The sequence below is a fragment of the Epinephelus lanceolatus genome, chromosome 4, assembly GCF_041903045.1.
Source record: "Epinephelus lanceolatus isolate andai-2023 chromosome 4, ASM4190304v1, whole genome shotgun sequence".
NCBI classification, from domain to species: Eukaryota; Metazoa; Chordata; class Actinopteri; order Perciformes; family Serranidae; genus Epinephelus; species Epinephelus lanceolatus.
Window position 1 is genome coordinate 33,289,239 of NC_135737.1, and position 144,179 is coordinate 33,433,417.

Consider the following 144,179-nt stretch of genomic DNA (forward strand, 5'->3'; position numbering starts at 1 on the left):
CACGGGAGCCTTTCGTCCATGAGTAGATGCACTCTTCCTTCAGCGCAGTGATACGGTTGGCGGGTGTAGTTCTGTAGAAAGGAAATAGTTCCCATGAAACTGCTCACAACAAGGTCTGTTGTTTATCTCAAGTAACCAGGTCATGATGTCTGGGAAGAGACGTTGCTGTGAAATGTATGACAAGTTGTCTGCAGTTGATGAGTCACATCCGACCCTCGCTCCTCCACAGCTCCACCCTCGCATCCAAATATTATCACCTTTGGCTTAAAAAAAAAAAGCCAAACTCACAGCTTCAAAATGAGAGTTCAGAAACCAATGAATGATGTCATGATAGCTACGTCCATTATTTTATGCAGTCTGTGGCTTTAAGTAGTGCGGGAGTGTGGTCACTGTTGATTAGCTTCTACCTCTGTTTCCTAAATTTTTCATGATGCTAATTGCTCTATAGTATAATAATGTTTATGGTAAGGTGTCAAAAAGTCAGATGTAGGTTTAGCATTTTGGCTTTGTTGGACTGTAATCGTATCTATAGTTAACTTTCATTAACTATCATAAGCTACTGTTATACTAGAACAAGGGCTGTAGTGTCATCTGTGAGAGGAAGACGTGTAAAACTGTAGAACCCCTTTAAGAGATGAAATTGATATTTGTGACACAGATAATTCATGTGAACCTTAGCGCAATGTTTTGTTTTTGCAGATAATAGCGTTGAGTACCACTTCCGCACACTAATCACAATCTTCCTACTGAAAACTCACCAGTCATAACAGCCACAATGTGAGAAATGAGTCATTCACGCTAACTGTGAGGTGGATGTTTGTGTGAATTGACAAGGCATCATCATCATCATCAGAGAACGTGGGCGCAGAGCCTGCTGTGACTGAACTATGATATCTGATGGTGACATTTTATTGTCCCCATGGTAACAAGTGCATCATCTGTTACTAATGGGGGACTTGGAAAAATCAACAGCAGCAGCAGCAGCAGCAGCAGCTTGGTTTTGCCTTCACCAGCATTTATTACATCTCACCTTAGTACGGAGAGTGACGTGAGGATAATGCTCAGGGTGTTTTCTGTGAGTGTGTGTGTGTTTGTGTGTGTGTGTGTTTGCGGTGGAGGGTTATGAGTGGGTATAAGAGTCAAACCTTTTAGTCATACATTAATCAAGCTTCCCGTCATGCTTACTTCCTCCTCTTTCCTCCCTGTTCTCCCTTCTCCTAATTTCCACTCCCCTCCACTCTCACTCCTTTCTCTTTCTTTCATCTTCCATTATCATCCTTCACCTCCTCCCTTGGTCCTCTGTCCTCCCCTGTCTCTCCCTGTAGAGTTGTTTCCAATGATCCTCCTGGGCTGATTTCCCTCTCTCGGTCCGACTTGGCTAACCCACTCCGAATCTCACTGCAGCAGATGGTGCTGTGTTTGCATTGGGTGACGTCTCCTAGCAACCCTGTTTCCCTCTCCCTCTCTTTTTCCTAAAGCGGAGCAGTGGAGGAGTTGGTGTCATGCACTGTCTGGGTCTGCCATGCATGCCTACCCCTCCTCTGTCTCTTTGATTGACCTGACCGCCTCTCGGTGTTTATGTTTACGTCTGTGCCTCTGTCTCTCGCTCAGATGCAAAAGTAGGGCAGGGTCTGACTGTCTGGATTACTATACATGTGTAATGATTAAATTTGATGGGGAAAAATGGGCAAAGCAGGACACACAACAACCCATGTGATTTGTAACCCTATGTGACCTAGATTTTTAGAGATGTTCACGTATGTTGTGGCGGCAGGAAAAGATCACATCTGGGTTGCGTAGGGTTTAACGCCCACACTCATGGTGTTTCTAGCTGCTAAATGTCTGTTAAAGTATTTTGTTTAATCACCCCAGGAGCTAACATTTAATATTTAACAAACTTAGTACATTCCTGTGAGACATGCTGATGAAAACACACCACCAGGTCTGCATGTAGAGACATGTGACACTGTAGATTCAGTCTGCCAGGCCTCAGCATACAGTCTGCTCTGCCCAGACACACACACACACACACACACACACACACACACTGCACTTAACAAAGGCAGGAGGGCGAATAAGGACTTCTATCCTTACATGGCGTTGGTTTGTGTGCTTTCATACCACCTCTGGCCTGCGGACACACTCTTGCACACACACGCACACAGTTGCATCTGCATACATATGAGGACCCTAAATATAGCTCTGCTGCACTCCACTTCATTGGTTTATCTCAGGTTCATAAATGAACAGTACTTTAATAAATGTAAAGTTTGCAAAGCAAGTAAAACATGCCAAACGTCTCTGAAACAAAGAACAGAGAAATAAACTCGATCTTAAAGGAACAGTGTGTAAGATTTAGGGGATTTAGTGGCAGGTTGCAACCAGCTGAAACTTCTCCTGCTTTGGATTCCTTTGGTGTTCATCGTTCAGGAGGTTTTTACAAAGAGCCGAATTATCCACAAAGGTCTCTTCCTCTGCAAAACAAACAGACAAAGTGACGTAAACCTGTAAAAACTCTGAATAAAGCAGTTTCATGTTACAAATCAGTGTTTCTCCAGTGCTGTTTTGCACATTGCTAACCCAGCGCCTGCTAACATGTGCTAACCTGCTAAACTTAATGTATGCTCACCGTATTTCTGATCCAGACATTCAAGAAGTTTTTACCGTGAGCCGAATTGTCCGCATAGGTCCCTTCCTTACCAAAACAAATGGACCAGGTGACTTAAACCATTAGAAACACTGAATAAAGCAGTTTCATGTTACAAATTAGTGTTTCTCCAATGCTGTTTGGCAAGTCCGACAGTCCCCTAGCCCAACACCTTTTTCTGCTGCCTTTTTCTCCAATAATTTAAGATCTATGTGTTCAGTAGGAGTTTATCAACAGCTGAATTACTCCCAGAGGTCTCTTCCTCTCCAAAACAAACACACCCGGTGATTTAAACAGTAAAAACACTGAATAAAGTAGTTTCAAGTTTAAAAAAAATCAGTGTTTCTCTGACGCTGCTCATTGTGGAGAGGCTGGTCGTGAACTATGGTGGCCGATGCAAAAACATGAAAACATTTGCCCTACACACTGGACCTTTAATGTGAGATTAATTAAGCAAATGCCATGTACATAGATGCGTAACCTGAAATAATAAAAATGAGTTAATCCACTTTTAACTTTTCCATTGTTTCATATTAGTGCAAGACAAGCGAATGCCACCCCCCACCTCACCCCCCCCCCCCCCCCCCCCCCTCCCCCACCACCACCACCACCCCCTCACTTTTATAAAATCTAATCATGATCCCAGACCAAAGGGATGGTTAGATAAGTAGATTAGATGAAGCTAGACGAGGAGATCAAAACCACTCATATGTGTAAATATTAAACTGCAGGCAGCAGCTGATAAGCTTAGCTTAGCATAAAGACTGGAAACAGGTGAAACAGCTACCTGACTCTGCCCCCTACCAGCACCTCTAACCTCACTAATTAACACCTTATATTTCATTTGTTTAATCTCTTCAAAATCCACAGTGTAAAAAAACAACATTTAGGCATTTTATCATGTGGGTGGGTTGCCAAAGTATTTCTTGGCCTCAACCAGTAACTGTCTGGAGTCTTGGCGAATTAGCGTTTTGCACTTTGATTTTTGATCAGATTAAACAAACAAGATGTACCAGTTAATTAGAGAGCTTTGGTAGGGGTTTGTTACCTTTGGACAGAAACAGGCTTGCGGTTTCCCAGTCTCTATGCTAATCTAAGCTAACCAGCTGCAAGCTTTATATGAACTATACAGGTTTGACAGTGGTATTCATATTCACACATTACTCTCGGCTAAAAAGTGAATAAGCGTATATCCCTGTTCCTTTAAACTGTTTTTGCCTGTGTTTTTTGTTATTCTGTGACTTTTGGTCCTCACTAGTACAGAAGTTTACAGGCACACTTCCACAGAAGCCTCTTTAAAGTCTCTAATGGCTCACAGAGTAATCATCCATCATGCACAGACAAACAAGCACACACACACACACACTCACACACTCACACACACAACACAAAACCACCACCGTGACACTTCAGTACTGCTGAGGGACCAAACACAATACAAATGGCAGCCACATGCCATGTTATGATGCCGCCCTCCCTGATTAATTGCTTTAATTTACTTTTCCAGCTGCATCACACAGACAACATAAATATTTAATCATTCTCCTCACAAAGAACAACAACCCACCGCTCTGCCAGAGCACTGAATATCCTTTTTTTTGGGTGTATTTTCAGTGAATAAAAATGTGCTGTCTCACCTCTAAAAGCTTCTGTTATACACCTAAATGGCACCAGATATTGATGATTGTTATGAAAACACGGAGCCATCCTGTGGGGATCGTCTGCACCACCGTCTAAAAGCTGTCTTTGTGGCTCTTCCCTCTTTTTGGAGGGGAATCATTGGCCCCTGAGGGAAGCAAAGTGCCGCCTGCTTGTTTGTTTACTCGGGTAGAAGTACCCACAGGCCTCGGCGGAGAGGGGAAGGCTTTTTTCCTCATCCCGTGACCTCATATCTGTATCAGGCACTCAAAAGCGGGCCGAGGCCGGCCTCGCTGGAGAGCAATGTGCAAGGCAAGCACAAAACAATGCATTCAAAGGCCCTCAGTGAGGGCGGCCTGAGTGATGACACTTTGCTGTTCAGGAGGCTGACACTCCTATTCAGATAAAACCTTCCATAAACAGTAAGAGCATTCACACGGTTTTACAATGCAAAGGTTGTTCCTTTCAGGTGAATTCCTCTGCAGCTTGGCTCGAGCTCCACCAGGTGATGTATCAAGGGAGCTCACCAAATGATCTATAAAGTGTGATCAGAATTTAGGTCACAGTTTGCCTACTAAACGGTTACTGTTTCCTGGGGGATACAGTCATCTGACAGGCTGTGGAGGGAGAGGCATTATTTCTGCTGTAAAACTTGTGGTGGTTTTGCTGTACATATTGTATTATATGTGACTGTCTACAAAATACCTTATGTGTTGTCTAGTTGTCTATTGCCAGTGTAGGGGCAACAGAGTAAAGATGATGGTATAAAAACAAGAATAAGATGTTTTGTTTATAAATGTAAATAGATCATTGTTTATTCAAAGATTAGATTTGATCCGAGGTTCAAAACATCATCAAAATGTTTTCATCAACATCAACAAAAACTATTGTTCATTTTTTTTTTTTTCATATTTTAAAAACTTAATATGCAAAACATGAAAGTAAGTCGTTAATGAATTGGTTATAAAATGTTTCAAAGTTGGAGTATGAGATAGTAAATGATAAAATGTTAAATTTATACACTAAATGGGCGATGTAACTTGGAAGATACAATTTGTAATTTGGAAAATAAAGGCCATATTTATAAAAAAAAAAAATAAAAAAAAAAATCATGAAATTGTGTCATTTTAGCCTAGATACATTTGAAAATAGCAATTATTTAATTTTCCCAAAATATTTATATGTACCTGCCCATTTAAGGGTTGAAGATTCTCAACATGTGCAGTCTCTCAGATTCCCCCAGTGACCATGACATTGCTTCTGTTGAGGAAGTTGTTGAGGAAGAGACAGACTTTTTTAAGTTACAGTAAACTACAGAAAACAAAGCTTCTGCACACCTGCTAAACAAATAAAAGATGCAAAAGTGATTATTTCCCTCCTGTTGTCCACATATGAAGGACTAACTCTAGCATACTGCCCCCCTTTCATTGAAACAATGGTGGGGTCACTTGAACCCTTTGACCCCCTCTGATCTGCTTGGATGCTTGACCACCACTGTGCAGAACATCTGATATTTCCCTAAAGACAGTTTCTCCTTTTTAAAAATGAAATAAAATAATTAATATTTATTAAAAAAACAGACTTTTTCACAACTAAAAGGGATGACTTAATGTGGTTTCAGTTGCACCATAAATTTCAGTTTAAAAATTCACAAATGTCAAGACAAAAATTCCTCTCCTACTGTATCATTACGCCAAAAAAAAGGTTTTATTAATGTCATAGAAAGGAACAACAGTTCCAACCTACGACATGTGGCTATGTGACCTAACCAGTACACTACACTTGGAAAGGATAAGATGTGTCTTGAAGGGCAGACTCCCACAATATGCCACAACCTGGCAACCTGTCATATCATCATATCACACATCGCACAAAGTACAGTTCCTCAGTTGTAGTTTTCTGTAAAATGTAAAATGAAATGAGTGCTGAAACTACAATATGATATATGTAATTCCATCTTTAGCTTGATAAAAAACACTTGGGGGAAAAAAAATACAAATGTCTCCCAATAAACATCACAAAAGTGCAGAGGACAGTTTGATATTTTGGGAATTTAGAGTTCCTCAAACACGCTAAGTGTCATGTTACTGGTTCAGTAGGAAGTAGAGCAAAACTATCAGGAATTATAATTAAAAACGTGTACAGCCAAGTGGGTGAAGCAGGTGCATCATACAGTCAATTAAGAGGCACGTCAGTGGTCTGAGCCTCATGGCTGCACCTGTACCTTATCTCCATGACAACATCATCACATGTTACCAGGGATACAGATGCTGAGGAAAAGGTAAAGCTATTGAAAATTCCTTGTCAGTTCAGAGTCTAATTCAGCAGTATTTCTGCATTGGTGAAATGTTTATTAGTGTGTATGATTCAGCTGTTTTCATAGAGATTAAAGTCAAACTTCAAAATCGTTATAGGCATAAGAAGGTGAATAAAACTAAATTGCACACGGTGAACTAATGTGGTCCTGAATCCTTTGTAGCAAGAGGCATATATCTAAACCATTTGTTTCCCAAAACTATAATAAAATACATTTCATTACTCAGAGATAACATCCTTTCTGTTGCTGCTGTGTGACTATGGCGTGGGGGAAAGATCACTTCCAGTACCACGTATAGCAGTGCAAAAAATGCTCGGAAAAGTGGCAAATTAAGATTGTTTTCTTCGTGACATCAACACGCCAACATGCCACAGAGCTGCTGGGTTACTGACCAGACTAAACAAAACAAATCCAACTCTAGTTTAATGTCAGACTGGGTGAGGAGTCACTAAGGGAAAGTGGCTGGCAGCCATCAAGAGAGCTCACGGAAACCCCTACGACAATGTCAGTCACAACTAACATTGGTCCCTCAACTCATATCACACTTTTGTCTGCTATACATATTTTATAACAGGTAACAATAATAAAGAAATCTCCAATAAGTCATATATGATGGTATAACAGTGATACTCTGAGTCTGTGTGTTTGGTCTTGGATTTTGTTGGTATTATAGGAGTATGGGGTATTTAAGATGGCAACTTTGTCATTTATCAAAGCTGTGGACTCCTTGGTGTGCGGACTTACTTGTTTTCTACTTTGCCAGATGGTTTTTTGGTGCAGCACCCCATTCCATTGGACGTTGGGATGTGTGTGTCTTTTGTACAGTTATTATAGGCCTAGGTATGGCACATCTAAAGCACTTTACTCATACTTGTGCCAACTAATCATTTTTTAAGCTAGCGTAAGGGTAGTGCTATCATGTGAGACACCTCCAACCTCAACCTCAAAGTGACTTTTCTCTAGATCACCAGATAGAACTTCAAAATAATCAAATGTCACGTTGGCCTCAATATTCTTCAATAAAAACGCAATTCAAAGTTGTGAAATTAATCATAAAAAGGATGAAAAAATTAAGCTCAATCAAGATTTTGCAGACACACATCTCTTTTCCCAGTCCAAAGATGGCGTTGATCTCAGCACGTCATGTTGACTTCAGAAATTGGTGGGAATGAGACTCAGCATGCCGCACATTAGAGCCAAAAATGTTCTTGGACAACTGCATATCTGGAGGAGAAAAAGTTAGAATTGATGTCAGATAAAGGATTAATGATGAATTCTGAGAAAGTAGTCCTACTTCTGTTATTTTGTTTTGGCAGTCCGAGGGGTCAAGAGGGTCGCTGACAAATGCAACACTGTGTGTCTCGACCACAGAAAAATAATTGCAGAATTTAAATGTTTTCATTATGGTAAAATCTCCTTATTTGCAACTGGAGTCTTTTAAGTCTAGAGGTCCAAAACTGGTTAAAAAAACCACAACAAAAAAAACCCCTCAGATGTCTGAGATGAAAAACAAGTTTTCGTTTTCTTGATTCCAGTGCACTGACCTACTTATGCTTTGTTTCACGATGAATTCCTGGAAGTTTCTTGATACACACACAAAATAAATGAAGAAAGAAAGGTGGAAAAAATCAGATTTTTATTGGACACAGGTTGAAATGACCTAAACTCAATGACATTTTTTCCACTTCCGACAAATACGAATTGTGAATAGTGATATTGGACTTTGGAAATAAAATTAAATTGAATTTGTAATCACCATTCTCACTGGAACCATGTTGTTGTTGTTGTTGTCTGTGATTTTAATATGATGTCTTTTAACCAACCGTTGAACCTTACCTGATGGCAAATTTACACATTTGTGGACAATAAAGATTTTTATTATCTTATGAAACCTGGTAAATTATATAGTGTAGCAGTAATTCAGTAGTACAATTAGCAGATCCATTATAACTACTAGGATTGGGGGGGAAGCTGGGATACATTTGGGCATTTAAATGAAGAATTAATAAACCCATTAATGAAATAAAAACAGTTATGAACCCTCACAGAGCAGTTAAACAAACAAGAAAGGAGAAAACCATATTTTGGCACACAGGCCTAATTATAGATTTCTGTTGAGATCATGCAGACACTGATTCAACAAATAGCAGTAATGTTTGATGTCGTATTTCTGCTGTGGCTCACATAATATTTTACATGTGATTACATCAGCCTTGTGTGTGCTGCTTCAGCAGCAGAGAACAGATCAGATGTCGTTCATAATGAACCTCCTGTGCAGCCTACTGTGCTCCTTTACTTCCACACAAGCACCTCTGAACAATCAGCCTGTACCTGTCAGCGTACCTGCTGATTTAAAGCATCTATATCCGGCATGTGAGGCTGGCGGGTCCCTGTTGGATCCTGCTTGTGTTGGAGAGCAGAGGGGAGACAAACACAGACTCTGCTGCTGCCAGGAGACCTGCTGTAAGGCAGCCCTGCTCAGGACTGCAGAGACTATAAATAGCTCAGCTCAGTCTTTCACAGGCACCACCCACCACATTACCCATGTGGCAAAACAGCAGCACGGAGTGAAACACCACCACTGCATACTGTACTACATCTGAATAAGAGCAGAGGGAGCTGCTCGCTGCTTAATGTGGACATGAAGTGATACCAAGAAACTGTGGAGAACAAGCTGTACTGAAGATTAGGGGGATGTTTCTGAAAAATCTTTTGGTTTAGAGAGTTGGGCCAATGTTTGTGCTCAGTCTGGTGTCATCTGAGGTAGTTAAACAACAACATTCACTAACTTTAAGCCCAAGAAGGAGAAGAAAAACAGAAAAACATGGCTGAATTTATGGTTTGAACGATGACATAAAGCAGCCAATGAGAAGGTGAAATGTTTAGAAATGCTAAGAAAAAAGGAAAAAATTATTTAACTGGAGCTAGTGAGAGACAAACAGTGTTGTAATGAGTTTTAATTTCATTAAATGATTTTTTGAAATTATTTTACTTTTTAATTTTATTATAATTTTACAAACCAATTGAAGAGACAGAGTGTAAAGCTTCAATTTTCTTTCCACACTTCTCAATTATTTAGCTTTTTTGCATGTTTATTGATATATTCAGTTATTTTCCTGACTCGTCTGTTAATCTTTTATTATATTGTGTCAGTTTCAGGGCTCCACCCACAGCAAAACTTGAAACTGTATCTGAGCCAGCCATGTTTTTTTTTAATTTTTAATATTTTTAAAGGAGCAGTGTGTAAGATTTAGGGGGGATATAGTGGCATCTAGTGGTGAGAATTGCAGATTGCAACCAGCTAAAACTTCTCCCGATTAGAATTCCTTCAGTGTTCATGGTTCAGGAGATTTTTACCAGGAGCCGAATTATCCACAGAGGTCTGTTCCTCTCCAAATAAACACACCAGGGGTCTGATTTATAAAACAATGCATAGGATCCATACTAAAAATGTATGTATGAACAAAAGCCAAAAATGGTGTGTGGCAAAAAATATTTGACAATCTCTACAGTCAGCCTTCCACCTCATCTGCCAATTTCCCGTCATCAAAATGTTTGTAGGCATGGGTCAAAGTTTCTTCCATCAAGTCTGTTTATATAGATGCATGGGAAGTGGCGTACGCCTCTTTCAGGCCTCATTTTGTGCGTACGCAATGTTTATAGACCCCAGGTGATTTAAACTGGTGAAAGCACTAAGAAAACAGCTTCATGATAAAAAGATTTGTTTTCCAGGCACTGCTTGTCAAAGAGCGACTTGGGGACGGTGACTGACATAAAAATGCAAATGGCCCTATCTAGAGGCAGTGTTTGGTTTGTCTGTTCTGGGCTACCGTAGAAACATGGCAGTGCAATATGGCCGACTCCATTGATGAGGACCAGCTTCCTATGTAGATCTAAACTGTTCATTCTTAAGTAACAAAAAACAATTCATATTTTCAGGTGATTATACATTAAGGAAAACACTTATTATTAGTGTGGCAGTGGCAGTTGGTGAGGTGGGTGTAATACCAGGTAGATGGGCTTTGGGCTGATAGGTGGGTATACTGTAGACAGCCAGAAAAAGAGGTGGGTATATCTGTGCATACTCTCCACTACACCACATTTCTGTCAATATGTGTGCCTAAATCCTACACACTGGACATTAATCACCGCTATTAGGTCCAGAAACTCGAGCATATCTCTACCTACCTACAACCACAGCAGAGAATCAGACAAAGTGATTCAAAACACCTGTGGACCTTTGACACAGTTCAGAACTAGGATTTATACATCTCATGAAACTGGATGTCTATCTTAAGAGACCCAACATACAGCTAGTTTTAGCTGGTTAATAACCACGAATTAAACTCAGCAGGCATCTACACCTGTGCCTCTAGTTTCAGAAAGTAACATCTGGTTTAACCTCAAATGTCATGAGCTACCTGTATCTCTGCAGCAATAGCTCAGCCTGTTGTTGTTGAAGCACTGATGCCTCACTGGATTTACTAAACCACAGAGTTAGAGCTGTTTTTGACCAGAGTCCTGCACATTTATCGTCCTCTGGTGGTTAACGAGACACACCTGGTCTGTACCCGACAGCTGGTGTGTCTCGTTAACTGCCTGAGAAAAACACATTCCTACACCTGGACTGGACAGTCTCAGATTATATCAGTGACTAAATGTGTCAGTGACCAGTACAATGTTCTAAATATACCGCCCCGGGTTTTCTGTTTACGACTCACTGCTCAAGCTGAGTGTTAATTTTTTATTTGTGTGTAACTGTCTCAGTGGGAGCCTGTCGCACTGCAGATACGTGGAAATAAGAGTCTTATCAGAAGATGTGATTGATCCTGGAGCAGCCCAGATTAGGGATTTCTGTAATCTCAGCACAATGGTTTTTAGATTACGCTGATTCATTTACTCAATGCCTCTAAGAGGCCGTTTACACGTACACGGTGATTTTGATAAACGGAGACATCTTCCTTCGTTTGTGCCCTTCGTTTACACGCAAACGGAGATTTCTCTTCTGAAAATGAGTCTTTCTAAAAACTCCGGCCAGAGTGGAGATTTTGGAAAACTCCGGTTGCGCGTTTGCATGTAAACTGAGATAAACAGAGATAAACGGAGTTATAGGCAGCTGACGTCACAGTATGCGCCAGAACTTGCGCCTGTGTCAAAAGTGCGACCTATGTTGCTATGGTGACAATGGATACATGGAAGGCTTGAGCTTCTCATTACACTGCCACCTACAGGTTTGGCATGCTCTTGCGTATATATACACGGGTAAGTGTAAACGAAGAATTTTTTGAAAACGGAGACGGTGAAATGTCCGTTTATGAAAATAGCCGGCAACGTGTAAACGGCCTCTAACATATCTGTGTGTGTGTGTGTGTGTGTGTGTGTAGGGTTTTCCTGTGTTGTTATTTATTTCTCCTGTGGGAAGAGTAGGCAGGTTGGAGTTGGAGCAGCAACAAGCTTTCTACAAAGTTATTTTTTCCCTGTCTCTTATTTTATATTAAATTGAATGCCAACAAAGCACTTTGAGATGCTCGAGTCAATGCCTTTACTGGAAGAGAAGCGCACCTTCCCAAAAAATCAATTAGGTGCATTAGCATTTTAGCTCCGCTCTGATGTAGATGTGAGGTTATTACTCCTGTTGAGCCACTTTTCCTGCTCTCACTCACACACACATACACACACACACACACACACACACACACACACACCCACACACACACACACACACACACACACACACAAGCACCTTAGAGTAGTGGTTCCCAACTGGTCCAGCCACAGGGTCCAGATTTCTCCTTAGTCATTAGTTTAAGGTCCATACAGTTTAATATGTTCAGTGTCGTACTCGTGTTTAGCCGTGTTATCGAGCTGGTTTGCTGTCTCTGTCAATTAACTGTCTGTTAGTCGCTCACTCTACAGCAGGAAACGGCACTTCAAAATGCAGCTCTGTGCCGGAAATTCACCGAACTAGACATGTTTGCAAGTCACTTGTGGTCAATTCAGAATGGACCTTTGACACACTTTTGGGCCGCGTCCCACCAGTTGGGAACCACTGCCTTAGAGAATCTGTGCTAAAAAAAATATTTGCATTAATGACATAAAGTACATATTATCTCCTCCATAAAAGCAGAAATGCAACGTTAATTTTCTTAGGTTTTTTACTGAGATTTCTATCAGCAGGTGAGATGAGGTCTGCAACTAACGATTGTTTTCATTGTTAATTAATCTATTAATTATTTTCTCAATCACTTGATTAGTTGTTTGGTCTATAAAATGACCAAATTGTGAAAAAAGTCGATCAGTGTTTCCCAAAGCCCAAGATGACGTCCTCAAATGTCTTGTTTTGTCCACAACCCAAAGACGTTTAGTTGACTGTCAGAGAAGAGTAAAAAAACAGGAAATATTCACATTTAAACCTTTGAACCCTGAGCAAATGGGTGTGGTTTCTTTCAAAAGCATGGGAAAAGAGGCAATGAGGAAATTTCCCATGAACTGCAATTTTTTTTTATTACATTCTAAAATTATGTTGAAGAAGAATTATAATTTTAAGCACTCTTTCCAGGTCCTTTGTTTATCTTCATTTTATTTTATTTCATTCTCATTTTCTTGTTTTAAATGTTTTCTTTTTTACTAATTTCTTTTTTGAGTCCTTTCTTCTTTTGTTCATTGCCTTTTTCCTATGTTTTAAGAATACATAAAGCCAATTTGCTCAGGTTTCAAAGGGTAAAGAAGCTGGAATCACAAGAATTTTAACTTATTTCTTAAGAAATTACTCAAGCCATTTAATCGATTATCAGATTAGCTGGTGATCAATTTGATACACTACACAAAAACTGAAATGCAACACTTGTTTTTGCGCTCATTTGCTCTCAGGTAAAGATCTAAGACTTTTTTAATGCAGACAACAGAAATAGTTCTCTCAAATTTTGGTCACAAAAATGTGTTGGTGACCACATAGTCCATCCGACAGGTGTGGCATATCAAGATGCTGACTGAACAGCATCATTACTACACTTGGGATGACCACAATAAAAAGCCTCTCTGAAGTGTGCAGTCTGATCACACGACAATGCAACAGATGAGCTACTTCCTGACAGTTTATGAATATGAATAATAACAAATTTGCGACCAAAATTTGGGTTTTTTATAGATTAAATTTTCTTAGATCAGGGATGGGCAACCTTTACTATTAAAAGCACCATTATTGGATCTTTCTGGAGCCTGAAAACATATTTAAATAAAGGTAACAGCCTATTAAGTCTAAATTAGCCCATCAACATTACCAGTATGTCTACATGAACATTCATGATGTGGGTATGGGAGGGCAGCCTGGCGACTTTGGGGACAATGGTCAACTTGTTCTTGTTATTCATTTCTATCTTTTTTTTATCATATTATTTTATGTCGATGTACTTGCAATTATTTTACTACCTTATTTGATTCTACCACTGTGCCTACTACAACATTTGATCCCTTTCTCAGGATATTGTGCACAATTGTTAAATTGAAAGAAAAATAGCCTGAAATATAGATGTTGATTAAATGTGGAATCCATCTGCTCAATAAAAGATATTAAATACATAAATGAGCATTCATTAATATGATTTACTACAAGGTGGCTACTCTGCAGTGGGATATTTAGAATTATTAAGTACTTAAACTTTGCAGCATTGGTGGTGACAACAAATGAATCTGTCCACACATTATTAAATCCTCTATTATACTCTGAGACATTTCCTTTTTTGGATTTGAAATCCATAGCGAGTCTTGCTGGAGAGACTCAAGGCCACTGCTACTGACATTCCGCAAAATTTAAGAGGAAAAGGCACCAGGTCATAGACGTATGATGCACATTTTAGTTGATGAAATGTTATAATATGTTTTAATTCCATGTATAGGCTTCAGGTTTTTACAGTTGTAAAATGCAATAATCACTTTAGGCCTACAACAATGACACATTAAAGTCTGAATGTTAAAAAACAATGGTTAGTCATCTGCATATAATTTTATGTGGAAGCCACAGGGAGCCACCGGAGAGGGTCTAAAGAGCTGCAGGTTGTTAAACCCTGTCTTAGAACTTTGACTTAAACCTGTGAAAAATGGAAGCACAAATAAGATGTTGCTCAGTGTAGTTGACAATCAGGTTAATCAATAAGTCGTTGCAGCGTCATCAGTCAGTGATTGATATGTAATATTCAACTTTTCCAAGAATAAAAACAGAAAGCATCAGATGAAAGGGCAGAGGCATAACTGTGTCATCTAAAAATAACTTGCTTCATCACCTCAGCCTCTTTACTAATTAAATTCACAATGACCGCTCCGTCTGATGTCACAAAAACCACAGTCACATCTGGGTCTGTATTAACGAGTTGAAATATTTATTTTTAAAAACTGAAAAAATAAAAACAAACCCACCAACATAGTTTTAGTATATCATACAAAGACACATTTCAATGTTGCTATGTGAGTATTTGTTTCTCTTTTACTACAGTGTGAGGCAGTTTGAAAGGCTGGCTGAGCTGGTACGACTACAGACACAGACCCGAGAGAGAGGAGACGGACAGAGAGAGGAGAGACAGACAAAGAGAGAGAGAGAGAGAGGTTAATAAAGAATATTTGGGCAAAAATACAACCAAACATCACTCAAGGTGCGTTCAATTAGTCTTTCCAGACACTTGAAATACTGTAAAAAGTAGATCTATCCTTCTGTAAGTGGCAACGTTTTTGTTTTATAATCCAATTTCTAATGACATCGGCTCCCCAGGTGTAGAAGAGGTGACAGAACACAGCTAAAATCATTATTAAATACAAAGACCTGGACAGAAGAGTACTGCAAATAATACCTGCTGTTTGTTTTATCCTGCTTGGAGCAGCAGATGAGTGAGGAAATTATTTCAAAGTCTGTCTAATAAAACATTTTTCTGTTTCTTCGTTGCACCCATCTGCTTCTGCAAGTGTCACAACTGCATTAGAAGAATTATTGGCACATACTATTTGACCAGCGTCTGTTAAATAAACCAGTGTCACAACTTTTTCTATTATTCAGATACACAGCTGAAGCGGAGCGTCCAAACGAAGTATGTTAAGACACAGAAAGAGGCAAACGTGCCATCCATCCAACAGAAAGAAGAAATAAGGTGTTCGATGTCTACTCGTCTCATGGTTTACACAAAGGCAAGATCAGGCTGCTCACAGAGTCCACTGGCAACAAGCGGAAAAGTCAGTCCATCAATCGCAGTAAGAAATTCAGTTAAACAACCACCTCTCTCTCCTGTGGCATTCATGTGCACCATTTTGTATCCCTAATTCAATTAAACTGAATCCTTACTTGAACAGATGCAACAAAAGTAATGCTATTGAATGCTTTTAGACTTAAAGAAAGCAAAAGATTATTTCCAACAATAGAAGGCTTGTAGTTTATATACACAGCTACTTGGTCTTTAGGAAGCAATTGAAAACACAGCAGTCACCGAGTGGCTGCGTACTTCCGAGTCCTTTGTGGTCCTGGCAATGCAGACTGTTAGTCAGCGAAGGGTTTATAAAACAGTCAGTCCTGCAGGGTGTCTGAAGAGGTGAGATCAGGTGATAAACCAGGTAAAATATGTCACTGATAAAGGTTTGTGCAGCCTTAACAGTCCCAAAACTCATATTCAAGTTTGAGCAAAAAGACGTCAAACTTTTTTTTGTTTTAGGGTTTCCTTTTGTTGCTCCTTCTCTGAGTGAGCGGGTGTCACTGGGAACACTGGCAGAGTCAGAACGTCCCCAGGAAGACGACGCTGTCAGCATGTGGATCACAGCTCCGCCTCCAAAGCTTGTGCGACAGATCAGCTGTAGTGCTGCTTGATCGCTGTGTAAAAAATACGCACCGATACGGGTTTTAAACTTTATTTAACGGCTTTACGTTTTTCTGTTGTTGCTGAGGAAGAAAAGTAGCACACTCAAAAGTGTTGTTGCTTTATTCTATATAAAAAGAGGTCTTCCTCCCACTTACCCGCTTTCCTGCTTTTAACCAATAAAAAAGGGGGAAATGACAAAAAGGGCCCCGATTTCAGTGTTTGAACAGCGGGTTCTCTCTCATCAGTCCTACCCATGATGCACCGCTACCTCTGACGATGTAGCATGAGGTAGTTGGCAGTCTCAAAGCTCACAGGGAGAAGACTGTTGAGAGGAAATAAAAAACAACGGTGCTACTTTCCTTTCCTTTCCTGAAATGACTCCCCAGTTTGGAGCGGTTTGAAGAGTTTCCATGTGAGCATCTGTTAAAATAACAGTGAAAAAAAAGGGGGGGCCAGGTCGAGTTAACAGTCACGGTCGTTACAATGGTGGAGAGGTGAAAGGCAGAAAGTCCAGTGAACCAGCCGGTGAAGCCGTATGGACTTAATAAGGTGATAACTCACAGTGAGAAAAGAACAGGAAGAAACTAGGGGAGGAGTGTAAAGACGGACAAAGAGCAGCTCAGGCTCCGACAGTGTTATAAGCCCATGACACTTGTTTAAGTAGGAGAGCATGCACGCCATGTACATTACACAGAGACATGAATTTGGGGGCTGGGGCACGGCGACAACAGTCAATGATTCCCCCTCTTTGCTGCTCAGAGGTTGGCCCTTGTGCGGTGCTTCCTGGGATGTCTCGAGTAGAACTTGTGCTCGTAGCGTCTCCGCTGTGACACCGTTATTAAAAAGCGGGGAAGAAAAGGACAATAAATACACGATGAAACGGATCCACTTCACTTCGACTGCTTTTCATCAACACAGTCCTTTGGGGGAGAGGCTGGTGGGGGGTGGTGACGTCTGGCTGCGTGCCCCACCCTCCGCTCCTTACATCCATTTGTTCCTCCCTTTGATGCCCCCCTCGTCGCTGAGCCCTTGGTGCTGTCCCTGTATGGAAACTTTTGGACACGGGTGGAGGGGCGGGTTTAGAAAAGAAGCACCTTTTAATTTGGCTTAGATAAAAAACAAACAAAACGAGAGAGAGAGAGAAGAAAACAAGGAAGAAAGAGTGAAAGTGTATAAATAGAAAGAGGCAGACAGAAGCCGGTCTTCTGGTGGAGGAGCGGGAGCGGGATGACGGGAGCAGCAGGTCTCAACCCGTACCTACAAAGAAAAAGGAGACAGACCAGTGTTAGACATTTTTACCACAATATTTTCAGGGTATATCTGTAGTATAGCGGCTATCCTCCGTCCGTACCCTCTTCCTGCTCGCCCCAGCCCTCCGCTACCCCCGCCAGCTCGTAATGTTTCTTCCTCAGCTCGCCCAGACGCTCTCGCTCCTTCTGCAGACGGGTCTCCAGCTCCAGAACCAGGACCTGAGGAAACAGACACAAGCAGAGGGCAACACACCCGTCATTTCCCTGAAGCCATTTATTTTTGAAATCCTAAAATCCTAAACAGATCATAAATTCTTTTGAGTCACATTCAGAAAACATAGGAAACAGTTAACATATTTTTTCTTGGGTATCACACAAGATACTTGATGAACACACTCCTCATTACTTTATCTCCTTCTCTATTGCCATCATAAGAGGCCACTTTGGATATATAATTAATATCTTTTATGACAAAACTGTCACCCAGTTAGCGCATTGGTGCTGGTTATATGATTCTCTCCAGTTTCCCCTGTGCCTGTGGATGCTCTCTAAAGTTAAACACTCATTATTTACACAGGTTGTTAGTTAAGACTCCTAAAAATTCACTTCAAACAGAGGCACTCTGTGCATTAACAACAATGGGCCTTGTGTGTGTGAACTGGTCCAGACCTTTCCATGTTTTTCTTTCAGTGTCGGGGGAAGCAGAGCCACAACACACAGTGAAGTGTTCATATAGATTCAGCTTCTCAACAGACGAGGAAGAATGCACCTTCAGAGTCTAATGTGGGAACTGTGTTAAGTTCGTACTGAGCCAAACTCACATAGCATTAGTCCTAATAAACCATTACCTAATTTCTAAAGTGTGTTTTTCTCGTGTTATGGGCTAAAGGATGGAGAGAATTTTCCTTTGTTCCAATGAAAGTCAGAAAACTTTCCTGAAGTGAAGGTACGTTTGCTTCTCTACTTAAGTTAAAACATGTCGGTGGCCTGTCAGCAAATAAGATGACATTCCCAGATGGTAGTGGCCGATGTTTTCTGTTGCGTCACATTCATTTTGCGCAGGCTAAAAAACAGGACTCAAGACTAACAGCATCCTGAGATCTTCCCCTGGACACCCTCTGGATGAAAGGACGCAGTAAACTCTGTATTGACACGTCAGGGGACGCACCTTACTTATTCCCTGATGATGCTACACTGTGAACAACAAATCTGTGTTTAAATTAGCAGGATGAGAGCTAGTTACGTTAGCTGTTAGCTGTTAGCAGCTGGTGGCCAGAAACAGCTGCTGATGGAGGCTGCATGAGTTGCATTATGATGCATTCAAGCTCTATTTGGTTAAAAGAGTACTGGATAAGCGTAAATAAGTATTTATGTGTATAATGTACATACTTTTTTATTTATTTTTACCATTTCAACATTTATTTATTTTCGGGAGAAACGTGATTAAATACAGCTGTTTGAAGAGGAAATCTGTTTATGTTTTCACAACGATATGAAATAAATATTAGTAAGGGAATTATGACATATATTATATATATAGAAAAATGCTTTTGAAGCAGTTTTTTAAAGATGTTTTTTTGTGTGAAAGAAAGTTATATTAAAAGTTGTTTTAATAATTTGTATGGTTGAAATTATGCTCATTCAAAGGTAAAGTAATAAAGGACTGACTGACTTCAAAACAGTTAAGTTATTTTTTAATAGTTAAGATTTCTTTAATTCTCTGGCACAAAAGGGGATAAATAACAACAAAAACAAAATAAACATCAACAACAAAACAACATTGGTATCAGTACCTGCCCATAATTTCACAACCAATGCATCCCTAATCTTTTGAGACTCACAAGCTTCAGCAATGTGGCTTATTAAGATTTTTTGCTGCATTGTGATGCTTACCTGTGAGTCCATCTCTTGTCGTTTGATCTGAGTGAGAGTCATGCTGGAGAAGTCCATTGTATCTGGACACAAACAAATTATATTCAAACACCTGTTTCTTAAATCTCCCTCAAACTTCAAAACAAAATTATAACACTTGGACATTTTATATCATGATCACACAAATCTTAAAACAATCTAAACCTCCTAGTCACTGTGATCCTCTCACCTGTGTCTTCAATCTGGGACTTCCCAGACTTGGTTGAGGCCACGACAGCAGCAGTGGCCTGTGTGACGCCCCGGGACGCCTGCTGCAGGCGGTGCAGGTTGGCGCTGTCTTTGTCTGCTTTTACCTGGAGAGGGAGAACAGCGGCGGCACGAGAGACATGAGACCGAGGCTCAACTGTATCAGCTCAGCATAACCCAAACAACAGACCGTGTAGCTCCTGAGAGAATGAAAACTATACTCACCTTGGAGGCCGCCACTAGCTGTGCTGTGCTGGCAGCTATTTCATGTGAACACACCATCAGCTCCTCAAACTTCCCTTTGCCCTGCACCACCAGGTCAGCAGCATCTCTGGAACGACACAGTGTTGAGGTTGAGACCAGTTTGTTCACGACACAGAGACAAAACACCTGATTCATGAATGACAAGGTTTTCTTAACATATTCAACAGTGGGTAAATAACTGATAAACAAATGATCATTTTGTGGTTAAAGTATTCCTTTAAAACCTCATTTACTGATTTGTTTGTTATATTTTTATTTCCTTGTCAGATTCACAGCACTTTATTCTGTGTCGTGAGTAGGAGACACTCAGAAGGAGGACTAATACTTACACCATGACCGTGGCGCCCCATCCCACTGCTTTGGAGGCAGAGATCAGGCCCTCAGTCCAGCGGGAGTTCTTGGCATAAAATTCCTTCATGGTGGCTGCCCCCTGGTGGACGCAAAAGGAAGTGTTAAAATATATGTTTCATGACTCTTACTGTAAACTGTTAGAAATGATAGTTGTAATTATCCATTGACATAGAAATGATCTTCTTGATTCATATATTAATCATTCAGTCAATAACATTTAGCAAAATAGTGACAAATATCCATCAGTTTCTCAGAGTCCGAGGCGGTTTATTTAAACTGTCTGCTCAGCAGTCCAAAATCAAAACATATTCAGTATACAGTAATTTAATACTAGAAAATGCAGCTTATTCTCACATAAGAGAAGCTAAAACCATCGACTAATTGCTCCAGCTCTAGTCCAGAAACAGTATCATGAGTGTGTTCAGTTAGTTTCCAGAGTGGATTTGGTTGTTTCAACTTAGTTTTTACTTATTTTTTTAATATTTAGTTGTCGTTTAGTTTTAATTTAGTTTTAATAGTGTTAGATCTAGTTTGTTTTATTATATTATGGGCAGATTTTTTGGGGACAAGATATAAGAAGTGCAGAATATGTATTACAAAACAAACACAAAACTTTGTGAAGCAGCTGACTAGAAGTCATGTAGACATTCATGTCTCAATAAATATATGTAATACCGCCTCCTCAAGCTGGTGATGACAAATCTGACAACTAAAGACATTTTCTGTATATTTTTAAATTTAATTTTTAGTTAGTTTTATAAGTACACAATATCATTTCAATGAGGCTTTTTTTTTAAAGTCTAATTTTTAATCTTATTTCAGTTAACTAAAATGTTTTTTCGCACCTGGTTTTAGTTTAGTTTTAGTTCACTATAGTAACCTTGATCTGTGCGACATAGAGGAATCAATTACTGCTCTCTGCAATAAATACAACCAGTTTTTGTTGAGAGTGTGTCACTGCTTTATACTGTAAGGAGCACCTAATATTCTAGGTCTCAAGGTATTCTATCATAGTTGATATTCATTCATTCATTCATTCATTCATCTTCTAACCGCTTCATCCTCTTGAGGGTCGCGGGGGGGCTGGAGCCTATCCCAGCTGTCATCGGGCGAGAGGCAGGGTACACCCTGGACAGGTCGCCAGACTATCACAGGGCTGACACACAGAGACAGACAACCATTCACGCTCACATTCACACCTACGGACAATTTAGAGTTACCAATTAACCTGCATGTCTTTGGACTGTGGGAGGAAGCCGGAGTGCCGTGAGAACATGCAAACTCCGCACAGAAGGGCTCCCACGCCCGGGATCGAACCGGCAACCCTCTTGCTGTGAGGCGAGAGTGCTAACCACCACACTACCGTGCCGTGATATTCTGTTTTTTTAATCAGAAAAAAATGAAACCGTACACATTTGTTGAACCATAAAATATATTTACATACAACAGAGCTCCTTAGTGAAAATGGTAATCAGCAATCAGGGTCCTGAAGCTCTAGAATGACCTGCCCGAGGAGATAAGGCTGCCTGTGTCAGTAGCCTTGTCTAAGTCTCTCCTAAAAATGTACTTCTATCGGAAAGCACATCCTGACTTTATCTGAGCTGTCTGTTTTATTGCTCTCTTATTGATGTTATTTTCCATTTATTATCTTGATTTTAGGTTTGGCCTTGCTTATTTTATCTTTGACTAGGCGACATTTTACGACATTATTTGTTTTATTCTCCTTGTCTTTTAAATGTGTTTAGTTTCATTGTACAGCACTGTGTAGCTGTCATATAAATTAAGTTTAATATCATTATTATCACTATTATGAAAATGAGCATATGTGAATATGACAATTATCCATTACAGTTAAAAGACTGTAAAGCTTCATATTCTCATCGGTCAGTGTGGAGAAGTTGGAGGTTGAAATTAGAAAATGATGCTGAATATCTTGTGAGAAATCTGACCAACATCTCTTTCTCACTGTCAGAATGATGAAGAGGAAACTGCAGCGTGCAACTCCGCATCTGTAACTCACCCTGCCACTCTCCACGATGTCCCTTTGCAGATTTTTGGAAGACAGGACGAGCTGCTTGATGGCCTGCATCAGCTCTGTGCAGGAGGCCAAAATCCTGCAGGGGGCGACAGAGCAGAGGACACAAACACTGACACACTGAAAACTCTTGAGCTGCTACCGATCTGTCTGTTTTATAGGAAGCAAAACACTAAAGTCTGTTCAGTGTTGTGTCTGCATATATCTTGAATAAAACTTAGTCTAGTCCAGTCTGATCGGCTCCTGAGGGTTGTCGGTAAAAGAATGCATCATCCAACCTGAGACATTTTGAACCAGAAAGACACGAGCTTCTGCACTATTTAGAAACATCAGTTAGTTTCCTCACAGCCTAGTTAAGACATGACCAACGCACCACTGACCTAGTATTAGTATTTGTAGCAGCAGCAGTTGTTTGTTTCCTGTCATAATTATCTCTCACAGCAGCACTGCTGCAGCTTCTACATTATTAATTAAGTCAGGAGCCCAGAAAAGTTTAATTGGCTTCATTTGCACGCAAAGAGAATATTTACACAGCCTAGATGAATAACAATGACAAGATACAAACCTGACTGTGACGACATGAACACTTTGATCAGTGTGAGACAGAATCTGGTGCTCCTGCATCCTTGAATGGTTTATTGAAGATTTATGTGCGTGCAACAAAACCCCTCTGATGGTTAAGTTTGGAGCAGCGAGCCAAGCTTCTGCTCAATAATGTAATCAAGAGATTTCTGAACTTCCTGCGGCTATTAGCAGCGCCGTATAAATAAACCCATTTGGTGTAAAACATCTATGATATGTTAACAGTTTGTGGAGCTGCTCCAGCGAGAGAGGGAATACACGCACTGAAGAAACTAATTTTGGGTTGGTATGGATGGAACAACAGCAGACACAAACATTACGTGCCACACTGGCTTCACAGTTTGCGCAGGCTTTTGTGGCTGAACTGATGAAATTCTTCGCACGTCAGCCCTCAGTGTGTGACCGTCTGCAGCTTCACTGAAACATCATGTGACTGTTGTGCTGCCTTGTTGAAAAGCACCTCTATTTCCTTTTCCAGCTCGTTGCCTTTGTTGGCATTCATCACATCTCATGGTCAAACTCAGACTCTCACAAACAAATAATTGCAGGCTTGGCTTGCTGCATCTATCTATAGCAGGCAGGTCGCTTCCTCAATCTTCATATTTTTTTAGGCACTTTCATTTCTCTTTCACCACAGAGAGGTTGTTGTTCTCGCCACTGATAGTTCAAGATATGGTTTCTTCTTTAATCTTAATACAACTTGCTGCTACAGTATCTCCATACTGTAAAGGGAACCTGCAGGATTTCGCCCGCTGTTTTTGATTGCTACGTCCTGTAGTGCCTGATTTCACGGCAGCTTTTCTAAAAAAAAAAAAAAAAACAAAAAAAAAAACAACACGATGCATGTTGCTGTTTATAGGTGTTTTTTGCAATGAAATTGAGGAGGCAAGTGAAAACTGCAAAAACTAGTTGTGATGCTGTCTCAAATTCAGAGCGCATTACTATGAGCATTCAGTATATATTTGTGATGGTAGGGAGGAGGCTGAATACTGATTGACACATCACTAAAGGCCAGTCCCCATGAGAGGTTGTCCTCCTCCTCCCTCTGCCCGGACAGCACGAGCTAACACAGCACATTGTGATCGCATCACTACTCATCATATCTTGCTTCTTGGGAAGAGACCCCGCAGCAGAAGGATCTGACACTGAGCTGTTAATCTCAAACCGACAATAAAATGGTTCAACTTCTGTTAAACCTGTATATAACTGTTTGGTATCGTTAGCCACGTCGCTGTGTGTCTGTTACTCCAGGCATGGAGCTCCAGTCCTGCAGAAGTAGTCTCATGATAAACAAAGAGAGAGGGGCTGAGCGAATCAATACGCTGCGTGCAGCTCTACAACCAAGTGAGATTTCATCACTTTAAATAATCAAATTTGTTGTTTTTGCACAGAATTTAGGGGAATGGCTAAATTTGCATTGATTGTTGTGATTCCAACCTCGCGAAATCCTGGAGGAACTGGCAAGATAAAGCCAGTGTCAACAGGTATGAGACATTTCAATTCAAGATCATTTTTAACCAAATGAAAGACTGAGTTTTTAACAAATCATCTCTTTTTTATTCAATCACTGCAGGTCAGTATAAAGGTGAACAGTTTATATGTGGTCCTGTGCAGAGGCAGGTTTTATGTAGAAATACTGCTATTAGAGTGAGTTAGGTTAATCTACATTTTTTCCAGCAGGCAAGTGCAGTTATAAAGGAAAAAGACAGCTCCAGGTTCAGTGGTAGGTTTAAAGCCTCAGTGTGTAAAAATGGTGAGTAACAGTGACGTGAGCAGTCACTTACCCGTCGGGTAAGTGACGGTGGCCTCATAGGATAAAAAGCCTTGCGCAGACAGCAGAGATCCATCCACGAGTTTTTCAGGAGTAGGCCTATCTAGCGACGAGATGAATATTTATTTAGGAATCTAGACCATGTTACGATGTTGTAGCAACCCTGCAGTAAATGTTCTGTTATAACGTCAGTGTTCTGTGTTAATGGCATGTTTGGGATTGAATGAGTATAGGTAGGGGGGCGGGGTGCGAGTGTGACGGGGATGAGGGCTGTGTGAGTGCGCGTGCTGGTGTGTGTATGAGCGAGCTGGAGGAGAGAGCAGCAGTGCACAGTTGGAGTTACAGCTAAGTTCTTGTTTGTTGGTTGTTTTGGCGTAGTTACGGCCAACAGTAACCTGTACTGTTCAGTAATAAACGGTGGTTTGCCGAATAACTGCGTCATCCTTTCCACACGTCCTGGCGGGCGCTACAATATGTTATAGCTTGCCAGTGAGATATAGGTTATCTGTGAGATATAACGTTATGTTAGGAGTGTTTTATCTCTAATTGTTTTGGTAACACGAGCAAACATTAGCACAGTAATGTTAAAATAACACGTTTTATGTGATAGTCACGGCACAGTGCGGCAAACATAGGTTGGTATGATTATAATATATGCGTCTCCAGAGTGTTCTTCCACAGGAGTTCAAATAAAATAAGCAACGCCGATATTCACTTGCGTTTTGTCCCGTCCTCGCTTATCTGATCTTTTTCTTTTATTTGGTTGCGTGGTTTCCCTCTTACGGGGCAAAACATATGTGTGGTCCTCCATTTAAAGTCTGACAGAATCATAAAAGTACAAAGCAGGTTCACGCAGAAGCGCCTTGGATTGAGCTTCACCTTCTCTGTCTCCAGTGACGGCAAGTTCTAGGTAAACGCGAAAGGAGAAGCGCGTATATCCCTTTTAGCCACTGTATTCAAATATGACGACGCAAGAGGGCAGCCTCCAGCTGACCGCGCCCTGCCTGTGTATATATAGACAAATCATTCTAAGCCTATGAGAAAGCTTCCATTTGTATGTGAATTGCATTACACTTTAGTAAATATATATTTATGAAAGCAATAGTTGATATTTGCTAATAAACAACCACGTAAATTACACATTGTAACTTTGAAGATATCTAACATCAGAAGCATGGACTTTCACACAGAAGAGTTTAACTCATTTTGACGAAAAGACAATTAAGGGTGCTTTTACACCTGCCCTGTTTGGTTCAATCAAACTCAGGTTTGTTTGCCCCCTAAGTGTGGTCCGTTTGGGCAGGTGTGAACACAGCAATTGCACTCAAGTGCGCACCAAAACAACCAAAATGGGACCTTCTTGAAGAGGTGGTCTTTGTCTGGTTACAAACGAACTCTGGTGCGGTTCGTTTGTGGTGAGAATGTGTTCCAACCTCGATCTGAAACAACTTCAGTCACATGACACATTGTTTGGGTTAAACATGAGCATGTTACAGTCCTGGAGGATTATTAATGTGCACCTCCTCCTGTACTGCCTTAATATGCACATTCAGCACATCCAATGCATCAAAACATTGTTTTCTAGTTGGAGCCGCGCCTCGTTTTCAAACTGTATGGTTTGACTAAAATGAACAATGACAGCAATATAGTCCATGATGAGCAGCGCTAAAATCAACCTGCGTAGTTGTCCTTCCATTGTGACATTAGAAAGTGTCTCATTTATCTTGCAAGTGTACTCTTCTTCAACGTTTTGTTTACTTCCTGGATTTTTCCCACATGGAAATTCTGACCAATCAAGAGCAGCTTTCTCTCACAAGGCATTTTATCTGGTCCACTTGTAAATGCTGCCGTGAGAACACGAACCAACTCTAGGCAATTGTGCCCCTTTGTAACAAAATTAGTCCCTGATTCAGACCAAAGCAAGACAACTCTAGGGCTGAAAGCACCCTGAGACCTCACAAATTCAAATTTAAGACCATTAAATGACTTTTAAGGCCTAATGTTTATAGAAATTTTAAATGTAAGACTTGTAAGGACCTGCTCCAAAATCCACAGAAAGTAGAAAAGTTTGTGGGTCAGCTGTAGCTCTACTTCAGGATAATTCTTGTGGGCGTAATGAAGCTGATGTTTTTGGTGGATTTAGTTCAAATCGTCTTGCACGCTCCTGAAACTCATTAAGATGCAAGAATCTTTAATTTTTTAGTTAATTTGAATTTTTTTATATTAAACTCTGTGTGTAAGTCTTTTCACCTTGGAGACAGTCTCTGATTATTGTGACAGTAAAAAGCGATTCCAGCTCTAATCTGCGCTTTACCTCTCGTTGACCTCCATCTTGATTCCTGTATCAACTGCTCGAGACTTGTTGAGCATTTCCTGTTGGGATCCACAGAGGCACAAGGGAGACAAAAAAAGACACTTTGAAGTTAATACTGCTGGAGAGTGAAACAGGGGGCAATGTTTTCACACAGCCTGCAAAGAGCCGCTCACTAACACACACAGCGAGCACACTCTAATACACATCTGCTGCCAGATGACCATGACTAAACACACACACACTTCACGCACCTCTATCCTGGCAGCTGCCGATTCCACAGCAGCGGAAGTGGCAGCCATTTCCTGCTCCACTAGATCTCCCAGCTCCCCCTGCTGCAGCTCCAAACCCCGAGGACGCAGTTTCTGAACGAAGACAGGACAAGAAAGACTGAGCTAACACATTTTTATCACACCTTTTATCAGTTTAAACTCATTCCTGCTTTCACTCTGGGGACGCTCTGACCCATTTTATGTTCACACAGAGCAAACATGCATGTATGAAATATGGACCTCTGCTGCGGCAAAGATGGCCTCCAGAGCCGCCTTCAGCTTGCTGTTGTCTGCTGCACCCAGGCTGTCCTGCTGCTTCATCTGGCCCAGCAGAGCCAGAGCTTCAGCCCCGCACACCTTCACACTCTCTGACAGGGCTGATGGGGATGGAGACAAGGAAAAGGAGGATGCACGCCATTAAAATACGTAAACATACACAGAAAAAAAACACCAAACAGCCTGGTTTCCTGATTGATATAACTTATAGACGCTCTTAAGTGTCAAAGCTAATATATTCCATGCTGTAAAAATCATTTACACTCCATTTTCTATGAAAATGCCATATTATGTCATGTGTAAACTGTGATGTGTATCAGTGCCACTAGTGGATGCAGCTGCAGTGTTAATTATACCGACATCCCCTCAGGCAGAGTGTCAACTAACAGCTGAAACAGCCACTCTGATGGGAGGAAGAGGGAAACCAAAACTACCTCTACAGCAGCTGTTGGCCTTTTTTTTTAAAGATGCAGGACGGCCAGATGATTTGCATCAAAATGTACACTGGCTTTCAAATGCTGCATTCAAATGTCTTGGTAAAGTATGGACAAATACAGGATGGTTTTAAGACGGAATAAGACTTCTGGACGGAACTCAATTATATTTAGGTCTGTTTCGACTTGCCCAGGCTGCTAACATCGCCCGAGAAAGCGAAATCCTGCTCACATGACTCCTGAATGAGGTCAGCAACTTCCTTTCATCCAATCATGTTCTGGCTGCAACCTTTGACTTTCAAATCACAGGCCGTTCAAAAATAGACCAATGCCAAAAGATTATTTTCACACAAACATTAATGTACATCCCAGCTACAATAACGTTAACTTAAACTGCCAAACCTCACTGTGCACATGTATCACATGAGGAGGTATTAACCACTTACAGACATGTCAGAGCATGTCAGGGCTGACTGACTCGCCCACAGATTATTATCAGGAGAGAAGTGGAGACTGCAATCTATTCATCTCTGTCTCGCACACACACACACACACACACACACACACACACTCATATACACAAACACTTACCATCAGCTTGCTCCACAGGCACCATGTGGGAGGTGGCACTACCCTGAACAATGGTGTCGCCCACCAGGTGACCACACTGGGTCACCACTCGTACCAGCCCAGAAACACCTACACCAACAAACAACGCACACATGCCTCAGTCAACATGTACATATATAAAACACTGGTCCCCACTTATATCACTTTTTATTTTGTGCATTTTTTGTTGGACTTGGATCTTTGTTGGAGATTCAGCCTCTCCTCTTCTTTCTCTCTCTGTGTTTGTTTCATTCTCCTCTCTGTGTGAATGAGGTGCTTCAGTTTGGCTTCTTGTGTTTTTCTGTAGCCTGTCCCTTTTATAGGCTGTGATAAGGAGGTCGTGTGGTTCAGGCTCTAACTGTCTGGCGACACCTGGAAACGTCTTGACATCCTCCTGGATCCATTTTCCTCATATATGTTCACATTCTATGCGTCACTTTCTCATATATATTGTCTATATTGTAACTATATTATGTTGGTTTCTTCCGGTGGAAGAGGGATCCCTCCTTAGCTCCTCTTCAGGATTTTTTCCCCCTGTTAACGGTTTGGTTGGGGAGTTTTTCCTTATCCAAATTGGTGGTTTAAGGATAGAATGTGTCGTATGCTGTACAGATTGTAAAGCCCTTTGAGGTATAAATTGTAATAATGGGCTATATAAATAAAACTGACTTGACTTCCTTATCACTGTGCTAAAGTTCTAGTGTGTAGGATTTAGTGGCACCTAGCTTCTGAAGTTGCAGATTGCAAACATCTGAAACTTCTCCTGTGTGCCAAGCATGTAGTAAAACTATAGTGGCTGATGAGAAAGTGCAAAAGCGTGAATGGCCCTCTCTACAGAGTGTTTGGTTTGTCTGTTCCGGGCTACTGTAGAACAACATTGCAGTCTCCATGGAAGAGGACCTGCTCTGTATGTAGATACTAACAGTTCATTTTAAGGTAACTAAGATAGCGATTCTTATTTTGAGGTGATCATAAACTACTGAAAACATAGTTATTATAATATATTCCATATCTGTCAATATATCTCCATAAATCCTACACACTGGACCTTTAAAGATAGGGGTGGGAATAACTTGAGGCTCCATGATACGATATTGTTATGATACATAAGTCATGATACAATATTACTGCCATTTTAAACGTGTTGTGATATGCTGAGTAGTGCAATAAAATATATTGTAATATATTGCAATTTATTACCATTTTTCAGTGGCAAATTATGTCCCCAAAGGAAAACTTTGTCAAAATCAACAGTTTTATCAAATAAAGTAGTTAGTCTGTTCATCTCACCTCAGTCATTTTTATTGCAGCAAAAATGTATAAAATAGACTGAAAACGCAACTGCTTTTATTATTCTAGTAGGCTACCACATGTTTAATTTGTATTTGTAACATTAATAATTTATGCAATAAAAAAACAGTACTTGGTGTCCGTGTTACAATACCATATTGCCACACAAAAACTATACTATACTATACTGTATCGATTTTTCCACCTCCCCATTTAAAGATTTCATTTGACCCTGTTTCATGTTTTTACTCTTCCATGTGTACAACAGTATTTTTATATGAATGTGGCTGAACAATGAGAGTAGCATTCTTTAACAAGACTTGGATAAATTCAGAGAAGGCTCTACAGCTGATAGAAACTTTACAACAACCGCTTTTGCATTTAGGAGGGACATTAGCAAGCTAATAGCATATTAGCTGGTAGCTAGCAAACACCTATAGCTACTACAGTAGGCTGAATCAATGGATGTATAAATAGACCTGGATACAGCATTTAAGTTGGGCCCTGTTTCTTATAAACATTTTTCGAAGAGCTCTATTTCCACTGTATGAAATTGCCTAGATGAGCAGCGCTGCTTCACCATCAGGAACAGACGCACAAGAGACTTCTGCTGGCCAAGTCAGCTACGTCTGGTGTAGCACTCTGCTAACTTGAATGGGGATAAAATGATTTCATGATGCAGCTTTTCTAGACTTTTCCAATGTTACTGAACTGAATGAACCAAATACTGATGTCGAAACAAGTCATTTCAAAGGGGTGGTGACTGATTGGTGGAGTGGCATTCTCAGAACCCATCGGCTGTATTCGGCGTCTGACTTCCAGCAGATGGCGATACAGCCTCTGGGGGCAGACCCCCGATTTTTTGGCATTCCGGTTTGATTTGGGCGGAGGAGGCGAATTTCCGTTTCCGACTTCCGTTTATATATAAGTAAATATGCTGAACCATTGCGATGGATTCAGAGTTTGCAGTGACGCCAATTATGTTCCGCCTCGTTAGTTCACTGCACGGACCGTTTAACCTGGCAACAACTGCAGCCGGCTCAAACGTGATTGGTCAATATCACGCGGACTACAAACAGCCTACAACCGAAACCAGGGCTCTTCCGCTCTTCTTCCAGAGGCAAGATCTCCAGGGTTTGCCTACAGACTCTACATTCACTGAATGTACAGTAGAGTCTGTAAATAGAGACTAGTGGAGTGGTGATTTACAGACATCTCTTTCACAATAGAAGTCTGAGGGAAAAAGTTTTGGGCCCAATAGCATCATGTGATGGACATGAACATTGTAATTCCATGTTTGGCCACTGTAAAAATGGCTTCAAAGCCTGGCACACTTTCCAAGAACAGTGCCGCTTTCACTGTTGGGATTTGATCGATTCAGTCCAATAACATTTGTGCAGTCTGCTAGCATGATTAAATAGTTTTTATCCCCATTCAAGGTAAAGTTAGCGGCGTACTAAACCAGAAGTTCGCCGCTCAGCTGCTGTAAGTTCCTTGTGCGCTTGCTTTATGGGATGCTGAAGATCTGGATAATTTTATACCATGGAAATCAGGATTTTTGGCTTCATGTGCCACTGAGCAACTTTGATAAGACTGAATGGGGCTGCATCCAGTTCTCTTTGTACATCCACTGGCTTAAAAAACAGAGCTACATTTGATCAACCTTATTGTTCAATTAGAAATTACCATTTAAATTACAGCTGCATTTGTAATTCTCCTAACAGGCTCACACAGACATCGCCTTGTGCCAGCTTTGGCTCTGCCTTTTCTCTGTTTTTATGATTCATGTTTTAAAGCCTCCACACGTCCTCACAGGTGTTTCCACTTATGCTGCCTGATTAGACCTCTTCTCAGGTCTGTCTGTACAGACTGTGCTTGATTGACACCTCTCTCTTGCAAGTCTTAGTAATAATGCACCTGCCAGAGCACTTACATCATTATCATTTCTGTATTAGTGCAGAGAGTTTGGTGATATTACATCAGTTCCCTGCACAGTTTCCCCCGAGCTTCAGATGAGTTAATCAGCCAAAATAACTGAAAACACCTGTGTGGCCTTTAAAATGATATTTCTAAGGTGCAGTATTTAAGAAAATGTTGAGTTACAAAGGAATGATCAAAGGCAGCACAACATCAGTTAAAATGTCTAATTATGTATCTTATTACATGACTTTATTATGTAGCTTTGCATATGACGCATCCTTTACAAAGCTATCATCTTACCCGTGCTGTCAGCCAGGAAGGCCTCTCTGGCAGATTGGAGTCGGTCCATGCAGTCCAAAGAGGCCTGACATCTGGATGCTAGGTAGTCTGCAGAGATTTAAAAAAAAAAGAGCTAAGACACAAATATGCAAACATGCACACAAACATTCATACACACTCTAAATCACAGCAACTCTGACCTGCAGAGCTGGTGCAGCTGATGTGCGCCGGGTCATCTATCTGAGCCAGTGAGTCCTGGATGATCTTCTCCGCTTCCTCCACAGCTCCCTGCAGGCTGGACCAGCGAGCTGCGACCAGCTGGCTCTCCAACTCCTGCTCCCTGCTCTCCTGTGGACATATTCACACACATACACGGACACCAGGCTTTATTAGAAATGCCCGAAGGTCCAAATGTGGAAACAAAGATGTTCAGTGGCTCCCTGTAACATCTGCTTAATGTATTAGAGCTAATAACGAAAGTTAATTCAGAAAGATAATTGAGAAAATGACTTTTGTCCACCTTCTCATTGAGCTGATTCTGCAGGGCTTCTGCTGTCTTCACCCCGCTCTCCCTCTCAGTTGCCAGCGAGCTCTGGACTCGCTCTAGCTCCTCCCCCCGGACAGTCAGCTCCGCCTCCACCCTCGACAAGGACTGCACGAGCTCCGCCTTCTCAGACTCCAGGGCGACCAGCTGGTTGCTGAGCACCTCACTCGACTGCATGGACGAAATAAAACACGGAGAGATAAATAAAAAAAATGGACGATGATTTCGAGGCACAATGAATCAGCAGGAAGACATGGTTAGGATAATATGTAGCTGTCAGGACATGTCAGGATGTGGTACGATGTGAGCGCTTTGATCTCACCATAAAAAAAAAACCAAAAAACCTTTTTATCTGCAGCCACTGATTATAACAATATTGCCTCCATTTAAGTTTGCGGAGAGGCGTCGAGTCTCCAGAGAGGTTTGAGGTCAAGTTTACAATCAAACGAACACTGGGAAGCTGTGGTTGTGCAACTTGGCTGCATTGCAACAATCATGAACTATGGCAACAGAGTGAAGAGTTACATCAGATCTTGTGAACTGGAAGTTTGTAAAATGACATTTTTTTTTAACTATTTGCAAGCTAAATAATGAGGTGAGTGCGTGAAAATGTTCTGCAGGTCAGAAAACGTGTGAGACTTACAGCCTGAGTCCCAGCAGTCCGACAGAAAGCAAGAAATGTTGAGAGATGAAGGAGAAGCAGAGTTAAGAATATGGATGTAAACTGTGCAGCAGGAGCCTGTCAGAGCTGGGAGCATGTGACAAGAGCGATCAAACGTGGGCTGCGCGTGAAAAGAACTATGGAGATTAGGAAGATGGAGGATGAGGAGGAGGAGGAGGAGGACAGAAAGAGTGACAGGGTTGATAAGTAGTGGCTACAAAAGTAGGACGTCAGGAGTGGGAGGCAGAGAGGGCCGAGAGGCTGCGTGTCCAGAGAAACATCTGAAATTGGGGGCGGAGGGAGTCACGAGCAATCAGTGGGGTTGTGAGGGTTAATAGCTCGAATCCGTGGCTTATTGAACCGACACTCCCCTGATTGTGCCCTTCAAAATATTCCTGCAGATCAATTTTTGCTAACATGATTATACGGAGGCTAGAAACCCAGCAGCTGCATTTACACAGGTGGCTGTTTGAACAAGGTTTTACTGCTTCTGTGTTTTTATTCTGGTCTGTTCTTCTAAAGAGATGCCTGTTACAAACATCAACTTGTACAGAGATGACAAATGCAGACCAACAGAGGATCAACAAGAAGAAACTGCTGTGTTTCCCCGCACTGAGCACAGATTTACCGACGTCAAAGAAATACATTAGCATATCAATTCTGTCAGAAAATAAATGTGTTTGAGATTCTGCTGTGGGGAGGACAGTCGGTGACTAAGAGCGGAGATGACATAACAAGTGACAGACGTCTTACAGATGAAAGACACAAAGTGCAAAAGCAACAAAAGGTGAAAAAAATGTGAAAATGTTATTGATTATGGTGGAGCATTTCACTGTGGAGCAAGCACTCATTCACTGAGGCTCAAGAGAGTTTCAAATTCCACCAACGCAGTCAGGATCCAGGATCTGCTGTCATCACTTGTTGTCATGATTTAAGCCACATCCACACTAATATGTTGTTGTTTTAAAGTGCTGTTTTAAAATGAAAACGACATATGTACACACAAGAGTTTCAGAATTAATCTCCATCTATTCTAACATGTCTGAAAACGCTTATTGCATGACCATTCATTTATACTGACATGGCAGTGTAAACAGGAAGATTGTCTGCTCTGGTTTCAGAAAACACGATGGTGATGGCAAAAAGTGAGACTAGAGATTTCTTTGCTTGGACCTGTGAAGAGGTGGAACGGTTACTGAAAGTTACATGAGTATAAAGAGAACAGACTGTGAGTCGCTACAAAGCAAATATGCCGACATATTAAAGTGGTACCGGGAGCTTTATTCAACACCTGAGGGAGTCATGGTGATGGGAAGAGAGTGCTGACACAAGAAGGATGAAATCACAAAAGGGATGTAGACCTAGCTACAATGTTTTAGCTTGACACATCATGACAGATAACACCTTTCAAAGGTCTCCATTTCCACTCATCTAAACTAAAGCCCCTTTTACACTGCCAGACTTTCGGCGAATATATGGGCCGTTTTGCTGGCAGGCTGTGAGCGTTTAGACACACAGAGCCGGATTGGCGAGTTGATCTGAGGTGCCCAATTTTCCGCCTCGTAGGGTAGACATATTGGCGGAACACTTTTAGTTTAAACAGGAGGGGCTGTTGATCACTTGTGGGAGGAACTGTTGTTGACGTGGCATGTGTGAGCCACTGGCGGTGGATAAACAGGAAACAGCTGATAGCAGGAATGAGCAGCTAGTAGCAAGACGGAAACGCAAACCTGACAAACACTGTAAAGATGAGCAACTGGGGAGACAAGGAATTGTGCGCCCTCTTTGCCCTCACAAATGAAGATGCTGTTAACCGTCAGATGACGGGAACGGTGAAGAACAGGCCAACTTATGAGAGAATCGCCGAAGAACTGATCAGCCGCGGCTTCCCTCCCACGTCACTTATTATGTCACACGCTGAGCTACACGCTTTGTTACTTGCTCACGCCCCCCATTGCCCCGAAAAAGGCACATTCTGTATAAACAAAAGTAGGTAGGCGGCAATTTGCCGCAATCCCAGATTTTGTCTTTATACTGCCAATGCTGAACGAAGACTGACTGGGCTTTCCTGCAAATTTGCACAATTCCTATTTAAAAAGGGCTTAAAACGCAACTCTGGTGTAAACGCTGGTCGTTACAGAAAGTTGCAGTGTTGTTATTGCAACAATTAACGCAAATTCAGCCAATCTCAGTGAATTCTGCGCAACCCTTAGGGTTTAACGACAGAGTTGGGCTATTTTGGTGTCAGTGTGCGATTGTTGGGACCGTATAATGGCTCTGGGACGGATGTTAGCTGCTCCTGCTGTGTTAGCTCGTGCTAACCGGAGAGAGAGCAGGAGGAAAGCGACTTATAGAGACAGTCCTTCAGCACTGCAATGAATGACAGCAAGCAGCTTTTAAAGGCAGCAACAATCCCCAAAACAGCCTGTAAAATCCAGCAGGGACTGAACAACAGTTGTGTGTTTTAAAACAAAAAGACATTAGTGTGGATGTAACCAATGAGAACAGCCGGATCCAGGATACAGGATGGAATATACAACAGCCTGGGCCGAACCATTCCTGTTTAAGATGGTCAGCTTTCTGAAAACAAGTCAGCTGATTCATTATGTCAACATTTCACACACACACAGGAACCAAAGATGTTACCAGAGCTACACAAGTGAAAGGCAAGTGAGATCATCCAATAATTGATGACTAGAGTAAGAGCGTGTGACGCCAGCAGCCCATTTTTAGATTTCCTCCAGACTGTGCTCCATTAGGACCCGCCAGGTCTGTTAGTCAGGGTGAAAAATTTCATATCATTAATCATTCCACGCTTTCTTGTAGCAGCTGCTATTATCGTTTTAAATTGGGACCGTTATAAATGAGTTGAGTAACTTCTGAAAGCAACTTTGGAGATCTAGTTAGAAGATTCAATCTAATCATGAGAGTCATAAGCTGAGGGGAGGGGTGACCTGTTGTGATGAGGCCATGGTGGTCTTCAGGGAGTCCAGCTCCGTCCTGCTGGACATCAGCTCTCTCTGGAGCTCCTGAAGCTGCTCCAGCTGTTCGCGCTCCTGAGAAAGAGAAGACAAAATCTCACTTTAGAACATCTACAACAGTAAAACTTTTAATTGAATGTTTCTACAGAAGTTTGAGCTCTGTTCAGGTCGGAAAAAAAAAATAAAAAAAAATACAATTTCTCAGCACTTTCTTTTGTTTTGGGTAATTTTGTAGCCAATTGATTTCACTGTCGGCCCCTAAAATTTAATCCAAACACTGAGCTAAACTTAGTGTGTGTTTTTAAATCCATCTGGTACTCACCTGTCTGTCTGCAACCTCCTGAGCGGCCTTCACCTTCTCCTGCATCTCTCTCCTCACTGCCTCCACTTCGTCCTGTGCTGCCCGAGCCACCGTCATCTGCCGGGTCACCTCTGCGTTCTACACACACACATACACACAACGGACATGGGACACAGGTGCAGACACACAGAGAAACACACCAAAATAATCAGGCCAGGCTGAATCTTCAGCTTGGGGGATATAAAGAGGACAGCAGGAGGACAGGACTTAATTTAACTTTGAAGTTTTTTTTTTAGAAGAAGACAAGGACACAGAGGAGGATTTGACTGAACCTGAAGAAGTAAGACTCGTCTCTCTCACCTTCCTCAGCAGGTCTGCATGACTCTGAACCAGCTCTGAGTACTTCTCCTTCAGTTTGGTGTAGCGCTGCTCGTTGGCCTGAGCTTTTTCTGTTTAGAAACACACACAAGAGAGAGAGAGAGAGAGACATACAGTTATCTTCTACTATCTGTCTTCGACTTTCCACCTTGCTTTCGCTTTGACTTACTGTGAGAAATCAAAGATCCAACAGTTTGTGAATTAATCCCAGACTTTGTTTTTTTCCTGGTCTTATTTTGATCAGTGTGTGAGCGAATTCCTCTAATAGCCACAGCATTCAAAAGGGTACTTCGCTGATTTTCAACCAGCTTTATATCAAAACAATGTGGGTAGTGTGTGTTAATGAAATGTAATCTGAGTGGGCGGAGGTTCGCTGCATAGATCAGCCTCTCATTGGGCGGAACGAGCCACCGCTAAAGTCCCGCCCTACCACCTCCGGTTGTCATAGTCGACAAATGTCCTTTACTAACTTTTGCGGTGTTTGATCTTGCGGGGATGTAGCCATTTTTCTGCCATGGTTTGCGTCCTGTAGGTGATATTTTTGTGGGCGTGTTACACCAAAACCTGTTTCCCCCCGGCAATATTTTTGCAAGCGCACCATTGCTGTGCCACTGCCCAGAACGACTGTGATTGGTTGAAAGAAATAAAAAAAGCCGGGCCGTTTTTTTCTCCAATCTTAAAGTGAGAGTCGGCCCAGCCAGACCTTTCTTTTCTTGAGAAAGGTCTGGTGAGCGAGACTAATAAAAGGTGGTAAACTTCCCTCCATCTAACCAGCGCCTAGATATCCCTCCTCACACCCCTGCGAGACTCTGCCAGATGCCGTAATTTGGGTCATCTGTCAGAGTTTCACTGGCTCTCAGGACGTTGCTTGAACAAAAGGTTGTACTTTTGCATTTTCGTATTGCCCGCCACTCTTGCCACCACTGCGAACACCTTTGTCTTTCTCAAACATTTTAGTGTTTTAGTGCCATGTTTGGCTGTGATAGCGAGAGTTGCATAAGCTGGCACTCATAGTCTGTAACGTTTGTTGTCACTTAAAGTAAATGCAACATCGGTGGGATTTGTTGGACTAACCAGAATAAAGACGAGAAAGCTTAAATGATTCTAAACTATTTTGAAATCTCTCTGAATCATAAATCATCTCTAAACCGATAATAACGTGATATCATGACCAAAGAGGTCTTACTCTCGATCTCCGTCAGGCTCCGCTGCTCCTTCTCCGTGTCCTCTCGGACCCTCCGCAGGTCATCAAGCTCTGCTTTCAGGAACTCGCTCTCCCCTACGGCCTGCAGCCTCAGGTGGCTCTGCTCTGCAAGCTCCGCCTCCAGCTCATTGACACGCCCCCTCAGCGCCTGACACAAGCGACCACTCTGGAGAGGTACAGAGAAAGATGAAAATAAATTTCACACTTGTTTCTGGGAGTCCTTTATAGATAGATTTTTTGTGTGTGAGACATGACACGACAAGTGGTTCCTCTCCTCTTTACCTCCAGTCTGAAAGACTCCAGCTCGTCTTTGAGGGCCTGGATCTCCCTCGTCAGCTGTTCAATCAGACGGTCTCTGACAGGTACAGACAAAATATCAGTCAGTCAGTTTGCATGCATTTTACTATACGTAATATTTTACTCAGTCAAACCAAAGATCCATATTTGTGGTGGGAAATTTGTGATCAGTTGAGTCACAAAACGCAATGATTAAGTTTGTCTATGTAAATGTGACGATAATAAGTTAGCTTCTTGTCAAATGTTTAATGATTCTGACAGCTATAATCACACACACATAAACTTAATGTGACATTTTTAAGGCCTTACTTGTCGTCCTTCCTCATGCCGTTCTGACTGTTGAAGTTGAAGGGGTCTATAGCAGCCGAGGTGCCAAACAGGTCGTCAAACTTGGTCTCCAGAGCAGCCTGTGTGTTTAAAACAAGCAGCTTTTAAAAGATAAAACTCATAAAACCTCTCAAAATATCAAAATTTTATAAAACTCACATTGGCACTTTAACCTGGGTTTTTTATTTTGAGTTTCTTTTTCTTTCCTAAATACAGTTATTATGAAACAAACTCTTTACCTATTGGAGTTTGTACATAAAATCAATTTCTATAGTTTTATGTCTTCCAATTTAATTCTCCATCAAACATTACCATTTTTTTGTTACGTTAAACATTACCAGTTTTGCAACTGGATTGTGCTTCTAAAATGCCACCATTACCTCATTATTTACCACGTTTAAACAAATATTTTTGTCGACAGCCAGCTCTGTGAGACTCAATATAATTATCACCATGACACGCCAGCATGAACACAAACCAGATGTTTAGAGTAGTCTCACCAAGAATCTGAAAAACATGTGGTTTCACAGAGGAGTGTATCCATGCCTGCACTGCTGGCAGGTTATTTCTCTGCTTTAGCTCCCTCAGTTTACCACGTTGCATCTGTTCCCTCCCGACGACCCCGACGCAAACAGCGTACTTTTTAAATATTTGATTGCTGATTACATCAGCACCACATGTGTCACGTCTACAAATCAGACAGATGCATTTAAGAAGATACCATTCAGGGATACGTGTCTTGTTTACTTACCGGCAACACGGGGACGTCTGTGTCCACCAGGTCGTCTGTCTCCACCACGTGCTCCGACTCAGGGGACGACGACTCGGCAGGGATCACGACCACGGGGCTGATGTGTTCCGACAGAGCTGAAGCACGCAGGAAGTTTGGAGGGTTCTGCAATAAAAAAGCACAGTTTTATTCACTATGTTGTTTTTTGTTAGCTTCTAAAAGGCTTTTGCAGAATGCATGATGCAGGTAGATGTATCCCAAAATGTGTTTACCCCCTGAATATCTAAAAATAATCGATATTTTTCCCACTGAGTTCTACATAAGACCGGTACCTGGTGCCTACATTCAACACAGATTCCTTCAAATTAATTCACCTGAATCTCCATGAAAGTGAGTTAGTTGTTTGACTTGTGTCAGAGTTTTAGTGTCATAACTAGGGCTGGGCAATATAGACAGAAATTCATAACTTGGTATTTACAGGCTGACTGGCAATATACGATACATATCTCCGTATCTTCTACAAAATGAGCTACATGTTTTCAGTTGCGAGTCAAAGTTACATTTGAAATGTCACAATAAGTTTTATATAACAGACAGTGATCAAAATAAAATGCAAAGACAGATTTTATTCCTGTTTGAAGATATACAGCTGCACAACATGTGGATGAAAAATAATATGAAATGAATAGCAGGGCTGTAGGTTAACGTTTTTGCACACAGCACTGGAGCTACAGAGGTTTAAAGGTTTGCAGCACAGGACACAAAACTATAACATGAGTATAAAAGTATCAAGTAGGTCTAAATGTTTTTCATGACCTTTCAAATGAATCTAGTACTGGAAGATGATTTCAATCTTTTTATTTATCTAAGCTATTAATCTCATTTATGCATAGAGCATTTTGTCCACGTTATATATGTCTCATATGTGAAATGTCTGTGTTGTCGCTGCATTTTTTAAACACATCTGTCGCCTGCATCCAGGCGCTGTCTCCATGTCACACAATAGACTACAACTACCAAGAAGAACAGCAACGCGCTATGATCCACCTCACACACAAACTAGCAGCGCAGCCTGGATTGCACGTGCGCTGCAGTAATTTCATTCATCTCACAGACTGATTTAGTGTAGCGTGTGCAACATATAGACCGATGTCACACTGTAGACTCATTATCAGACAGATTAAACAGAGGAGCAGCTCTGTGTCTCTGAGTGTTGCTAGAGAAACTGTGAGTAAATGAGTGGGGCGGAGCTGTGGTGAGAGTGTGAGAGAGGAGAGACGCACACTGGTATATGTTATGTAACCTATATCAATATAAACGGTGTTGTCTAAATCTATATCTTGCTTGAAATATATTGATAGAGTAAAGGAGTGCAGCTAAGATAATGTGCAGGGCATGTCTTTGTCATTTCCTGTCAGTAATGGGCATGAAGCAAATTTAGGACAGAGTGAAACCTGAAAGTACACGTTGTGAGAGCAACCTACATGCTTCTCATTTCCATTTATATCATATGTAGCAGCGCATATATGCTGTAGCATAAATAAGATATCATCATGAATATGCTGTAACAACTTGTGTATAAAGATAAATCAAAAGGCACATCTTTTTAATGGGGAGTTAATTAACTACTGGTGAACAGAGACTTGAAATACCCAGGTGAACTTGAGGCCTAGGTGTGGCTCAAATGTGCAAAAATGTCCGACTCAGTGAGAGGCGGTCCTCACCTCAGGCAACTGTGGGATCTGAATCAGCCTCTTAAAATACTGCAAGTTACTGGAGCGATAGAACAGACTCTTTAACCTGAAAGAGAGGGAGAGAGAGATGAGGACAGACGGAGGAGCAGACAGGAAATCAGAGAGAGAGAGAGTCACTGTCAATTCATTCAACACGGCACTTAGAGCTCAGTGGTCGGGGTCACACTCAGTCAGGGAGCAGAGTGAAAGCGTGACCGGCTGGGTTTGTGCGAGGGCAAGTGCAGTTCATACTTCTTAAACTGTTCCTGGAAGCGATCTCTGTGGCCCTGGAGAGTGTCTGCTGGAAGGCCTGCAAGCACACACAAACACAAACACGTCAGCGCCCAGGCACCATAAACTCTTCAGGTATTCTGCATAAACACACGCACACACACACACATAAATATATAAAGACTGAGTGCACACATGGATGATGGGATTTCGTGCATGAATGTATCAAAGCCGAGAGGTGAAAGACTTCAAATCTCCAAAACATCTTCTTCTCAGAAACAGAGAAAAGGCTTGTTGAAAGAGAATTTGAAGCATTTTTAAGTTTTTCCAGCGCAGCTTTGGAAGGTTTCAGGAGCCAAAGGGTCAGAAAAATTCTTTAAATCAGAGGACGGTGTGTCATCTTTGTACCTTTGAAGGAAAGTGTCACGCATGTTTAGTATTCAGACTCTTTATTTCCGTATTGCAGGACGTTAAAGAGCTAAAGGTGATGGTGGAAACTCAACGGCTGAATCCAGTACTGCTTAAATATGACACCAGATTCAACTAAAATAAAATGTAACAACAGTGAAATAAGGCTTATGCAAATTTTATATTTTCCTTGGTATATTTTTAGCATCCTGGCTTGCCAAGGATGACATGACTAATTTGGTGATCAATTAGATTACTGATTTCTGTGATTTATGAGGACAAAATGGCAAATCTTTGCTGCTTCTTGTTTTCATCATAAATGATAGTAAAGTATTTTTTGGTCGGATAAAACGAGCAATTAAAGGACACCACAGGGGGTTTTGGGAAGCAGTGATTGGTGTTTCTCTCTTCTTTTTCTTTTACCTTCACAGACAAAGTGATTTAAGTACATGGACAGATTGATTTATAATTGAATTAATTGCTATTTGCAGCTCTACTGCTGACAGTGCTAAATTTCTTAAACATTTGCCTGCAGATTTCTAACAGCAGGACTTGAAGCTCTGCAGTGTGACATTCTGCTTTTTACTATCAGGTGACATTTTTGTGAATGACACTAGTGAAGAAAAAAAGTGAAACAGGTTGACTTATTTATATATATGGGGACACTGATTGAGATTATTAAAGCTCATTTCATTCATCATCAGTTTAATTTTAGTGTGACAACTCAACTGATGACCACTAATTTCAAGCCTTGAAATAAAGTTCATAACAACGTCTAACTGCCCTATGCTCTCTGTGAATTATCATAATATGTAGGGCTGCCCCCTGATAGTCAACCAGACATTAGCCAGACCAGAAAGGTCATTAGTCAGCAAGATTTCATTGGTTGCTTAGTTGCAGAAAAACAAAAAATTTGAAACTCTATTAGGAGCTGCACCATGTCAAAACAAATCAAAACCTACATGACTGAACCATGTGGGAATTTAATTTGAAAGGACAGACACAGGAAGTGGCCACGCTCAGCGGTCAGACAGGAGTCAGGTTAATTTCCAGGGCTGGTACCTGCGGTTATTCCACAGGCAAGTTAATAACATGTCGGGCAGGAAATCCAAAGTGTGGGATCATTTTGAGAAGGTGAAGGATGAACCCAAGGTGATATGTAAACTCATCTTCATTGGTCGACTACAAACATGACGTATCATCTGAAACATGGAAGTAGCTACATGCCCATTAGCCACTTAGCACAATCATTACTGCTTTGCCCACAGCGTCATTAACAGGCGGCTCGCTCAGTGTGTGACGTGCACTTGTAGATAAAATATAGGCCTATATTAATGAAGGTTCATTAGTACGGTTTTGTATTTCTCTGTAATGTAGCACAGTGTTAACAATGTTACTGATACTATTCTTTCTCACACCTTCAACTCAAACCATTGTGTTGCCCCACCCAAAATATATAATTTAATAATTACATTAATATCATGAACATGTGGGCGACTAGTCGACTAATGGCCCTAAATGGCGACTATCGGTCGACTAGGAAAATTCTTAGTCGGGGGGCAGCCCTAAAAGTTTTCCAATGACCACAGACATATTCATTATCTTGAACCTTTCCTGTGTCCTGTTTCTACTAAGCCTGTAGTTGTGCACTTTGACCAACAGAGGTGTGCGTCACTCACAGGAGTGTAGCTTAAACAGCAGCTTGACGGTGTAGTCATACAGGTGGCTGCTGTCCAGGATGACTTGGATAAGGGGGGCCAGGCGACACTGGCCCGCCGCCGTCACCGACACCGAACGTGACATGTCTAGAGAGCTAAACACTGGGGAGAGGAGAGAGAGAAAAAAACATACCGATCAATAAATGAATTCACAGGATCAATTTGCAGCCACACAGAGTATCATTACAAACACACCACACATGCACATGTCAGTGAATGTTAATGTAAACACAGAGACAGTCGTGCGTGGGGCTCGTAAATCATGAATTTTTCATGAACCAATCAAGTGATGGTGCTGTGCTCTAGGCCACTAAAATTAACTAAATAAAACGCTTCAAAGCAACACACAGCTCGCCCTTGCTTATTGAAAAAAAAAAAAGGGCAGGAAAGAGGTTTAAATTGAAGCAGCAACCTGAACACTAACATGATTGTCTGACTCCCTCTCTGCCTCCATCATTACTCCCCTCTTTCATTTCCCTGCCACCCTGCTCACACCACCCCCAAAGCCTGGAGAGCCTCTGTGCACTGCAGAGGTGTGGTTTCCTGCACAGCTAGAAAACACACACACACACACACACACACACACACACGAACACCTCAGGCCTGGTCTCTTTACCTCTTTTGACGTGATGTTTTTAAAATACACCAGCCCAGAGAAGGAAGCTGACGAGGGTTCTGAGACTTGGGTGTGAGGTGACACAGTCTCTACTGTGTGTTGGCGTATGTTTCGTGCATCACAGCGTCAAACTCTCGAGTCATGAGAGGAAAAGTTTGTGCTGAATGCTATTTCTCCAGAGAGAGAGGAGGAAGTGGAGACGATAATATCATCATTAAGGTACGCAGGATGAAGGGCATCATACGTAGAAACCAGAATGCTATTTCCGGCCAGTCGTTTATGAATGGTGTCGGCAGCTTTTCCAGCATCTCCTCTGAGCTGCTGGTCACATCCCAGACGTCTATTTTTAGCCCTGTCTATACTTTAACAGACAACAGTAGGGCTGCAGTCCAGTACGTAACCACTAATAGCCGTCACAGCGTCTATTTCTGTGCACCATTACGTACAGTACAGCTATCAGTCAGACTGCGTCTTCCTGTGTCATCGCTGTGTGTGTGTGTTTGTGTGTATTACTTCATGCTCTGGCTCAGATAAGCACAGCTGGTAGTGCAGAGGCAGACCAGAATAACTTACCACCCAGGAAGAGGTTGAGCTCGCACTCCAGGTAGTCAAACATCTCTACTGTCAACTGGAAGCTGAAACAGAAGGAGAGATGACCGTTTAAACATGACTTCAGAAACACACAAACACAACATAGTGTCATGGGAGTAAATCTGGATCAAGGAGTGTAAAAGAGAGCTTTCACATTCTTGTATCTCACACACAAACACCACTGATGCTTCAGATAAAATGATCCTGCTCGGTAAAGAGCACCAGAAAATTCTTCAGTTCTTGCAGGTGAACGTTTTCCTGTTTTTCTCAAATTCCTTTCAAATACTGGATTATTTCCTTCCTGCATGCTGATCGGCTGAGTCACGGTCAGAGCTGGAGTAAAATTCCAAAATGATTCACAACTGTAACTGTATCGCACAGTGGGTCCAAACCTGGATATAAATCTACTAAAATTATTCATTTTTCCGACTTTCCTGTGATTTTTCTTTTCCTTTGTCAAACATTAGATACTTTCACCTCAACAGGCCTCTGAAATCTAAACAATTTAACAATCTGAGAAGCTCTCATCTCATCAACCATGACCTCTGATGTGCGGACGCTGGTGGCATCAGCTTGTTTTAAAGGGTGACAAGCCAAAAAAAGGTAATCTGTATTTAAATTACTTGATACCATCATAACCAGCTGCGCTTTCCTGCTCTGTCTCCTCTTTGACAGCGATGTGACACACACGCACCGCTGCAGTGCTCATGTAGCCCCACCTCCATCTCAATCACTCACAATGCTGTCTTCTCATCACTCGTCATACTTGTCCAGTGAATATGATCATTTGCAGGCTTTGTTACAGCCTGTAAAAATAGTTATACCCTCCGATTTCTTCTAATTTGTTATTTAAAAATAAATAATATTAGATAAGAAAAAAAAGGAACTAAGATTGCTTGGTGGTGTTTTGCTTTTACTTTCTCTTCATTGCCTTTAAATGTGCAACAATATTAGGAGATTTTGAACATGTGCACTACTTCGACAACATTTAATTTGAATTAATTGATTCATTTTCATTACAGCTGTTCTCTGCTATAGACAAGAGAAGAGAAGTAGTTGTCCTCATGTTATAGCCTTACTATGATTGTCTTTTAATACAAACTTAAAATTAATGCCCTCAATGTCATGTCAGTTTTTCTCACTGGTATATCGAAAATGATACTGAATATTGATATTTGTCAAGGTGTTGTATCAAAGTTTTGATTTCCAGTATCGGGACAACACTATTACTCACCGTGTGTTACCCTGAAGTCGTAAAGAAAACTTTTTCTCACATTGCCTTTACGATGAACAAAAAATCCAAAAACTCAGTACTTCCCAAACCCATATTTTTGCTAAAACCGATTTGTTTAAAACACTTTTGCAGACGAGTATCACGCCTGGACACTCGTTACATTTCATTTCTGCTTGTTGATTCCACTGCAGCTGCTGAGGCACGAAATCATCAGTAAGTGTTCACTAAGCTTTGTTTCAGTTTAATTTTATTTATAAAGCCCAATATCACAACTCACAATTTGCCTCAGAGGGCTTTACAGCATACAACATCCCTCTGTTCTTGGACACTCACAGCGGATAAGGAAAAACCCCTGTTATGGGGGCATTTTGGGTAAATTAAATTAAATGGTACGGTGTTAGTTAGTTGTTGTACATGAAAAGTATCCTGAGATAACTTTGGTTATGATTTGGTGCTGTATAATAAAATTGGTTTCGCTTACATAAGTGTCAGGTTTTAACAAAAACGCATGTGTTTAGGAAGCACTGAGTATATGACTGGATAAATGAGACTTGGATTATACTGAACAAGTTGGCTGCACAAGTGCGACCCTTCCTCATGACTTGATCAAGAATATTTTCCCTTTTTGGATCCTCGTTCACAGCGGAGGCAAGAAGAACAGTCTTCTTCACAAATTCAAGGTAACACACAGGGTGAGTAAGTGATACACAAGTGATCATGCTGTGGGCGAAGTATTCCTTCAAAGAAGGAGTGGTAGTGGTGCCAAAACTAAACAGCTTGGAGGGAGAATGAAAAATGCAGTACCACTGATGAAAACAATGAAATGAAACCTTTAATCTCTTTCGTCTTCTCCTTTTATGATGGTGTGAAGGAGAAGCTTTGATGAAAGAACTGAATATAATTATTACTATCAAATGAATTAAAATTAAAAACTTTGTTTACCATGTGAATTTTTAAACTTTCTACTAATTTGTGCAGAACAACACCTCTAAAATGATTACAATGAATAAGGTCTTGTGGCTCTGTTGCATTATGATTAATGTATTCATCCAATTACATTTTATTTCACACTTTGGTCAGCACAGTTTGAGACATAACACTGAAACTCATTAATATCTGGATCCTGCGGTCTGGCCGGCTATAACCACAAAAAAACAAAAGGAGAGGCGATGCAGCAGCAGCAGCAGCAGCAGCAGCAGCAGCAGCAGCATGCCACACTCACAAGTTGTTAACATCGTTCTCTCCCGCCTCGTCAAGCTGTCTGTTTGACATCTGCAGGTTGCCAGGGAAACGAGGGTTCTGAAAGAGAAGACAACACGAGGAGGTTCAGTCGTCCTGACATCCATCTGAGATGAACACATGACTGTTTACAGGCAGAATCTGATGTCTATAATCATAACCATGCAGGAATGTAACAGTACATTCAGTCTGTCTGCTGTTGAGTGCTGAGCAGGAAGTGCTTGCACGTTGGGTTTTAGATGAGAGCAACGAGAATGAACCCAAACATCAGACTGTGACAATGGCTTTGAGCCCTAAAGATCTATAGCACATGGTCTAAAGTGCATGGCACAAGTGTATTTATGGCGTGACCAACCGCCTTTGATATAGCGCATAATGTGGGCACAAAGTAAGGCACAAGGGGCAAAGGGGTTTAATTAATCTCTTAGTTAATCATAGGTGTGTTGTGGGTGCAACATGAGTTCAGCTCATCAGTGTCATCTCCAATTCCCTTTAAAAGCCAGGTGCCTCAACACCTGGCAGACTGCTGTTTACATGGCAGATTCTGCAAACTGGAGAAGCGAGTGGTTTCCTGCTGAGCGTAATGCAGAAAGAGCAGTAATGTCACTGCAGCAAATATGGTGAGACGTTTAAGCAGAACTAAAAACTGTAATTATAAACCTGACAGAGGAAACAGAGAGTGAAATAAACAACAAATATCTGATTAATGTGATTACTGTATACTTCTTCCACAGAACAAACAGAGGCCGTCCTTTAAAGAGCAGAAAAATACTCCGCCATTGTTTGTGAACCAGGTTTATGTTGGTCAATGGTGCAATCGCTTTCTGCTTTCATTAAAATAGCAACATGTCAACAATGCGCCTGACTTAGGGGTGTGTGTGTGTGTGTGTGTGTGTGTGTGTGTGTGGGGGGGGGGGGGGGGTTGGTGAGTTTTAGTGGAGTTTGGGTGGCGTTTTCTTTGTAAATAATATTTAGTGTTGTAAATAATAGTGCTTGTGGTTTTTTGAGAGCTTCTAAGTTTTTTGATGGCGTGTTTTTGAGTGTTTTTTGCCATGTTTTCGTCATGTTTTCACCATAGTTAGTAGTTTTGCCACTGTTTGTCTTTTTTGCAATAGTTCGTGTTTTTATAGTTCACAGATAGTTATAGTCAATTATAGTTTTGTAAATACTGGAGGAGAAATGTCGAGGAGGTCGACGAGGGACAGGAGAGTCCTGTTGAGATTTGTGGATGAGGAGGATGGACCGGAGGAGACTGGTGTAGTCATCTCAACCACAGTAAGTAATATCTATCTATCATCAGCTGTTTTTTGGGGCCAATTCAGCATGTTGAATCGGCAACCATGACAGCTGAGCCCATCAGTGATTGAAATCACTCTGGTTGGCAGCTCAGTTCAGTGCACAAGAAGAGAAATGGAAGTGAGGAAAGTAAACAAAGTACTAAAGTCGACAGTGAGCGAGATTAAAACAAACTTGTTACATAAGGTAAAATTGTTTTTCTTTATCCCTTGTGTTCTCTAGCAGAAATGTTTTATGGTGGTTTGTGTTATTGCTCACTGCCTCACTGTAAATACTCTTTGTTCTTTCAACACTGGACTGTCTTGATAATGTGCTAACTGGCTAACTAGCCTCAAGACGGTCTTCCAGTTTCCCTTTCTGAATGACGATTACAGACTACCGCTGTCTGCTGGTGTGGAGAGTTATTTCATCTCACGCTTCTCAGAACATATGTACTGGTTGGCTGCTGGCTGTAGCCTTTGTGGTGTTCATGTGCCACTTGATGGCCGAGACAAAGTGACATCAGGTGATGCAGCAGGGGGCCTTCGTCGTCGCTAGTTCTCTGAAGTTGATTTGGTGTGTCTGGGCCCTAAGAACTTCATGCTAATGGGTGCACGGATTGGCACATATGTGTTTGCTACTTACACAACATGGGCGCTGAAAATGACAGTTGTGTTATACAGTGTGCTGCTTTGCGCCAGGTATAAGATAGGGTTGACAAACGCAAGTCTGTTAGATTGCCTCTGCTCAAAGAAAACATTTCTGAAATTATTTCACCTGAAGATGGAATACCTTGGGGTTTTTTCCCGTAGCTGTCTGAACCACTTTATATTTAGCAGGACTTCCTGGTTCCTTAGTTTATTTTACTTTATTTCGATCATTTTACAACTTATATAACCCAACTACACACAAGAAAAACTAATAAATGAATAAATAAATAAATAATAGACAACAATCATAAGCTATTCATTTTGAAGCAGTGACAAACCAAAGCAAGTTTGCTGACTGAAAAGCTGCAGGCCTACCCTTTCTGCGTTAACTATTTCTGTTCTTTTGGGGGTTTTTTTACAGTAAAATTGTGGGCCAGAAAATCAGAACAATTAGCTTAAGAAGTCGCCATAAAGCTCTGTAAAGCTGAGGGGAGCTGCAGAGTTCCTCGACAAACAAGTAATCATGAGATTCATCATTAAAATAAATGTACATTTATATTGATTAGAGCAGCTGTAAGTAAAGGACCTGAACACTTCCACCTACGCCACTGCTGGCTTTTTTTTTTAAGTTTTTGAATCCCTCAGGTAAATGTATGGTTTGGACTTTGAACTGTGCCCGTCAGTGCACTCTTTGATTCTGTCTCACTAGTGGAAGCCAATCAAAACAAAACCCTGGCTCCGAATCAAACAGAATGTTACGTTACATTTCCATAAAAAAAGACAAAAGACAAAGATTAAAAGACACAGCTGCTGTCGTTCAGTTTAGAAAATAATGCTAAGATAAGTTACGGCACTGCATTTCTATTGAAATATACATGTGTGCAGGCAAATGCTGTTTTTAGTTCTGCATCTCTTAGCTCAGTTAAAAATTAATATGAGACTGAGTTTACATGAGCTGACTGTTGATTAATTGACCTTTATCTAGCTCGGCTGGTTTTTTACACATTTATTCAACCTACATGGTGATTTATGAGTAAAATATTAAGCAAATACAGGTCACAGAGAGGTGACACAAAAGTCAATCATTGGTTTTATCTGGCAAAGTGTCACGTTAGCCCATTGATTCTCATGTTACGTCCTGGCACACTGCCGTCTACGACGGTCCTCACCCTTGGGTAGGAATTAGCCTTCAGCAGGGCAACAGCTAACCACATCTTCCTGTGATAGCATCGACACCGTGCTGCTCTGCTGTCTCATAAAAAAGCTACATTACAGATTCGAGAGAGGCCATTAGTGTAAAAGCCAGAATTTTCTATGAAGCCCCCCCCGCAGAGACACGCTGGCACTAAAAAGAGAGCCTGAGACAAAGATAATGAGTGACGAGGGAGACTGGTGCTGGATTTTATAGGCCAGGCCGACTCACTTTGATGTGGAACTCCATTTTGGTGATGAGCAGTTTGAGGTAGATGCTGCACAGCTTCCCATAGCCTTCACTCAGGTGACCCTGGGGGAGACAGAGAGAGAGAGGGGGAGGAAGAGGGACATTAAGAGGAAGAGGAGAGGCACGATCAAAGGTAGAGAGTAATCTTTTCTCCTCCTGGAGGACGTGCAGGTTTTTTGCCGGTTAAAGAAAACCGAGGAGGCAAATCATTTGGTGTTGTTGAGGAAACTTGTTGTGGCACTTTGGCTGAAGGCAGCACACAAAAAACATGAAAAGACTGAGCACAGAGCGGCCATTTTCAAGCTGCGGGGCTGAATTATACCACGGCAGAATCTTTCAGTTCACTTCACTCTGTGTGAAAACGTCTCAGATTGTGGACAAAGTTGAATAAGTGCAGCTATTTGGCCAATTTGATTCTCACTTCCTTTTTCCTTGTCCCTGAGAGTGCGGGTGGTGATGACACAACAGGAAAGAGAGGGCACCACCCTGGTCACAGGGACCAAACTTCCTGTATCCTCCTCGCCTAGTGACATCAGCAAAAACTGAGTAATAAAAACAACATCCAGGACTACAGAACAGAGCAGGCTCTCTACCCAAATGTTGCCCAAGACATAACTGAGGAGTGACTGTTCAGATTCTGTGGCTTAATGGAGTGCCGTCTGTACAAGTTTACACAATAAACCTGGTGAATTACATCAGAGGTGTCTGCATCGATACCCCGAAGAGACCTGCACTCACTTAGATCGATGCAAATGTTGTCACCAATGAGACTTTTCATCCAAACATAAACCACGTTCAATTTTTAGCTCCAGCTCCTCAAAAACAGGTGAGAGCAGGATTCCCCACAGAGACACCAGCAGACTGGCTGATGTAATACGACTGTCTGTGAGCCACAACATGGAGCTGGCAGGGAGTGTGTTGTGAGCTCTTGACAGTCACACTTGGCATGTTTTTACATGGCCTCGTCCATCACAGGCCACGATGTCTGTCACTACGACAGCAGCCGGCTGACTAGAAACAAATCTTGTAATCTGATGGCCGTAACAAGGAGGACAGTTGGTGTGTGCGCTCTAATGATGCCAACAAACAAAAGACAAGCTTCTTTAACCAGTTAAACCCTCAGCGTATTGGCTTGATTTCTTTCAATAACATGGGAAGCAGGCAATGAGCAACGGAAGAAGTGACCCAAAAAAATAAGCAAGAAATTAGTAAATAAATAAATAAATAAATAAAACAATTAGTAAAAAAAGAAAATTTAGAACAAAAAAATTAGTAAAAAAAAAAAAAAAAGGAAAAGAAATTAAAAACAAAAAGTTAGTAAAAAAAAACAGAAAAAATTAGTAAAAAAACAAAACAAAAATTAAAAGAAATAGTGAAAAAGAAAGTTAAAAACAAAAAAATTGTAAAAACAAAAAACAAGCAAATTAAAAACAAAAAATGCAATAAATAAATAAATAAATAAATAAATAAATAAAAGAACCCACCCCCCAAAAAATGAATAAATAAATAAATAAATAAAAACAAGAAAATTATTTAAAAAAAAAATAAGGAAAAAAGAAAGGAAAGTTAAGTACAAACAAACAACGAAATGACCTGGAAAAAAAAAAAAAATTTTCTTTTTTTTTTTTTTTTACAATTTGTGGAACATTTCTTACCAAGTTGCTCAATGCATTTTACCCCATGTTTTTGAAAGAAACTGCCCTCATTAGCTCAGCGTTCAAATGTTCAAATACTTTCAAAAGGTGTCTGAAAGCAGCACATGAGAAGCTTTGTTGCTCCAGGTTTCAAAGGGTTAATCACAATTTTCCTTATTATTGAGGGTAAATCAACAAATGTTGCTGCTGCATGTTGCACTTTTGGACGCACTTCAACTATGATGTCAGAAAAGGTGTTTTCCCGCTGCTGTCAGAAACCCCGCCGGGACAGGTTTAATAAGATTTGTCGTTCATGACGACATTTTAACCGCTGCCAATTTAGGGACTCCCTAAAATCTTGGTATTTCATCTGGATGGGTGTGGTTTTGCAGGACGCAGCAATGCATGCTCCAGCGAGTTCGGTGACCATCTCAGCCTTCTCACCCTCCACTCTGAGTGCAAGTTTATACTTTATAAAATAACCTGGTGCACATTTGTAAGAAAGCAGAAGCAGAATGATTTTGATTTGATGAAAATGAGAAGCTGGACTGAGTGACCAAGTATGGGCCAGTTTTAATTCTAGAGCTTAGAAAACTAGACTGAATAATACACTAATACACAATATGAGATTTGTTTGATGCAGGTCAAGTATGGAAGGCATACTTGTTGTTGGACATCATATATGCTGTCTAAATGTCAACATGAGCTTGTTCATACATGATATTAACATGCATTTCTGTGATCTGAACAGATTTTGTTACTGCCTACATCATTTACACTTCACTTCACTACAAAGTCAAGCCATGCGGTTTGAATGATCAAATCAGTGGTCTTTTACACTTGTATTTAGTGCTGACACGCCTATATTTTAGCACTATTTAGATGAACATATATTCAAGTATGACTTTAAGATGGTCAAGACTTTAACAGCAGTCAGGTAAATGTCATTCAAAAATCTTCAGGGAAGACACTGATGCAGCTGTGCCAGCTGTACAAGGAGCATCTGCATATCGTAAATTGATGATTTGAAGAAAAACTAGAGCAATCGGAGACCTCCGCCAAGCAGCTCGGATTTACCGCCATTTTTATTTTATCCACTTCGCTTCAACTGATCACCACCAAAATTTTATCATCTGTTCCTTGTCCCATTATCAGCCTTTCCTGAAAATTTCATCAAAATCCATTCAGAACTCTTCGAGTTATTTTGCAGACAAACAGACAAATGCCGGCGAAAACATAACCTCCTTGGTGGAGGTTGAAATCCCCTCTGTTTGAGGTTAGGTGAGAGGTCTCCTGGAGGTTTAATCTTGAGGTTAAGCCAAAGATTAGGCTCATAACCAACTTTTTAAGTTACAGTTTTGCTATCTTATATACACAATGTGAGCTGATAAGAACGCACATCAGGCACATAACACTGTGTGAAGCAGGACATGAAGCATTGTCCTCGAAATACCAAGATTTTAGGGAGTCTCGCCAAATTGCAGGAGCTGTTTCAGTAATAAATGATGATATGCTGCAGGAAAATCATGAGATCTTCATCACTGGTGGCCTTAGCATTATTATTAATATGAATGGAATAACTATTTTATGAATAACTTATGCAACGCAAACTCAGTCACTTATTCATCCATGCCTTATCTGTTACTATTCAAAATACACCAGTGGATAAAAACAACTATGGCATAAGGTTGTCCTTGTGTTAAAACAATAATCTCCTTGTCCTTACCCACATCCTGCTCATATCAGTTAAATCAGCCTTGTTCCTCATGGAGTCCTTTATCACCTAAAGGGACAGCACAAAGAGGAAATATAGAGTTAATAAGGAGGACTCCTCAGGTATAATTAACTAAACGTAGATGAGGTGTGACATAAGATAAAGGATGAATCACTGGCAAAAATCATCTGTGAAAGATGGGCTTTCAACACAAGAAACAAACAGATAAGACAAGATAAGAAGGTTAAGGTGTGACGATATTGTCATCTATACGTACATTCGGATGGCCATCCCTCAGCAGCTTGTGGAAGACGTGGCAGAACTTCCAGCAGAGCACTGCGTTGCTGGAGAGAGGGAGCCGGTTGACCGCCGCCCAGAAAGTGTGGGCGCCTTTCTCATGATGGGTCCCCAAGATGCAGGGTGACAGGCTGGTCAAGGATCAATGAGTTATCATAGGGCGTGACATTTCTCTGTGCGACATTGGTCTGGCTCGTGATTAATGTTACATTCTGTCATCTTGTCTTTTTTACTGAACTCAAACGGCCAAAAATTGTTGTTTCTCTTGGTGCAAAAAGTCTTCTCACAACACTGAGAGCCCAGACAACATCTTTGGTAATCAAAAATGAGCTGATGACGTGCAAGAGTCTGTACTCGTAACTAAAACAAATATGATTAACAAGAGTGTTTGCACTGCTAAAAGCCAAACTGCATGCTTCTTTAATATTCACAATAAACACAAAGCATTTCCCAAATCTCTTTCTGAAAAGTTAAAAACCAAAAATAATGAGCCCTAGATATTTTGTATTTAGTTCCTCGTCTCCCCGGGACTCTGCCGACTCCAAACAGCGCTCCTCTCTGTCAGTGCAGCTTTGTGTTTTGTCTCACAGATGACTAAATTAGCTCTGCAGCACGACCACATGTAGATGACGAGGTTACACTAAGTTTGTTGTTTTGATCTTGCACTAACGTAACCCTGCAGCCGCGGAGGAACAGCTCCACACACAAACAGGGAAATCAGGATAAACACACTTCTTCTCCACACACACACATACACAGTCACACACACAGAGACAATATGAGGATATTCCTGGCATGCTTCTCTTTGACAGCGACCTCCTGTGTGTTGATGGCCTTATTGATGCTGACAGCCTGTGAAGAGGAGGGAAGGAAGGGCAGAGGAGAACAGAGGAGAGAAACGGAGAACACAAATCAGCTTTTTTCAGCTTGCAGGAAAAAAATACATTCGCAAAGTGTTTCATTTTAAAACTTGACACCCTTCCACCTTTCGGAAAGTTGCTTTTTCCTTCGCTAACCACCTGGGGAACTGGAAGCTGCAACGTTTTATAGTAAAGGGTGACTGACCCATTTTCTGCGGCGTTAGTATTCAAGGCGGCAGCAGAGAGGCCTGAGTGCTTTTGAGGGGTTCTGCAGAATCAAACATCTGTCTCATCAAGTGACGCCTATGCCATCACATCTCTCTCTACGTGTCCCACCTGCAGAACAGTCACTAACTTAAATCAGGGAGAAGTGACAGAGCACGATAAAGGGAAACTTAGCATTGGTATTTTTCAATCTTTATGTCTAAAGCCTCTTTTACAGACTGCCTGTTCAATGTGGAAAAGTCTTTCCGTTATTCTGCTGTCTGTTCTATATAAGAGGTACAATCGAGGAAAGGGAGACAGAGTTGTCTCGCCTTTAAGTCGGCAGCAGATGTATCAACATTGCCAAATCAACATCTGTGTAAAGGGACAACCATCAGGACAGGACCATGGATGAGACGGGTGTGACTTTTTTGAAGACATGTTATGCGTGCGACCAATCGCTGGGAGATTTAAAAAGTAGCAGGTAGCAGTTAGCAACTATCTCAAACATGAAAAACAACAGTCGAAAATGAGGTAAGGGAGCTTTCTACCCTCCAAACAGAGGTGGAAAAGTGCTACTGATACATATATGTCACCCTAGAGGCACAAACTCGTGTGGTCTGTGATCACACTGGGGCAGCATTATGCCCCTTTTCTTCCGTGGAAAATGAAGGGCAGCAGAATGAAGGGACTTTGTAGCGGCCCTATCCCATGATCTCTGTGTAAAAAGGGCTAACCATCAATCCATCCATTTACTTTCGCTTATCCGGGGCAGGGCTGCAGGGCAGCAGGCCAAGCAAAGCACCCCGGATGCCCCTCTCACCAGCAAAGCTATCTAGCTCCTCCTAGGTAACCCCAAGGTGTTCCCAGGCCAGATGAGATATGCAAAAAGGGTAGAAAGGCCTAGTGGAGAACACTTTTTGACATTGGTCCAGTATTGAAAGACACCACTACAGTCGGCAACTGCGAAACACGCTGCAATGTAACTACTGGGGGCATTTGACATTGTCAATTTACGTCCACTAAAATGGAAAGGACCCTACACAGAAATGAGGTGTTGTTCTTAACCTTTCGCTTGATGCGGTTTAACAAAAGTCTCTCTCAAGAAGTCACGTTCTGAAATCTCACAGACCATGACACTGAAAACCTTTTAGATAACTCTTTCTGTCCTCCAACAAAGCAAACTCTCCCCAGCACTCCTCTCTCCAACTCTCATTAACCTTTCCACCACTGTTTTCCTGCAACAAGTCATCTCTCGTGAGATTTTAGAACAAGACTTCTCCTTGAGCGTGATTGGGTTGCACACCATCACGAACAGATTGGATCAAGCGAAAGGTGAAGCAAAACGTTTTATTTCTCTGAAGGGTAATTTCCATAATACTTCCAGTAATAATCTGAGCCTGTCAGTGGCAAAAACAAGCACCTTTAGTGGATGTACACTGACGTTGCCAAATGCTTCGAGTGGTTACATTGCAGCCTGTTTCGTAGCAGCCGGCTGCAGCTTCTTGCTCAATACTAGTCCAGTTTCAAAACATGCTGTCTCCATTAGTCAATGAGACACAAAAACATGAGGAAAAAGAATAAGGAAATGTATATGTAAGAGGGCAGGGGGTCAAAATAGTGTTTTTGGTTTCTCTTCTTATACTCCCACAAAGAGCACATCCTGTATCTGGCTGAATCGTACGCTTTGGGATCATAAAATAGGAGAGAAGAGAAACAATCATGTACAGTGTCTCTATAGAGAGCGTGTGGACACAAAGCAATCACTGAAACAAACCTTTTCCAAGCCAGAAGCCTGTTTTCACATTTGCGAGGAACGAGTTAGGACTGTAAGCAGGCAGACTAAATGAGACAGCACCAACAGTTACCCACATGTGGATGATCAGTGGAGTATCTGTCTGTGCTGTGAAATCTACAGAGGAATGTGGGCCAGGCTAAAAATGAACCCCCTCCAACTTCAGCTCAAATTAAAGTATCATCTCACTCCTCTTACAGAAACACTCAAGAGTTTTGAGTTATATATGCATCCTGTAGACACAGTGAAGGATCCATACAGATACAGTACAGGCCAAAAGTTTGGACACACCTTCTCATTCAATGCGTTTTCTTTATTTTCATGACTATTTACATTGTAGATTCTCACTGAAGGCATCAAAACTATGAATGAACACATGTGGAGTTATGTACTTAACAAAAAAAGGTGAAATAACTGAAAACATGTTTTATATTCTAGTTTCTTCAAAATAGCCACCCTTTGCTCTGATTACTGCTTTGCACACTCTTGGCATTCTCTCCATGAGCTTCAAGAGGTAGTCACCTGAAATGGTTTCCACTTCACAGGTGTGCCTTATCAGGGTTAATTAGTGGAATTTCTTGCTTTATCAATGGGGTTGGGACCATCAGTTGTGTTGTGCAGAAGTCAGGTTAATACACAGCCAACAGCCCTATTGGACAACTGTTAAAATTCATATTATGGCAAGAACCAATCAGCTAACTAAAGAAAAACGAGTGGCCATCATTACTTTAAGAAATGAAGGTCAGTCAGTCCGGAAAATTGCAAAAACTTTAAATGTGTCCCCAAGTGGAGTCGCAAAAACCATCAAGCGCTACAACGAAACTGGCACACATGAGGACCGACCCAGGAAAGGAAGACCAAGAGTCACCTCTGCTTCTGAGGATAAGTTCATCCGAGTCACCAGCCTCAGAAATCGCAAGTTAACAGCAGCTCAGATCAGAGACCAGATGAATGCCACACAGAGTTCTAGCAGCAGACCCATCTCTAGAACAACTGTTAAGAGGAGACTGTGCGAATCAGGCCTTCATGGTCAAATAGCTGCTAGGAAACCACTGCTAAGGAGAGGCAACAAGCAGAAGAGATTTGTTTGGGCCAAGAAACACAAGGAATGGACATTAGACCAGTGGCAATCTGTGCTTTGGTCTGATGAGTCCAAATTTGAGATCTTTGGTTCCAACTGCCGTGTCTTTATGAGACGCAGAAAAGGTGAACGGATGGATTCCACATGCCTGGTTCCCACTGTGAAGCATGGAGGAGGAGGTGTGATGGTGTGGGGGTGTTTTGCTGGTGACACTGTTGGGGATTTATTCAAAATTGAAGGCACACTGAACCAGCATGGCTACCACAGCATCCTGCAGCGACATGCCATCCCATCCGGTTTGCGTTGGACGATCATTTATTTTTCAACAGGACAATGACCCCAAACACACCTCCAGGCTGTGTAAGGGCTATTTGACCAAGAAGGAGAGTGATGGAGTGCTGCGGCAGATGACCTGGCCTCCACAGTCACCGGACCTGAACCCAGTCGAGATGGTTTGGGGTGAGCTGGACCGCAGAGTGAAGGCAAAGGGGCCAACAAGTGCTAAACACCTCTGGGAACTCCTTCAAGACTGTTGGAAAACCATTTGAGGTGACTACCTCTTGAAGCTCATGGAGAGAATGCCAAGAGTGTGCAAAGCAGTAATCAGAGCAAAGGGTGGCTATTTTGAAGAAACTAGAATATAAAACATGTTTTCAGTTATTTCACCTTTTTTTGTTAAGTACATAACTCCACATGTGTTCATTCATAGTTTTGATGCCTTCAGTGAGAATCTACAATGTAAATAGTCATGAAAATAAAGAAAACGCATTGAATGAGAAGGTGTGTCCAAACTTTTGGCCTGTACTGTATATACACAGTTAGAAAGCAAGCATGACCATTACAAAGTTGTTATGGCAGTGTTTTGTATCAACAGTCTGAAATACAGAGCAGCAGTAGTTCTGATGGCAGTGTTGGCTGCTGCAGAGTCAGTGTTGACAGTGATTTCTCTCAGTAAGCTTTAGTGACAGCTGCTGGTGACAAATCACAGATGTTTTATTCATTTGATGGAAGACAGGAAAACTGGCATTACATATCATAAAAAATACAAGACTCAAAGAGCCATGCTAGCACAAGCAGCAACTTCTGGGGCTGAAAAATGAAGTCAACGTGGAAGTAAAAAATACTGCAGTTCATCAAATGGCCACTTGAGGCTGGCTCCAAAAATGAGCCAATCCTTATAGACCCCCACGTTGAACTGCCAGACTGCTGAAGTACTGAACTCAGGTTTCAAAACAGGAGTCCACAAACCAATGGGTAACGCCTTGGTAGCTACGTCTATTATTTTATACAGTCCAGGGTTTACCATTCATTCATTTATTTATGGCGGGCTGCCACAATTAAAACATCTGCCGCTACATTTTTATTTTCTGTTTCTGGAGCTGGACCATTCTTTAGGAGTGTTGGAATATATATACGCACACAATTTAGTATTTGCTCCACAGACAGAGCAGCACAACATCAGTTGCAGTGACAATGAAACTTTAACCTTCAGTACGCTGGGTCTAAAGTTTGCTTTGACTCACAAACAGCTGCTCCAATCATCCATCAATCTGATCTGATCAACTCTGATTGGATCAAATGATCAGTTATCCACCTTGCAACTGAAAAATTGTGGGGAAAAAAGAAACGTTTCGCATTTGCTGCATTCACGGTCCCGCAAAAAAACTCTGAATTTAGAAAGGTGACACAGACTGATACAAGGACACACAGACGAGATAAAAAAGCACGGAAAGCAGGTATAATATTTACCGTGGTTAACCATCTAGTTGCTTTTGTAGTACTAAAAACAAAGTATAGCTGAGGCTGATGGGAATATCAATAGTTTTACGAATATTTAGTTATAAATCAAAGAATTCAACACATTTAACTTCTGATCTGATGACAGCTCCAGAGGGAAAAGTTAAAAGGCTAATCCATCTATTTAGCATTGCAATCTTAGAATATCGTAATCTTTCTATTCCACACATTCGTCTTCCTTCTTAAAGCCTGGTGCCTACATATCCCACAGTGCAACTCGACTGCCAACAGTCTGTTTGGAGATTCAGGTGTGTTTTAATCCTAGCAGTGGCTAATGCAGCCTTCAGCAGAGAGGAGTGGGCTGCATTGGTCTGGTAAGTCGAGCTGCAACGATTAAGGTGAATCTATTAGTTGTCAACTATTAAATTAATCGTCAGCTAATCTAATAACCAAGTAATCATTTTTGGCTAAATTTTTTTTCAAGTAAAAAGTCAAAATTCTCTATTAACAGCCTTTTAAATATGAATATTTTGTGGTTTCTTCTCTCCTCTGTGACAGTAAGCTGAATATCTTTGGGTTGTGGACAAAATAAGACATTTGAAGATGTCATTTTGGGCTTAAGGAAACATTGATCCACATTTTTTTTACCATTTTGTGACATTTTATAGACAAAGCTAATCAATAAATCAACAATAAAAATGATCATTACTTGCAACCTTACTCTTAAGCTCACTTTATTCTACCCTCCAGACTTTTTTCTTTTCAAACTTGTAGTCTTCAGCCCCAGCTGACACTGACTCATATGACGTCACTTTCCTGCAGCTCTCTATGGAGCCTTAAAAGGTTTTAAAATATATTTGTACACATGTAGTAGTAATCCTCAAGGGGATTTATCTATCCAGTAGCTGTAAAGACATTCCACTAAAAACCACAACCATCAACCTCATGGAGGAAATGGAATGAAAGTCAGTGAACCACCAAAGTGAGTAGGATTCATTCTCTGGGGACCATGAATATTTGCAAAAAAATTCATGGCAGTCAATCCAATGGTTGTTGCTATTTCAGTCTGGACCCACCGACAGACAGACTGTGCTGCTAGCATAGTTAAAAATCCTTCTTTTCTTTATGTCCCATCGAGGTTATGTTAAGCAGCCAAACAGGAAAGCTGTATGACAAAATAAATGTGAAAAATGTTCCTGCTATAAGTTCCAGGCCCACATTGTTTGAGTTTAAGCTTTGAGTTTCAGATGCTTTTCAAAACAAGGTGTTCTGGAGCGGCATCTGGCCGACATGAGAGGAAAAACCAAACCAAGAAAATCATACATCTCAACCCCTCAACTCAAAACCTACTCCCAAGAAAATGCTGAATTTAAACCAAGTAAATCCAAGCATACATTTTTTCACTATGGTTTTGCGTTGTAATCATGAGCCCCGAGTGTGGTGTCTGGGGTCAGCAGAGGACTTGAGGCCTGTTTCATAATCTCACTTCCCACAGATGTCCTGAGTCTGCTCCTCCTCTTCCAGTATGCGAGCTGTCAGGACTGGAAGTTCACCGTGATGAATCATTGGAGGAGAAGGAGCGAGCCAGGAGGGGTGGGGAGAGAAGGAGGCAGAAATGAAGAAGAGAAGAAGAGGAACTTTGGAGCACTGGTAGCTATCAATGTCCCCAGGCTGAGACAAACACAACACATTCTGCTAAAATCATTAGCTGCATATCTGCACCAGAACATCTGCACTCTTCTGTGTCTTTAAATCTGCTACCAGCCAGGTGTCACCGACTTTTCTGACTCTAAAATGTCCACAGAATATTTTATTTATAGCTATAATCCCTTCAAATACACAGACTGAAAGAAAAACTAAACTGGGATTAGAGAAAAAAAACAATCTGGTTCAAATTCAGCTCCCTTGTTGTCTGAACAACAGCAAACAATAGACTTCGTCCTCCACACATCGCATCTGAATGACATATCGTCACCGGCTCAAGCAGGCAGGCAAACACGAGTTCTGTGTCCTAAGAAATCTAATTTACGAGTGAAATTTAGATGAAGTCACAGGAGTGGATCACTGAAGCAAAGCAAGGGCAGGAGGAGGAATGCGGAGCTGCTGTTTCGACATCATCCACCCGTATGCACTGAGCTCGTAATCCTCCCGATGACGAGGAGACACTACAGTGTGTGTTGTAAACACGGCGACCGACTGTGCTCCCGTCCTGTCATTAAACATGCACGATGCTGATTAAACATGAGCACTGCAGCTGCAACACCTGTCCTGTTGCATCAGCAGCACAACCTGAGCCAAGACTCTAGCTGTGTGTGTGTGTGTGTGTGTGTGTGTGTGAGTGTGTGTGTGTGTGTGTGTGTGTGTGTGTCAGTACAGTAAAGGTCAAACACAGCAGGGCTTACACCGTCCTGTCCAGGCTGTGCAGAGGAGAGCTGAAATAAGACTGCGGACTGCGGTCGAACCAACACTCTGTTTCCTCTGATCGCGACCACATGGGAAAGGTCACTGAGTTAAATTTGTGCATCTGTGTTTTTAAGATGTTACACTTCCTGTTTATGAGAACACTACACAGTTTGTCAACAGAAATCAGGAACTCTCTTATCTCATCTCCATAGCTGAAGAAGACATGAGACAACACTGTTGCAGTATGAGCGTTATGTACACAGACATGGAGGAGATGATCTAAAGTTACTGACAAAGCACAGGGAGCCCTTGTACAGTTTAATACTGAACGTACAGGGCAAATGATATTATCAGTGACACCACACACGTCCTTTATGAAAACCTAAAGCTAACACTGTCAGGGCTGCATTCCATTTCGCCTGTATGTAAAACAAACAGAAGTCAGTTTGGTTTTATTCCAGGAGCTGTAAGACTTGTAAACAGCAGTGGTTTCAGAGACTGTGTTTATTTTATGAACACATCGACAAGTGCTCTTGAATTTTTTGTAGTTTTTGACATAATGCATTGTTAGTGTTGGACATTGCTTATTATAGGGACACATCAAATTTTCAGCTGCGCATCGGTATTGGCCAATACTCGCCTTTTTGACTGCCATCGGCCTACCAGCAAATAAGAAGACATTCATTGATGACAGTGGCTGATGTTTTTCTGATGTGTCACATAAATTTTGCACAAGCTCAATAGCTGGGCTTGAGACTAACAGCGTCCCGTCATCCCGAAGACTAAACAAAATATGTCCGGGACAAAAAGAGATCTTCTCTGGGATGCTATCAGGACAAGAAGACGTAGTAAACTCACGATTGGTACATCAGAAAACGCATCCTATTCTTCTGTGGACAAAAATTCCATGTTGAAATCGCAGGAGGACAGCTAGTTAGCATTAGCTGTTAGCAGCTGGTGGCTGGAACCAACTGATGATTGAGATTGCATTGAGTTACATTATAATGCGTTCAAGGTCTTTAGGGGAAGGTAAATTGAAACACTCTCATGATGTGTTCAATGTAATCTTGACACTTGAATAAATTCAGTTGTTTGAAGGAAAAAATATTTGATGTTTTTACAGTGATATAAAATAGATAATAGAGAGGACATTTTAAGATATTAAATAAATTAAAAAGGCTTTAGAAGCAGTTTTTTAATAGATGTTTCTCATGTGAAAGGTTACAGGTTATTTCGTAACTAGGTAGGGTAATTTCAGGTAATTTTGGTAGCGGAGATTTTTTTTTGTATCTGCCATCAGTCAAATTGTTAGTTTAAACGTTGATCTGGCTATCGGCTCAGAATCTTACAATCAGCGCATCCCTTGTTTATTATCATTTTTATTGGTGTGACTGAATTTGTTTCCTGTGGTCGAAGCTGCTTACCTCAGAAATAAATTTTTTTGAACTAAACTGACCTAAATTAAAGACTTTACTCAAGGTCTACATGCTAGATTTTTCTATAACTTTAAACCTGATATGTGACCTAAATATGGAACTTGGACCACGAGATGTGGTTGAAAGCTACAGACAAAACTATTAAGTGGACCTTAAATTAAAATAGTTTTGTCATACTAGTATTCTGGGGTCAACATTTAACACTCTGTTGGTTAATTTGGTTAAGCTGAGGTTTCAAAGCAAAAACTAGGGCTGGCTGTTGGTACTTGATACCTGAAAGGTAATGATCGAACCCAGTACCAAGAAGTATCAAAACTTCTCCAGTCAAATGATACCTGCATCCAATCCTTGAACCAAGATCTAAAATAACAAAAGAACACTTGTTTAATGCAACATGCGCTTGGCCCACTGCCACAACAGCTACCACTCATACAGCCTGTGATGTGGTGAAGTTCAGTGCGGTGTATTTGATATGGTTGGCAGTTCAATGTGCCGAGATGCCACAATGGCATTTAAAAGTACGGCTGTACTATACGTCTGTGGTGTCTGCTGGCATTTTACGCAGCTGACCACTTACATTCACATGCAGGGAAACAAATGAGGTAGTGAAAACAAGGTCTCAAATAAAGTACACTACTGGTATCAGTATCACTTTAAGGGTTCTGGTAACGTCAATTTCAAACACTACCCTGCCCAACATGAAACACTGCTGCCCTTTTTTCAATCAACATAGTTTCCATTAACCATTAATTACATGGTTCCTTTTGTTGTTGTTTCATTCTCACTGTTAATAAAAAAATACTATAAGTTTGTTGATGATGTGGAGGCCCACATTTAGTATGATGCAATTATGGCAACATACTTGCTTCATTTCCTTCACTTGCATCTAAAGCAAGCCAGAGCTTTTTCAGTGAAGGGCTGTGCATTCCCCCCCAGCACTGACTGTATCAGAGGTTGTATTTCCAAAATTGAATTCAGTGCACGACTGAAAGATTTTGTTTACACTCTGGTCACATCTGCCTTGCATTAGCAAAAAACAGAAACAAAAAAAAGGAAGGAAGTTACTTTTGTGTCATTTCCTGTCTCTTTCCTGCTTCTTAATCTGACCAATAAATAAAACTTTATCTTCTGTTGTCATCAGTCTCAAGGGTCTCACAGTAAAAGTGACGCTAGGCTTTAACTAAAACGTTTTTATGATTGATATCAGTTGTGAATGTCACATTTAAAAAGCAAGAAGAGCAATTTTCAACACTTTTTTCCAACATCGTGTCATCTCAGCTCATTTTGCTTCCCCTTTCCTGTCTGTCACTCACACCCAAAAATCAAGGGATGATTGAGAAACTCCCAGTGCAACTGGTTCCCACATGAGGATGACCCAATTAGCCCACAGTGAGACTTTGTACTTTGTGTTTGGGTTGAATGAGAGTGCCAGCTGCCTGGGACTCCTGGCATTGGCTGCTGGCATCGATGCATCAATGACCTATTAGCTCCTCGCAGCGCGGCCATACAGACCAGCTGATGGAGTGAAACGATGAGAAATTAAATCAGAGGTGAGAAGCAGGTGATTATGAGGATGATGAGCAAAGATCAGCCCTGAGGGAGTCCTCCTTAAATCTGAAACATACACCAATGCATCCACAGGGAGCCAGCTTCGACTCTTTTCATCCTTCTCTCATTCTCTTCACTATACCAAACAGTTATAACCAGGATTCAATGGATTACTCGCCAGCTCAACTCAAACTCCTTTCTGCATCTTGGTATCTACAGAAACATCTTTTTTCTCTCCACAGCTTTGCTTTCGAACAAAGTCTTATTGATACAGTGTTGAAAGCATGTTAAGTTAAGCCTGGCAAGCCCCAATCGGCCCTTCTGTAGAAAGCAGCATTGATATGCTGATCGTAGCCTGGCTGTGTCCACTGAAGGGTCAGTGCACAGAGAGCCCAGAGAGAGGAAGCATCTTCTGCCTGCTAAATGAAACAGCCCTCGCTCATTGACTCACATCCCCACCCTGACTCCTCTGACAGATTCACGAGAGCATGTGACGAATGCATGCCTCAGCAATTCGATTTCCATGTTAGTCCTGGAGATATGTCATCGTATCATGGTCACTCTGCGATGGTAGCAGAGAAAAGACAGTGCTCTTGGTTATTTTTGTCTCTGCTGTGGCACATTTTATGTCAACATTAATGATGAGACGAACCTGCAGCCAGTGTTCAATCATGAGAAAATGACTGTGGAAAACCTCGCCAGAGCCAAATGAAAGGGGGCAGAGTAAATTCAGAAACACTTACTCTCTGTGGATTAGATTCTCATGGTCAGAGGCGGAGGAGGTATGTGCGACCCTGGTGATTTAGTATGGGAGTGGAGTGAATAATCTGAGTTACAGTACTGTGATTATATGACCCAAGTCATTTAAGGCTAGAGGGAGGAGGACACAGAGCCGAGCGCTCCCATGATAGACTGTGAAACCTTTTTAGGTTCACATATTTATCAGATCATCACTTCTGACTGGCTCTTGTCTCTATCTTCTTATAAAGATAGAGAAACTCTGCACAACTAAGTCCAAGCTGGGTATTTAATCATAAAGAGTTAGGTGCTGCACTTTGTACATTTTTCTCCAATGTTTTTCCTATATTTCCTTTTCTTAATTTATCTTACGTTTTTGTGATTTGTTGAACCTGTGGGGCTTCAAAATAGACAAGTTATTTGGAGGTGGCTTTGGCTCAGGAGGTAGAGCGGGTCGTCCATGAATCACGAAGGGGGCGATTAGTGGTTCAGTCCCCAGCTCTTCCTGTCTACATGTCGAAGTATCCTTGTGCAAGATACTGAACCCCAAATTGCTCCCAATGGCTGCTCCATCAGTTTGAGTGTGTTTAAGCTGGGTAGCAATTGGGACCTTGTATGGCAGCCTCGGCCACCAGTGTGTAAATGTGGCATGTATTGTTAAAGCGCTTTGAGTGATTGGTAGACTAGAAAGGTACTATTAAGTGCAGATCCATTTACCGGGTCTACATTACCTTGGGCACTGAGAAACGTTGATGGGCATTATTTTGGGGGGGAATTCTTTTTAATGTTTCCACCCACACTGCCCAAAAAGAGAAAGCAAAACAAAGTTAGTTAGTTAGCTGCAGCCTTTATGGAACCTAGACCTTTGGAGCTACACATGTGAAATGTTCTTCCAAAGTGTACTTGGCAGAATAAGCACAGGAATGCACAGAAGCTTCACAAACAAACAAGGGAAAAAAAGGACATGAAGTGCAGTATCTACAACCCTTAAACACATTAGTAAACTCCATCATAGCATATGTCCAAATTTAAACCTACAGGATGTGTATCCAGTGCTTTATTTGATCCCTGACATATTCTTGTGCCAAGCACTTGCCCTCATGAAGACCTAGAGACTGCAAGTAAACACTTGCATCAGACCCAAGTGTCTTAGTTATCCTACATATGACATTTGAAAACTCACCAAACCCAACTGGTGACAAGGACATGCAAGTGTACTTCACAGAGGTATCTGACTGTCTATCTACATCAGTCAATAAATCATTTCAATTCCGCGTTTTGTTGCAGCAGAGAGCCAACAAAACCCTACTTTTACTAAGGGTGCATGATAATAATGGCAAGTCCACCATCCAAGTCGGTTTAAGTAGCATGAATTCTACAGTTTTGTTTGAAAATGCTGCAAAAAATAAACATAGCTTGTTTTTCATGTAACCTTAGTTGAGGTAGTTTTGTTATTTTGCCAAATGAGTGTGTATATCGGCATCTCCCAGTGGGCCATCACGATAAGAGTAGAGATTATAATATGTTAATTCAACCACAGGAAGGACATAATGTTCTCTACAGTTAAAAATATGTGCATTTTTATCTCTATCTGCATCGGCAAGTGGCCAAAATGAGTTCCAATATCATGCTTCCCTACTTTTCACACTAATTTTGTGGAGTAAATAAATGGTGGTTTGGATGCCCCATCACGGCAGCAGGTGGTAAAACTGCTGCTGCTGAGACTTGTCCACCCACTGTAGTGTACAGGGGGATGATATAAAACTAAGAGACGGATGGAGGAATGAAAACAGGAAACATGCGCAGCTGTCTGTGAATGCAGCAGCACTGTAATGCTGAGGTGCAGCGGTGGAGGCATGGTCATTGTGGCTGACGCACTCGGGTTGGAGGTAGCGGTGGTGTTGGGGGGGAGAAGGGTACAGGCGCTCAGTCAGGCTTCCTGTCTTGGCACACCCTGCACTGCCCATTTCCTGCCTGCCTGATGAAAAATGCCCAGCTCCCCCTCTCCTTAGCTGCCCCTGCTCAGTCGACCCAGACAGCGCCTGAGACAGTCAGTCAAGCCGAACACTTCATTCCTTTTACCCTCTCAGGTTTCCTGCCAGACTCCTCCAGGTGTCTTTCAAGAAAAACCTCACTTCATAACAACTCGGGTCTTAAATTAGTAGCTCTGGCTATCAATAAGTGTGCTTGCCAAAGTCACTGCTGAGATCTGGAAACAAGGTGACACTGCTTACAACAAATAATAAACATCTAAACACTTCACCTGGATGTAAAACTTAAGGTTAGCACACCTGTAATGTCACTACTATCTCACTGCATAGGAGGGCACACAATCAGGAGGTAGTTCTGTAAACTGTAATGAAAAATGAATAAGAGGATAAAAAAATTTAGATTCACTTTTTTCTCCTATAAGTTAGTTTAACCTTTTGCTTGTTGACAAACTGTAATTATCTGTAGAGCTGTACCTGACTCAGGGTTATGTCAGCTGAATCTGATTTGGCCGTTCAATACGATTATTCGACTATTCAGTCCCTTTATTCCATATAGAGTTTCAGAGTTTGAACCTGTTTAGACAGGAGTTCAGGTTGACAGCAGTGGTCCCATGATATAGTTAACAAGCCAAGTTAGCCCTCCGAGATGATGCTTCTGACAGATCGGAAATGTGAAACACGTTTTGCTGACACCAGATATCAAACAAAAGCCAGGAGGAACTGTGTTGTATTTAGTTGCTGTGAGCTGTAAATTCAAAACGTCTAAGCAGAAAGCAGCATAACGTTATCTTTGAGTAGGGATAGACCGATATGGATTTTTTAGGGCCGATGCCGATACCGATTTTTTTCTATCACCCTTAGCCAATGACCGATTATGGACTGCCGATTTTCTTGAGCCGATATTTGGGGCCGATACTGCTTTTGCTCCCTCAATTTACATCAAAAAAATGACACAATGATAACAAATATTACAGGTCTCAAGTTTAAAATAAGAAACATTTATTGAACAGTAAAAAATACTAAAACAAGATGGAAAGTTGAGGTAGAATATTATTATTATTATTATTATTATTATTATTATACATTCAAATAAAAAAAGAGTCCAGTGCTCTTAACTCTTCCAGCAATGTCTTTATAAAATAAACAAATATTTAAGCTGAAGCATAAATAAAACAACAACTACTGTACACAGTAGGATTCGCTGCATGTGCGCTGTAGGGTCTTCCGGCAACACAGAGCTGCCCGTGGATGCCTGTCTGTAAATCATGCCAGGGAAAAATAAATCCGCGAACCCACGCGCGTATCGGCCAATGCCGATACAAGTAAAAAACCCAAATATCGGCCCGATATATCGGCCGGCCGATGTATCGGTCTATCCTTGTCTTTGAGCCTGACTGGACAAATCCTCTCTTCCAGTAGGCAGCTGCCCGTGTCTCACTCAGACTCACCCTGGGTCTGGGTCTGCAGCTGCCTTTACTGGAGAGCAGCGTGAAAGCAAGGAGCGCTCACCCTGCAGCTACATCTGGAGACAAAAACCTCCCCAGAGGTACACTGTACACTGGCTGACTTAAAAAAAAATAAAAAGCTTGAAGAATGACAGTCAACTAAGGGGTCTCCAAATGATGATTCAACTATTCGACTTTCAGGGGGCAGCCCTAATTTTTTGAATATTGGAATTTCTTGTTCCAAGTTGCAAAAATAAGACCCAAGTTGTAATAAACAAAGGTTTCTATAAACAATAACAAATCAAAGCACAGAGTCTGAGCCTGCTATTACTCCCTAATTAACACACAGCTCTTTCAATATGTGGACACTTGGACACTTGTACAACTTATAACATAGATTAATAAACCTGCATTTAACTGAACTTAGCAAACAGCCAAACAGTCAAAGCAGCTCTCGCACATTGTTTAAAATCTAGTCTGCATTGAGTTTGAGAAAGACTGAAAATAAGAAAATTGAAATTGAAAAAGTAGCCACCTTAACATTTTCACTGGCCTCCATGCTGCTTTCTACTGTATACTCAACTGTTTCCCAACCTGTCCCTGATGTTAAATGTGACATTCCCAAAATGAAGTAAAAACAAACAAACAAAAAAACAAAACAAGAATGGCATATTTGTTGACTGAAGAGCCGTGTATATGGCTCTGGGCTACTTGTCAATGGGACAGTATATCGTCTATCTTTAATGGGGTTTCCCATGTTTAAAAAAACCTGCATATATGTGCTAATATTGGTGGAAAAAGGGATAGCCTATCAGAGCTATTTCAATTTAAAAAAAAAAAACATGCTTACTGCTGCTGCTGGAAACAGTGCCTTTGAGCATGAACCAAAACAGCAAAGTTCTGGAGCCTAAACCAAAACAATGAGCTGAAAGAGGCCAAAATGCTCCATGAGGCCTAGACACACCAAACTGACTTCAGAGCACTAGTGGCGACGAAGGCCACACACTGGGTCCCCTGATGTTGCCGTGTCTTGGCCAAAAAGTTGCACATGTACACACCGCCAAAACTACAGCTGACGGCCAACCAGTTCATAAACTGGACAAACATCTTGACGCTAGCTAGCCAGTTAGCATGTTAACAACCTTATCCATTGCTGAAAGAATAAAGCATATTTACTGTGCGTCAGTGAACAAAACCATCAGGAAATGTTTCTGCTACAGAGCTCAATGGCTATAGAAAAAAAATCTGACCTTGTGCAACAGCTTTGTTTTGGACTTACTCCCTTTTGACTTTAGCAGTTTGTTTACTTTCCTCACTTCCGTTTTTCTTCTCATGCACCGAGCTGAATTACCAATAACAGTGACTTCATTCACTGATGTGCTCTGCTTTCTCTGGCTCAACATGCTGAATCAGCCAACAAAAAAAGAGCCAACTAGGGTGACAGTTACTGACCAACGGCCCAATATTGACCAACGGCTGACTGTCAGCTTGGTGTGCGCGTGGTAATTTGATCTAATTGTTACTATGAAAACAGATTATAGCAGATTTAATGTTTCCTGATTCAGTTCAAGGTTTGTTTACACCACACACTACTTGGTTTTGATCCTATGTGTGAATTTATCTGCAATTCATACGATCCAACAATGACCAAATGGACCTTTAATCTCAGTATTTGTTCTGTACTTGAATGGTACCAGGCAAAAGAAAAGTTTGACCACCTAAAAATACATGCACATTTTCCTGAAACTCCTCTCATGGTTCATGATGCATGACCAGAAATACACCATCAAACTAAAAGCTGGCCTCACGGTGTGTTTCCCACAAACACACATCCTTCTTCACCATGAAATGGCATTTTTTACAAACATATTCAAAAATCAGACAATAAATGGAAAATCGCTGTCGGACCAAACATTTTTCCAGGAGTAACTCCACCCGATTCCAAAGGTCACTCCTCTGAACAGAGCCCTCTGTGTTGCTTGTTTAAGGACCATTTTACATGTTGGATTTGACATGAACATCCGCTCTCATACGACAGTCACTCCACACCTCTTGAAAAGGGAGCCTGGCTGGCACAGAGGAGAGGGCGCCAAGTCGTTTTTAGAGTGGCTATTTTTCCTGTGTACATGAATGCACACAGGGAGGAGGAAAATCACAAACTCACAGAGGTCGTGTTATACAGGGCTCATTGGAGGGAAGTGAGGCAGTCTGCATATTGATCTGCACCATTATCAACGGTGTCCAGAATCTGCATTGCAATTAATAATTCTGCTCATAAATGATGGTGCCCATCTATAATGCCTCAGCATCTATCAGCCTAATCAGGAAGGCCGACGGGCTGAAATGACTCTCAGACTGTAACTGGGAGCTTGTTTTCCACAGAATGCACCGAGCATCTTCCATCCCATTAATAACAGAGCATTTGGTGATGCAGATAAGACCCAGTGGGATGATGCCGTCTCTAAAGAGCCCATTAGAAAGCATGAAAACATAGACCTTCAGGGTATTTTTAATGTGTGACCTCAGAGCAACAGGCTTCTGTTCCTGGGGCCAGAGGTGGAGGGCAGCAGCTGGTTAAAGACACACACACAGATGCTAAAGGCCAGGCTGCCGCATAATTAAACTCTCAGGCCCACACCCCCATGTCAGGTTTATGAGCCTCTCCTAATAGAACGGCTTTCTGCAGCCTCATGTGAAGGAGCCTTGGCTCCAAAGCTCGACTTCCTGCAGGACCGGTGATGTCATGACGGCGCATTATAAAAGGAACATCTGTGCAGCTCAGTGAGGCTCCTCATCCCACTCACTCATTACTCCCCAACACTGAACACGCATGAACATCACAGAGTTTGCCTGTGTGGGTGTGTTTTCCTGAAGGACTTGATGATGGCTTATGTTGTGATCTGACACCAATTAAACCGTCCCACAGCAGCCAAACTCCTGCAGCAGACAGACTGTTGACAGTGGTTTCTAAGCACCGCAGTCTGTTTGACTGACAACTGCCAGCTTGATTTGTTATGTTAGTTCGAGACATCTTTTGATGTGTATCGTTAGAGACGATACTGATGTTATGTGGAGGCAAAATAGGTGTGAAAATCTGGTATGAGACAGTTCACTCATCTGTACATTTATGTGCTTTGAAATTTAATTTATCAGAGTCAAAATAATAATAAAGATGTCTGATATTGCCCTGTTACATAATAAATGATTTGTTGATTACAAATGTTACACCATAGACAGCACACATCCAAAAGAAAGCTACGAAGACAGCTGAAACAGCGCTGAGAAAACGCATGTATAGCAAAGCGAAATGCCAAGCGGAAAGCTCAACCCAAAACAGAACGAGAGTTAATCTGTGGTTGGCTTTCACTTTAACTTTAGCTGGCGAGACCTGAAGGAAAGGATGAAGAGCGACGCTGATGGGCCTGTTTTTTGTTGGACAGATAGGAAGTATCGGCTTTTCAATTACAACAAAAGTAATGTTTCTACAATAGTACATTAGCTTGAAGTGGTGTTGTCATGATACCGGAATCTTTAACTTCAATACAATACGTTGGAAAGTATCGATATTCGATACCATCTTCAACACAACAGGTGAAAACTGACATTGAGGGCATACAAGTTAAAATTTCTATTTAACGATAAATATAACAAGGCTACAATATCACAACGACAACTTTTCTTTTCTTGGTTAGTAGCAGAGAACAGCAGAATGACTGTAGTAAACATTAACAATAAAGCCTGTTTCACACATGCATAGCAAACCTGAAATTATCTAGACACCATCAGGAGGAGCTGGACGTGAGAATGCAAATGTCCAAATCAGTTGTATCGGACACTGAACGGACTTTAGACTGACAGCTTAGTACAAAGTCCATATAATGTCTGATTGAGCCCATGTCTGAACAAAGCAGGTAACTGTCCAGAGAATGAAATCGAGTCAGTGGGCGTGTTGATAAAGTTTCTATCATGCAGCTCACGCAAAACTAGAAGAAAACAAACATCCGAGGTTCAAAAAGAAGGGTAATTTACGCAAAGACGGTGACAAAAATGTCAAACTCAAGAGACAACAAGCTTCGGGAACTTCTGTCGGTAAAGGCCAAAGCCGAAATCATCAGACAAATTTTAAAAAACAGCATGAGACTATGTTGCTTATGACCAAACTACAAACCGCAGAGTAATCCGTGTCATGTCCTGCCCCCTGTGCGCTCTACCCAGACGCCACCGCTCTCCTAAACCAGAGTATTTCCAGTAGGTGAGGACACTTCAGACGGACGAACTCCTGTTGTGTGCTACATGTGTAAAAGAGAAACTCCAGAGAATGTCCGGACCTGATTTTCTGGACAGAGTTTATTTGAGAAAACGTGCTGCTGGTACCAGATTGACAAAACTAGCTTGCAGTGCATGTAGGCTATGTATTGACAGATTGTCATTTTTTGAGATTTACATAAACTTGTTTCAACTTAAAGCGACACTGTGACGATCAGTATCAACATAATAATGCAAGAAGGCACCCTTCTGACTTAGCAGTCTAAAGATGCCTAAAATGTGGTCGCAACATGCCTTGTTCAACTTCAGCAGTGGACTTTTATTGCTTCTCTTTTTCCTGATGTTTCAGAAACGACTGACACTTGGAAACAGTGTAGTGTTCGTAAGAAATCAGGATTGTTTCAGACTCCTAGAGTAGGCCTTCATCGGTAAACTCCACAATCGGGGCTACAGTGGGGAAATGAAAATACACAAGACACTAAAAATGACGGTTAATCTGATAATTCTAAAAATGTCATGCTACTCATGCAAAACATGAACATCTGTCATGCAATCAAGTTCCTCAAATCTCTTGAAAGCAACAAGTATTTGGCCCAACTTGAACGCAGTGTGGGAATGTAGAGTCTCGCATCTATCTGGACTTTGTTTTCATACCACTGTGTCTCACTACATGCCAAGCAGCCTAAACATAGCGGCAGAAAGAAGAAGGCAATCAACCAAGGAGAGCAGCCTTGGGGAGTTTTGTTCTATCCACGATACTTAACGGTTTCCCAATAACATCAAGAGGTTTGACTCAAATAACCTGCAAAGTGCAACTAAATGGAGATCCACAGGAAGAGATTTTCCATCACTACACCTACGCCATGTCTGCGCTAGGTGCCCCGACTGACTTCATGTGGGCAGCTGGGATTTATTTCAGAGATCACAGAGTGCTTTTCCTGTTCCAGTTACCAAAGAAACTGTCTCTTCGTGTATTTGCGACTGTGAATGTGTACCATTTATTTGTTCCTCTGAATACTTCCTTCAATACAAACTCCTCAGAGTCTCCCTAAGCTGGGGATCACTGGAAAGAGGACTCTGGGTGAGCTTTTATCACCAACCCTCCCCCACACCTACTATACAAGGGCTAAAAGTACACCCATCCATCCATGTTGGCAGTGAAAGGCCGGTCTTGTTGCTTTGGCTTATGTGCACCTGCTCCAGTACACGTTAGCCTGCCTGTTAGCCTCTATCGCATCATTCACAGCACGCCGAGCCAAAAGGAAATAAATGCGCTCAAGATTTGACTTTGTTTCGACTTCACACTCCATTTAATATTCGCTTTTACTGTTTAAACCCGATAAACCGCCTCGCCTGACTTTAACTTCACACCTAGTGTCTCTTTTAATGTGTGATCGTTGCACAAAGACATGCTCTGTCTTTAAGGTTTCTCTCCAACAGACATCAATACATGTGTAATTGACATTCATGGCACACTTGAGCTGTGCTTTGCTGAACTTTTTTTTTCCACTAACCTGCAGCTGGAGACTGAGCCATGTGAAAGGAACAACGCTCTGGGCAACAGAGGAGCACATCTCAGACATTTTCATGTCTTGGACCCCAAAATAGACTCAGTTAAAGCTGCAAATGCCCTGTCCACAACACAGAGTTTTGATTGTTGCTGTTTCACCAGACATAGTGCAGTGGAAGTTAAGAGAAACCCGGGATCACAGTGTTTTATTCTGGTTATTTCCACAATAAATGTTCCAGTTATCTGGGACCCCTTCAAGGACCCTGTGCCCCAGATTGCAGCTCAGACCTTCATGCCTTCCTCCCCACATTAAAAACAAAGTTCCCACGGTCACATTTAGCTGCAGTAATCGCCAGACAACAAACCCCTGCTTGCATGAAGCATAACTTGCATGTAATCGCGCAAACAGCCCATGTGTGTGTTAGTGTGTGTGCAGCAACAAGACTTCTTGGACACCACCCCCACCTCCACCTCCAAAAAAACACGCACAGCCTCAGTGTTATGTGTTGCTGTTGATTATTTCTCTAAAGAAAGCAGTTGTTAAGCACTTACGATTTTGCTGAGATCCATGATCGTGCCCCAGAAACGGTGTGTGAGGATCCTCGGAGCCGGAGAGAGGAGGTCCGCTGGATCCTACCGCGGAGTAATTAGTAACGGGAAAGCGATTGAGGCAACAAATGCATTTGAGAGGAGAAGAAGAGGGGAGGTGGAGCGGGCCGTTAGCTCAACATGTGTCCCGATTTGGTATTAAAATGCTCCCCTATCCTTCCTTCCTTGCTTCCTTCCTTCCGCGTCCCTTCTCCCTTTTCTCTGCGAGCCCTGCGTGCTCCCTTATCAGCGAGGACTTCCAGCATCCGACCGCCGAGGAGCGGAGGCTGTCCGTGGGGAGACACAGGAGGACTACCGCTGATAATACCCGCTCATTTCAGCTGCACATTAACATCCCACCCTGCTCCTGTGTATCTGCCAACATAGCGCCTAAGACCAGGACAGTAGGCTACCTTTATTTTGCAAATAGCCCGCTCTCTTGTTAGACAATAGTAGCATGGAGCCTGCGGAGAGGGATGGCTTAAACCCGGTGGTTCCCAAGCTGCGGCCCGGGGACCGAGGGGGGTCCTGTGGGAGGGGAGGGGAGGTCCAAGAAATGAGACAACAGCTGCATTTACACTGATGCTCCTTTTATTAGGAAGTAGAGGGATCACTCATTACTTTATTTATCTTTTATCTCTTTTTTTTTATTGGTTCATCTGACCTGCAGAAGAGGACTTATGCTGCATTCACATGCTCACGACCCCCTTAGGAGGGCACCAATGAGCCATGGGGGGGGGGGGGGGGGGGGGTCGCAAAGCCCTCTTGATTTTAAGTGGTGTAATAGTGTAATATGACATAGTTATTGTTATGGACAGAGTGTAAATGACCATCAAAAGGCTGCTGTTACGCACAGTCAAACACGCCCCTTGCTCAGCAGCCAGCATGGCACTGTACACACACTCAATAGAGCTCTGAAGTCAAGCCCCTTCCGGTAGACCCCCATCGGACCCCTAGGCTCGGAAAATATGAATGGGAGTCAATGGAGAGAAAATTATTATCTTCTGGTCCCAGTCATTAAATGCCTTGGATTACACAAATGTTTTGTGTGGGTCTAAATAAATTTTTTTCATGTTAAGAGTTTGACAGTTTATTGTATGATTCTTCAGTTAAAGGCTGTGGAAACAACGTAATGAGAAAGACTACATGTCGCCTATGTGACGTCACGTCATCACACTTTGCCTCCACTTCTCAACTCACAGTGCTGCTGCGTCTTCTGCCACGATCTACGGAGCCATCAACACCGACCATCTCCCCAGTGGCGTAGCTGAAACTTTCCACATGTCCAGACTTGTAGTGGTTTTCGCCACGCTTAAGGCTTTTGTCCTCTCCTTGGACGAAAGCGGTGAAGTGTAACAGAGACACAGCCATGTTCCGAGTGCGAGTGATGACATATATCATACGCGTCGAGAGCAGCGAAGAGCTGTAGTCCACAAAGCACTCTCACACAAAACCTAACAGTATCAAACTTCTTCCCGCTAAATTGTAGCCTTCTTTGCACAAAAAATATATTAAAAATTCACAAAAAACATATGTGAAATTCATGGCACAATTCAAATGGGACCAGAAAATAATTTTCATCTAGCCATTGGAATACATTATGAGTAATCGATTTTTAAGGTCCCATGTACTGGAAACGGAAAGATGCAACTTAAGAGCTCTATAGGAGCAGAGCCTGTGTTGCGTTCAGGCGTGTCACGTAAATAACAAATTCCAGCACTTCAACAGGCCATAGCACAACACAGCAGCATACCAAGTGGGCTGAACCAAAGCTGTAAACCTAGTGGAAACACTGCGTCGCCAACGCTGTTGTGAGCATTTATGCATTTATACTCCAGAATACTAGTCGGCAACTGAGTTTCTGTGAAGTGCTGTAAAGTTTAGTTGATTCAAAACACACATTAAACACACATTTTATATGGTGAAATAGAGACAGTTTAAAACACAAGTACACAAATCAGCTTCACTATAACTCGCAGCATTCACAGACAAAGCATTTGTCTTTATCTGGACATATTCTCCCCACAAATACAACATGCTAACGTTATTAGCACAAGCCTATGGCATTTTACATTGTATAAATTAGCCTTGCAGCGAGCTGAGATTTCCTCTGCTCATATGAAGCCAGGATAAATCACACGGCAAGACTTAAAATGCTATTTTGCAGAGGCTTTTCTCATCTGTGAAATTAAAGTAAATAAAAGCTTTGTTTCCACTGAGGGAAATGGTTTCAGCTTACAAAAATAGACAGGAGGTCTGTGTTGCTGTGACGTGTAGTTACATTTCTGGGGAGATGCAGTGGTGCACGTCAGGCTACGGCGTAGGTTAGGCTCTACGTTGACGTCGGCTGAGTGTCACCAAAGTCTAATGGTAAAAATATGGGTGCTTTAAGAAAAAAGTTGATGCAGTTGTGCCGTAGGATTTTGTGATAACCACATTATCATTGCAATATTCAACTGGGCCTATAAAAAAGTTATGAATTAATTTTTAATTGACTGTATCAGTATGATGTGAGCACACATTTCCTAATAAAGAAGCAAACTCTAGCTAAAGAATGTAATTTAATTTAATTTTTAAAAAAAATGTCACGGTGAACCTATTTGTCCCCATTCACACATGGGAATTATCAGTGTGTGACACATCACATTATCTTACATTATTTCCTGTTTAAATGGATGTGTTATTAGTGATTTGATGTAATTTTAGAAGGTTAAAATGATTTTTTGAATCATTTTGTTAATACATATTTCATGTGTAATAGTTGGTTGTCAATTGTTATTTGATATTAGTAAATAAAAACAAACATTTATGTTGTAATAACAGTGATAACACACCTTATAGTGAGCATTGTGCAGAGATATAAATACAGGTGTGCCTGTTGTTAACACAAGCTTAAGACTCACGTTTTGTTCTACGACATAAAATACATCTGTAAATAGAATAAAACTTCATTTAACTGGTCCCTTCTACTGGCCCGGTGTGGCTACACATTTTCCTGTCTCAATTAGACGCCTGGTCTGGTTGCCAAGACGTTCTTTTTTCTTTATAGATGTTCTTTGGAAGTATAAGAGTGGGTTGTTGGCTACCTCAAATTATGTGTCCATTCCTTGATTACCCTGTAAGTTATATTATAATAGATATATTATCTGAAGCTTCATTTTTAATTATAAGGTAATATTCATACTGGTTAACATAAACAATTTGATTGTATTTGTTGATCTTTACTGAGCAACAGTCTGTCCCATATAAGCCTGTTGATTTCAGTGATTTAGGCAAATATAGCCCGGGCTCTTAATTAAAGTTTTACGGTATTCCACTTGTCAACTTTGAATCTTCTATGCGTCTTAAAAATGGTGGTTTCTATAACAAGTAGCTAAAGAGACTACAGAATATATCCTGCCGAGCCACGCCACAGCCTTATGTGGCTGTGACCTATATCGTTAGCTTTTTATTTCTGGCAACTGCATTTAAGCTTCAGTAATCATGAAAGTAAGTCTTCATTTCAAGATTATCTTGCTGAACAAAACTTGAAGTATCATAAACATTTGTTTACCAGAGAGTTTATTTCCTGCAGTATTCCAACATCCAATGGAAAAATCCCATTGGCTTTTTGACGAGGGAACAAGTGCAACGGTAACTTCCTCATCGGTCTACAGAAATGCGTCATTGCTGGAGCACTTTATTTTCAAGTTGAGAAGCCTTTTTTCCAAATTTGTTGTACTCTTGAGATTTAGGTCGTAATGTGGAAACAACGTGGAAGCAACAAAGATGTGTTGTTGTTGTTCAGAGCATTTAAACAACATGTTGATAACAGTTTGAAGCTTTATATTACACAGTGATTTTGTCCCAGCTGCGCCAGAATGTCCCATACAAATAATCAAATAGGCCGATTGCTTTATTAATACTAATAAATAACTTTTCTAATTAGTCTCAGTCACTCTGTGTGGACAGCAACTACTGGTTTCAACCTCATGCAATATTACAAATCACAAGCAATATCTGAGTTATTAAAAAGTTTATTACTATCAACTGAATATTTACTTTCATCTACCATGTGTCTGCAAATAAGACGGCAATTTGTATACCAACATTTTCACCGACTTTCTAAGTTTTGCTCTGACTTGAGGGGATGTTAAGGTGAAGTTTACCTGTCAAGAAGTACATTTTCTAACTACTCTGACTAAAGCAAAAACAGGATGTTCCTTTGGGTGTTGATGTCAGTATTCTCATTAATTAAAATGTCATTCTCATGAAAATGTGTGAAGACCTCTGCGCCTGCTCTACAGCTCAGTGTGCCACAAACACCTCGATGAAAACACACCCCATACACAGATATGACCACAAGTGGCTGTTGTTGTGACACCACTAAAAATGTGATTATTTGAAACATGACAAGACTGCACATGCTCTAATGTTTTGTTAAACACACACTTTTCAGGTGTGAGTTAGGCCTGTTTGTGTGTGCAGTGATTTTATACTTATGGAAAACACACAAAGCTTTGAAATGACCAAGTTTCAAATGTGAAAAAGGGGGAAAAAGTTCAGCTTCCACCATGAGAGCAAATCTAGGTAACTGATGCCCCCATCTGGTTTCTCTGAGACTGTCAACCAGCATCTTCTGTCTTCCAGGCAAAACAGCTGTGTTTGTGTTCGATGTGAGCACCAAGCATCAAGAGTTTACATCAGGCGTTTGTCACAGATACAATTTGACATGTAGGAAAAGTACAGGAGCGGCCTAAATAATAAAATTAATTTTAAAAAACAGCTGAATGCTATTTAGCTGCTTCAGTTTAAGGGCCCTGGTGTTGTGCATTTGGCTCACTGTCACGCTGTCATGACTTAATTTAAACTACTGTTAATGTTAAAATTAGAAAACTGTAATTTAAGTTTAAAACCATAACACAAATGACTTAATATTAATAATTATAATAAACAATAAACATAAACGGAGTCCTTCCCTGGCTTTCTTGTTTTCAAAATAACACACTTACTTATTTGCTGATTTAAATAAAGAGATAGTTTGTAAATGTGGACACGGCCACAAACAGAAGTGGCTGACACTTCTCCTCCCACCTCTTCAACTTCTTAGGGGCATTGTTGTTCTCATGGAGGAGGAAAGTTTATAACCATCACCCACATCATCTGTTCTTTCTGCTGTGTGTTATGAATGCTGATGTAGGAGATACATTTGTGCTATCACAGGGTGTCTACAGGTATCAGTTACATTTAATGCTTTTTAAGACCTGTTCAGGATGCCTTTTAACCAAAGTTAGGACAGATTTTTGGACAAATCCTGTTTTTAGCATTGAAAGATAATAAAAAATGAATAATGAAATGAGATAAAATGTTTGTAGTATTTAAGACTGCACAAATTCTATTTCTATTCTATTTTATGACTTTTAAGGCCTTATTATTGTAAAATTGAATTTAAGATGTTTTAAGAAACTATAGACACCCAGTACACTCAGTGGCCACTTTATTAGGTACACCCGTGAAATCGAACACAATCCCACAACAGCTTAGTCACATCTTTACAATAATAATAACTTTCAGTTTTGAGTGACACTGTCAGAGAGTCTATAAATTTTGCCCACCACATTTACAAATGTGAACGTTAGGGATGTTATCCAATATAATACAGTCAAGTTAAACACCTACAAAAACTGTGACCTCATGTTGCGTTCACATGGAATCAGGGAGACAGCAGACAGCTGATTGGATATTATTTTGGTAGACAAGAGCAGGACATTAAAATTAGGTGACACCGGCAGAGCATACTGGCAACTGTAACGGTAGACGGCATTGCCATTTAATGTTAAAATATTTTAACTTTTTGGAGTCCTCCATGATGGATTTTACAAACCGAATGTTACGTTGCTCCCTTGCACAAATAGAAAACATAGACATATAGATATGTCTGTCTATGAATGATAACATAAAATATAAACACAAAATTATTTTCTTTAACATATTTTATATAGACTTTGTAAACAATATGTCAGCACCATCACACCATATCGACAAGCATGTTTTGTTTTGCCATCTTGCCAAAACGTCTGACTGTTTGTTTTCACCCTGCCATCCAGAAGGTGTTGTCTGTCTGCCGTCTGTCTGATTCCATCTGAACGCAGCATCAGTAATAAGCAAATAGTTGAATTATACCTCCAAAAAAGTTTTTACAAATCATGACCACTATAAACTTTGTAAAGGTATGTGGCAAAGCTGCTGTACAGGATTGCATTAGATTGTACAGGTGTACCTAATAAAGTGGTCAGGATATGTTTTCAAACTAAACTCACACTAACTGTGTAATTTACTATATTTTTAATAATTTAGAAAGATGATGACCTCGATGAAAACACACCACATACACAGACTATGACCACAAGTGGCTGTTGTTGTGACACCACTAAAAATGTGACAATTTTAAACACAAGACAAGACTGCACGTGCTCTAATGTTTGCAGAAAAAGTTAAAATTGTCAGTCCCAGTGTCTCAAAGTCCAAGCTGGTGTCTGAACATGTCTTGTTTTGTCAGTCCAAAACTCAAAGATATTCAGTTTAACATGATATAAAACAGAAACGCAGGAAATATCAATATTTGAGAGTCTGAAAACAGTTTTTTTTCAAATTTTACGATCACTCTTTGATCAAAATAGTTAGCAGCAATGTCTAATGCATACTCGATTATTAAAGGATGATAATACTACTTGTGTCATGTAGATCTCACCAGATACAACAAGCCCACGAGATCCATTTTTAAATCCAGGCCACTGTTTTTAAAAAGGCTTCTCTGTACAATCACAGGGTGTCAGCTGATCGGCCGAGGCCAGGTCAGCCACCATGATCAATATGCTACTCATTATACCATCGGGGCTGCGCATTATACCTCCAGGCTGCTCAACATAAACAGTCTGTCTCCAGACAATGCCGGCTCTTTTCCACTGAGGCTCTTCACTTCCTGGTACGGCGTGGGCCCTTCGTGGTGAGGGCAGCCTGACAGAGCATTTCTCACATACAGCAGACCCACTCTGTCTCCGCCTGGCTTCTCACTCCACCACCGTAAACCCTGTTCTATATAATATAGAAGGTCTCACATTAAATTATGCGTCATCTCTACAGTACAACCTTTCCAATGAGCCTCTAAAAAAATCAAATAAGGTATTAGTGAGTGTCTTCCTTCATTCAGGACTTATGGGGTAGAGGAAAAGCAGTGAAAATTATGCAACAGGTTTTATCTGACTCATGTTGATACAGTTACAGCTAACCTGCCCATTTAGTGCTGAGACAAGTTAGCACAAAACTTTTTCGTGTAATGGTGACATCACCTACTCTAAATGGTTTTCCTATGCTTCATTTAAAAGCAACACAAGCAACAAATGTTAGTCTGTCAATACAAATCTGTTGTAAAACTCAAAGATGATCGACTCTTATTGTTAAAAATATGCAGATTCCTTACTGTGGAATTACAGATTTTCTTTTACGTCTAGCATCACAAACATAGCTGCAGTAATAAAAGTGATCCACATTAACGTCCTTTGAACCAAAACATGGCCTGTGTTGAGCAAATGGCCTGATCACAGGGGTTAAAGTCCTCTAACGTTGGCGTCTCTTCCCCTCAGGCAACACTGACTCTGAGGTTATGATGTGTAGTATTCTAGGCCCACTGTATGTCTACCAATGCAAAACCCTGAGACAGGGCTGATCCAGCACTTTACACAGATGTTTCTGCCATCTGTCTGTACATGCTATAGGACTTTTAAATCAGTCTGATGCATTAAAGCAGGTTTACTGAGGATATTTGGGCTCAGACAGCTAACAGGCAAAACTCTGCTCATGTCCTTTGTGATTATTTTAGTCCTAAACATGCTTTCCCTTTCATTCTGACGTGTTACATCAATTAAAAACAGTCCATGTGAGCTGGCCTGATCAGAACAAAGGCTGGGCATTATCAGGTTCAAGTATCTTAACCTCATGTTAATCATTCGGCAAACCTCTGTTGTGCAAATTAACCATTCTAGACGATAATTCAAAAACTTAAAAACTCAGCTAAAGTTCTGTTTTACAAAAAAAGTGGAGTATTTTTATTTTAATACCGTTATTTTACCAGGAAGTCCCATCGAAATTGAAAACCTCTTTTACAAGAGAGGCCTGGCCGAGGTAGCAGCCACTCAAAGCTTATTAAAATGCAACAAATACAACTTATAATGCAAAAGTCCACTGTAAAACAACAACTATTCAAACATAGTGGCCTCTCAAGCAAAACAAGCACATGTCTCTGTCACCACATTCTTTATGATGCCCTAAAATAAAAAACAGTAGGACAAACTGCACTGAACACCAGTTTGATTACTTTTATTTTTGTGCCATAACTGATATCAGAAAAATATCGGTCATATCACTCAGCCGCAGTCAGTGTAGGATGTGTCACATGGCTGAGGAGGACCGCACTGTATTTAAATGATGATTTAAAATGAGGCCTCTCATGTTGAAGCAGGCTAATTTGCATACCACACCAGACACCGATGATGTAGGTTTCAGTCTGACTTCTGACCTTTGCTGCCTGTGAAACCAAAAGCATCAGTCCATCTCTGTCTCTCTACCCTTTCCGCTTTACTGTGCTGTAAAACACAGAGGAGAACTCCAAAACAATCTGTAAATCAAAGCCATTGTTACCGCCGCCAGGAACTCATCAGTGCACTTTGTTCCACTTACTGACCTGTCACTCACGTCCAGCTCTATTATTCCACAGCCAGTCGGTGCAATGAGGCCACAAACCACCGCCTGCTGTTTCTGCTGCCTCAGTGCTTTTAATGGTCTCGCTTTCATGCTTGCATGCTTGTCTGTGTGTGTGCTGCATGTATTGCGGATATCCCTCCATAACTTCCCCGCATTTTGAATTTCAGGATGTAGAAGGAGCAAAAGGAAGACTCAAGACAATGAGAGATGGAGTGCAGAACAACAAGGCAGAGGGAATGACAAAAGACAGTAGAGGAAGAGAGGCAGGGAGACGGGGTGATTAAAAAATTCTTGTCTGCGTCCGCCCTGCTGAGTCCTGCTTGTGCCCGAGGGCCACGGCCCCGCTCCTCCCCTGAATTCCACAGCTGCCAGGGCACCAAACAGCATGAAAAGAGGGTGCAGGGCAGAATGAGGGTGTCCATTAAACCAGGTCTACTGTACACCAGTGATTCCCAACCAGGGGTACTTGTTCACCAGGGGTTACTTCTACAGTTGTTGGAGGTTATGAAGAAATCTGCTGATTAAAGTAACACTTCACCTACAAAATGATCATTTGTATATCAATTACTCACCCTGTGTTATGTTGAATTCATGAAGCAAACTTTGTTTGTTTGTACAAAAACAGTGAAAAGTCTTGAAGAATGGAAATAAAGGGGGGGCCGCATTTAACAACAGCAAAACTATATAACATCCATTCACAAACTCTCACACAACTCACACAATATAATCCAAGTCTCATTTATCCATTCATATGCTCAGTATGTTCATTTAAACTCTGCTTGTGGATTCCAGTGAGCAGAGTTTAAAAGGTGTGCTAGCCATCCATGCATGTGACTGTGTAATGCAGAAGTGTTTTTAATTGTTATACTTTAGCGAAAATGCATGTTTGGTAAGTACGGAGCATACGACTGGATAATTGAGACCTGGATTATATTTCATGAGTAGTGTGACAGTTTGTACGCAGATGTTTTGATATACAGTACAGGCCAAAAGTTTGGACACACCTTCTCATTCAATGCGTTTTCTTTATTTTCATGACTATTTACATTGTAAATTCTCACTGAAGGCATCAAAACTATGAATGAACACATGTGGAGTTATGTACTTAACAAAAAAAAGGTGAAATAACTGAAAACATGTTTTATATTCTAGTTTCTTCAAAATAGCCACCCTTTGCTCTGATTACTGCTTTGCACACTCTTGGCATTCTCTCCATGAGCTTCAAGAGGTAGTCACCTGAAATGGTTTCCACTTCACAGGTGTGCCTTATCAGGGTTAATTAGTGGAATTTCTTGCTTTATCAATGGGGTTGGGACCATCAGTTGTGTTGTGCAGAAGTCAGGTTAATACACAGCCGACAGCCCTATTGGACAACTGTTAAAATTCATATTATGGCAAGAACCAATCAGCTAACTAAAGAAAAACGAGTAGCCATCATTAAGAAATGAAGGTCAGTCAGTCCGGAAAATTGCAAAAACTTTAAATGTGTCCCCAAGTGGAGTCGCAAAAACCATCAAGCGCTACAACGAAACTGGCACACATGAGGACTGACCCAAGAAAGGAAGACCAAGAGTCACCTCTGCTTCTGAGGATAAGTTCATCTGAGTCACCAGCCTCAGAAATGGCAAGTTAACAGCAGCTCAGATCAGAGACCAGATGAATGCCACACAGAGTTCTAGCAGCAGACCCATCTCTAGAACAACTGTTAAGAGGAGACTGCGCCAATCAGGCCTTCATGGTCAAATAGCTGCTAGGAAACCACTGCTAAGGAGAGGCAACAAGCAGAGGAGATTTGTTTGGGCCAAGAAACACAAGGAATGGACATTAGACCAGTGGAAATCTGTGCTTTGGTCTGATGAGTCCAAATTTGAGATCTTTGGTTCCAACCGCCGTGTCTTTGTGAGACGCAGAAAAGGTGAACGGATGGATTCCACATGCCTGGTTCCCACTGTGAAGCATGGAGGAGGAGGTGTGATGGTGTGGGGGTGTTTTGCTGGTGACACTGTTGGGGATTTAGTGGTGGCTATTTTGAAGAAACTAGAATATAAAACATGTTTTCAGTTATTTCACCTTTTTTTGTTAAGTACATAACTCCACATGTGTTCATTCATAGTTTTGATGCCTTCAGTGAGAATCTACAATGTAAACAGTCATGAAAATAAAGAAAACGCATTGAATGAGAAGGTGTGTCCAAACTTTTGGCCTGTACTGTAGTTTGCTGTTGTTAAATGCGGCCTCCCTCAGGGCTGGGCGATATAACGACTAGGGATAGACCGATATGGATTTTTTAGGGCCGATGCCGATACTGATTTTTTTCCATCACCCTTAGCCGATGACTGATTATGGACTGCCGATTTTCTTGAGCCAATATTTGGGGCCGATACTGCTTTTGCTCCCTCAATTTACATCAAAAATTGACACAATGATAACAAATATTACAGGTCTCAAGTTTAAAATAAGAAACATTTATTGAACAGTAAAAAATACTAAAACAAGATGGAAAGTTGAGGTAGAACAGGTAGAATATTATTATTATTATTATACATTCAAATAAAAAAAAGAGTTCAGTGCTCTTAAATCTTCCAGTAATGTCTTTATAAAATAAACAAATATTTAAGCTGAAGCATAAATAAAACAACAACTACTGTACACAGTAGGATTCGCTGCATGTGCGCTGCAGGGTCTTCCGGCAACACAGAGCTGCCCGTGGATGCCTGTCTGTAAATCATGCCAGGGAAAAATAAATCCGCGAACCCACGCACGTATCGGCTGATGCCGATACAAGTAAAAAACTCAAATATCGGCCCAATATATCGGCCGGCCGATGTATCGGTCTATCCTTAATAACGACTACCGGTATGTACGATATATCGATATATTTTCAATCAAGATATAAATTTAGACAACACCCTTTACATCAATGTAGGGTCAAGTTGCGTTACATAATGTGAACCAGTGTGCATCTCTCCTCTCTCACAACCTCCACACAGCTCCGCCCTACTTATTAACTCACAAGTTTTCCAGCAACACTCAGAGAGACACAGAGCTGCTCCTCTGTTTCATCTGTCTGATAATGAGTCTAGAGTGAGACGTCGGCCTATATGTTGCAAAATATATGTAGCATGCGTGCAATACAGCGCTGCGCTGCTAATTTGTGTGTGAGGTGGATCATAGTGCGTCGTGTGGTTCTTCTTGGTAGTTGTAGTCTAATGTGTGACATGGAGACACCGCTGGGTGCAGGCGACAGATCTGTTTAAAAATTCCAGTGACAACACAGACGTTTAATATACAAGACGTATATAACATGGACAAAGTGTCTCTCGGTCCTTCCCTCACTAAGCTTCACTGTTGATGCTCTGTGTAAGATTAATAGCCTAAATAAATAAAAAGATTTAAATCATTTTTCAGCACTAGATTCATGTGAAAGGCCAACAGATAGAAAAAAACTTTTTAACTCCCCCACAAAGATTTTTATCTGTTTCAAACTACGATGGATTTAGGTCTACTTGATACTTTTATATTTTATCTTATAGTTTAATGTCCTGTGCTGCAAACCTTTAAACCTCTGTAGCTCCAGTGCTGTGTGCAAAAACATTAACGTACAGCCCTATATGATGAACAGGGGAATAAAATCCCTGTCTTTGCATTTTATTTTGATCAGTCTGTTTTTGTAAAACTGCTTGTGACATCTCAAATGTGGCTTTGACTTGCAGCTGAAAACATGGAGCCCATTTCGTTGAAAATACCGAGACATATTGTGTATCACCAGTCAGCAAATTTTCTGTTTGGGTTCTTTGTTTACCGACGAGGCATTCGAGAAAAAGACGTCATTTAACTTTACTTTTTCAAGTATTCATTTAAACTGATATTATCAGATTTTTCTTGATATATTAACACTGAGCACACACTTTGTCAGCTGTAACGCCAAAACACTGTATGCTACAATTAAGAGCGTGTACGTAATTGCTGAAATAGCCAAAAGTAATGGATAATCAGTTGAAAAGTACTGCTTCAACAAGTGGTAGTGAACCCAATGCAAACCTTGACCAAACCAACCATAATATTTACAGCTCAATGAGAGGGACTGTTTCACATGAATGGCATTGCTACGCAGTAGCTTGGGTCCATGTTTACTTCCTGTTCGCTGATGTGATTCACATATGCTGCAAAACATTGCAGCAGGAAATACAAAAGGACACATTAACATTGTTTGTAACGGTCTATATAAAAGGTTGGAAAACACTGCTGTGCGTTTACACCAACTGCCAAACACACATGTACTGGAGTGCAGATCCAAGCAGGAGTGACCTCCGTGTGGACGAGTAAAGGAGAAGGAGTAGGCTGGCAGCCAGTCTAATTTTAAGGCCTTAATTATGTAACATACAATGTGGTGTCACTCACAGTCACGCTGCATGTCCCAGCTGAGGAACTGGTGCCCCAGAAGTTTTCCACAAGCCCTAATTATGGTTCGTATGGGTCCAGAGATTACTACCTACACCAGCTCTCAGATGAAAAACTCCTCCTGGCCTCTGACAGCTTGGAGACTGTTCTGCGCTCTAGGAGTGAGTTGGCACCTCTGACATTTGGGAGCCTTAAGATAAAGACTATAACGTATGTAGTGTCCAGTACTAACTTGTTATTTGCTTGTTGGTTTTCCTTACTGCAGTTGAGAGCACAATAGAAAAACAAAACACGCAATGAAGCTGGAGACAAACACACCAATGATTAAATCCCCCCTAAACTCTAAATTAAAGAGTCAGCTGCTATTATGAGGCAGAACATGTCATTAAAAGAAAGCTCTGTGTGCTATCTGGCTGCCCTGTTTCGTTATTTTTATAACCCAGTGCGGACACTATGACAGAGAGGATTTTGAACACACCCTGGTTGTTTACCCAACTCAACAGAGAGATAGGCCAGCATTTCTCAGAATCAGCCTTTTACACAACTGTGGCTTTAAAGTAGGCGACCCTGCTGTCTGCAGCGCACACTGCTCATATTCATATACATGTAACTGTAAGATATTAAAGTTAGGTTCGACCCTTTGTGCCGCTGTACTGCTGACAGTCGTCTCTCTAGATACATTTCTCTACATGCCTTGTATCTGATTAAAATGCTCCATGGTTAACACACTCACACACACTGATAGCAATAAACACCCCACACAAAAAGTCACTGGTCACCATAATATGGAAGAAATTCATATTTTACACTGGATTATTCAGATAAACATGAAGCCTTCACTGTATTTTATGGCTGAGAAGTGCCGTTCCAAGAATCTAGAGGACCCCAGGCAAAGAACGCCAATACAAACACACCCTTCCATAAAAATGTATTCACTTGAATCACTCCAGAAATACATTTGTCAGTTGTGCTTGATCAAATATCATAATCATCTGTTGAAATGTAATAATAAAGTATCTGAACAACCAGCTGTCATAGAGTAGCAAGATGGGGCCGCATGTAAGGTTCTTTTTCGGCAGCAGCAGTGCACTGTATAGGGCCTTATGTGAAGTTATCATGTTTCTTTAAAGGCCCTGACACACAAAGCTCACGGTCGGCCCTTGGTTTTTGCTGTGTGTCCCACGCTGTTGGCCCTAATCAGCTATTTCTGTATGATTTAGCATGTTAAATCAGCGTCAGAGATGGCGGAGCCTGTCGGTGGATTAAATCACTCTGATTGGCAGTTAAGCTCAGCACACGAGAGGAGAAACGGAAGTGAGGAAAGTAAACAAAAGGCTATAGTCAAGAGGAGTGAGACAAACACAAACTTGTTTCATAAGGTAAGGGTTTTTTTAGCTATTGAACACTTAAGTAGAAATGGTTTGTAATTATTTGTGGTGTTGTTCCGTAGCGCACCGTAAATAGCCTTCGTTCTTTTAATATCGGGTATGTGCTAACTGGCTAACTAGCGTCTTGAATCCATCCTGTCAGTCTTCCAGTTTCCCTTTTCGAATGATGAATACAGACTACTGCCGTCTGCTCCTATGAAGCGCGGCTCGGGCCGCATTTTCCTGACCGAACACCACCACATCCGAAAGAGTTATAACCAAGCCTGGCCCGACCCTGACAGACTTTCTGATTTTTGAGTCCAAATCCGACCCGAGCCCGACGCTGTCTGTTTCCTAACACAGCCTGTCTGTTTACTGTGATCACACACGGACAGTGTGTAAATGACCATCAAAAGGCTGCTGTTACGCACAGTCAAACACATCACTCGCACAGTAGCGAAGCACGGCACTGTGCACACACTCAATTGGAGCGGCACCCGTGTTGTGTTCAGGCGTTGTCACGTAAATAACAAATTCCAGCACTTGAATAGGCCATAGCACAACACAGCAGCATGTCAAGTGGGCCGAACCCGAGCAAAATTTCTGATGTGTTATCTGAACCCAGCCCGACAGGACCCGTTGGGTATCCTCACTCTGGCTATGGAGAGTTATTTCATCTCACGCAGGTGCAGAATGTAAGTGCAGGTTGGCTGTAGTCTTTGCAGTGTGTTCATGTGCAACTTTTTGGCCGAGACACAGGGACTCCACCTCTCGTTCTTTGATGTCAGTTTAGTGTATCTGGGCCTTAAAGGGGGGGTAATAGTTCTCACTACAAAATGAGCCAATATCAGTGGCCATGAAGGGCCTGTTTTCACAATTTTCTCAAGGGAGGTGCCCAACATTTGCCTGCATGGCCTCTCCTGATGGTGCGCCCCTGTGGCTAAAAGTGATGGCTAGTGACGACAGACATGCAGACAGATAGATAGACAGATATGCAGACACAGACAGGAGGTGAAAGCCACCCAGCAGATTTAGGCAGCTTTAGAGCACAACAGATCAGATGAGATTATCTCTCGCTGATCCCCTGTAAAGTAGACAGCAGATTCATTGATTCCTGCACCGCCTGCCATGGGTCCAGGATCCCCCGCGGGCAAACATCAACCACACCAGGGAAAAAAAACAAAACACAAACAGCGAGACTATAGGGGTAACAAACCGTAATCGGTGCTCATCACAGTTACAGAAGAGAAATTGGCAGCATTACTGTTAAGAACATAACAGCTGAATGTGTCATGCTGCGGTCTGGTCATGTTGGAACATTGATAATAAAAGCGAATGAAACTTGGGCTTGTTTCATTTTGCATAAATACTTTCACACTCCTGACTAGAAGAAATAGGCTGATCAACCACAAAGCTCTGCGCCTTATTTAAACTATCTGATCTAAATTCCCACACCCTTCAGACACAAGACCCTATGTGTGTGTTATGTTGTGATCCTGGACACCATTTTGCCTTGACACACTTCCAGTGGGTGTGATCTCAGGAGCCTGACAGTGACCCAGTGACCAGGCTTGGCTCGGGACACGTAAAGCCATGCATGCGTCTCTCCCAGCCTCTAATCCATGCTGCTACTGTCCCGGATAGGAGAGGCGTGGGGGGACTGAGTGGAGAAGGAGGAGGGGGAGGTAGGCAAACTGTATGCAACCATCCAGACGCAGAATCGCCAAATACCTACTGTCCAATTTAGCAGCCGTTGTAAAACAGGAGAAGCACGTTGCAGCAGCACCACGGCAGTTTGCTCTGCCTTGGTTCATCTGACCTACTTTCTGCCCCCTTTCCCTCCCCTGTGCCTGGTCTGGGAAGAGGGGAGGGGAGACCACCAGGCAGGAAGCAGCAGGCTCCACAGCATAACAGCAGCCTACATACATATGCTCACTGGGGGAGCACTCCACGCAAAGTCAGATGGAGCTCTGGAATCTACACAGCATTCATTATTCATCAGCAGCCGTCACAGAAATATAACAAACAATGAAAAATCAGACCACATCTCTACTTTAGATCATCACCATCACCATCACCTTCATCATCACAGATCCTGCCTTGACTGTAGGCCTACACAAGGCACTGACAGCCTCTCATACACATGACACAGCTCCACAAAGCTTCACCTGGCCTTTCCCTTGTGTGGTTTGTCCTGCAGATAGCCCAAACAGCACAGTTATCTGAATTCAAAAGGCCAGTGACCTACATTTCAACAGCTCTTTTGTTGTACAGTGGACACATTGGTGATCACAGACACACATCAGGGAGAGCAACACTGGAGTAAACCATAATCTGGATCAAACAGAGAAACAAAACTGGAGGAATTTCATTAAAATGCCAAAAACGTGGTGTCACTTTCTGAGCTCAGACACAACCTCACAATGTACAGTTAAATTTAGGAGCTGACAGCAAACATCCTGACATGACTATTATCCTCCCACCTTACAAAGCGGCTCTCAGCCAGCACCTTCATCCCACGCTTTCAGCACAATAATGTTATTATGACATGAGTGTGACCCCCTCTGCTCCGTACCTGCCCTCTCTCAAAGTTTTCCTTCTCCAGCTCCAGGCTGTTGGCCCCTCCAGTCCGTCGGATCACTTTGGGGATAGCGTTGGGTACTTGCTGCATGGAGCTTTTCACTCGATCCATTGTCGTTTGTTTTTCACAGCAGCGGAAGAAAAAAAAAACTTTCAGCCGATAAACAGGCTAAAAATCTGTTAAAAATAGATATAAAAATAAAAGCCGCACTAACTATGGCGGGCAGCAGTCCATGCTGTGCTGGACTCGTCGCCCCGTTCACTGGATCATTTGGTCTTTCTGTCCACCACCCCAGTCAATGACAGGAGCAGTCTGAACGGCACCAGGGTGAAGTCAGACAGGCTGAGAGGAGGAGGGCACTTCCGCTTTTTAAAATAAAAGCCCTGTTGGTTAACGTGCTGCATCTACAAACTGTAGAAGGTTTCAGTCTGTAAATAAAAACTGAAGGGCTTAGTGCTTACATTTAAAACAATATTTCTAGTCTCATGTTTTAGTTCTTACTAATGAAATCACACGCATAGTGAATTACAACCCAAAAGGACAGGTGCCATTTAAAAAAAATGTATTTCATATTTTATATAATCATTATTAAAAGACAATATGCTGCAGGGCCATAGCCACAAAGTCAGCTTTGGAGGGGCCAAATCTGCCAGGGATGTGGAGTCCCACCCACCCCAAAGGAAAAAAAATCAAAATTTCAAAACTAATTTCCTACTATATTATTTATCATAAGCAATTATAGTTATATTGTAGTTATAGGCTACCATACGAATAACCAATCGAGTGCCCCAGGAATGAGTCCTAAAACCATGGGTGCAGATCTGATGACAAGTTTGGGGGGGACACAATCACTTGTGATTTTTTTTTAATTGCACGCGTGCAAATCATGCCCACAGAGCGCTTGAGATTGCCAGCATATTTCACGATTTCATAGAGGCTCATCACCATCACCAAGTCATTCAAAAAGCACTACAAAGAGAATCATATGCTTACCTTTACTGTTTATTTCTCTTAAACAGCCAGTAGTACATGGAACCAGCCATCACCCTCCTTTTCACTGCTTCGCTGTTAGTTAATGCTACTTCTAGTTTCAGGGTGTCAGGCATGTTATGTCCACTCATGTTCTCATCTCTCACCTCTCACGGATTCCCATTTCTCCTCATCATCTTCCCTTTCTCCCAGTATATAGGAATACTGTATACATTTGTTCAATTTCAATCATTTAAGCTATTTAGAATTGGGGGGGACAATTTGTGTTTTTCAGAATTTGGGGGGGACATGTCCCCCCCATCCCCCCCGGGATCTGCACCCATGCCTAAAACCCAGGAATTAGTTTTACCACTCCTGGTTCCCTTCTCTCACAGTAATCATGTTTTTGAAGGGGTTTTGGTTAGACGCCTGAAATAAGGTCTGTGGTTAACACAAGTTTAAGAGACTTTCACATTGTGTTCTACAACATAAAATCCATCTATCCATCCATTTTCATGTGCTTATCTGGGGCTGGGTCGTGGAGGCAGTAGGCCGAGCAAAGTACCCCAGACGTCCTGGGGGACCCAAGGCGTTCCCAGGCCAGATGAGATATGTAATCCCTCCAGCATGTCCTGGGTCTGCCCCAGGGCCTCCTACCAGTGGGACATGTCCGAAACACCTTCAGCAGGAGTCGCCCAGGAGGCATCCCGAGCAGATGTCTGAACCACCTCAACTGACCCCTTTCGTCTCGAAGAAGCAGCGGCTCTACTGTGAGCTCCCTCCGAATGTCCAAGTTCCTTCTGATATCTATCCATCTGATATGCTGTAAAATACATTGGTAAATACCCCACTGGCGAATTTTGAAGATTTTAGCTGTCTTAAAAAGGGCAGTTGTTAACAAGTGGCGAAATGAGACAACAAAACATCATCACAGCCTTGTTGCAGTGACAACGTTAAGTCATGCAACTGTTTTGTCATTCGCTTATGGACTTAAATTAGCTTTTTTATTCTGGGGGTTGCCTTTAGGCTTCAAAGATCAAGACAGTGGTGTTCATTTGTGAAGATCATCTTGCTGAACAAAGCATATAGGTATCTTAAAAACGCTTGTTTGCCACAGATCCTATTTCTGCAATAATCCCACAAGCTTTTTTGAAGGGGGAAACAAGGCTTAGTGTCGGCCTACAGAAAAACATCATTTTCGATTACACATGCAGCAGTGGCATATAGGGAGTTACGCCAGGCCCTCATGCACGCTATCGTGCATGTATTGTCTTGACACACATAGAAACTTGACAATGGACAGCATCAACATGGATATTACCCAGCGATCATCACTGCATGTCTCACAAAAATATTAAAGAAAGCAAGAAATTATAAATTTAATTGAATAGTTTTTAGACTATATGTATAGATTTTATGACTTATATAGAAAAAGCATATAATTTAGTTTTATACAGCTACTGACTGCTAAAAAACATGACACAGATGGGTTTGCCTTTTTGAGGACATATACAGCAAATGACAATAAAATTCCTTTTATAAAGATATTTTTTTTCTTTGAACACAGGTATATTTCCAAGGTGGCAATCTAAATGAATTGCAAGGGCCCACTCTCTCTGCAGGCCCCTCCACCCCAGGGCCCCAGTGCAATCACACTGCCTGCACTGTCTATACTTACACCCCTGTGCAGCACAACATAAATGACTGACACTTTACTCAGAGTTCATGTGGACTATTTGACAAATATAATGTAATAAAGACATCAAGGTTAGTTGAACGCCTATGAGCCGTGATCTGTTTGAGGATGGCAACAGCACTTGGACAAACCACAAGCAAAGATGCAAGACATTGTATTAATAAAGCCAGAAGTAATAGTAATTGCAATTTATTACATTTTTTATCGTTATAATTACATTTGCTAATGATTATTTTGGACAGTCATAGCGTGAACAAAGATATGTTATTGCCAAAGCATCTAAAGAAATAAAAAAATAAAATAAAATAAAAATTAGATTAAATAACATTGACAACAATAAACAAAAAAAATACAATTAAAAATAAAAAGTAATCATACTTTACATGTTACATACATTCATACATTATGACTGTAAAAATGTATGGGTCCATATCAAGGCCACATTATATGGTCTTGGTTTGATGCATGGTGAATTTTATCTAAAAACTGTAGGAAACATATTCTGCAAACACTTTAACTCTTAATGTGGACCTCCACAAAAACCAGAAGTGATATAAGCACCAAACAACGGGAGCTTTACAGAACACAATATCTGCCTTTATAACACTCAGCTCTGCTCCCAGCTGCACTAAACACACCCGACCTGTATGTGAAGCCTTTAGTGTCCTCCCAGAAACATGTCCAGGCTCCTGCAGCAGGTATGAAGATACCGTTCAGCTGCATGCTGATGAGCGTTGCTGTGATTTGGATATTTCCTCTGGCAACTGTCACTGACTCCTCCCCGAGTTGTCAACCACTGGCTGGAGCTGCAGCAGGGCCCCGCCCACACCATCAATAATGTGTTGGGATTTTTTATTTTATAGCCTGGTCCAAAAAAGACACCTGCAGTCTTATCACACAGATATGACATATGAGTCTTTTTAAAAATATGGCAGGGTGGGGGAATGTAGACACAAGAACAGTCAGCCTCACATGACTGTTGCTGTAGGCCTATATTATATTGCAGAAGTAAATTCAGACATAAAAGACACAGAAGATGTAGAGACTGAAGTCATCATAGTTGTTGAAATTATGCCTGTTGTTGTAGACAATTCATATATCCAGAATCACTACCCTTTGACTCTGGTAATGTCACAATAATTAAAAGAGCAAGAGGTCTGAATCTATTTAACTTCTTATAATTTAATCAGGCGCTTCAGTATGTGGAGCATTATGAATAATGACACAGCCACAAGTCAAACCCTCGGAAGTTTGAATAAATGATGATATTTTATGCATCATATTATATATTTTGTAGATAAGCCCAAATTCCTGTCATGGACACTACAGTACTTGCCATATGCTCTGCAGGAAATGAAGATATTAGTTCACTTGTGGTGTGCTGATTAGTGTCAGCACAACTTGTCCAAGTGTCAATATACTTTGATTTGAAGCGTGCCACTGTTAGCACTATCTGAGCAGTGATAATATACAGTATGTTATCAGGTATTGATTGCTGAGTGGGACAGCTTATCAGGCTACATCTTTGTTCCCTTTATGTCACCACATGCTTTTCCCTGTAGCTTTAACACTGTAACACCCACAGTCCACTCAGATCAGCACTAGTAGAGTATCATACTCCCTGAAGTGTAGGCAAGCAATGGCTGATTTCCTGTTGGTGATCATTCCTATAATTATTACATCAAACAGCATCAGACTCAACCTTTCATCTCATTCTCAGGTAGAGGAGGAGCCAGTTTGCTCTGCACGACTCAAGGCTGCCATCTGCTGGTCAAACTTAGGAAGTAAAAGTCATATAATGTACATTGGATCAAGCTTTTGTCTGCAGACACACAATAGCAAAGGCAAATACAGTTTGTCACATTCACATATACACTAAAAATAGATATAAAGAAGAAAAGCAGGGTGACCAGCTTGAAGTTTTTATTCATGCACACAATCAAACAGATACAGAGACAATGGACTCAAATTCTTAAGTAAAATTACCAATACCATAATGTAGAATAATCTATTGTTATGTCCTGCATTTAAAATCCCACTAGGTAAAAGTACAGAAGTATAATAAGCTAATTATATTCAAAGTATCAAAAGTAAAAATACTCATTGTTAAAAACTGGTCCCTGTGACAGACATATTATCATGTATCACATTATTAGATTTTTAATACTGATGCATAATTAGCATTCAGCTGTTGAAGCTGGTAGATGTGGAGGAAATCAAGTCAGTTTCCTTTTTATAGCCCAATATCACAAATCACAAATTGTCTCAAGGGGCTTTACTCTCTGTACAGGATGCGGTACACTCTGTCCTTTCGGGTCTCTTGTCAGATGAGGACAACACCCAAAAAAACTTTAACAGTGGAAAAAAATGGAAGAAACCTCAGGAGGAGCATATCAGGAGGGATCCCTCTCACTGGTCGAACAGACATGCAGTAGATGTAGCATGTAAAGGATGAACAACATTATAACATTGCAATCATAGGATGTGATCAGGGAGGATGCCAAGCAGCTTCCACGCATCACCCTGAGCCACACAACCACCTCACCACCACAGAACCTGGAAAAAAGGGCAAGCAATACAAATACAAGAAGCTAAACTTAAGCATATTTCTTAAGGTAGTTTACACCCGGCCCCCTACGGAGAGTCACAAGATCAATCTGAGGGGTCATGAGATGATTAATGGGGAGGAGAATCAATGTTCTGCGACTCAAATCTGTATTCATATTTTGGAATATTCTCACTCTAATCTTTGCTTTTTGTGTAATATTTGAATTTTTCTCTTTGGTCCCCAAACTATTATCTGAAGGAAACCTTCTGAGAAGTCTGGAGAGGAAATAATTCCTTGGTGGAGCTGCTAAAAAAGACACCAACCAGATACTTTTTGCAGGACTGCACAATTAATCAAAAAATATGATCAAAACTACAACAATGTGCAATATCCAAAATTGCATGAGCTGCAGTTTTTTTTTCTCTTATAGAGGTAAAAGTTGTCACAATATACCGTTATAAATGAGGCATTGTGGTGCTACAGGGAGTTGCGGCCTACAAATCATATTCCAGACATAAGGGAACAAGCTTGTTTGGTACAGGCCCCAGCAAAAATCACATCATTTTTATGTTATATTTAGTAAAAATAAAATAGAAATTACAATTCTCTGTAAAATTGTGACTCATATCGCAATTATATCTGTAAAAATAATTTCAATATATTTTATTTCTATTTTTTTTTTTTTTAGATTTTTTTCCATATCCTTCAGCTCTATTTTTTATTTTTTTTTATTTTTTTATGGGGCCACAGGCCAAAAAGGATGGGAATTACTGGTTTTATTTTTAACAATGTATTTTAAAATTAATCTTGAAATATTTTAGAAACTACATCTGTCATATATATGTAGATGAATAATTATATGACAAATAAAATAAATAAATAAACGACACTAAATCATTACAGTACATACAGTATTAGCATACTGAGGAAAAAAAGAAAGAAAAAAAAAGAGAAGAAGAAGAAGAAGAAGAAAAAAAAGGACGACGAAATCTCGCGAGATTACCACTGTAACGGAGGACTGGGGCTTGGTCTTGAAGTTTTCAGATGCATCTGTAGATGAATCATAACAGCATCAAGATGTCGGGACGATCAGGCCGCGCTGAGACCCGAAGTCGGGCTAAAGATGACATTAAAAAGGTCCTGGCAGCCATCGAGAAGGTGCGGAAATGGTATGTAGGCTGTCTGGGGGACAATATGGAGGGAAATGTATTAGTAGACTGTAGCCTGATATCTGCTGCGTCGCTCAACAAACTTCAGTCGGAAAAGTTAGATGATTGACGGAGCTGCTGACCAATCAACGCCCCGGGTTGACAGGAGAGGCGGAGCTAGCCGAGTTTTTTTCCGCCGAGAGCTGTCAATATGGCCACAGCCTCACATGCTCCGCGCCGTAATGTAGACGACTGTCCCGTAGTCACATATTAGTCACATTAATGAACACCTCCGGTCCTGTCTTCAGGGTTAACACACGCGCGTGTAAAGTAATGACTGTTAGTGAGGATAGTAGCATGTTTGACTGGCTGTCATTCCTGCTGTGGACAGAGAGGACACGAGCATGTTTCATTGTATGTCATGTAACAGATTAACGCTGCTGAAGCAGATGGTGTCGTGTTAGACATGGACAGAGCTCATTTAGAAAACTCATCTTATCCCCAGGGAGAAGAAATGGGTGACAGTTGGAGACACGTCCTTACGCATATTCAAGTGGGTGCCTGTAACAGAAACAAAGCAGGTGGGCGCCTCTGCCACGTACAAATGAAATCACCATTTACTGAAATGAATCCAGTAAATAGTCTGATCCTTGCCTCTCTTTGTTATCAGATATATCGCACCAAATCCACAGGTGGAGATGCTAGAGGACTGAAAGATGTGGTCCTGGAAAACACTAACTCCTTACTGGATTTCACTGGTGAGTTTAGTGATTGTATTCAGTAATATACTGGAGACACTGCATGCATAATTATCTGACAAAATATCACACACTTGATGTTTAAATGCTGTGCTCTCCGCCTCAGATGAAAACAGCAACCAGAGCTTTCTGTCAGACGTTTACCAGCCTAAAATGGATAACAGCAGCAGCACCTCCAGCTCGCAGCAGGTCAGCCCTCCACATACCTCCAGCCTCCGGGCTGAAGACTCTCAGCCACCGATGCTGGGCCAGGAGAGTGTGGATGGTACGTGGATGGCTCTCTTAACCATATTGTCACACAGTCGTACACATTATTCCTGTAATTTTAAAAAGCTGCACACAATGGATGCATTTAAGTCAGAAGACCTCAGTGGTGACGATTATAAGCAGTTACACTGAGCTGTGCCCTGTACAGTCTCTGTATACTTTCACTGTCAAAGCCGGATTAAATGAGGATATCTTTCTTGTGAATGCAGAGCCGGTTCATTCAGGACAGGAGGGAGCCGATGAGCCTCCCACTCTCATCAAGGAGGACCTTCTTTCATCAGGAGCTGTTAGACGAAGCAACCCAGACACACAGGTTCAGTTTCTGACATTAGATTGAAAGAACACCACACATTTACCTCCATTATATAAGAATTTAATCTTTATTTCTGGGTTCTGTTGTTGCATGATGTATAACTGATGCAAATTCTAAGTAGAGTTGCTTAAATATGTTTCTTTTTTTTTTATTCAACAGGAGGAACTGGATGAATCAGGAGCACCCCCTTTAAAGAAGATATGTACAGGAGAAAATGCTGCTCTGAGATAGCTCATTTATAGTAATTTTGTCAAAATGCACATGATACCTGTCCTCAATCAGATTAGCTAAGCTTTTCGAAATTATTCCAAGGTCGTCTTGACCTATTTACGCAAATGTTACATTTCAGCAAATGAGGAAAAAAAATATTTACTGCAAATCTTTGTTCACTTTTAAAAGTATTTCAAGTCTGCTGTTTTAAGTGATTCCTGAAACGAATCGAGAGGATTTTTCAAACTTTGTGTGGCAAGTTCCTGCTGTTGCAGGCAGTGTGTATTTCACTTCACATGCTGTAAATGTTTTTGGCGACTAACTGTTTCCGATTTATGCAGTCCAACTTTACTTTTGCATGTTTCCACATCCTATCGCTTTGTTTTTTGAGGTTTACAGGTCTTTTTGAAAAAGTGTTAAATGCATAGCTTTCTGCAGATTGATGTGTAGATGTGCCATTTTCTGTTAAACATGACGCCCTTTCTGGAACAGATCTTATTTTGGCTTTTCACATGCAAGAAAAAAAATGCTTATTGAAATATTTATAATATAATTTGCCCATGTTTATATTTGACAGCGTTGTAAACCATAATAAATGCTACTTTCCAATTCAGTTTCAATTCATTGATACTGTGAGGTCGGTATGTGTTCACCATAATGTATTATTCAGTCACAGTACTGTACTGTATTGTATCATAAAGGCAGGGCCTATTGTTTAATCAGACCTGTTCAAAATGGAGCCCAGACAATGGGTTAAGACATTCATTTGATGATTCATTGAGGAATGAATGCCACTGCAGTTTAAACAAATGTTCTACATACCAAATATTTAAATGTATTTTAATATTAAGGAGTTAAATAGATCATATAATCTTGTCATCAGCTGACCTCTAGCCTCTCATTTATATTCAGTATGGGCGTGGTTTACTTGAAGGGGCTGATCCAGTTGACAATAGACAGGCCAGATCAACCAATGAGAGACTGTTAGAACAATTTGATGAAGGCGCGTTCCAGAGAGAGCCAATGAATGTCAAGAGGAGGCGGGACATGCTTGCGACGCTGCTTGCTGCCGGGGAAACGGAGTTCCGAGGGTGTACGGAATTGTGCCGGTGGACTAGAAACTCCCGCCATTTCGACAGGAATTAACCTCTTGATTGATCCACGTTACTTTTTCTTAACACTTGCTTATTCTGTCATCTGATACTAAGAAGCTCCGACAGTGCGAACATGCAGCGAGCACAACTGATGAAGCGAGAACAGGCCTAGTTTGCAAAGACTTGGGATTGTACAACGTGCCAGACCTCCCGCTGAACTGAGCTTTGGCTGTTGCCGCGAGTTTGATTTCGGTGTGGGTTTGCATCCTTTCATGTTCATCCGGAGGAGCTAAAAGTTTACTAACTACACCGAGAGACAAGTCCGGCAACCTGTTTAACATCCAAGACGTCGCGTGAAATCAGCATGGCACTGCTGCTAGATGAGAGAAGAAGGATGCGATGAGGCTGGTGGCAAGAACCGCACTGTTATTGTTTTGCAACGAGATAGCAATCCAGCCTACTAGCTAGTCGGCTAACTTAGCTGCTACACGTTGAGTGCCGGGCCTGCCGGCGGTAACGTGAGACGTGCTAAGATATTTCGGGTCGCTTGCATACATGCTAAGGACATATTATTGTATATTACTGTGCTAGTTTGTTGCTAGAAGATTTGATTTTACCACTGGCACCCGTGCCATCTTTGGATTTGCAATGGCACCGCTTTTAGGCCGGAAACCCTACCCACTGGCTAAGCCGCTAACCGAGCCACCAGGCCCGGGAGAGGAGGTCTACATCATCGAGCACACCAAGGAGGCCTTCAGGAACAAAGAGTATCCTTCAACATGATGCTGATGCTCAGTCTCGATTTGTCGAGCCAGCCGGCATGCTGTATAAGTGGCTTTGTCTACCTGGTTACCTTAAATTGTTGCCTACATAGTCACATGCACAGGACTGTAGAGATGCCTAACGTACCTATTTTGATGCTACCTGACAATTTCCTCCCCATTTATTTTTCCCCCCCGCATGTACACAGTGTACTCTGGATGACAGGCTTGCTAGCTAGCTAGCGTTCCAACCGCTCTGCTAACCAGCTCATTGTAGCTAGCTGGCTAACTCGATAAGCAAAACAACTACACTTTATGTAGCACATAAAACAAGTCACATGCTTAGTTAAATATAAAAAGCTGCTAAAAAACCGTCCTTTCACTTTCAGCTTCCACCGCCCCGCTGTCAGCTACCAATGCTAGCAGGGTTAGCTAGCAAGCCGCTAACGTTAGGTATCCTATTATGTCACAATAGCCGTCTGCCTGTACGGGCTGAGGATGTTGCTCGGCTGGATAGTTAGCAGTTAACGTTAGCCTCTTTGGAGTTAGCTAGCTTTAGCTAACGTTACCGGTGCATTTGTGTTTTTGAGTTGCCAAGAGGATACAACTGTTGACTTAGTACTGTTTATTGATTTAAGGCAACATTTTTGTGTAGATAGCGTGGCTCTGGTGTGATAGTTAGGTAGCTTTAACCACTTGTTTTGGTGTTAATGTGAAAACTTTTAACGTCCGTAACTGTCAGCAAGATTATGACAGCTCAGTGTGACACACGTAGCGCGGAAAGTGGACTTTAGGTCTTTTTATGGCAGCTTAAGTAATAAGTTCAAGTAGATTTGGATTCCTACAGCGATAGAGCTGTGTAAATTCACTTGACTGATTGTCTGTACACTTTAACTTCTGACTATCATCCCATCAACGGCTGTTTGAGGCACAGGCCTCCCATCTACCTTTCCCCGCCATCGCAGTTATAGTAACAGAGAATTGGCTTTGTAGATGTGGTTCACTTAATTGTTGTAGTTTTACAATGATCAGAGGAAACGCAGTCAAACTCTTAATTCTCATCAGCAACCCTAAGAAGTGTGCTAAACTCCACCTAAATTCAGATTTCCAATATGTCAGTGGCCTAGAAAGTTCAGTAAGTGTGTGAATATGAGCTACTCTCAAAGCCAGAAACACGAGAGGTAAGTCTCAAACTTGTGATGTCCTAAGGTATAAGTCTGGAGCTGTTCCATAGACAATGAATGTAAGCCTTATTTCGTGAACCCATGAAATAAGGCTCCAAATGAGCTTTATTCTAATATACTGTTCTCAGTTGTGAAACAAAGTGCACCTATGGACTCGAAACATTTCCCTGGGTGTGGTCATCGATAACATCTTTCCCAATTCATTGTAAATGGAGCAGCATTAGACTTTATACCCTATGACATCACAAATTTGAGTTTTACCACTCTAGTTTTTGGAATTGGGAAAGAATTGCTCATGTTAATTTTTTATTGGACTATCTTAGACTAGTGGTTCCCAACTGGTCCTGCCACAGGGTCCAGATTACTCCTTAGTCGTTATTTTGAGGTCCCTCAGTTTGATACATTCAGTGTCATACTTGCTTCGCCATGTCGTTGAGCTAGTTTGCCGTCTCTGTTGAGTAACTGGCCATTAGTCACTCACTCTACAGCAGGAATCACACTTCAACTTTAAAGCTCTGTGCTGGAAATTCACTTTACTTAAGAATAAAGCATGTACATGTTTGTGAGTCACTTGCGGTCCATATAGAATAAGCCTGCGACCCGTTTTTGGACAGCGACCCACCAGTTGGGAACCACTGTCTTAGACCATAGGTATAACATATGAATTTTAAAATGGCTGTAGTTTCCTTCTAAGTTATTCCACAGAATCTTTGTTCATCTTAAGTAGCCAGGACTGTTTTCCAGCCCCCCTCTCCATCATCATTCTTCCCCATCGCCCCTTCCCTTTTCCAGATTTGCATCGTTAAGGCACCATGTGCAGACTTTTTTGTTTCTTGGAGTATATCCACACATTAAGATTTTGTTGGCCTGAGCCTCTCTTTACATCACTGACATCAGTGCCATTAATTTCTCCATGGACCATGTTTGTCTTGTAATTAGTAAGCACAACATGGAGAAACTGTTTGCATGTGACTGTTGTAATTTCCTTGACAAAATGCCTACAGAGAGTATGAGGCACGCTTGAAGAGGTACAGCGAGCGCATCTGGACATGCAAAAGCACTGGAAGCAGCCAGCTCACACACAAAGAAGCATGGGAGGAGGAACAAGAAGTTACAGAGCTGTGAGTATGACATCCAGAGTTTGTGCATGGACAGCATTTTATCCAACTTGTGAAATAAGAGCCATAGGTCTGTCTAATTACAGTCCACGGTCTCTATGGATAAGCTGTTGTGAAAGTTCTGTGAAGAATACACAGGTACATTTGAGAGGATGGCAGTGCTTTGCATTCAGATGTCCAGTAAAGCTCTGGTTCGCATTAATATGTAAATATATATACCACCAGTCATTATTTAGATGACTAAAACTGCAGATTAGCCTCTCTAACAGCAGCTCAGGAGTGTCACGTAGGAGCCATACTCTCCCAGTGAAGGTCACAAGGCTTGCTGCTTTGCCATGATTGGATAAATCTGGCGCTCCTCCTCTCATTCTATTTAGAGGGTGTGTGATTGAGTCATCCTTGAATCTGCAATAGCCTGGTGAGAGTTCCTTTATCCTGGTCTGTAGAAGTGAAGAGCATAGTCATAAAAGATGCAGAATAGCTCAGCTGATCATTGTCAGCCCGCTTATCACCACCTGGGTTTACATATACTGTGTGTGTATACGTGCTGTCAGTCAGAGGAAGGTGAACCCAACTATATATGTGGCCCACGGAGATGTCACAGCAAAGACAGGACAGAGCATTGCTCAGCTGCCCAGAGCTCATGCCGCTCAGGATCACAGGCTGTATTTAAGCCCTGTCTAATTATAACAGCCAAGAGATTTTACTCCCCCTACTGGTCACTCTCATCCCTTTGTTGCCCTGTTATGTAATGCTCGGCTCCCAGTGACGAATGCATCGCAGAAATCCAAACAATAAGACAGAAATTATGTCGTGAACAGAGTGCATCACACCCATGAACAAATTCAGTATATGTCTGATGTGGTAATGACCTTGTTTGCTGAGCATCAGGACAGTAAAACCAGTGTCTCAGTCTATACTGAATAAAGTGGAACATGCTAATGATGGGATTGCAAGGCACAAACTAAATTATACTTCATCTTTATATATTGTTAAAACTTTGTAGTACTAACTGCTGATCATTTTCTGTGTGCAGGCTTCAGGAGGAGTATCCCCAGTGGTTTGAGAAGCCAGTCCTGGAGATGGTCCACCACAACACAGTGTCTCTAGACAAACTGGTTGAAATGGCCTGGGTGGAAATCCTCACCAAGTACGCTGTGGATGAAGAGTGTGACTTCCTGGTCAGTTTGACGTCTTTACTTTCTAAACTTAACATATTAGACACTTTAAATTATTGCGGCTTGTTTATCAAAGCTTATTTACATATTTAGATTCACACTTGGCCTCCTACGCAGCAGTTGGTTTCGGTTCTTGTAAAATGTGTTAGGAAATTATAATCACTCTTTACGATCACACTTACATCACCAAGTCTATTATGACTTTGTGCTAATTTAAAATCTAAACGATACCCATCATCTGTGGTAGTGCAGAGGTAAGCAGGTGTTTAACTGAACACTTTCTCTTGACTTTTGCACCTCAGGTGGGGAAGGACAAAACTTTGCAAGTGAAGGTGGTGAAAGTCCATCCCCTAGAAAACCCAGAAGGGGAGACAGGAGAGAAGAAGCTTGAAGGCGCCTGTGACTCTCCATCCAGCGACAAGGAGAACGCAAGTCAGGAGAACCAGAGGAAGGAACCTCCTCCACGAGAAGAGGAGAACAGGAGGGAGAGTCTCAGTGAGTACCAGTCGGTGCACACAGTAATGGTGTAATTATTGTTTGTAGACTCAGAATGTTTAAACTGTACCAGCTCTGTTATTTCCATTTAAATTTCAACCGCTTTTATTTGTATGTTGGGGGGGAAAGAGTCTCATATTTTTTCCACATGATATTATTTGATTTCCTATCAGGTGACAGAGCACGGCGTTCACCAAGGAAACTTTCTACTGCCATGAAGGAAGAGAAGAAGAGATGGGTGATGCCCAAGTTCCTTCCTCATAAGTACGACGTGAAGCTCATCAGTGAGGATAAGGTTCGTATCCTGTTGTCAGTAGTCAAAAAAAAAGTGTCATAACATCTTTATCTTCTTCTTCAAAAAAAGACTTACTCTTCTTTGCTATGATTAATGATATTTGGTGCCTTGGTCTGCACCCGGTTTCTCAAAATCCCACGGGTGGTTTGTGATCTTTTGAGGTCTACACAGCATTTTTGAAAAAAGTTGACGCCCAATCTTCCTCCCCATCTTGTCTCATAGGTGATTAGTGATGTTCCAGTTGACAGTCTTTACAGAACGGAGCGCCCTCCAACCAAGGAGATCATGCGCTACTTCATCAGGCACTATGCCCTGAGGCTGGGCACGGGAGAGAGCGCTCCGTGGGTGGTTGAGGACGAACTGGTGAAAAAATTTAACTTGCCCAGCAAATTCAGTGACTTTCTTCTTGATCCACACAAGGTAATTTACTCACTGTGATTTGTTTTGGGGTATTATTTGATTCTTTTTTTAATGTTGCTTGTTCTTGGCTCACAGTGTTTTTTTTTTTTTTTTCCTACAGTTTTTAGCAGAGAATCCCTCCGCAAAGCGAAAGAGCTTGTCATCTCTAGAGGGTAAACCTAGCAAGAAGCTCAAGACCTCGGACACACCAGGAGAGGATTCAGGAAATGAGAAGGGAGAGAAGAAAAGGAAAAGGAAGAAAGACTCTTTAGGCCCGCCCCTTAGTCCGACAATTTGGGGCCACATGCAGGTGAGTTGGCTTGTACGCACATTATCCCAGTTAGGTATTACTCTATGAATATGGGTTATCCCTTTTTAAAAGTCAAAGCTTTGTTTAATGAACTCCTGTTGGTTTTGTTTCAGAAAATAAAAATGAACGGCTCCCCACTCAACGTAAAGAATTCGGGATCACCAAAGAAAGGAGAAGGCAAAGGCTTGGCTCCCTCCACTCCAAAATCAGGCAGGAAGTCCGGGGAGAAGAAAGAAGGAAAGAGAGCTGGAAAAAGTGGTGATAAGAAGCTCAATGTCCTTAAAGCTTCCAAAAAGGAGGGTAAAGCTGGTGCTAAGACACCGAAGATGAAGCAGATGACTCTGCTGCATCTGGCTAAGAGCCCCCCTGCTGGGAGCCCTAAGAAGAGAGCCCGCAGTACTGGCATGGGTACACCTAAACTGGGGAAGCCACTGCACCCGATGGCTCTCCACCTCCTACGTTACTATAAGGAGAACAAGGGCAAAGAGGACAAAAAGAACTCCCTGTCCTCCCTCATCTCCAAGGCCGCAAAGACCTTGTCCCCAGATGATCGTGGCCGGCTGCCACCGGAGCTCAAGGAGCTGGTGCAGAAACGCTGGGAGCTACTGGAACAGAAGAGGCGATGGGCAGCCATGAGCGAAGAGGAAAAGCAGGAGGAGATGAAGAAAAGGCGCAAGGAACTCAAAGAGAAGCTGCGAGAAAAGGCCAAGGAGAGACGCGAGAAGGAGATGCTGGTCCGCCGCGAACAATCACGCAGATACGAGGACCAGGAGATCGAAGGCGGCAAAACCCTGCCAGCATTTAAACTTGTAGACATGCCTGAGGGGTTGCCCAACACTCTGTTTGGTGATGTGGCTATGGTCGTAGACTTCCTTCACTGCTATGCAGGGCTGCTGATGCCGGAGGACCAGTATCCCATCACCGCAGTGGCTCTGATGGAAGCACTGGCCGGGGAGCGGTCTGGCTTCCTCTACCTGAACCGCGTTCTGGTGGTGCTGCTCCAGACGCTGCTGCAAGACGAGCTGGCTGAAGGCTACAGTGAGCTCGATATGCCTTTATCTGAGATCCCCCTTACCATGCACTCTGCGTCGGAGCTGGCACGGTTGTGCCTGCGACCATGCGACGCTCACGGCGAAGAGAGCGGCCAGGGCTCAGTGGACTCTGGGGGTTTGGGGGGCTTTGATGATGTGGTGACCAGTGAGTTCTTGGAGAGGCTGGAGACAACGGAGGTGTTTGAGCTGAGCCCTGAGGAGAAGGTCAGCCTGCTGGTGGCACTGTGCCACCGTATACTCATGACATACTCAGTTGAAGACCATGTGGAGGCAGTGCATCAACGGTCAGCTGAGGTGTGGAAGGAGCGTCTGGCAATGCTGAAAGAGGTCAATGACCGCAAGAGGGCAGAGAGGCAGATGCGGAAAGAGATGGAGGGCAAAGGTAGGTGGAGATCACCAAAGTTCTTGACCTGCAGTTTTTAATGCAAGAGTGAATGTAATAAGATTAAATACTCTAAATCATCTAAAGCCTTTCGTTAGTCTTTTATCGGCATCCCCAAAATGTAGTCACAAGTTGATGCCAATATATTGATCTGTTTTTTTCTTTTGGGCTCACAGGCGAGAAGAAGAAAGAGGGTGGGGCTAAGAAGGAGAGCAAAAAAGAAGTAAAGGTGGAGCCAGAGGACATGATCAGCTCTGTGAAGAATCGGCGGCTGATGGTCATGCAGGCCAAGAAGGAGAAGGAGGAGATGGACAGACAGAACAAAGGTAAACTTTGTAGGAGAGAGTGCAGCATATGATCCAATTTGAAATGTGCCATTTAAGAAATGTAAAACTGACAAGCTTAATTGCAAATGTACCTGTTTTAGATTTTGTTTTCTCAGTACTTAGGTTCTCATTTCAACCACTGCCAGTATATCATTTGTCTCATAATTCTCAAATCAGTATACTTCACTCTTATTGTGTTATTCCCCCAAAGAGCGCATGGAGAAGGAGGCCGAGGAGGAGCGGATGCGTAGACAGAGGGCCGCTGTAGAAAAGGCCTTTCAGGATGGTATAACCAAAGCCAAACTAGTCATGCGCAGGACCCCACTGGGTACAGACAGAAATCATAACAGGTTAGTGCTGCACACCACTGTCTATACACAAATAAATGTCATTTCTTTGAGTACCTTAATTATAACCACGGTTTCTTGGTGTTTTTGTTCAGATACTGGCTTTTCTCTGATGTGGTTCCTGGTCTGTACATCGAGAAAGGCTGGGTGCATGAAAGCATCGACTACAACTTCACCCCTCCACCAGAGGAAAAACCAGCTGAGCCCGAGGTTGAAGAGGAAGAGGACGGTGAGTCGGCTGCACCTCAGGATTCACAAGGTACAGTAACTTAGCGTGAGTTATCCCCATCAAATTGTGTGTGTTTATGTTAAAATATCTAAAATGTGTTTTGGTTTGTTATTTTTAACTTTGTAGTGACATTTTTTTGTATTTCTTTGATAAGTAATTGCAGGAGCTGAAAAGGACGATGGCAGTATAGATGGTGCTATTAGTGAGGGCGCCCAGCAGGGGGCAGCAGTAGACATCTGCATAGAAACCACCATTCCCAATCAGGGGCAGAATCTCTGGTAAGAGCTTTGTGTTTGTCTTCCTCTCTTTCATTTGATCGGTTTCATCTTTGTCTCTTTCACACAGTCTCTCATGCTAATGTTCCTGCCTCTGAACACAGGTTCGTGTGTGACACCATTCCCGAGCTGGAGGAGCTGGTGGAAAGTCTTCATCCTCAGGGGGTTAGAGAGAGTGAACTGAAGGCGAAGATACAAAGCAGGTGCGTGCACTCTCATTGTAACAGATAATTACTTTAACAAACATGTGGCCATCCAGCCTTGCAGCGCTGCTGAAGCATTAGCTGGTTTCACTAGCTTTTAGAGAGGCTATTTAAAGTTTTTGCTTTGCTTTTGTGTGCAGCAGCAAGCTTGTAGGTTATGAAAAAGTAAGTCCACAGCAAAGTATGAGCTATAGTGTTTAAAAAAGAGCAAACAGACTGCATTGATTTAAACTAGACAGCAGTGATGGAGTAAATATGAAGCTGAAGACAAAGCTGTCTCCTCCCTGTTTCAGGTATCGGGACATCCTCCACTCTATCCATCTGGCCCGTAAGGGCAAAATGGGCCTCAGGACCTGCGATGGCTACGCAGAGCTGCTCAATTACCTGCGCAGTGACATCCAGGAAGTAGCCTCACGACTCCAGAAGGGAGGCCTCGGATACCTGGATGACAACGTAGACATCGAAGATCAGGTGATTAGTCTGTCTGGCTTCATACAGTATCAGTCACCTTGAAGTTTCCAATGTGTGTTCACTGAAGACTTAAGAATTCTTTCAGATTGAGCAATCGTGTTTAACCTTCTGTCACCACCTGAAATATTTCGTCCTTGTCAGGATGTAGGCATGAAACATTTGAAAGGAAAAATATGATGTAGTGAAGATGAAAGGATATGCAACACACCAAGGCTCTAAAATGTTTACTCTTGAGTTACACTAGGTTACATTTCAAAGGACCAATCTGTAACTTTATATGCTAAAATATTACAGATATATGTAATATAGTTGTGTTTACAAGATTAATGCTATACGAGAAATATCATAAAACTGTGTTACTGATGTCATAGCTCATATAGTATGTCTGTGTTGTCAACAAATCTTTGTGGTTGTAACTCATCTGTTTGTTTCATCCTCTGTTCACAGTTGAAAGACATGGAGAGCTTGAAAGACTTCGGTGAGTGCATCATCACCATTCAGGCCTGCGTGATCAAAAAGTTCCTGCAGGGCTTCATGGCCCCCAAGCAGAAGAAGAAGAAGAAGCAAGGCGGGGAGGAAAGCAGCAGCAAGGCTGAGGAGGTGGATGATGAGAAGAGACTGGCAGAAGAGGCTAGGGTAAGAGAACAGAGTCGCAATGGTAGTGTTCAGTTTGAAATATTTGTCTCATAGGTGACAGGGTCCATCATAATGCCACTTGATGTTGTTGAAATAGGGGTTTTAGCTGGGGAGACTTGCGTGGTTAGTAAAGTCATTATGGTCATAATTCTAGGTGAGAAGCACTAGTAATAATAAGTACTTTTAAAATCCATAAATTAGACACACAGACTAATATTCATACACAAACAGAGCTACGACCATTAAAAAGTCTTTATGGAAAGTTCTGCTGAGTTTAAACATGTCTGGGCTTTTCCTCTCAGGTGGCGACGGCGGTAGAGAAGTGGAAGACCGCAATCCGAGAGGCCCAGACCTTTTCCCGCATGCACGTCCTGCTGGGAATGTTGGACGCCTGCATAAAGTGGGACATGTCTGCCGAGAACGCTCGCTGCAAAGTCTGTCGCAGGAAAGGTAAGGACAGTTAACAGCTGCTGTCTCACTCATTTGGTCTCAGAGGAGGGAATTGGCTGTAAGTAAAATGTGCATCACAGGTTATTTGTAGCCAGCGAGAGCCTTTATGGACGCAGAAATACTTTTGTGGTAACATTGCTTTCTTTGTTAAAATAAAAACTACAGGATAAATAAGATCACCCCAGATCTCCTAAACAGAACTACAGCACCACGACTGGCTCCTGTCTGGTTTCTTTTTTTCCTCATAAACAAAGCGTCAGTTCTTATTCACAGGTGTGCTGGATTGTTGAGATGCAGTTTCAGTGAAGCAGTGCTGTACTACTATCCTTCTGCTTCCTGTCTAGTGCTCAGGCAGAGGCCGTTTGTGCTGAAGCTGATGGAGACTAGACCCAAGTCCAGACAGGGCCGCAGCCACAGGCTCAGAGCAGCACAGGCTAGTTGTGTCAGGCAGGTCTACATACAGAGCCAGCAGGCCCGCAGGCCAACAGGTGAAACTGTAGTGGTAAGATGAGGAGAAAAACTTGCACAAACACATGAGATGCTTGAGTTTTGAGGGAGTAAAGACTACGAGAAAAAAAATGTGGGCAGAGTGAATACATTTTAGATAAAATCAGGAAATTGTTTTGGAAACAGTCCTGTAATAAATAATGATCTTTCAGGTGACGATGAGAAACTTATCCTCTGTGATGAGTGCAACAAGGCCTTCCACTTGTTCTGTCTGCGACCGGCCCTGTACCGCATTCCTGCTGGAGAGTGGCTGTGCCCGGCCTGCCAGCCTACTGTGGCCAGACGTGGCTCCCGCTCAAGGTAACTGTCCGCCTCACACTTTGTCACTGTCCTCCATTGTAGATGTAAGCAGCTGCACAACACTGGGGAAACTATACAGAGTTCATGTAAATAATGTAGAAGTAGCATTTAGTCTGTCTTTAGATTGCTAAAAGTAAATCTTGTTAGATGTGTGCATTGAAAGTAGGGTTGTGTACAGTCACATTTAAACCAATACCTGCACCGGTGCTGGTTCCTCAAATTTGGTGCAGACTAGTACCCAGTGGTACTTTTTTTTTCTTCTTGGTACTTTACTCTTTCTGTAGGCTAATAACAAAAAATCAGTAAGCTGCAGTCAACAAGCAACAGTGCTCATCTTTTCTTATCACACAGTGTGACAAGAAAAGGGTGTTTCTGTGTGCCTGCTTGTCTGTGTGTATTAGTGTGTGTTTCTGCTAATCTCTCGCTCACCGTTAAGACACAATTGACAAATGTGTTCAATAAGTACATCATTCAAAAGACACAATCACAAACAGCAGTGATACCGATCTATTTCTGTAATAAAATATAAAAGAAAACCGACCAGATAGACTGAAACCGTCGGTGCTGCAGTGACAGTTTTGGCTCCTTCACGGCCTGCTTCCCGGCTTCAGGACATTTCGTAGTGCTTCAGCCTTCTTAGACTTGGAACCTAGTGGCTCTGCGGAGCGCTGTTGTCTCCACTGCAAAGCACTCCAGCCCGTTAGTTCTACAGGCAGCCTCCCGCCTTTTGTAGCGCTTTGCAGTGCTTCTGCCTCCTATCTGAACCTGGCATTCTCACCCAGGTGTGCTTTTAGGTACTGGAATTTGGCACTGATTGATTTAATGTGAATAAGTACTCAATAGTACCAACGCAATTTGGCCAGTACCCCTCAAAGTACAGAGTTACTTGATACCCAACCCTAATAGAGAAAATATGAAATATGTCTCCATCAAAAATGACTATAGACACGATGAAGCTGGATAAAGTGTCCTTACATGATACTCATGCAGGTCTCATGTACAAACGTCAGGTCCACTTTTGTTTTTAACTGCATTCTTAAAGCTGCAGCACTCCCGTCACTGCTCATCACCCCTGTCCCAAAATTTCAGGTTAAAGAAAATGGCAGAGCAGGGCTTGAGTATTAGTGAAGCATATTATTCTACACGTTATGAAGCCAGTATTTTTCCCAATTTAACAAAACCTCCACAGTAAATCCTGCCTCTCCTAAGTCTCTGTAATTTGTGTGAAAGATTTTTCAAATTCAGTCTCTCCATTGCAGGAACTACAACCAAGACACAGATGAAGATGAGGACGAGGAGGACTCTGAAGAAGAGGACTCTGACGAAGATGAAGAGGATGAGGAAGAGAACGACTATAAAGCCATGGGGCACAGCTGTGAGTATCAGCAAGAGAAAATTAAGCCCAGGTTTCACAAAATCGTCTCGGCTCAATGACTGTTCACCTTTAGCGTTTCAACCAGGATAAGTTAAGTGTTTCCGTCCTTTTGGACTTTGTGTCACCAACCTTAAACTGGAATCTTTGCATCAAAGACACTGTGGTGTGAACCAAAAAGAGAAAACCATAAATTCATCGAGCTGTCCAGAAAGATATGTCACTCATTCTACTCGGTTTTGGAAGACGGAGGGGTCCTTGGTGCTGAAGGTTGGGAATGAGAGGAATGCTGACGGGGAATTTGTCCCCTGTCCTCTGCCTGTCTCCATTGTCTATGTGTTGTCATGTAGCACAGCTCAGGTCTGGACCTTTTGCTTTGAAGCCATGTCTCACTCTGGCTTCACTTGGAGTATGTGGCAGGATGATCCCCTCTGTCAGTTCAAGCCTGCATGTCAAGGATAACGATTAAGAGGTTTTATGCGCTGATGCTGAATAGTTCAAGAGAGGATCGCAGTGCACGGCTCTCATTTCTAGCGTTAGACTGTGATAGTCTGCAGCATTACACACTGGGATCGGTCTGATACAAATTAACTTAACAAGAAGCATAAATGGTTAAATAAACATCACTTTCAAACAACAGCCTCATTATATGAATCCCCTATGTGCAGTCTGCGCTACATGAAAAGTTAAAGGAATACTTCACCCCCTAAATGAGCATTGTGTATCACTTACTCACCCACGTTATGTTAAATTTGTGAAGAAAACTCCACAGTGAACGAAGAATCCAAAATTGGAGAAAATTCTTGATGAATTGACATCGCAGGCGACCACATTTAACAACAGCAAAACTACCTTTAGACATCTGTTTAAGAACTCTCGCTCAGCTCGTGCAGCATATTAAAATTCCTATAAACAGCGCAGGTGCACTACACGTCCGTGTGAGACTGTATATGCAAAAATGTTTAACAGTAAGGTGTTTTGGAGTACTGAGCATATGATTGGATAAAAAACACTTGAGTTGAGGGTTAAATTTGGTTACACATTACAGTATGTCGGATTTTAATTGATCGTTTCCAGATTTTTCCCTCTGCCTTTTTAGTGTCTATAGGAATGTTGGTGTTTCCACTGTTGCTTCCTTGTTCGTGTTGTCCTGATCACCTCTCTGTATTTCTTCACAGTGAGACCAAGGAAGAAAAACAAGCAGTCTTCGTCTCGACAGAAAAGTTCAAAAAGTAAACCCAAGAAGCAGTCGTCTTCAAACAGTCAAAGCAGCAAACAGCGGACAGGCCCCAACAGCCCTGCAGACATAGATGAACTGGTAAGATGCCATCAGGACATACAGAGAAGTAAAACAGGAGATAATCTATGTTTTAGAAACCTACAGACATTGTTCGTGTGCGATGTTTGCAGGTACGGCAGAGTTCCCTGTCGGGAGTGCGCAGGCAGGCGCTGGAGCTGGAGAGGTGCGAGGAGATCCTCAAGAAACTGATGAAATTCCGCTACAGCTGGCCTTTCAGGTGAGCGAAGGACACCGTCTTTATGTTTGAATGGACAGTTAGTTTATTAAGTAGGGTGGAGCAGCACTAACTATATGAGTGAGACAAATGTCAACACCCTGGAGTCGATGAATTCAATTTGAAATTCCAGTGTTGTGGCAACGCTACGTTCTACCTGAATGATTTTTAGATATCATGAATTATTATGATCTGTAGTTTGGCCCTCCTCTCACACTCTGCTCCTCTTCCAGGGAGCCTGTGTCCCCCGAGGAGGCAGAGGACTACCTGGACATCATCTCCCAGCCCATGGATTTCCAGACCATGCTGGGAAAGTTCAGCCAGGGCTCCTACCGTCACGGCCAGGATTTCCTGGAAGACATGAAGCTCGTCTTCTCCAACGCAGAGGAGTACAACCAGCAGGGCAGCACCGTGCTCTCCTGCATGGTCAAGACAGAGCAGACGTTCACTGAGCTGCTCCAGAAGCTGCTGCCTGGCCTCAGCTACCTCCGCCGGCGATCGCGCAAACGCGTCAGCCAAGCCCCTGCAACTTCTGAGGAGGAGGAGGAGGAGGAAGACGAGGAGGAAGAAGAAAATGAAGACGAAGAGGAGGATGAAGAAGAGGAAGAGGAACCCAAGAAGAAGATGCAGAACGGCAAATCAAACAGGAAGAAAACCCGAAATGCTCGGGGACGGAGGGACGAGGAGAGCGAGAGTGGCGAGGAGAATGAGGAGGAGGAGGATGATGATGAGGAGGAAGAGGAGGAGGAGGAGGAGGATGATGATGATGATGATGATGATGATGGCAGGAGGAGAAGTAAGCGGACCTCTGCAACCTCAGGCAGGAAGGATTACAGGGAGCAGGATAGCGATGGCGAGCGGGACACACGGAGAACTCGTCAGCGGGGGGGCCAGGGCGACGCCGGGGGGGCAAGCAGCGACGAGGACCGGTCCAGCCAGCAGCGACATTCCAAGAGACAGAAACGCTCGTGAAGTCCAGGGTGCTTTTTTGTTTTTGTTTTTGTCGTCTCTCTTTGCTTTAAAAATTTCTGTCCCGCTCCTCTGAAAATGATCAAGAGCCCATCTCCTCCACCTCCTCTTCCTCCTCACAGCCAGCGGGACTTAATCCTCAGAAGGACTTTGTTTTTGTGTTTATTGAATTTCTGTTCATATTTTGGAAAGCGACAAAAGAAAACTGATTTATATTTGTATCTTGTTTAATATTGGTGATGTTTATTTTCCCCAACCAAGAAAAATTAGACATTTGAGATGACTGACGGGTCCTCGTAGCTCTTAAGACTCTGATTCGTTAACAACCTCACACACACACTTGTAATCTGACTTAAAATGTTGTCCTGTGAACTGCTTTCTCAAACACCAGTGTAATCAGAGATCTTTCTTCACTCTTGACACATGTAGTCCAGCCATCACTTTACTGGGGTGTCTATCTGTAAAGTGTTTGTCCCACCCACGTCTTTGTTACAAGTCATGGTGTTTAGTACTTCTTTGTCAGAGACATGGTGTCCACGCAGCCGAAACCCTCTGGAAAATCTTTCTCGGCTGATGATGAACTTTTCCCGTCACCTGTAAATCACTCTTCCTACCAAGCATCTTGACACCACCTTTGGTTAAATGCAACTCTATAGATGAACATGATAGGATTCTCACTAGTGTTAGTATGTATGTTTTTCTAGCCCAGGTGCAGATTTGTTGTCAAAAGCCGAGTCGAAACTGCAGATCACAGACGTAGTCGCATCACTTCAGTGCTAAAACACAAGTTTCATCTCAGCTCTTGGTGCCAAGATGTGTTCAAAAGCCGGGACCCGACTCGGCGTCTTGCTCTTTGCGTGTAGATCCGACCAGCCTTTTCCTTCTCTGCAGTGCCCTGCCACTTTAAACGAACCGGTACCTCAATGCTCCGTCAGTTTGCACTCCTCCTGTGTAAAGTGCACCTGTTAATGCCAGCAGCTGCAGGACCAGAATTTATTGAAAAAACAAAAAACATTTGTAAACAGTGTTTAAAAACAACAAATGTGATGTTTGTTAAGAAAAATGGGCATTTTTGAATATTTGATATATTTTGCACATTTTATTTGGTATTGTAAATGATAAACCTGTTGATCTTAATCACATCAAATAAATGGCAAGGTTGAACCAGGGCTCTCCTAGTCGATGCAGAGGACATGTCAAAACTTGTTTTTACTTTTTATTGTCGCAGCAGAAATAGTTGAATTAGTCACTTGTACATTTTGTAACCCTGAAGTCACAGATTTAAATGGATTCAGTGACACAAAGTGGGTGACACGGCTCCTGAGAGGCAAATGAAGGTTTCCCTGCATGTCCTGGTTCAGCCACCAGGTGGTGCTCTGTTCCTGCACTCTGATTATTTGTCCCAGCAGTTCCCAAATCAGTCAGTGTCAGTGCTGGACTGCTGTAACTCTGCTTTCTGTGCATACTGATCATCAAAGGACAGGAGCTTCATAGTGCTAGTGTGTTTTGTGACACAGGGCAGGAACACTACTGCAGCTAATCGATGACATTTTTGAATCAGACACGAAACAAAAACCTTTTGAATGTGCTTAAGTTTCTGTAGTTTGTGGCAAGGTTTGCCAGCGATGTATATGTATACATATATATACTGATGAGGCAGTGGTTGGTTTGCCCTCTTCTGTCTGTACTGTGCTGTGCTGTGCTCCAGTGTTTTTTCTAGTGCTGTTATCATCAAGACCTTCCTGATTTCATTTGGCCACTGATTGTTTTCCCCCCTTTTTATTATTTTTGTTTAAATTTGGCTTTGTTCCTGACATGGTTAGTTGTTAAAACCACTTTTGCAATTATTTGACATTTCAACAAACGGACAAAAAGGTGACTGCCCCTCACAAGTCGAGACCTGACTGTAAATGCTTTCTTTGTTCTTGGAGGAACTGCAAAGTCTTTTACACTTCCTTTTTTTATATATATATTTATAGTCTCTAAAGCTGGGTTTGGGCAGGTGCAGAGGATTCACATGTAAAGAATTTCCAATAAAGGCTATGGACGAAGACCGTAGTTCTCCCTGTGTTATTTGCGTTGAGCTGATGAGCGTGCCCCGGTCAGACAGACAGACATCACTGCCATCTGTAAAACCTTGTGATAAGACGATGATTGGGGAGGAAAACGGGTTAGCGGTGACCACCGACTGATGTCTAATTTTACTTTTTAATAAAATATCAAACAGTTGTCTTTACGCTGTGGTGTGGAGTCTTTTCTCAGAAACATCTTCATCTTCAAATAGAAGCCAAGTCTCCTTTAAATGTGTGTGTCAGAGCCAGAGGAGACATTAAAGATAGATTGGTTCATTATTCACAGAGAACGATGAGCAACTTGGACCTCAACTGTTCCATGAAAACATTTTTATTGGAAAAGGTAAAGCTTAAAGGGACAGTTCACCCCCAAATCAAAACTACATATTTTTCCTCTTGCCTGTAGTGCTATTTAACAGTCTACAGTGTTTCAGTGTGAGTTGCCGAGTATTGGAGATAGTGTCGGTAAAGATGTCTGCCTTCTCTGAAATATAATGGAACTAGGTGGGACTCGGCTTGTGGTGCTCAAAGCGCCCACAAAATACATTTGAAAAACTCAACAGCAATGTCTCTTTCCAGAAATCATGACCTGGTTACTCAAGATAATCCATAGACCTTGTTGTGAGTAGTTTTATGTTGGAACTATTTTCTTTCTAGCGAACTACACCCTCTAACCATATCACTGCGCAGAAGGAAGCGTGTATCTACTGCTAGCTCACCTAGCACCACTGATCTAGCTAACGTCACGAGCATGAGCCGAGCACACTTCCCTCTGAGCAGTGGTACAGTTGGCTGGTGTAGTTCAGATGAAAGAATTAGTTTCTACCTGAAACTGCTCAGAACAAGGTGTGTGGATTATTTTTAGTAACCACAGGCCTGTACTACGAAGCAGGATTTGGAGTTAGCGAGGTAACGCAAAGGTTATCTCTGGGTTTTCAGCACTATGAAAATGGTTCTCTTTTTACTGGGACAAATCACCATGGTAACTTATGCTGAACAGCTAACCTGCTCCGGAGCAGGTTAAGTTCAGAGTGTTGGATCACAGCCTGTCAACACCCCGACCTCTGACCAATCAGATCACTGAGTCTCAGGTAAACAAAGAGTAGCCTATATGTTGTTGGAGGTCAGTAGTAGGTAGGTCACTTCTTTGATTCAGGGCTCTATTTCCATTGGTTTTTAAACAGAGCTTCTAGCAAACACAGAGATCATTTACAACACTAAACACATGATTTTAGCAGGATTTAATTTCTGCAAAGTTTATATTAGTTCGCAGAGACACTCTGATTCCATCACCACAGCTCAGAATAACATGAGACACCTGTGTGATGAGAACTAGGAAAAAATATATGTTATTAGAAAAATCCACACACTCTTAATTGGCTCCCATTATTATAAATGCCACATTTCGGTCAGACAGACCTCATCAGTCATTAACTAGGCTACTTTTCCATCCTTTACTTTCATAGCAGGAACAGTCTGGCATCACTTTAAAGTGTTTTATGTGACATGTTCAGAGCAGTTTCATCATCATCCATCATCCAAATATAGCCTAGCGATACCTACACATAATATAAGACTCAGCTGACGGTGACTTTTTGGATAGTATTTTCAAAATGTCCATGTTTTCGCATTGTTTACATCCCACACCACTGACATTTATTGTCTCGTAGCCATAAACATTTTCGGTACCGTTTCATCTCATATCATAAGAAGCAGCCTATTTCATTTATGGTTCTGATGATGTTGCCCCGCCTCCTTCACATGAATGTGCGCGTGGCTGGATAGGAAAACCCAGAGTTGACTGAACTAGTTGATAACCAGCTTTGCAGTACCGCTTACCCAAACGGCCAATGTTAGGGTTAATCAAGTCAGATAACAAAAAGATTTCCTGGCTAAGTTGATCTGGCTTCATAGCACAGGCCTCTAGTCATGATTTCTGGAAAGAGATACTGTTTTTAAGTTTTTCCAACTTTTTTTTTGGCATTTCAAGCATCACAAGCCAAGTCCCATCTAGCTCAATTATGTTAGAGAGAAGGCAGACATCTCTATGACCGATATCTCCAACACTGTACAACTCACACCAAAACAATCAAGTTTGATAAATAGCAGGAGAGATAAGAGGAAAAATATGTATTTTTGATTTAAGGGTGAACTGTCCCTTTAAAATGGATACGTTTGGCTGTATTCCATATTCATGCTTTGTAATTCACCTAAACTGACCTGTAAGGTGCAATATTAATAGCCTTGTTGTATCCAGTTGACCAGCAGAAACACAAAATCTAAAGCAGTACAAACCATGTCACGTTTGGCCAGCAGAACACTGTGGACACGTGAAACCTTAGATATTTACACAAGGCTATTACAGTGTCTAGACTGCCATTGAATGTGGCTTTGAGGTTGTTTATGGACCAAACTAACGACTTTGCTGCACTCAGTGGTCCGAGCCCGTTTCACACGGAGCTCTCTCCACAAAAATGTGCTCGTACAGGTAATATCTGGCAGCGGTGATGACTACTGGAAAGTCCCATAGTTACATACCCATGATAAGAGTGTGTCCGTGATGTATGGAGCAGAGGAGAGTGCAAGGAGGATCTCGTGAAATATCTGCTGAAGTGCTGACAGCCTCTGAGCCATCTGTAATTTGGCAACAGGTGTAGAGGCTAAGATGGATCAGAGTAAAGGTCAGAGGTGTGAAAAGTCAGTGGAAACGTAGCACTTGATTAGTGACCGCTCAAGCACGGCGGCAGCTGCATTCAGCTATAATAAACCTAAAATGATGTTTCACTTTGTTTTATTAACCACAAAACATTTCATTTTTTAGAGTATTTTCCTCCACGCCAACTCCTTAGCTCTCATTTTTAAAATGAAAATGTCATTTCTCTCCGTCTTTCCCAGAAATCTTTAACTTCAGCATTTGGAGCCATAAAAGAAGAAAGAGTGTGCAGGTCCGTGATCTTGACCCACAAGAAACGAAGTTAATGGCAGATTGAGGACATTATGAGTTACAAGCCCCAAGGCGTTGGAGGGAAATCGCAGCTTTTTGTCTGTTTTGATGTTATTTCTGAGACTTAATGCTGACTGAATCGCTGTGACAGCCAGTTTTGGTGACTGGCTGTTTTGGGAAAAGGAGCCAAAACCAACTTAACATTGTTATGTACCAAAATGAACTCACTCTCATGATTCGAGTGAACTTCTAATGAACTCTAGCCTCTTTAGCATTCAAGAACTTGTTGTTAACTTGAATAAAGTCGTGATATATGAACTTCTAGGAGTCTGGTGGATCTATCAGGGTCTTTCCAGACTAATGAAACATGTTGCAAGTATTGTTCATTCCTCACACGGAGCATCCTACGCAGTGAAATATGGTTGAGACATGCATTAATCACCCAACTTTTACTCCCTGTTGAGGTAAAAGAAATCAATGACTGCACATGCTGCCATGTTGCATGAGAGGAGCTCTGGAGTTTTTATGGGTAACAAAACTGAGAGGTTCAGAAATAGTTTAAATACAGTTACATGATGGGAAAGATTCCTACATAAAATGCATAGCTGTCCTGCACATCCAAAGTCCATTTAAGGCAGGTGCTGAAGACAGCAATAAAACATGAAGTAACGTCAGCACACTGTAGCTCCCTTTAGTGCAATTATTGTGCAGACATTTCGTCATGTTTTCTAGAATCCTATATGCAGAGTTACTTATTTATAGCAATGCTAGCAGCATGGTTTTAGGGACTTTCACTGCGACAAGTGAAGGCCATGTTTGTGGTTTTGAGTGTCTTGACAGCTAGTGAATGGTTTGCCATGACAGTCATGCCCTCCTTGGGCTAAATTTTAATTTTACTTTTCTTTAAGTGCAATCATCAGGTTTGATTGATTTTGTCCAATACTTCGTGACCAACTGCCTGCAATGCTTTGCGTTCAGCACTTATTGGGCCATAAACTGTTTAAGATAAGGGACGTAGCTGCCGTGATGTCACCCATTGGTGTGTGGACTCCTGTTTGGAATCCTTGAGTTTGGCATTTTGGCTGTGGCCATCTTAGATTTTTGGAGCAGAAGGGATCATATCTGAACAAGAGGGTTGACTGAGAGCCTGAGGACACTATCCACAGAAAGCCTGTCACTCGAAGCGGCCACGCCCTTGATTGTACGTAACTTTAAAGGGGCTCTAAGGGAAAGCATATGAGTTGTCTGGATACGGTTGTCATCATGAAGGCAGCTAATGGTGCTAACTCAATAAACAGTGCTACTAGGGGAGTATCATTGGTAACCACCATATCAGCACAGAGCAAAGCAGCATTGTATCAGACACAATGGTGGACTCACAAATGCAGACTGAGACAAAATCCAAAGTTCAGGGTTTTTAATACAGTTCGGGTCAGTACACGAAAGGCAGTCAGCCCAGCAGAGGTAACCAACTCAACAGGCAAAAACTCACTGGTCTGAATACGAAAAAAAGTGAATCTCACGAGGAACACACTAGGAAGAACGCCGGAAAGCTCACACAAAGGACAGGACAATCAAGCAGAGAACAAAAGGAAGACACAGACTTATATACACTCTGACAGGGGAGATAATGAGACACAGGTGAAAGCAATCAGACAATCAGGGCAGTGGGAAACTTGACAGGACATGGGGAGACAAACAACAGACTTTCAAAATAAAACAGGAAACAGAACATCACATTCAAACCCTGACACACTGATTAGCTAGCCATATATGCTAACATGCACACATGACTGCACAACAAACTGACTTCATGTCCTGCTCAGGGCGCCATTACTCCACTATAATTTTACATAGCAAATAGTGGTTATCTGCTACTTAAAAAACCCACTTAAATAGGTGAGTTATATAAAAATTAACCCCCTACACAGTTGTAATGCATGGGGAAATAGAGACTGAGCAGAACCGTTTTTTTTTTTGTATCAGACTGTGAACATTTCTGCTGTAAGGTTTGGCATTTTAACATGGGGTCCTACTGGGATTGACTCCATTTTGAAGCCAGCGTCAAGTGGCCATTGGGGGAACTGCAGTTTTTTGGCACAAAAAAGCTGTGGCGGTTGCCACTTAAAGCAGCTGTGCGGAACTTTTCGTTTTCGTTGATTATAGCGCCCCTTTGGTCGAAGCGGTATGACACCCACAGCCTGGTGGCGTAAAATTCGACAGCAGCCAGCAATTACCGCATGCATTTGTTTTGGAGAGCGAGAGGATTAACTAACGTCAGGTCAGTCCAAGTAATTAGTGGAAACAGCAAAATTACTCAGTAAATTCTCCTGTCGTGTTTCTGTTCTGATCTAATCTAATCTGTTGTGTATTTTGAGCTACTAAGGCTACCGTAGTAGTGTGAGCCTCAAGTTATTCTGGGTAATGTAGTAACCGTTGTTGTGCTACTGGGAACAATGAGAAGCAGCCGTGTACGTTCGGTGTAGGGAGGAATAAACAGTTAACAAGTCATCTGCTGAGTCCGCATTATTATGTGAAAAGAATACTCCGACGATTTGGGAGTTATGCCCTTTCTCTATCATTTTCATATTGAGACAGCGGTTAGCATGGCACTTGTAGGGGGTCAGTACATCTTGCGCGGAGGGATACACCGGTGAGTAACAGCTGCAGCTGGCTCTGGGACAGGTACGCTAGGTCACTCGGTAAAAGCAAGCAAAGAGACGACACGGAAGATATTACTCACCCGACTGAAAGCTGTCCATCAGCACCTGCAGGCCTGGACAATTTTTCCAGTTCATATTAGGAACATGAAAAAAAGTTTCAATCATGCCAGGATTAGTGATTGCTGCAAAGTTTTCACTCCTTGTGATGCACTCTCTGCAGCAGTTTTCCTCCTGATGATATATCTCCCCAACAATGGTAGCACCGAGTCCCATTCTGTGCAGCAAAATGGGATCGGAGGATTCAGCCTCTCTTCTCGCCCGCTCAACATTCAACACATGGAGTTCCTCACCTGTGTACTCCGGCTCAAACAGGTATGGCTCTGGATCTGTGTCCGCTACAAGAAACTCTTCAAAATCGCGTTCAAAGTCGTCCATTGCAGCTACTAAAATCCGGAGATATTGCTAGGCTAAATAAACAGCTGAGTTTTGTTTACAAGCTACGTCTGTGCCTGCTCACCGGTGTATCCCTCCGCGGATCACAGCGCAGGACGTACTGACCCCCTGTAAGCGCAATGCTAACCGCTGAGACCCAGCCACTGGACATACAGACACAAAAAAGATATCGATCATGTTGTCTCAATATGAAAATGATAGAGAAAGGGCATAACTCCCAAATCATCAGAGTATTCTTTTATGTGAAGATACACAGTGAAGACATAACATAATCCTAACACAGCAAAGCTGTTACCTGCAGCCTTCGCTTGCAAAGCTAATGCTACTAATGTTAGGTCAGTCCAAGTAATTAGTGGAAACATGCTAACATGCTAACGTTACACACAAATTAGTAGTAAAGTAAGACCTGTTCATAAATGTTCTGGTGTAGCTCTGAATTTCTTATAAACTGAGGACAACTGCCTGCTGTATATTTGTGTTCATGGTCACAGTCACAGATAATTTTAGATGATGCTCCTTCGTTATCCGCCATGACATCAAAAGTACAACCAAGTCCTCATAGATACATCTCTGGTAAAACTGTTAGGTGTTATGTGTTCAGCAATGCCCGCTGCGTACTGCTTACTCAAAGAACACTGTAAACACGGCTCCTTCTTCTGTGGTTTAATCGCTGCAGGCCGCTGCAGGCGAGCAGAATCACTTCCGCCTCGGGTGCCGTATTCTGGTTTGCTGACTTCCGCTGTGTGTCCGACCCAAGCGAGGCTACGCTAAATAGCCATATAGAGAAAGGCTTTTTTGTCGCTGTTGGGTTCAAATAAATATGTGGATCTTCAAGGGGGGGTGATACGAACTAGGGACAGTTTTATTAATGGTAAAAAGTTCCGCACAGCTGCTTTAAATATAGCCTATAGCATATTCTAAACAACAACAATAGCATAACATGGCATTAATAATCACTTACCGTCCCTGTTACATGGGGGTTGATCTCGTCCACTGATCTAGGTTAAGTAAGGTGCTCCTGAACCTCATTGTCCCCTCAGTTTCTGAGCATTTTCGGCTGCTATTCTTTGAGTTAGCTGCTGACTGCTATTTGCTGCTTTTTAAATCTCGCTTTAAGAGCCAGCCTCAAGTGTCCATTATAGGAACTGCAGTGTTTTTGCACTTCTGCTTCATTTTACAGCCCCTGAGGTTGCTGCTTCGTAGAGACTATCAACTGTGACATCACCCATTGGTTTGTGGACTGCCGTTTTGAAGCCTTGAGTTCGGCATTTTGGCTTTGCCATCTTGTTGGGTATTTCTGGAGCCAGAAGTGACCATATTTGGACAAGAGGTTGAAGCTGTGGAAAACTGTACCTACACCTTACAGATGACTTGTCACTCAACTTTGGGCCTTAATAAAATGTAAACAGGTGAGTTATAAAAAAATGTACCCCCTGTACATTTGTCATGGATGCAGAAATTAGCTATAGACCAAAACCTTTGTTTGTATCAGGCTGTAAACATGTTTATTTCTGCTGTAAATCTGGGCATTGTAACATGGGGGTCTGTGGAGATTTACTCTGTTTTAGGGCCACCCTCAAGTGGCCATTAGAGGAACTGCAGTTTTTGGCACTTCCACGCTGGTGTCATTTTTCAGCCTTGGTAGCCACTTGGTAGAGACCAAAAACAGAGCAAAAAGAGAGTGAATATTGGACTAACATTTATCAGGTGGACACATACACAGCTACAAATGAATGATAATGCTGCGCCATAACTGCTGGACGAGTAAACAAGCAACTGTTTGCCAACATGTCCATCAAATGAACTTGAATAGTGATAATATGTCAGTGTTGTGTTCACAGCTTGTTGCATTGCCTGTGTGTGTGAGTTTCTTGTCATAGGAGCTGGGTGTGGTTTGACCATATATTATCCAGTTAGGTTTTATGTTACCTTCTCTATTTCTCCACAAAGTCTGATCTGACAGGTTGAAGCAGCAGCAGGTGCTCTCACTCTTTAACAAGCAAACACTGGCCATACGCAAGCTAATCTTTGAACCCTGAGCAAACTGACAACCGCAGCGTATGACCGAGCCATCCCCACAGTGTGTGTGTGTGAGAGAGTGTTTGTATGACACCAGAGTGGAGCAGCCCACCCTGCAGATATTTACCCCAGGTCCAAGTCAGTGCAGAGGGCATCTGGCAAGGAGCGAACAAGTGTGTTTCTCACTCTCATTCCAGCAGACATGATGTACTGCACGTCTGTGAAGTGACATGACTGTGACCACATTAAAGGACAGGTGAAGCAGTAAATGCGGCGGGGTTTGGGTTTACTGCTCAACAGTGTAATACTCATATATGGAAATATTGAATGACACACAGTGTTTCAATTATTCATGAAATGATTCATGAATTTGATTTAACATCTCTTTTATTTGTGTCATTTTACATTCAATTACATCGTTATTTCCTTTTTCCTTTCTTGTCTCTTTATGCAGTACCTAGTTTATTTTAATTCTCTGATATTTGTGTGTATTTGTATTTGGCATCATTGACTGAGTTAGCTGAAGCTACATTTTTATTTGTGCTAAAACCATTACATCACCTCAATGTCCTGTTTCCTGCTGTCTTAAATCTTCTCTAACTAGCATTATTATAAAGATAATATCTTTGGTATTTTATAGCCATTGTTTGTTTACTCAAACAGTGATTGAAAATCTTGTTTTTGTTGAACTCCAGTGTTTTAACTTCTCGCCTTGCTGCACTGATGTAGAGGTGTACCACAGGGTGTGTCAGCACACTGTGACATCAGTGATGTTAGGATAGATGACAAATTGACAAATTAAAGAAAAACCATAACGGGGACCATTTATGCTTTTCCTTATTTTCTGTCATATATATAATTTTACAATACCAGATGTCCATATTCAATTTGGTCACTGTTTCTTATAATGAGCTGAACATATGTAACACTAATCTCAGACTTTAGCCTGTTCTGAATACTCTGTTGCCAATGTTTTTTTCTGCTTTGGCTGCAAGCTGACGAAAGCTCATGACGGATTTCTTTACATGGTCATTGGCTCCAGGCACACTACTGAAAGTGTTTACACTACAAAACCTGCACTGCTATATGTAGCTACATGCTAACGTCAGCTAAACATATAAACATCTCAAAAGGACTCTAATTTGCAAAGACTCTTAACATTTCATTGATTTATTTGTCATTTTCTTTTGTAAATTGTACATCTTAAACAATATGGTATCACTTCTTAATCTGGAACTTGTATTCAGTTGTGCAATCTTTGTTTTTATCCTTTTCTTTTTATGTATGATTGTTGTTAGTTAATGGGGGAGGTATTTTCATAAGCCATTTTTGGCTTCTAATGTCTCCTGCACAATGTTTTAACTTTTAAATTATTTCCCCTGTATTTTCTACACATGTATGTGCAACTAAACAAAACTAAACATAACATGTCAGCTTGTGAAGGTACACACATAATTTTGGTTTAGATGCCTTTATTGGTGATGTTTCACAGTACAAAGCGCTATACTCAATTACAGCCATTTTGCAGACTGCAGTGATGGTGCAGAAAGACACAGAGAGCTCAAAGATGGAAGACCTGTAAACGCTGACTAATCACAGCAGACTGGGCTTTTTTGTGAGAGCGGCTTTATAAAACACTTTACTCGCAGTATGACCATTTATATCTATCAATTACTCACAGTGTTACGTTGAATTTGTGAAGAAAATTTAGTTTTTCTCGCATGCCTCCATGGTGGAAAGAATCTAACAAAAGGTGAACCTTCTTGAATAAAAGTAAAGGGGTCCATGTTTTACAACAGCAAAACTATATCACAACATCCCTTTACAAACTCTCACACAACTCCTGCAGTATAATCCAAGTCTCATTTATCCAGGCGTATGCTCAGTGCTGCCCAAACACATGCATTATTGCCAAAAAGTTAGAATATAAAACACGTCCGCCTACGAGTAGTGCACCCTGAGCCTGCCTGAGCACGAGTTGAAATGCACGTGTGCCCAGACATGCTTGTTGTCTGTGTGTTTTAAATCATAATGCTTCAGTGAAAACTTCTATTATTATACACATATGATTATTATTGTCAGATACATATACTACAAAGTCTTAAAGCTGCTGTGAAACTGCGCCTACTTAAGGCAACAAAAAACACTAATTTTGGGTGCATCGGTACAAAAGAAATACCCGAAGAAATACCCGCACACCAGCTCAACTGAGCTGGACAGCCACAAAAAAGATTCACAGGCTGAGATCAATGCCAAAAAAGTCTATTTATTCAAAACATCCATGCACAAAAAGAAAGCTGCTCAAAGTGCAAAAAATAATAATAAAAGGGGATAAAAAGAGAAGCAAAAGTTTCAGTCCTTGACCATCATCAGTGCTGCTGACATGTCCTTCACAGAACAGATATAGGCACAGACAAATTACTACCAGGTGTGTTCAATCAGTCAGCTGGTGCCACTAATTAGATGGGATCAACTGAGGAGCCTCTGAATCCAGCTCAGTTGAATTGGTGTCCAGGTATTTCTTCTGCCATCCTCACATACATATACTGCCATATATAAATATATACTTATTATTATTATTAATCAAAATTTCTCTCTCCCTCTCTTTATGTATCATTTCGTCATACAGATTACTGTAGATTTATTATGTTGATCTGTTCAGTACACACGACATCTATTGCACATCTGTCCATCCTGAAAGAGGGAAAAAGTGTTTTTTTGAACATTAAAGCATGTAAACATAAGGGCTGCCCCCGACTAAGAATTCTCCCAGTCGTCATTTAGGGCCATTAGTCGACTAGTCACCTGCATGTTTACGACATTAATTTAACTATTGAATTATATATTTTGGGTGGGTTCATGGACTGAGAAAGAATAGTATCAGTAACATTGTTAACACTGTGCTACATTACAGAGAAATACAAAACCGTACTAATGAACCTTCATTAATATAGGCCTATATTTTATCTACAAGTGCACGTCACACACTGAGCAAGCTGCCTGTTAATGACGCTGTAGGCAAAGCAGTAATGATTGTGCTAAGTGGCTAATGGGCATGTAGCTACTTCCATGTTTCAGATGATACGTCATGTTTGTAGTCGAAATGATCCCACACTTTGGATTTCCTGCCCGACATGTTATTAACTAGCCTGTGGAATAACCACAGGTACCAGCCCTGGAAATGACTGCTGAGCGTGGCCACTTCCTGTGTCTGTCCTTTCAAATTAAATTCCCACATGGTCCAGTCATTTAGGTTTTGGTTTATTTTGACAAGGTGCAGCTCCTAATAGAGTTTTATGTTTGTTTGTTTTTTCTTCTGCGACTAAGCGACCAATAAAATCTTGCTGACTAATGACCTTTCTGGTCGACTAACATTTGGTCGACTATTAGGGTGCAGGTGTTGTGGAGGCTTGTGATGGCCCGACACCTGACGACGACACTTCCTTAAATTTGTTACCCATGTGTACCTGTAATAGCGACCGCCTCAAGACAACTTTTGAGATCAGATGTTTATAAATATCTCTCTATACGCTGAACGGGTCTTTACCTTGAGACGAGGTTACACTGAGGCCTACTTGCTGCTTTTTTGACACCTGTCCCACCGGTGCCATCACATTAAAATGACACAGCAAGTCAAGCTCTCCTGCTGGAGTCGGTGTTGCGGTGCATGAAGGGAGTTTTTGAGCTGTAAGCGTAAACTCGATTCGTGTCATATCATGGCACGCTTCAGAATGAGCTCAGTCAGTAGTCTATCACGGTGGCAGCTGCAGGAAAGCACACAGAGAAAATGAGGACAAGGGGGAAAGAGACAGAAAATCCTGACAGTCTGCCAGAACAGAGGGAAGAGACGTAACATAATCATTCACAGAGCATAAAGGTGACCTGAAAATTGAGTGCCAAAACCAACTTATATGACCGCAGCGGCGACATGCCCTAAATTTCTCTCTGCTTTAAGTGCAAGTACAAATGATTATTAATGCATTATTCACAAAACAGAGCCTTCTCCCCCAATTTTCTCCACTCATGTGCGTCCTCTCCCTTTGATGATATAACCAAAGTAAGAGGGGAGGAAAGCGAGGGAGTGCAGAAACGGAGGAGTTCAGAGGATGGCTTTTCTCTTGGGAACACAGAGCTCTGATCCCAAAGGGGATCCTGCACTCTTCTGAAACAGTCTGAATCTTCCTGCAGACCAAACAGCAGCATTTACATATCAGTCATATATCCTCTCTGCCATGACGGCAACCAGACACACCAGTGCAAAGATACACACTTGGACCCGCTTAATCCTGCTGGCTTTTCATCAAACAGGTAAATGTAGGGTGTCCCCGAACACGCTGCTTCCTTCTTTATCAATAATATAGTAATTTAAGATTTACATGAAGGCACAAATCTGAAAAATGTTAAAGGCAATCTGGAAAACGACCGCAGAGAATAACCTCAGAATCACCCAGGGTTTTCTTTGAACTCGGGGATCCAGATATGGCAGCAGCAACAATTGGATGAGTGCGCTACGGGGAAGATGAAAGGCAGTCAAACTTGTAGACGTAATAAGTGGGCTGAGGCCTTTCATGATTTATACTGAGGCTTCATCTTACCGTTCAGTCAAGCTAGTGATCCCAAATGTTGAATAGGCTTATATATATCTCTGGATTCTTTGTAAAGCTTAGCAGTGGATGATAGAAAGCCAATTAACTTCCTCCTCACTGTTATGAGTGGGCACGTAGAGCGATTTTTAAAAGAAAAAAATGCCCAAATTATGATGAGTTCTTTCACAACACAGCACCTGAGCTGCACTTCATTCAGTTTCACCATCTCATTTAGGCTAATAAAAAATGTGTCTTTTTACAAATGTTTTCCGGTAAAGGAGCTGCTTGCAACATTCAGAGCACTGATACAGCTGCAAACCACTATTTGCTATGTAAAGATACAGTGGAGCAAAGTCCTGCTACCTCTGTGTGTTGTAAACACAACTTCTGTTCCTTGTTGTGGTATTTGCTGCCTTTGGAAAAATGTTGCCGTAGCATGGATAGATGGCAGATTTGCGCTACACTACTGAAAAATGATTACAAAAAGGGGTAAGTGTACCCTAAGACTATGGGGACCGTGTTTTGATACTCTATTATAACATCTTGATTTGAGGTTTCAGGGGCAGCATATTGTGATAAAACAATATTCCTTATCAAATAATGATCCCACTACAGAATTATTCTATCCACGTATAGGCTACTCAAAGAACACGCAGGAACGCTAAGAAGCACATCTTAATGAGTAGCACGTATCGATAGAACACTGCTTCAGCATGTATGTGAGTGCATGTACACTGGCTAATAATACTACATTTTATTTAAAATGCGCCTTTCTAAACACACAGTGATAAAATCAGTAAAGCTAGCTAGCTCATTGATGCCACTTTACACTGTGCCTATCCACCGTATTCCTAGCCCCCATGATACTTTACGCGAATTAATGTATGCAACTTCCGGCGTTGAACCAAAACCGGCATTTTCCAATGGTATCAGTTTGTTTACAATACTCTAGTCTTATTAAGAGTAGCTAGACCTAATTGGTAAATAAAACGTGGAACGCATCACCTGATATAGTTCAAACGGGATTATGTGATCATACCTCTGCCATCTCTGACAGCCATCTCAAAGCATTGTTTTTTTTTTCCTTTTCAGCCGAGCACGCTAGCAATCAGCTTGCCTTGCTCTCTTAAAATATTGTTAACTTTAACATGGTCCGAGCTAACTTAAGGTAAACATCTGCTCCTTCTAAAGATGATTTATGATGATTTATTAAGAGATGCTTACACATTCAGCAGACATTTAACATAATCCAGTATTAACTGTAGCCCGATGTAAAGTGAATAAATGTGATGTTTCCCAGCTAATTCTCTGCTCGTTTGCGTAAACGACGAAGTTTACACATTGTTTTAACTTCTGATGTATTGAAAACTGTTCCGAGTGAAACGTGATGCAGAATTTAGCAGCAATTTTTAGCATTTTGTTAAAAAATAAATCAGTATTTGCTAAACTGAAGGCAAATTTCTTTTGAAAAAGAACCAGCGTTGGCAGTTAGCCACCAAGAGACCACAGACAGTCTATGGGACTAACTAGCTTACTGCTACTTCCACTATCTCACAGGAAGTTGCACACATAATCATTTCTACAGTAGTGCCCTCAGGAATAGGGTGGATACGGTGGTAACTGCTGATATCGGCACGGCGTCATCATGGATGCATAGTGCTGACCCTCTGATCGCCCCCTGATTAACATTGTTAGCTCTGTCAGCGCTGTTGCTGTTGTTTAGCACTGTTTATAAAGCTAGCAACATTAGCTGCTAGCCGGCTCAGCCACCTCCATGTTGAGAACCGCGTGTAGACAACTCATTCTCTCAAACTGTTGTGAACCCTCCTGATGTCTCATTCATTCATTCATTCATTTTGTCTGGTATTCCATGATACTGGCTGTTTAGGGTTTTCTCCTTTCTCAATTTGTACATCCTCGATTTTCCTTTCCTCACCTCCTATCCTTGCATCTTAGTGTGTCCCACCTGACATGCAAGCAGAGGAGACAAGAAAGAGACACTAGGAGTTTAACAAAAGAGCCGTCATTTTAGAGCAAGGCTCAGTAAATATGTGGCACAGCTGCATCATCACCTGTACGTCACAGGTGAAAGAAAGACTGCAAAGGATAACCTCGTGCATCCTCACTCACAGAACCTCCACCAAGCCTCCTCTCTCCTTAATCCTCTTGCTCCTCAAGATGCATAGATGGAATTGACACATCCTTCAAGATGGCACGCTGAGAACGATATCCGGGTCACAGGCAAGAGGATGGAGGAGAGGAGACAAGGAGGCACAGAAAAGCCCTGTCTTGTCATTTCAGACCCAGCCACACCCACCTGCCCTCTGATAACCTCTTTCCCTCCAGTTTCATCAACTAACCTGCTCTCCATTTCTTTGATTCCCTCAGCAGCATATACTTCCACGAGTGCTTCCAGTATTCCCTGATCTGACCTCTCTCATCCTGCCTGCCTGAAACCCTGCCTGTTTCCAGTCCAATTGCTCTGTGAAAAGCATCCTGTAAAATCAACCTAAATTAACCTAAATTTTAAATCAACGCCTGATTTAAAGTATTAGGTATTAGCTGGGGAACACAATGGGGCCATATCACGAAGCCTCACAGAGTCCAAGTTTAAAGTAGATAATAATATCACAGAAAATAAATATTTGTCCTGGCACTTTTCAAGCTAGAATGTTAAACTATGTACTGAATGTGTGAATATGAGTGAAAAATTTATCAATACAGACAGAGATATCTATTTAGAAGCTTACTGTACCTAAAAACACTTCTAGAAAACCTAAATTTATAAGAAAGACTGTGTTTCCTCCCTTAAGATAAAACAGGAGGAGTTTTAAAGGAGTTTAAACCTCCTGTGAAGGTCTGCAGTGTGGCTGAGTACAAGACCCATAAGCCATGGAGCCAATTGCTGGCTACTGATTGGCTGTAAACCAGGAAATATGACGAATCCACTCTGTTTCAACAGAAGCCCTAGTTAGCTGTTGAGGCCACAGCAACAGCTTTGGAAGCCTCTATTGGCTTAAGTGAGGTGTCAGTGTAAAGGTCAGGAGGTTGCCACCATTTTGACAGCGAGGAGTCTACATGTTTACATGCAAATGAAAGAAATCAAGTGGAGAAATGTTGAGGGTGTATGAGAACTGTGTCACCACCGTTTCTGTAGCATAATATGGATTTGTGGATTAATGATAAGGCATAACAGGTGAGTAATAACTCTTTATTTTCTTGTTTTTTGTCTGACAGAAGCGTTAATTGAACCCTGCTGTGGTGTTTGTCTCTTGAAATGGTCTGTATCAATTAAACTGCAAGGAGCATAGCTTTCAAATGATAGGTCGTTTGAGTTCCATGTTGAGCTTTCCATATCATAATCATCAAATAAAACCTTTCAAGGGCTGTCAGATTTTTTAGAACTGAGATGCAGTCCTGCACAAACCTTTACTTTTTGCAGTGACTTTTTGGTTTTTGTACAAATTAACTGAAGGAGTTATAACAAGTATAACAGATTTTGCTTATATGGCTAGAGCCACGTTAGCTTCTCCCTGTATCTGCTTGTTATACTAAACCAAGCCTGGCCGTGTCCAAAAGTAAAAAAAATGTCAAACAGACATAACTTGTCAATTAGTGAACTTTAGAGGAGGGCGGATTTTGTTAGCTCTGGACAGAGCCAGGCTAAGATAACTGGCAGTTGCTTAAAGTTTACTGTGCAGGGATAAGACTGGTATCCATCTTCTAATTTAACTCTCGGCAAAAAAAGCAAATGAGCTTTCAAAATGTCAAACTATTGCTTTAAAATTACATTTTCATGTATCTGATAAGGAGTTTTAATCAAACATCTATCTCATTCCTCTCCGTAAAGAAGTTCAAATCCTAATCTAATAATGGAGGGGAATAAATGTGGAATAATTTACTGTCACACCAGACCTGATCTTGTCTTCCAAAAGCATTTTCCTCCAGAATTAAGATTATCAAACACTGATCATGGATCATGTTGTTTTTTTACATCAATATTTTATCTCCTTTCTCTCCAAATCAGATCTATCTAAAGTTACACGATGGCTGCGCTGCTGTCACAGCTCGTGTTTCTCTGGAGTGTGCATATGCCCAGTGAGGGGGATGTCAGCAATAAATAGATTAAAGTGTGTAATGGCCCAATAACCACGCCTGCACTGCTCCACCATGCACGGGTGATTCACTTAAAAAAAAAAAACCCAAAGAAGGCTGCAGCTGTTGGGGCTGACTTAAGTTCAGATTTTTGGTTGAGTCAGAAACTGGAGGTGAGTGTGTAATTGTGTGTGTGTTCATATACAGTGTGTGAGTAAGAGCAGAGAAAGAGAAAAAGACAACACATCGTATATGGAAATACTCATTCAAAGGTGGGCATGAGTGTAAATGTGGGCATGAGTGCAAACCTGCGTGCTTAATGTGTGTGTGTACCAAGGTGTGTATGTGTACCAAGTGTGCATGTGTCTTAATAGGAAGCAGTCACAGGGCTGCTGACGGCTCCATAAAGGAGCCTTTGAATGGCTTGGCTCTGGTAAATTCATAGCAGATGTGAGGGAAAGAATATCCACCCAGGTTGAGTGGCCCTTCACTGCGAAGGCGACAGGAGTCCAATCCAGGGGAGGCAGACGGACGGCAGACAGGAGCCAGGAGAGACACACACATACACACACATGTTGGGTGAACTCCAATCAGCCAGGAGGGAACTCTGCACGGCACTAAACAGGAGACAGGAGTTTTTCTTTGAGCCACTCTGGCTTTTAAATTGAAAATAATTCTCCCTTTTATTTCTGGAAGAACAGCTTCCCTGTGTTGGTCTCTGGGCAGGTTTTCCATTCAATGCACAAGTTCAGGCCAGGTGTGTGCTTCAGGGATGGCCTCCTCACACTGGATCATGCCTCCCGGTTCCCTCTGGACCCACGGAGTCTGGAGCGCTCCGAGGCCAGGCTTTATGCCACCTTTCCTGGCTCCGTCTGACGCCAGAGGAGGGGTGGGGAGAGACTGGCGCCTCACTGCCAATTAACATCCTCTCACACTGAGAGCACGGGAAGGTAACACATGATAGGCCAGACTCTTTCTAGCAAAGAGCCGCGGCAGACAGTCAGGTGGGGTGAGACTCATTAACTTATCCGTGCACTGGACATCTGTCGGTGATACTACCCAAGGCAAGTGTTGCCTTTCAAAGGGCGAGAGTTGAAGATGGAGTTAACTTAGCACAATGACTGGAGACAGAGGGAAGCAGCTAGCTTGGCTCAATCCAAAGGTAACAGAATCTGCCTGACAGCATCTCTAAAGCTCACTGAGTCAACACGCTGTACGTCATTTCTTTAATAAGGTGAAGGAGTGAGAATGACACCAGGACTTCTGGAAGTCATTGCGGCCAGGCAGGAAATAATCAGGCACATAAGCTCCTGTAAGAAACTGGCATATACATGTTAATTAGTGAGATTTATCAGTTTTCCTTTTACGGGCAGAGCCAGGCCAGCTGTTCGCCCTGTTTTCCGTCTTTATGCTAAGCTACCTTCTGACAGTAGCTTCATATTTACCGTACAGACATAACAGAGTTATCAAGTAAAGGCCTTCACAAGTCCAGAATGACAGACCTGAACCCTAATGGACTCGGGAAATTTGTTCTGATGTCTGGTTTCAATCTTGATACATCTCTGGTATGTGCTGGGATGCATCATTAGTGATGTTCCTGGGGTCATAGGGGGTTTTGGGTCCTTCAACATGAGACCCCTTCACCAAGGTGACCCACCCGCGGTTGATCAAGTCCTGGATTTCATCGCATCAGCAGCAGCAATCCGTGAGCTTGCCCTCTATATCAGAAATGGTTCGATTAGCCCTCCTCATTGCAGCTTCGGCTACTCCTCGCCCTGCCAGCGTTTCTGATTGGACCTGATCATTTTTGAAAATACAAATACCTGACCTGTTCCTGCCAGATATTACAGACCTGACCCAGTGCATGTCTGAGAGGAGAGAGACCTCTTTTATGGACCCGACAAAGATCGGACAGACAAACTTGTTGCTAAATGCTGTCGGACTGCTGAAAAATACTACGACTGTCTGTCATCGAAAGGATAACTTCGGTATTTTTCAACCTGGGCCCTATTTCCCCATGTGTATGTGTGCGTATGATTCATAGGTACAACTCGTTCTAAAATTGGTTCAGTATTGAGGGAGGCGGATGCAGCCGGCAGCCGCGAAACGAGCTAAAACAGTAACAGGGGCAAATGTGTCCCGTATAAGTTTGGGCATTAAAAATGCTTTTTTTCGCCACTGACCGGTTCAGATCGCCAGTGCTATCTCTGTAAATAGTATAGTAAACGTTTCCCTTACCTCTGGGCTGTGTGTGACATCATCTCGCAAGAGCTTTGCTCCACTGTATCTGTAGCTCTCTACTCGTGGGGCAGCCGTTTTCTTGAGGAAGAGGTGTTTCGGGATTGGATGTCTTCTCTTCTTCGGCTGGCAGTAGTCATCATGGGAGAAGTGAGCACTGCAGACCCGATGGTCTGCAAGGTGTAGTGTCTGGACAGGAGTGTTAGCATGCATTTGTAGCACAACTAGCCACAACTTCAGCATCTCGCCGTCTGACAAAGGCAGCCTATGAAAGCTGTACAGGGTGTTGCGCAACATCCTGTTCTCGCAATTCGGATAAGCACAAACATGAACCATTGTTTTCAATCGATGCAGTAAAACTCTCAGCTGTACTCCGGGACAACCAGCGCCACTCTGAGCGGCGCTCTGCATGGCTCCTCTGTTTTCTTCCGGCAACAAGCAAAGCTCTCGCGAAATGACGTCACAGCCCAAGTGAAGGGTAAGGGAAACGTTTAGTATGCTATTTACAGAGATAGCACTGGCGATCTGAACTGGTCAGTGGCGAAAAAAAGCACTTTTAATGCGCAAACTTATACGGGACGCATTTGCCCTCGTTACCGTTTTAGCTCGTTTTGCGGCTGCTGACTGCATCCGCCTCCCTCAATACTGAACCAATTTTAGAACGAGTTGTACCTATGAATCATACGCACACATACACATGGGGAAATAGGGCCCAGGTTGAAAAATACCGAAGTTATCCTTTAACTGAGTTGAACCGTAACAGTGTCGCATGTAAGCACTTACTGTCTTGTTGTTGTAGATTGGTGAAGGAATTAATCCTAAAACCCTCAAATAAGGTAGCATTTTAGCATTCCTGGTTTTCTCGTCTCAAATTCAATGGGGTTTTGGTTGGATGCTTGAAATAAGGTCTGTGGTTAAGTTTTGTTCTATGGCATAAAATTTGTCAGTAAATACCCCACCTGAGAATTTTGAAGCTTCTATGTGTCTTAATAAAGACGTCTGCTAACAAGTGGCTAAATGAGACTGCAGAGTTATCACAATGAACATGTCTTTACAGCCTCGTTATGGTGGTGATGTTGAAGCCGTGCAACCATGTTGTAGTTTGTTATAACCTAACATTCGGTTTTTACTTTTGATGATTGCATTTAGGCTTCCTCAAAATCATAACGTTGTGTTTAGTTGTCAGGATTATCTCACTTCACAAAAACCTGTAAGTATCATGAACTCCCTTTTTGCCACAGAGCTTATTTTCTGCAATTATTCAAAATCAAATGGAAAAATCCTCATGGTTTTTTGTCGAGGCAACCACAGTAACACTAACTCTTGCGTCGGCCTACATAGAAATGGCTTCCCTACAGCAATTTATTTGCATGAAGAAGGGTCAGACAGAAGAGATTTTGCTGGTTTGACCTCTTCCTCTTTTGGCTTCTTTTTCACCTCAGTGAAGACGGTATCCATCCCTCCTCTGCTCCACCTTCAACTCACTGGCACTGCTGCTCAATGTCTTTTTCACCTCACTTTTGCTCTTGTAATCTGATCCTAAGTCAACCTAATCGTCACTCAAGTTACACAAACAGGGCTTATGTGTCTCTCATGATCAGCACTGCAGTAATAGAAAAGGGTCTGACCCCACTGACCATAATAAAGGGGGGGTTGACCCGAATGCGTAGGAGTTTCAGGTCCCAGAGTTCGGGTAGACCTGTGAAGACCTCTAGTATCAAGTCACATACAGTCAGGTCCATAATTATCTGGACAATGATACAGTTGTCGTCATTTTGGCTCTGTACACCACCACAATGGGTTTTAAATGAAACAATGAATACCTGCTTAAAGTGCAGACTCTCAGCTTTCATTTAAGGCTTTTTTCAAAAATGTAGTATGAACCGTGTAGGAATTACAACCATTTCTTCACACAGTCCCCCAACTTTAAGGGCTCATAAGTATTTGGACAAACTAACATAATCATCAATTAAACAGTCAGTTTTAATACTTGGTTGCAAATCCTTTGCAGTCAATAACTGCCTGAAGTGTTGGACACATAGGCATCATCAGATGCTGGGTTTCTTCCCTGGTGATGCTCTGCCAGCCCTTTACTGCAGCCGTCTGCACTTCCTGCTTGTGTTTTGGGTGTTTTGCCCTCAGTTTTGGCTTCAGCAAGAGAAACGCATGCTCAGTTGGATTCAGGTCAGATGATATGACTTGGCCGTTGCAGAACATTCCACTTCTTTGCCTTAAAAATGTCTTTGGTTGCTTTTGCAAAGCATCATCCAATGAGTTTTGAAGCATTTAATTGAATCTGAGCAGATAATGGTGCCCCAAACACTTCAGCTTTCATCCTGCTGCTCTTGTAAGCAAGACAAGACTTCACTAGAATAAATACAGAGGGTTTATCACAAGATGCAAACCATTGGTTAGCCTTAAAAATGGAAGGCCAGATTAGAGTTTGTCAAAAACCATCTAAAAAGCCTGTACAGTTGTGGAACAGCGTACTATGGACAGATAAAACAAAGATCAACTACCAGAATGATGGGAAGAGAAGAGAAGGAAGAAGGGAAGGAACTGCTCATGATCCAAAGCACACCACCTCATCAGTGAAGCATGGTGGAGGTACTGTTATGTCATGGCCATGTGTGGCTGCCAGTGGAACTGGTTCTCTTGTATTTATTGATGATGTGACTGCTGAGAAGAGCAGCAGGATGAAAGCTGAAGTGTTTGGGGCACCATTATCTGCTCAGATTCAACCAAATGCTTCAAAACTCATTGGACGATGCTTCACAGTGCAGATGGACAATGACCTGAAGCATACTGCAAAAGCAACCAAAGACATTTTTAAGGCAAAGAAGTGGAATGTTCTGCAATGGCCAAGTCATATCATCTGACCTGAATCCAACTGAACATGTGTTTCTCTTGCTGAAGCCAAAACTGAGAGCAAAACACCCAAAACACAAGCAGGAAGTGCAGACGGCTACAGTAAAGGGCTGGCAGAGCATCACCAGGGAAGAAACCCAGCATCTGATGATGCCTATGTGTCCAACACTTCAGGCAGTCATTGACTGTAAAGGATTTGCAACCAAGTATTAAAACTGACTGTTAAATTGATGATTATGTTAATTTGTCCAAATACTTATGAGCCCTTAAAGTCGGGGGACTGTGTGAAGAAATGGTTGTAATTCCTACACGGTTCATACTACATTTTTGAAAAAAGCCTTAAATGAAAGCTGAGAGTCTGCACTTTAAGCAGGTATTCATTGTTTCATTTAAAACCCATTGTGGTGGTGTACAGAGCCAAAATGACAACAACTGTATCATTGTCCAAATAATTATGGACCTGACTGTATACACTTGTGTACACTCTGTTAACTGCAGCTTGTCAGTTTTAGGTTTTTGTACCTTTGGATGGATCCAAGCTAAGTGTTTCTCTGTTTTCAGTCGCTAAGCTAAGTTAAGATAATCGACTGCTATATATATAGTAAGTATGATAGTGGTATCAGTCCTCTCATTTAAGCAACAAGAAAGCAAATAAGTGTGTTTCCCAAAATGTCAAACCATTCCCTTAAGCTCTGTAAGCTCAGCCAAAAGGCAAGGTGCCCTGTGTGTGTCTGGTAAGTGTGATGACAGATTACTACAAACTATGTAAATAAAGTTTTTTCTGGACTACGTGTTTAAATCTGGATTTATTTTTTTTAACTTGACAAATGTGTAAAAGTCTCCTGCTCTGTGTCAGCAGAGCCTTTAATTAAAAGTAGCCTGAAACATTTATCACGTGGGGGCACTGAAGCTCATTCACACACTCTCTGCCTCCTCAAGGCAATTACAACTGATAGATGGAGGGTTTAGCTTTATTACTTATGTTGCTATAAACAAGGTGTGCATGTACAATGAGCTTTTTTTAGTCTGAAGTGATGAGGGAATCCATGTGCCAGCTCATAAATGAGGCTCCAGCACTTTGTATCCGGAGGCGATTGGTAAACACAACATGAGCTCAGTCTCGCTCGTAAAACTGCTGCTCCAACTGTGACCAAGATGCAAGAGCTGCAACAGTGTCGGGATTTACTTTAACCGAGATGTCTCGCGAAAATCTTTCCAAAGACAAATCACAAAACCGTGAAAACCACAAAACAGGATGGATGGATGTAGGAATTGCCCTCTAGTTTCCCTGGGTCTGGGCGGTGAGGGTCCTTAATGTGCTCTAAGCCAGTTGACAGAGGTGATCTTGCACGCAAGGGTGCTTCTGGAAAACCAGACTCTGGAGAGTAAGCAGATTTTTCTGTAAGCAATACGCCCTCCTCTGTGTGTTGGGGGGGGCAACGGGCACTTTGTCTGTAATTCAGGCTGTTCCACCCGGCTGCAACTGAAAACAAACAGCAAGAAGGGAAATTTCACACCCTGAGCACCTCCTGAGCAGATAAATTACTCCGTATCTCCTGTCTGCATCTCCTCTCCTACATGTCTCTGCATTTGTTTGTCTATTTGCCATCTGTCTATCTCTTCTTCTCTAGTTCTGCTTCGCTCTTTTCGTTCCACGCTCAGATGAAGCTCAGGGGATAGACAAAGCTTGAGGGGGTTGGCCGGCGGGCATGGCTTTCACTTTTAATTAAAACTTCACACCCAAATAAATGTAGCTGAGTATCACACCCACTCATATCGCCCTATGAAAGGAGCCCGCCGGGGCCAGATGTTTGCCTTAGCGAGGATAAATATCTAAGTGGCAGCTTTCTCTGTAAGGGAATCTGCTCCCTCTGTCGTTTTGTCGGATTAGCCGGGGTAGGGAAAACATGGGGATCGTGTTCCGTGTGTTTCCCACTCTCTGGCTGTTCAGCATAAACACCATGAGTTCTTGGCCTCCCTCACATCCGCCTCCTCAGCTCCTCCGCCACTCTCCTCGGCCCCTGGGGTTCCAGCGCGGGGTTTGTTTTAGTAGCATAGCCCCAGAAGAGTGTTTGGTTGTGCTGTGTGTCACACTGGGTGAGTGTTTGATTATGTCGAGTGTTACACGGTGCGGGTGTGCATGAGCAGAAAGGCGGGGGACGCTAATCCCTCTTTGCTTTGTCCTCTGCTGCACAGCTTTAGTCTTTGCAGGACACTTCACAGCGGAGCTGGTGGAGGAATTCATGTCGCTGCTGCTGAGAGAAGGGCCTGTGGGATGTGAGGGTCTCACAGTTATGAACACACAAAAATGAACAAGGAGGGGATACTGGCATATGCAACACCACAAAGAAAGGATGACTCAAGGACACCTCAGCGTGCTCAAACTGTTTTCTGGCTTGGTCTGTATTTGGTGGCCGTGCACACAGTATGCAATGAGCTTCCTCTTAAGGCTAATTTATACCCACTGTAAGGTACATTTATTGACACGGACGGAGCCATCTGTCTGTGCTCTGCGTTCATTTTGTCCGTATTTGTGCACGTTTTCTTAAGCTTATGGACACGGATGAAGAGGAGCAGTTTCACCAGAATTCAGTGTAGCGTATGTCAAGTGAGACACTACAGCACGACACAACGAAGACATTTAAAAGTGGTGCTGTGAAACGAATCGGTAATATAGTGAAAAGAACTCTCTGTCCACTGTATTAATGCACGTTTTCTTAAGCTTATGGATACCGACAAAGAGGAACAGTTCAACCAGAATCCATGGGGGCAGTGTGGCGTATTTCAAGTGAGACACTACCGTAGGACACGATAAAGACATTTTAAAAGTGGTGGAATGAATCAGTAATAAAATAGAAAGAATTCTCTGTCCACGTGTCATGATGTATTTACTGGCCTCACTTAACACAGTTATTTACAATGTTGCCTCCATTAAACGGCACATTATTACGACCTCCTCCACCTTCGCTGCGTTTGTTGTTTTTAGAAACTTGAGCTGAGTTCTAGTGCTACATTGGATGTATCTATGCCAATATAAAGGAGGAATGAAATGAACCTGTATTTTTAGATGTAGAGGGAATGAAAATTAAGGAAAAGTCTGAAAAAGTCTGGTGATATTCGAGATTCATTATATTGTCCTTGTAAGAAACACATCAGTGAGCGACACTGCTGCAAAGGTCCAGACTGTGGATATCTTTGGAGGTGATCTCCGTTTATTCCTAACAACTCTGACAGCAAGAGGTAAAAACAAAATCCTCCCTCAATTACGACCATATAAACTCGAGCCCCTACACAAATTAAGTGACACAGGAATATGTTAGCATATAATACAATAAGTTTAGGCTGAAGAATGAACTTATAAACATATCTTAACA

At 41.9% G+C, this 144,179-nt stretch overlaps 3 protein-coding genes across 4 annotated transcripts; 2 read left to right on the forward strand and 1 right to left on the reverse strand.

Moving 5' to 3' along the window:
* Window positions 1-14,954: 14,954 nt before the first annotated feature.
* Window positions 14,955-93,349, reverse strand: hip1 (huntingtin interacting protein 1). Of its 2 annotated transcripts, none has more exons than XM_033631186.2 (31): window positions 93,086-93,349; window positions 55,190-55,253; window positions 54,382-54,524; window positions 54,117-54,173; window positions 50,739-50,819; window positions 47,374-47,450; window positions 44,900-44,961; window positions 43,672-43,812; window positions 41,606-41,663; window positions 41,345-41,420; window positions 39,642-39,785; window positions 38,873-38,970; window positions 38,549-38,621; window positions 38,249-38,432; window positions 37,045-37,133; window positions 36,706-36,822; window positions 36,357-36,458; window positions 32,718-32,912; window positions 32,398-32,545; window positions 32,219-32,305; window positions 28,691-28,798; window positions 27,630-27,766; window positions 27,372-27,482; window positions 27,121-27,179; window positions 22,439-22,532; window positions 20,397-20,497; window positions 20,029-20,134; window positions 19,787-19,910; window positions 19,579-19,640; window positions 17,787-17,904; window positions 14,955-17,692 (listed from the first exon to the last, which is right to left on the reverse strand). In XM_033631186.2, the coding sequence occupies exons 1-31, from the start codon at window positions 93,200-93,202 to the stop codon at window positions 17,682-17,684; spliced, it is 3,144 nt and encodes a 1,047-aa protein (XP_033487077.2). In that variant the 5' UTR covers window positions 93,203-93,349; the 3' UTR covers window positions 14,955-17,681. The 2 variants fall into 2 exon arrangements, with proteins under 2 accessions (XP_033487077.2, XP_078023280.1); XM_078167154.1 differs by lacking the exon at window positions 93,086-93,349 and adding an exon at window positions 75,968-76,451.
* Window positions 93,350-99,307: 5,958 nt separating this feature from the next.
* On the forward strand, window positions 99,308-101,609 carry bcl7bb (BAF chromatin remodeling complex subunit BCL7B b). The gene is made up of 6 exons (XM_033630858.2): window positions 99,308-99,473; window positions 99,958-100,033; window positions 100,123-100,210; window positions 100,317-100,475; window positions 100,687-100,790; window positions 100,950-101,609. The coding sequence occupies exons 1-6, from the start codon at window positions 99,361-99,363 to the stop codon at window positions 101,019-101,021; spliced, it is 612 nt and encodes a 203-aa protein (XP_033486749.1). The 5' UTR covers window positions 99,308-99,360; the 3' UTR covers window positions 101,022-101,609.
* A 461-nt stretch (window positions 101,610-102,070) lies between these two features.
* baz1b (bromodomain adjacent to zinc finger domain, 1B) lies at window positions 102,071-119,103 on the forward strand. Its single transcript, XM_033631296.2, has 21 exons — window positions 102,071-102,861; window positions 105,044-105,160; window positions 106,194-106,338; window positions 106,638-106,830; window positions 107,004-107,125; window positions 107,348-107,545; window positions 107,646-107,834; window positions 107,948-109,268; window positions 109,445-109,594; window positions 109,806-109,944; window positions 110,037-110,200; window positions 110,325-110,448; window positions 110,550-110,648; window positions 110,942-111,119; window positions 111,567-111,755; window positions 112,058-112,205; window positions 112,865-113,012; window positions 114,272-114,387; window positions 115,563-115,702; window positions 115,795-115,901; window positions 116,132-119,103. Exons 1-21 carry the CDS (start codon window positions 102,743-102,745, stop codon window positions 116,868-116,870), a joined length of 4,845 nt encoding a protein of 1,614 aa, XP_033487187.2. The 5' UTR covers window positions 102,071-102,742; the 3' UTR covers window positions 116,871-119,103.
* The last annotated feature ends 25,076 nt before the right edge of the window (window positions 119,104-144,179 follow it).

Excerpts from the sequence above, each read along its gene's own strand:
- hip1 (XM_033631186.2), bottom strand. The coding sequence starts at position 93,202 with ATGGATCGAGTGAAAAGCTCCATGCAGCAAGTACCCAACGCTATCCCC. Across the intron at positions 41,421-41,605 it reads TTCCAGGAACAGTTTAAGAA|GTTAAAGAGTCTGTTCTATC; the intron begins GTATGAACTGCA and ends CCTCTCTTTCAG. Across the intron at positions 20,135-20,396 it reads TGGGGCGCCACGGTCATGGT|AGATGCTGCTGACCTGGTGG; the intron begins GTAAGTATTAGT and ends GTGTCGTTCCAG.
- bcl7bb (XM_033630858.2), top strand. The coding sequence starts at position 99,361 with ATGAATCATAACAGCATCAAGATGTCGGGACGATCAGGCCGCGCTGAG. Across the intron at positions 99,474-99,957 it reads ATCGAGAAGGTGCGGAAATG|GGAGAAGAAATGGGTGACAG; the intron begins GTATGTAGGCTG and ends TCTTATCCCCAG. Across the intron at positions 100,791-100,949 it reads GAAGCAACCCAGACACACAG|GAGGAACTGGATGAATCAGG; the intron begins GTTCAGTTTCTG and ends TTTATTCAACAG.
- baz1b (XM_033631296.2), top strand. The coding sequence starts at position 102,743 with ATGGCACCGCTTTTAGGCCGGAAACCCTACCCACTGGCTAAGCCGCTA. Across the intron at positions 113,013-114,271 it reads AGACGTGGCTCCCGCTCAAG|GAACTACAACCAAGACACAG; the intron begins GTAACTGTCCGC and ends TCTCCATTGCAG. Across the intron at positions 115,703-115,794 it reads CTGCAGACATAGATGAACTG|GTACGGCAGAGTTCCCTGTC; the intron begins GTAAGATGCCAT and ends CGATGTTTGCAG.